At 41.9% G+C, this 144,179-nt stretch overlaps 1 protein-coding gene and 1 long non-coding RNA gene across 2 annotated transcripts; one reads left to right on the top strand and one right to left on the bottom strand.

Annotated features, from left to right (window-relative positions):
* The first annotated feature begins 36,838 nt into the window (after positions 1-36,838).
* LOC134675248 (dedicator of cytokinesis protein 1) lies at positions 36,839-138,467 on the top strand. The gene is made up of 42 exons (XM_063533466.1): positions 36,839-36,970; positions 61,719-61,887; positions 65,284-65,386; positions 66,475-66,620; positions 66,989-67,112; positions 67,927-68,136; positions 69,930-70,021; positions 70,548-70,691; positions 70,999-71,122; positions 71,777-71,986; positions 73,610-73,708; positions 76,433-76,609; positions 77,464-77,656; positions 78,306-78,454; positions 79,100-79,263; positions 82,684-82,867; positions 83,472-83,602; positions 98,285-98,459; positions 106,645-106,749; positions 108,133-108,303; positions 109,110-109,327; positions 110,164-110,402; positions 111,192-111,344; positions 112,271-112,478; positions 114,134-114,232; positions 114,770-114,923; positions 116,147-116,248; positions 117,011-117,157; positions 117,709-117,844; positions 119,331-119,474; positions 120,076-120,174; positions 120,520-120,684; positions 121,132-121,281; positions 121,897-122,009; positions 123,296-123,417; positions 125,929-126,061; positions 126,760-126,864; positions 127,565-127,672; positions 129,868-129,906; positions 135,597-135,696; positions 137,390-137,521; positions 138,216-138,467. The coding sequence occupies exons 1-42, from the start codon at positions 36,925-36,927 to the stop codon at positions 138,341-138,343; spliced, it is 5,910 nt and encodes a 1,969-aa protein (XP_063389536.1). The 5' UTR covers positions 36,839-36,924; the 3' UTR covers positions 138,344-138,467.
* On the bottom strand, positions 138,452-140,848 carry LOC134675294 (uncharacterized). The gene is made up of 3 exons (XR_010099723.1): positions 139,315-140,848; positions 138,599-139,275; positions 138,452-138,559 (listed from the first exon to the last, which is right to left on the bottom strand). It is a non-coding gene; the product is annotated as an uncharacterized LOC134675294 (long non-coding RNA).
* Between the last annotated feature and the right edge of the window lie 3,331 nt (positions 140,849-144,179).

The raw sequence follows: 144,179 nt of genomic DNA, 5'->3' as shown, positions 1-144,179 counted from the left end.
GCCTAGCGGTAAGAGCGTGCGTACCAATGAGTTTTTCGGAACGTATCTACAGAATGTCATTTGATATTTGCCACTAGCTTTTCGGTGAAGGAAAACATCGTTAGAAAACCTGCATACATCCGCGAAGAAATTCAAAGACGGATGTACCTATTATTGTGAAGTCCCCCACCCGCATATTGGACCAGCGCGTGGGGACTATAGCCCAAACCCTCTCGTTCTTGAGAGGAGGTCTGTGCCCAGCAGTGGGACGTATATAGGCTAAATTATATATATATTTTTTAACGTATTTAAATAATAGGTTGATTAACCGTAGGACATGCATCTTTAAGAATTTCGTAAATTAGACATTTTGATTTTCGATGTTCTGTCTTTAGGAATTTCGTACTTAGGAAATTTGATTTTAGAAATGATGCTATATAACCAACAAATTACCATTATAGCAAGACACGTTCGTACGTTTCCGTGAAAATACGATGGAAAATTATGCACTACATCTGTAAGCGATTATCAAAGTCGTATCAATACATGTAGCTGCAGTTGCCATCCGAATGACACCTTAAAAACCACACTAGCGTCTCTCGAGCGCCGGCGTCTAAATCAACTCTACGGCTGATCGACGCAACGTTAGCGCAACTGCGTGGTGACGCCATTTTCCATAGCGCTGACTAGCCGCCGATGCTCAAAAGACACTAGTGTGGCCTTTAGACTCAATTGAAAGTGCCACTAGAGCCTGGATACTGCATTGATAACACAATTTCGAGCTGCAAAGCAATGTTGACATGCAGTGCGAGGTGTAGTGTGGACGCATGCTGGTGCATAATGCAGCTTGCAGTCACAGAGTATATCGCGTTGGAGATTTTATATCAATAAACATTTAAAAAAGGCGAAAGTAGAAAGGAGACATATTTAAGAAGAAAGGAGAAGGGACGACCTGAGTATCATCAAATTTTAAAATAGAATTCCAGTTAATTCGCTACTTTGACGCTGGATGTCGACTGCGACAATATCTAGCGTTTTGGTAAAAAAAAAATATGTATGGAGTTAGCAATCTTTCCCCCTAGGTAGGATAGAGGCCTGGATCCCCGCTCCGAGTCATTCCTGCTGCAGCGTTTTGGGCACCTTTGCGCCTGTGATGACGCGGGGTGGGATATTTGATTGACTGCTGATTGCTTTGTTTTTGACTTGTGTTATTGTTTGTTATGTAATTTGTAGAAATGTATTATGTAATTATGTGATGTTTTTTATAATTAATATAATTTTGGTGTAATGTTTTAAATTGTAATATTTATAGTTATTATTTTTTTAGTATTTGTTTGTATGTACTTTATAAATTATAATAAATGTTACTTGCAAGGGTTTTGTATCTTTCCTTACTTATATTACTCTATGCCCTAAACTAAGCAAGGTGGTTGCATCAGGCGATCTTATTCATAAACGCCCTAGAGAATGTTGAGGATGATTCGTGGTACATGCTTCACAATGCAGCATCTTGTGGATGGTAATCTACAGCTGGAACACAAACAACTACATTACTGTAACATTCAAAAGCTTTCACCGACACGTGTCTGTTATTCGCAGTACTTTACGAGGTACTATGACAGAAAGTAACTACTTGCAACAATCGTAACTTAGGTCATAGAGAAAAAAATACATAGATTGCTCACTCTATACATCAGTTTTGGTGCCATCTATAGTTCGTTTTTTTTAGCATTAGAAAGAACTTCAAAGAAGGTAAGCGATCTTGGCATGTCTATTAATTGAAAAACGCTTTTTGAAAAACAAAAACTATTACTTATGAAAGCAGAAGAATTGTATTAGATTCATAATTGTTACATATTTGCATATTTGTTACTATGAAAATAATAGTCTTTTGGTACCAAAACCGATGCATGGAGTGACATGTGTCTTGTCTTACTATAGGTACTATACTAGGTATGGTAATGTACTGTAATCTTTAGACTCTAAAGATTAGAGTATACAAGGAAACTATTCTGCCAATTTTTAACGATGTCACTCTCAAGGTAGGTCACTTTTTTTATAATAAAGCTCACTTTTTTAAAACACATGGATCGCTTAATGGTAAGCAATTATCGTCGCCCTTGCCCACCTGCAACAATATGCATACGGCTAACATCACTACCTACCTACACCTTTAAAGCTTCCATCAGTTTGGCATTGACATAAACGCTATCGTGAACGTAATTTACTTTCTATGCATCTCGCTCGTACTGACATATTAGTGCGAAAGAGATATATAGAAAGTAAATTACGTTCACGATAGCGTTTATGTCAATGCCAAACTGATGGTAGCCGTACTTATAAAAATTACTGAGCGGATTTTCATGCGGCTTTCACCTGTCAATAAAGTGATTCTTGAGAAAGATTTAAGTGTATAATTTGTTAACCCGTGCGAATCCGGGGCGGGTCGCTAGTACAATATGTTAAGAAGACATATGAACGGATTTTCATGCTGATTCCACCTATCAAAAGATTGATTCATAAGGATGGTTCAGGTGTACAATTTCTTAAGATTTACCCGTGCAAAGCTGTGCGGTCGCTAGTACATATATTTACAATAGCATATAATTTTTAAATAAGTATTTACGTATTATTACATATTTACTGGCACAGTTCCTCCCATAAGTGATTAAAACCATTAATTCCAATAACCCTTTCACTGCATGTCTATTATCTTCGATCTCCCGTATTTCAACCCTCTGGCTGTCTGCCAGCCGTTACATAACCGACATCAAGCCCCCTCCAGACTATGTGCGTGAATCGCGCCGCGACGTCGCGGAGCGAACATATCACGAAGTTGACGTATGACTCCACACTCGCACACTTCACGGCGATTTCGCAGTTTGGTTTGCGGCAAGATGGCGGAAAAGCATCAGCTGATCGAGTTTAACTGTTAGTTATCTATGGCATCATACGTGATTTAGCTGTTTTTCCATTTTGTTTTCTTGTGAAACCGTAAAATATAGCTGCTTAATATAATAAAATCATAATTTAATTCATATTTATCTTGCCACAGAGGAGCCAAAATATTGTGTAATGTGGAGTCTTACAAGTTCGCGCTTCGCGTCTCCTTTGACGCGGGCCGAAATACCGACAAAAAACGGAGAACAAGGCGCGAAGGCGTGAATAATCTGCGAAATCGACGCCACACTTGCGTTCGCGGCTTCGCCCGCGATTCACGCGCATAGTCTGGAGGGCGCTTCAGACTAATAGCGGTACAGTTGACTCCGGCGGTAAACGTCAAATTCGACTCAGTGGGCACATAAGTACAGTCTTATAAAATAAACGTGACGTCCCACGGGTAAAGATACCTTATGGCGGTTGACGCTTACGCTATTATTAACGCCGCTCCAATATTATTGCGGCGCTATGCGACGTAAGCGCCAGCCGCCATAAGGTACCTTTTACCGTGGAACGTCCCGAACGTCACAAATATAGGTACAGTGAAACCCGCTTAAGATGATTCTTAACCCCTAAAAGATTTTATCCCCATACCATATTCAAAATAATCATTATCATGGGTACGTTTTTACTCCCGAGAAACAAAGTTATTGTGATAAAGATTTAATTATTATTAAACAGGGCAAATAATCATTCAATCAATCCTTCATTTCATAAAATAGGGACACATTATCTTAAGCCAATGTCCGATTTTTTTCAATTTAGTTTTTCGGAATTTAGTAAGCCTAAGAGCCACTACACACTAGCGTCTTCCGAGCGTCCGCGTCTAGTCAACTCTATGGCTGCTACTCGATGCAAAGTTGGCGCAACTGCGCAGCGACGCCATTTTCCATAGCGCTGACTAGACGCTGACGCTTAAGAGCCAACAGGAGTGGTCAAGGTCATATCTCCATACAAACGTACTCTACTCGACTGTTTCCTCCGTGGGTTTTGAAGTTACAGCAATGTTTTTTTCAACACAGATTAATATTGTCAATATACGTGTCAAACCGTTTTAATATTTTTGTTTTTTAAAGCGCTAGAACTCTTCAAAAATGGCCAAAATAGCCTAATTGACTATGCCGCAATGAGAGGCGTGGTATTTAAAACTGATATCAATTAGCTAAAAACAGTCCGACACAGATAATTTCATAATCATTTAGATTTCCAAATTTGGTTACGATTGGTTAAGTTTTGGAGGAGGAAACAGTCGAGTACGAAACCTCGATTCTTGAGATTTTTACGCAGGATTTTTCGCCTTGTCCTTATCGCACTAGTTTTAGGAGCCGCTTCCGTTAGCGAGACGGGTATATTTACCTAAAATATTTAAATCTCAGCTCCTGTTTCGTCTTGTAATCCGCTAGGGTGGGGTGGCTCTGAACCCCTTTCTCAATCCGACATTCTTTGAATAAACTCGTCCTAATGTGTGTATTATGCCCGCCATATTTTACGCAACTATGAGCGTTTGTCACGCTAAATTCGCTAAAATATGACTCGGAAGATCTGAGAAATAGATGTTTGTTGTTTTCGTAGAATACTCCTAGTGTTTTTCGAGTTACGAAGTTAAGAAGAGTCTAATAAGGCTAGATGGACTACCGTGTAGCTTTCAGATCCCTTAGGATCTGAGGCTAATTGATCCCTTAGGGGTCTTGGTAATATACGGACATAAATACATCGCGACCAACACGACATGTTAAAGTTAACATGTGGAATTAAACTTAAAGTCGACACACTCATTAGGGCTGTGGACCAGAGCTTCACAAGACTTTGAGAGTCCAGCGTATTATGACCTCTCATCTCTTAACAACTGTTCTATATCAGGGACCAGGCATATATTGGTTCATCTGAAACGGTGTGTGTCATTCTGAGTTGGCAAAGCCCGTTCCACTGATTGCAAACGCGGTTTACTTTAAATCACAAAAACCAGAGAAACGTGATCTCAAGATCCTTACTCACTATACACAATGAAGGATCAGCTTATACTGGCTTAGACCATCTGAGGTTTTACAACTGGTTTGTTAAACTTTGGTCCGAAACAGCCCTAATTATGAAGTTTTGGAGGAACTTTTTGACGTGTTAGTAGAATTTTGCTATAAATTTTGGGGACTCAGATGCGTTTGAACGGTAAGAAGTTTTGCTAGATGTTGATTTGGATTCGAATTGAAAATTTTAAGGCAGTGAAACCTTGATTTATAGGGTAAAAAACTTAAAGTTTCTCTTGCGTGGTTGTAAAGTTTAATACATTACTCAAACATGATGCTTATTGATACAAATAAAAAGATTATTTTTACTCTAAGAGCCATTCCACACTGGCATCTCCCGAGCGCCGGAGTCTAGTCAACTCTATAGCTGCTGCTCGACGCAACTTTGACGCAACTGCGCAGTGACGTAATTTTCCATAGCGCTGACTAGACGCCGACGCTCACAAGACGCTAGTGTAGGGTGGCCTTAACTGTTAAAGATCGAATCATGTAATAAAAAAACAGGTATGACAATATTATTAACAATTAGCTATAGTCAGACCGTAAAAAGTCTGCAGCGATATTGATAGCCCACGCAGTGCAAGTGTCATTTTAAACGTCAAACTTCTATGAAATTATGACGTATACATAACACTTACACTGCGTGGGCCACCAAATCCGCTGCAGACTTTTTTTGGTGCGACTCTAAGCTCTTCAATTAATTACAAAGCTTATTGAGATTCTAACGATATATCGGCGATATAAATTGACAATCCAAAATAAAACAATCCATGTAGTTTTAACACAAATGGACACCGAAATTGCTATTCAATTAATATTCCAAATAAACCTCTCCGTGAGCCGTTCTTCACTCCGATTCCAGATATGCGAACAATAAGGACTGCCAATCTTGAGCGTTTCTTTTATTTTTTGCCATTTTATATATTGTGACCTTTTTGGCTACTTTTGTGTTATTTCTAATCAGGATCGTGAGCCCTTTTCATCCTTATAGGACTCCAAAACTCTAAGACAGTATTTTATCCTTTTAGGATCGAAAGAGCTCGTGATTCTAAGTAGAAATAACACGTGACAAAAAGGTCACAATATATAAAAATGGCAAAAAATAGAAGAAACGTGTTTTTTATTTTATCAGCCAAAAAAAGGTCAATACGGGTGAAATGTGGCTGCGGGAAGTGTAACCGGCCTCCATAACGATGGCCTTACAGTTGATTGGTATAGAATAGGCATTAAGTCCGCCATTTGTGATTATTTTTAGTGTACAACAAAGTTTAAATAAATATTTTTTTCCCGGCAATGTCGCCACCGGATTTCAAACATTTACTGCAGCAATACTGTCGGCAGTAATGTCGCGCTGCAATGCTGCTACAGTAAAACTGGTACAGTCTGATCCGGTACTTTCAAACTCATATATTTCCTGTGTTGACTATGCCTGAGAATGCCATGCCATGACTGTACGGCTACCACCAGTTTTGACATTTAAAGATAAGATAAAAAAGATAAAAAATAGTTTATTCAAGTAGGCATATTACAATGCGCTTATGAACGTCAAATAAACCTTTACCGGCTCCAACCGTACACCCTTTCCCCCTAGAAGATTGAAATCCCCCCTCAATTGGAGGAGGGTATCCCAATATGGGACCGGCAACAAACTCGGCGGGACACATCTTTTCAAAACATTATTACATCTTATAATTAACATGCATTACGAGTAATTAAGAAAAATACAATTTAAATTACTATAGAATTCATGCAATTATACTCAGTGAGTACATAACTTTATAGAATTTGATATAAAAAATAAACATATATGTACATGAAATCACAAATACGTAGCTCTTTCAGAAAACATATCAAATCTTACAAAAGGAAAAGAAATTAAAATCAATAAAAGAAATGAGAAGAGAGAGAGACATTGACAGATACGCTCGCGTCTACGTAAATTACTTTCTATACATCTCGCTTGCACTAATATGCGAGTACGAGCGAGATGCATAGAAAGTAAGTTACTAAGACACGAGCGTATCTGTCAATGCCAAAACTGGTGGTAGTGGTTCTGAGTTACCTAAGGTTAATAGATAAGGTTTTGTAGAAATAGCTAGTCCATATTACGTATTTGTCTCTGTCCCAATAAATTGGAGATTAAAATAAAACTTTCGATTAAAACCCTCTGCAACGGGATTGGAACGGCTTTCGGTTTTTTAACGATTCGATCAGTAAAGTATGGTTTGAAACTTTATGGATTCGTATTTGTATTAAAAAACCGGACAAATGCGAGTCGGACTCGCCCACCGAGGGTTCCATTCTTTTTAGTAGGTTGTTGTTATAGCGGCATACATCAGAAATACATCACCTGTGAAATCTTCAATTGTCTATCACATGCACGTCCCGGATATTCCCAGGATGAATCTAAGACCGCGGGTGCGCCCACTGTTGGCGGTGCCATCGGCGCGCACTGTGTCACGCAGGAATTCCCCGCTCCCTCGTGCATTGACACTACTCAATGCGCTCCTGACGTCAGCACCTGATTGTGACTTGTTTGCATGGAGATGGACGACTGTGTACCGTGAGTGTCTGAAGTATTGTGAGACGATGGATGACAGGCCTTCCACAGTCCGTGTATAGGTAATACTATGTTGTGTGATTTTTTATTTCTGTTCTTCCTGTGTATCTTATCTTGTACCTACTTTGTGTTATATTTTTGTTGTAATGAAATATTTTGTAAGCGTTTCTCGGCGCATTGGTATTTTTACTGTAATGCCGTGTAAACATAATTGTATTAAATAAATAAATAAATCACCTTTCATGACGTACACGGCTCGATTCGGGAATTGAATTAGAGATTCACTAGATATGAAATAGTAAAGATATTATTTTTACTACATCGCATCTAGTTAATTTGGTGACAGACGGACAGTGGAGTCTGTATTTAGGATCCCGTTTTTAGGGTTCCGTACCCAAAGGGACCCTATTACTAAGACTCTGCTGTCCGTCCGTCCGTCCGTCTGTCATCAGGCTGTATCTCACGAACCGTGATAGCTAGACAGTTGAAATTTTCACAGATGATGTATTTCTGTTGCCGCTATAACAACAAATATTAAAACCAGAATAAAATAAAGATTTAAGTGGGGCTCCCATACAACAAACGTTTTTGACCGAAGTTAAGCAACGTCGGGCGGGGTCAGTACTTGGATGGGTGACCGTTTTTTTTCTGCCTTTTTTTGCATTATGGTACGGAACCCTTCGTGCGCGAGTCCGACTCGCACTTGCCCGGTTTTTTACCCTTTGGGTACGGAACCCTAAAAAGAGCAGCCAAAGAGAGTTTTGTAGTATCCGTTTCTCATATAAAAGGCGAATAAATATTATAGGACAGTGTTACATATAATTATTATATCCTAGTCCCACACTAGATACCTACCTATTAAGCTCAATAAGCCTTTATAATACCCGATGTGGCCTATACATGAGCATAAAGGCTCCTCTTCACGTTGGGCCAACGCCAACGCCAACGAGGGACGCATTTATGCGTTAGAGGGAGCAAGTGATATTGCTATCTCATTCTACCGTATGGCTGCGTCCCTCGTTGGCGTTGGCGTTGGCCCAACGTGAAGAGGAGCCTTAAAATTAAACTGTAGGCTGTACTCAAAATGACCAACATTAGTTCAGTGACTTTTAAAATTAACTTGTGTTGTTTTTGTTACACTTTAAAGTTTATTCTAAGGCGCAATGTATTGCGAATTATGTCATGTCTAAAACCAGCAACGTCAGTTACAATGATGATCTGAACAGTAGGGTGGTTCAAAAAACATTTTTTTTTATTTTCCGACGGGCCACCCCCTTATTTTGTTACACTTATTATGCTGATAAAATATACCAAGTTTCGTAATTTTATCTCAACTACAAGGGGGTGCTCAACCACTTTGAAAATTTTGTATGTTGTATGAAAACAAAAAAAAACAAGTATTTATTATTCAGAATTTTATTTAAGTATCTGTTTTCACATTATTTGCACATATGATTTATAAGTTTTTAAGTAGAAAAACATTTTTATTTCTATTTTTTATAATTTTTCAAAAGTAAGATTTTTAAAATTTCACCTAAAAAAAGAAATAAAAATGGTTTTTCACCAAATAACTTTTAAATCACACTTTCAAATAATGTGAAAACTACTACGTACATAAAACTCAAAAAAATAATAACTTGATTTTTTTGAATTTCATACAGCTTTGAAAAATTTCAAAGTGTTTGAGCACCCCCTTGTAGTTGAGATAAGATTACAAAACTTGGCATATTTAGTCAACAGAACAAGTGTAACAAAATGAGAGGGTGCCGCTTCTTCTAGCTAGAGTTTGAATTTTTCCCATACAAAGGTGAACCACCCTACTGAACAGGAAGGTATTTTTACAGATACGGCAACGCGCGTGTGTCACAACTAGAATTGCAAGCGTCCATGGTCATGGCAACGGCTTACCAACCTGTAAGCTTGTTTGCTACTGACGTGTAAAAAAACCTCCGTTTAAAAGCTACTCGTATTTCGTCTAAATCTGGCTCTTTGACTTTGCGCCTCCAATTTTTAGAAAACGACCAATATTCTGTTACAGAGAGTATTTGCAAGGGATTATAGTCCTTAATGCTAAGAGCTTAAATTCTAAAATGTAACGTTACAGTACAGAGGGTCTAAAGCTGCAGAGTAAATACCAGCAGCAGAATTCGACTTTCTTTAATGAGTACTCGAGACATAGGTAGCGAAAGTTAGAAACAGTCGGTAGAAGGAAATTAAAAAACCGGGCAAGTGCGAGTCGGACTCGCGCACGAAGGGTTCCGTACCATAATGCAAAAAAAAAACAAAAAAAAGCAAAAAGAAAACGGTCACCCATCCAAGTACTGACCCCTCCCGACGTTGCTTAACTTTGGTCAAAAATCACGTTTGTTGTATGGGAGCCCCATTTAAATCTTTATTTTATTCTGTTTTTAGTATTTGTTGTTATAGCGGCAACAGAAATACATCATCTGTGAAAATTTCAACTGTCTAGCTATCACGGTTCGTGAGATACAGCCTGGTGACAGACGGACGGACGGACGGACGGACGGACAGCGAAGTCTTAGTAATAGGGTCCCGTTTTACCCTTTGGGTACGGAACCCTAAAAAGCAGTATTGCAGTAGGCCTAGCACAGGAGCGACGCGACAGTATCCCGCTCGCGACATAGACTACCCGTCCTTCTCTACTTAATACAGTCAGAAAAAAGACGGGTAGTCTGTCTCCTGCGCTATCATTAGGTCTCCTGGCTGTTTCTATTCCATTTACCTTTTGACTATTTTAGGTAATTTTGTTGATTAAACAAATACTGTATACTTATTTAAAGTACACTAGCTTCCAGCCGTTACAATAGTAATAATATTATTTACCTAAACGAACTCACTACTAATCGACCTTGTAGGCAAGGGCATACCAGTACGCGCCTTTATCATTTTTAGGGTTCCGTACCCAAAGGGTAAAACGGGACCCTATTACTAAGACTTCGCTGTCCGTCCGTCCGTCCGTCCGTCCGTCTGTCACCAGGCTGTATCTCACGAACCGTGATAGCTAGACAGTTGAAATTTTCACAGATGATGTATTTCTGTTGCCGCTATAACAACAAATACTAAAAACAGAATAAAATAAAGATTTAAATGGGACTCCCATACAACAAACGTGATTTTTGACCAAAGTTAAGCAACGTCGGGAGTGGTCAGTACTTGGATGGGTGACCGTTTTTTTTTTTTTGCTTTATTTTTTTTATTTTTTTTTGCATTATGGTACGGAACCCTTCGTGCGCGAGTCCGACTCGCACTTGCCCCGTTTTTTTAGCAAACCTTGGCAGTTATAAAAATGCAAATTTTAAGAAAAAATACCAATATGCGACCATGTCATGAGTAGATACTAAAAAAGTGGAATATGACTCCAGTATTTTTCCCGAATTTTCCATATTTTCAGCGAGGTGTCGCTATTGCTGAAAACTGAATGGCCGAGTTTCAATAGCGACCGATTTTGTTCGGTTTTCCTTGCGACTGAATGTTTGGCTTAAAAGCGGTTTTGTCTGATTGTGGCACGTCGATTTTGGTAGTTTTTTGAAACAAACCGTGGAAATTCCATTCAATATAGAGCGAGAAACTAGTAACTAGAAAGTTGGAGCTTTCCGGCTCCGTCGAGCAAGTAATTGTACCTAACTTTTAACGTACATTTCAACCAGTACCACAGAATACTTAAATAATAGTAGGTACTAGGTACAGAAGATTCACTCTCTGACAAAACGCGTCTATTACGACAGATATGACCGCCAGGTGGCGCAAGTGCGAGCAGGCATCCGTTCCGTAGTGCGCGGCAACTACTACTGCTAGACACCAAAATTGGTGTGGGCCGCATGTACTTGTAGCGACGCGACGAAATCGCGGAGTGAGTCACGCCTGCCAGTAGTTAAATAAGAAAGCCTCAGATCATAATGTTGTCCACCTCGGCTTCGACTTGTCGGACACTTACTCATATACCTGAGAAATGTCTTACATCACTGCTTCACTACCCTAGGTTATGTAATACCGTAAAATGGGGTGAGTAGGGTCAAAACTGGAATTCAAACCTCGATAACATTTTATTTTTACATATGAAAACTGAATGGTGCATATAATAAGTGTTCCGGACATTTGTATTTTAGTTTTTATTTTATTATGGGTAGTTCCATTTCATAACTTTGACGATAAAGAGGAAAACCCACCTGACCCCGTAGTGGCTCGTATTTGGGGTGAGAGGGGTTTTCATACAAAGGTGATTTTGGAAGATTGTTGGATCGATTTTTTTTATTATGCGTGTTACTATAGCTCGATTTTAAATTGGAATACATTATTTTTGTAGCAGTAGCCTTAAAATTCCTTCTCGCCCCCCTCTCATACCTTCTCTCCCCATTCATAACCCAGCTCTCCCCGCGAAACCTACTCACCCCGTTGTACGGTATACTATTTTGATAATAGTTATTCCGATCCCTTTGCTGGTTTTACTGAAGTTCCAGGCCGCCTCGTTAGCCGACGGACGTGATATCATCAGATATATCGGAGCGGCCAAGTTGCTCGCAAATATCTGAACGCTTCTATTGACAAGGCGCTAGAGTTCCGTCGCTCCGATATATCTGTGGAGACTGTAATAACAGATCTCTCTTTACTGACCCGTTATAAATGTACAGAGTTAGACCAAGTGCTAGTACACGCAGTGCAAGTGTTATTTTAAGTATACGTCATATTTCATAGAAATTTGACGTTTAAAATAACTTAAATAGCACTTTCATTGCGCATGCTATCCAAATCTCTGCAGACTTTTCTTGGTCTAACTCTATTTTCTCAAACTTGCGTGGAAATTATTGCCATGATGATAGTCTGGGAAACACCGTGCTGCGCGCTGGCTGTGGATTTTCGGAGAACATTTCCGGCCTAGGCCAACAATATAACCTTGAGCAAGAATCAGGCGCTGCGCCATTCATTGTATTAAACGTTTATAGGTATAGGTATCCGTGTTATTTTTTGACAACAGCAATATTATATTACCGGTCCCATTTTAAAAGCTTTTTTGTCTAACCAAAACTTTGAAAACCGTCTTATAATTTCCGATTTGTACAAATCCGAACTAAGCCTAGATTTCGGAACAGCTGGTGAAACTCGGTCGGTAATAGGCACATTGTTCAACTTGTGCAGTAACCGGCAACTTCCCGGACTGATGTTTGAAGTTTGACCGGAATTTGTGGCTGGAATCTAGTAGCTGACGATTGTATTGTAACTATGAACTAAATTTAAGTCATGTACAACTTAGGGAACAAACACGTTATCTAAATTATCTTTGTGTGTAAAAGTAGTACGTACAGGGCTCTAGTGTTGCAATTGTCCATGAGCGACGATGACTGCTTATCATCTGGCGATTCGTCTGCTCGTTTGCCTCGTTGATCATAAAATAATAGATGAGAAATTCATTTCTCAAAACATCATTCATTTATCATTACATTTTTCGAAATTATATCTTTTCTTCAGAAAATAACAATGAAACAACTTACGTTACGGCCCAATTCGAACTTTAAGAAAAGAACGTCAAATATTACCACTAAGTATAAATACGATATGGATTAGATGTGTCAATGTCAAAAGTGACGTTTTTGTTTGAAGAGTCGTGACTCTTGACACTGGCACATCTAATCCATATCGTCTCTAGACGTAAAATTTGACATAATCTTATGGCTCCTCTACATGATGGGCCAACTCCGGCCACTCCAAGGGACGCAGCCATGCGGTAGAATGAGATAGCAATATCACTTGCTCCCTCTAACGCATAAATGCGTCCCTTGGAGTGGCCGGCGTTGGCCCATCGTGTAGAGGAGCCATTAAAGTTCGAATCGGGCCGTCAGACACTCGGCGCTGTAATGTATTCCAGTCACATTCCAGGCGAGCTTGAAAAATGGCCGAACAAATCCTTTATTTACACGAAAACGTGAAATTTTCGGCGGATAAGCAAACAACTAATCCACATTCTCTTCTTTTCGAATACAAACCGACGGGGCTTTGCCAATATACCAATTGAATCGCGCCAAACTAAAAGAAAAAATATATCGTGATGTTATACCTATAGATGCTACGAAAAGCCACCTATTTTCATTTGGGGTACCTACCTCGCTTGCAGACGTATCTGCTTGTTAAAAATAAGTTTTGGCAAAAAAAAAAAACGTTTTTATGTACAAGCTTATATATCACTGACCGTACTTTTAAATAAGATAAGATTATTGTGCCTGTTCCTTTATACATATATGAGTTCGGCCAATCATATATTGTGGACAAAAGATTATGCGACCCAATCTGCATGTAATTTGATGTAGTTTGGCTTCTCAAGATGGTTACATCTCAGAATACCGAAAACTGATTTACCTAATGTTGAATCACCTATGCTTGATTCACCTATTTTTAAATTACCTATCGATCATTTTACCTAAACATTGACTGACCTAAGTTTATAATACCTAAGCTCAAATAACCTAATGGACGAAACACCTAAGTAATGCACGATATACCTAATGCACGTTTTACCTACTGCACGTTTCACCTAAAGCTATTATACCTAATGCACGAATCACCTATAGCTGATATACCTAATGGACGATACACCTAAAGCTGATATACCTAATGAACGATGTACCTAAACTTGATTTACCTAATGGATGAAATACCTAAAACTGTTAAACCTATCGCACGAAATACTTAACGTTAATGAACGTATTACCCAATGTCGATATGCTTAAGAGCCCTTCAACGTGCACACTAGCGCCACTGCTAAATAATCGTGATTATTTAAAGACGAAAGATATTGAAGAAAGGGGGCCGCTACGTACTGTATTGTGTATTTAAGTACCTTTTGAATACATCAGACTAGTATATATGTTGCTGGATTCGCCAATCTATGCGTCCAAAGTTAAAACGGCCGTTTTTGTTTTCGAGTTCCTAGATCGACGAAACCAGCAACACAAAAACTAGTTTGATGTATTCAAAAGGTACTTAAATACACAATACAGTACGTAGCGGCCCCCTTTTTTAAATATCTTTCGTTAAATTTAAATAATCACGGTTATTTAGCTGTGGCGCTAGTGTGCACGTTGAAGGGCTCTTAATGCACGGAATACCTAAAGTCTGCACAAAATTCATATCATTTTGCCGAATGATCAAGTGGCAACTTCACCCAGTAAATCGTATGATTTCCCAATCTTACAGTAGAAACTGTTGGGATAGCAACTTAGCAACTATTAGCAACTTAAAAATACACTTTATGCTTGCACTCAATATTTGTGGTTTCATTTTCATGAATAAAAAATCATGAATAGATACATTTTTTTAAATAGCCTATATTGCCACTGCTGGGCCAAGGCGTTCCCTGTCTCGCCACTTGTCATGGCTTTGTGCATGCTCTCGCCAGTCGCCAATAAAGGTGACAGTCCATTTCCAACGACAGCTGCATTACTGTTCATTTTACTATGGAAATTAACAATGACAGCGACGCGTTCAGTACCGGGAGTGCAGCTGCGGTTAGAAATGGAATGTTACCATAAATGAGTCCGATTTGAGTCCAATACAAGTCCGGTCGGTACATATGAGATTTCTTTTTAGCGTCCAGGCAATTTACTTTTACATACTTTAAAAGCGCTTTCGCTGCGAAAAAAGCCGAATGAACTAACAAACTAGCCAAGATCACTGGGAACCGATAGCAGTGAAGGGCAGAAGAACCGTATTTGGCCACTTTAAGATTTAAGTACTTACGTAAAAATAATTAAGTATATTAAAATAATCTTTTCACCTCAGCAGCTCGAACAAGGGTACTTTGATTCTTAAAAACAGTGAGCAAAATGCGATTTTGCTCACTGAGTGAGACAAAATGTCATTCAAGTGACCTTTATAGTCAAATGTCATTTCAACATGCGGGGTCTAATACAAGTTCGATATACTTGGGTTCTATTATCTCTGTCCCTCTAGGTATGTTCTCACTGCTTAGGGTGAAAAATTTTGTGTACTACACGAGATCAAAGTTATTTACATCTCGTGCGCTTTTGAATCCCTTACTACGCTCAAGATTCTATTATAGAATCTTTCGCTTGCACGGGACTCAAAATAAGCACTCGAAGAAATATCAAACTTTGATCTCTTACAAATAACTATTTATTTTCAGTTATTTAAGCTTGGTAACGAATTTATTTTGTAATGGTTAATAAAATTATCATCCCTCGTACGGCCTCGAAGGCTCGAAAATACTTATCTACCGCGAACTTTGAAAATCCACATTTCGTTAGCTTTTTCTCCCTCTCACATATTATTACATAAGAGGCATAGAGAGAAATAGGCGATCTTCGAATATCTGTAGCCCCCCGTTTTAAATTCCTAGCACCTCCCAGCTCGTTATGTATGGTAATCTCTGCCTATCTAAGTATGTAGTAGGTATGTACCTATTCATGTAACGTTTTACTACAAAATCAACGAACTAGAATAATTATCCTCAAAAGGCGCAATGTGCATTACTTACAATATTTATAATGTTCAGTTGCCATCAGATATATCTGAGCGACCGAGGTGCCCAAAAATATCTGAACACGCACTCTAACGCCTTGACGGAGAGTACGCGTGCTCAGATATAACGTGGTATTTTTTTGTTTCATCGTTTTCTAAAATATATTTTCAGATTGATTAAGGGCTACCACACACTAGCGTCTCCCGAGCGTCCGCGTCTAATCAACTATTGTATTGCTGCTGCTTGACGCAACGTTTTCGCAACTGCGCAGCCACGTAATTTTCCATAGCGCTAATTATAGACGCTCACAAGACGCTAGTGTGGGGTGGCACTAAACTTCAGAAAAAAAACAGTCGTGATTTTTCAGGAAAAGTTTGGACATATATAATTATGGGGCGGATTACAAAGAATGGAGCTCGAACCGGGCTTAGTAAGATTGATGGGTGCTGTAAAACCCCGTGTTCCGGTTCTTCCAAGAGGAGGAAAACAACAGCAACTTGCTATGTAAGCAAATAAGGGCTCGGATTTTGAAATAGACATCTATTAGACATCACCAAAATACTATAACGATATGTTTAAGATCTAACCTGTCAAATTTGACATTTTGCGCGATTCTGGAGATAATCTTGAACGATTTCCACAGGATATGACTTAGAGATCCAATTCACATCTAATAGATATCTTACTCTATCTAACGTAAAAGTGACATTGGTTGCCCGAATTGCGCTGCAAAAGAGAACTAGTCGATATCTAAACTACAACGTATCTAGAATGGATCTAGTAGTACGTCTCTTGTGAATATCTTGAAGTTCGAATACGGCAGTAAGGCCATTAAGGCCCTTTGTACTAAACACAGTAAGAGTTTCATGTAAAGTTTTGATTTTTCAGCATCCATAGCTGAGAGAGAAGCCGTTTATCCAAACTAGCAGTTAGAAAATCATAAACTATATCACTTACCCTTTTTAGAGTTCCGTACCCAAAGGGTAAAAACCCTACCCTATTACTAAGGCTACCCTACCTACCTACCTACCTACCCTACCCTACTACTAAGGGACCCTATTACTAACATAAGACTTCAATGTCCGTCTGTCCGTCTTCCGTCTGCCACCAGGCTGTATCGCCTGTATCTCATGAACCGTGATAGCAAGGCAGTTGAAAAATTCACAGACGATTTCTGTTGCCACTATACAACAAATTTGATAGGTACTAAAACAGAATATGTATAATAAATATTTAAGTTTATAATGTAATATACACTTAAATATTTATTATTATAGTAGGACTATAATATTAACATCAATAAATTGCTCTGATAATTAGATTAAGATTAATTACGATTCATAAGAGCTTGTTGCTAGGCCTACATGAATAAAGTATATTTTTAATTTGAATTATAATAATTTCCCATACAACAAACGTGATTTTTTGCCGTTTTTTGCGTTATGGTAATGGTGGGTAATGGTACGGAACCCTTCGGGCGCGAGTCTGAAACGCACTTGTTTAGTTTTTGTTTCCCTTTGTAGCTAAAACACCCGAATTTTGGGACCTACGCATTGTTTGTCCCAAGGTTTATGTGGTATTCCTCATTTGCATGCGACCTTGGAGCGCTAATCACAGATCGCCACCCGTTAGATTGGCTATATAATGATAGGTACATAGAGGTACAATAATATCGGGATGACACGGGCCAAACGACCGAACGAGATGCCCTTATGGAAATTTCACACAAAATGTTTAGTAGTTATTTAAGGAATAGGTACACTGCTTTGGATCCACACGTCTTCTTCTGTGTTCTGTGGGTAAGCCAGATAGGTTGTGGTGTAGGGTTAGAACCGGTAATAGTTTCTGACAATCATAAGTGCATTGTACAGTCAACTCTAAAAATATGGGTGCACATATCATCTCAAAAATATGTCCCATAGCTCTCATGTTAGCGAATTAAGAAGTATGGGACATCTTTTTTAATAAGTTGGCTACACCCATATTTTTACAGTTGACTGTACCTATGCCCAAATTGAAGATTTAAAAATTTCAATTTCACTCTTAGAGCGATGTCCCATGCGAGAGCAGCGTGCAGATCCGCATCCAGGGTGAAGACCAACTTATATTTTAATAACACGGTATCTGCGAGAGGTACGTCTACGGGCCTAATTATCCAGCGGACGCAAACATTCCCGCGATGTAAGGCCCACGGCCACCATCAGCGTTATTCCGGAAGGGATGATAAACGAGTTCCGGTGGGAATGGGAATGGGAATTAAGCTTTTTGATGTGGGAAATGGGAATATAATTATTATAAGTTTAATGGAGATGGGGTAGTGCCAAGTTTGGCATCTATGTATTGTTATATTGGTTTAACTACCTTTTGTACAGAAACTAAATTATATAAGGCCAGATGGGGTAAGATAAACCGCTCCTTGAGAAACATAGTGTCACTATACAAAATTAAGAACCATTCGAATAGTGACGTTGTTCCATAATTTTTTGAAGAGTTGAAAGTTCAGGCACAAATCATGTTGTATAGTGACACTCGGCCCGATTCTAACTTTAAGATACGTCAATTAATAGATCTAGAAACGATATGGATTAGAGATGTCACTGTCGAACGTGACGTTTCTTCAAACATTTACGTCACTTTTGACACTAACACATCTAATCCATATCGTTTCTAGATCGAACTTTAAGATACGTCAATTAATAGATCTCGAAATGATATGGATTAGATGTGTCAGTGTCAAAGTTATGTTTTTGTTTGAAGAAACGTCACATTTGACACTGACATATCTAATCCATATCTTTTTTAGATCTATTAACTGACGTATCTTGAAATTCGAATCGGGCAGTATGTTTCTCAAGGAGCGAAACATCGTTTATTTATTTCGAGGCAAGAGTATTGAGGATTCCCTACGGCTAGCTACACTTTGCCCACATGGGCCACACACATGTCCGTAATAACCAGTATACAGGGCTATAACCGCGAAAATCGAAGTTCGCAAATTGCGGGTCTTTTTCTCTGTCAGTCTAATTATGCCTTCATTGGAGTAAAAGAAAAAGATCCCCGCAATTGGCGATTTTCGGTTTTCGTGGTAGCCCCTCAGATGTAAATAGTGCGCAATTGTTTTCCATCGTATTTTCTCGGAAACGTTCGTACCTATTTGTCATGCTACTTCAGTCAACCTCAGTACTTTTTGTACCGAGACTGATTGAAATAGCAAGATATGGACGTTCGTACGTCCAAATTATTATATTACCCTTCCATAAAGTAAAGCATGATTCAATAAGTCATTCCAAAACACGTCAGAAGTTTCATATAACTTTTTTGCGAAAAAATTGTTACGGCATTTCGAATAACCCATAACTGTAACTCATGCGTGAATAGATAATTCAAAAATCGATCTTAGCTATAGAAGATAGAGTATAAAGTTGAATATAGAAGGATAAGGAAAGTGTATTGGATATTATTTACTTAAGATATAGGATATCAGGAAGTTTGGCTGAATGGAAATGGGTTCTGTTTTGCGTAATGATAATGTGTTTCGTAAATGTATTAACTAGGTTAAAAAATATGTTGCGTGCATTCGAGAAAAGGTATACTTTATTTTATCTTATCTTATCTTATCTTAAAGGATACCTAAACAAGTAAATAGGTAAGCATGTTATTATTTTGTATTCCGAATTTTAAAAAAAATAAGTAGGTATACTTAAATAATAGCTTAAATATTTAAGGGTCTACCCGAGGTTTTCATCGATTTTTGACAAGTTTTGAATCGTATCTCCTTTTTTTTTCACTACAGATAGAATTATAAGACAAACGGTTATCGGTTCTTCAACCTTTTATCTCCGGTTTTGTCCACCGGATTTGGAATAAAATAATCTTTATTTTATTTATGAATTTTTTAAACATTGCCTAAATAAAACCCTTTTTTCGTATCTAGTTTGCAGTGAAGGATCTTACATGTACGAAATCTACATATTTGGGTTCGCATTTGAAGATTTTGAAGTCTCGAAAATCGTGTCCAAGGTTTTAATTTTAAACTAATTAACACAAAAGTTATGGCCAGTAAACCAGTTTTTTAGCCTAAAATTGTTCAACTTTGATGCGAAATATCTCGAAGACAATGAACTTTAAAGTAAATATGGGATACTATATTGCTTAAAGCCGTTGCTGTTAATATGTTAAGCTAGTACAAAACTAAGGGATTCAGATCGAAGGTCATTGGCGTAGGAAGCCCCTTAACGTGATGGGATGCTAGTTAAAAAAAATTACGTACCAATTGTGAATTAGAAAAACACATATTTTATACTTTTTAATTAAGTATATCTGATAGTCGATAATGGATCTGACAATGTGAAAACGCTAGTATAAGTAGGGAATAAAGGATGACACGCTAGACCGGGCCGGACCCGGGCCGATGCGTCCGACAAGTCATTTTCTATGACGGCTGATCCGTGGTCACATGGTGCTTCTTCTTCTTCGGGTCGGCTCTTTATATGGAGTCGCCAGGAGCGTCTGTCCTGGGCCGTCTCTGGTGGTATTATTTTTTCTTTAAATAGGTGCTTAAGGTAAATGATGCTTGCCATATAAAACGAAGCTCCGGTCCGGCCCTGGCCCAGTCTAGCGTGAGTTATCCTTAATATATATCATTAATCCTTCGCAATATTTCGCACACTGACCGTAACTATTCGCACTATTAGCCGCAGGTACTTAGGGAGTTTTTCCCCAGACAGAGCCCATTAAGTATCGTTTCAGGTTCTAGGGCAAAAATATTACGTAATTTATCATTATCACTATTCTGTAGCGGATTAGATACATTTAGCGAAGTTATTGCAAGCGGTCGTTAACGTATACGGGGGGATCAGTAATGGCTACAGATATACAAGGTGTAACATAAGTAAACCGAATAATTTAAACAGCGTATTCCTAATCATATTTAAAGACAAAAAGTCCTATAAACTTTTTTTTTAAAACGCCTATTTTCAGAGATAATATTAGTTTAAAAATAAACAACTGTTTGTTAAATATTACATAATGTAAAAGGCCTTTTTGGTGGTAATGTTGCTGCTATGGGACATAGTCTAAATATCCTTATTGATAGATGTCAAAGAGTGACAAGTAACACTTTGCAAAAAAAAAGGTTTTACGAAAAAAAAAAAATATAAACATCAATTTTAAGTAACATATTTACCAATATCATTTATTGTTTATGTACAAATACATTCAAAAAATTTAAAAAACAAGACAAAAAAAAAATATTTTTTTGGCGAAATTGACCTAAACTCATATTACATTTTTTCCTTCTTTTGACCTCACAAATGCGTGGTTATAATTATTCGGTTTCCTCATGTTACACCGTGTATTTAACAGTCAAACCTGAGATACCTATGTGGTACATTATCATCATCATTTATTTATTGACTAACTTACATTATTATCTTAAAATGTATCATGTAACGTATGTGTCATGTAATGTGTGTATTATTATGATAATATCATATAAAATCAAATCAAAAAAAATCAAAATCAAAATATACTTTATTCATGTAGGCCTAGCAACAAGCTCTTATGAATCGTAATTAATCTTAATCTAATTATCAGAGCAATTTATTGATGTTAATATTATTCCATAATAAAATTGGATTATTATACATGTCAAATTTAACACTAAGAATTTCACAAAAGGATCGTCAAACATTAAAAAAAAATTGTATAAAAAAATACTAGTCTAGAATTTCTAGAATAAAATCTAAATGTCAAAAAAAGCATAAGTAACAAACAAGTAGATAGTATTACATCGGAATATCAATTTCCTCATCAATAATCAAATATACCTAATAAATAAATAATCATTTCGAATAACAATTAATCCCACGTTGTATTATCATTCATGTAGTAACACGTAGAAAACAAAATAAGCGACGGCGACCTTAAAGGTGCCGCCCGCCTCCTTTTTTCTAGCGACGTGCTATCGCCGGATACTCCCGACACTCTTCTGGCCCTACAGACAAAACATCCCCCAGGTCCCACCACCCCGCACATCTTGGACCCACCAACGGCAACCCAAGCCTGCCTACAAATAAAAAACAGAGACGTAATTGTGGGTATCTTGTCATTCAAAATCGGTTCTGCTGCAGGCTTGGACGGACTCTCACCCCAACATTTAAAAGACCTCACTTCCCATTCCACGGGCGACGCTGGCGAGCGTCTCGTCGAATCCCTTACTAAATTGATCAACCTCATGTACACAGGCAACGTGAACCCAGAAATAGTCCCGATTCTGTACGGGGCAAATCTCATCGCACTCACCAAAAAGGACGGAGGGGTGAGACCGATTGCCGTTGGCTCAAGTTTAAGACGTCTCGCCTCCAAAATTGCAGTCAGGTATATCATTTCCAAATTAAAACCACTTTTCGAACCTGTTCAGCTCGGTTTCGGTATAAAAGGAGGTTGTGAGGCAGCCGTCCATGCCTTACGTACTTACCTCTCAAATTCACCCTGTGATGTGCTGGTCAAAATTGATGTTCGGAACGCCTTTAACTCAGTAAACAGGGACACCTTGCTGGCTGAAATAAAGAACAATATTCCCGAAATCTACAACTATCTCCTGCATTGTTATGCTGACCCTACAAATTTGATCTACCGCGAAAATGTATTATCTTCTGAAGTCGGTTGTCAGCAAGGTGATCCTCTCGGGCCGGCAATATTCAGTTTGGCTATTAATCCAATTATTCAAAATTTAAAATCAAAATTTAACGTCTGGTACTTAGACGACGGAACCCTGGGAGGCGACCTCGAATCAGTACTGTCAGATCTCTCAACTATCAAATCAAAATTTGAAACAATTGGTCTAGAATTAAACGATAGCAAGTGTGAACTTTTTATTAACAACACCTCTTTAAATTTTTCGGATATAAAACCAAAATTTGATCTGCTTACACCACACATTAAAATAACAGAAAAAGACTCTCTTTGCCTCCTTGGGTCTCCTATCTTTGAAGAATCCTATTCAAAATTCACATGCGATACTACCTCTAAATTTCAAACTTATGAAAGTCGTCTTCTCGAAATTAGTCCGCATTTCGCTTTATGTATTATCAAATTCTGCCTTTTCGTACCAAAATTAATGTATGTACTTCGCTGCTGCCCTTTTACAAAATTTCTAAATTTATTAACTCCTCTGGACGACTTGATAAAAACTAATTTGGAATCTATCTTGAACTTGCAGTTTAGCGAAGAGTCCTGGACCCAAGCATCGCTTCCCATTCGTCACGGTGGGTTAGGGATCCGCAAAATTTCAAGTGTGTCTACACCGGCGTTTTTATCTTCCGTTCATAGTTCAGCAACTCTCATAGGAAAAATCCTGAGGGCCTGTCCTCCAAACTATGAGATTACTGGCTTAACGGAGTCTAAAAACGCCTGGTCCATCGCCTGCCCGGGTAAGGATTTTCCCGAAAATCTAAATTCGCAAAGGGCTTGGGACGACATACAATGCAAAATTATTTATGACTGTCTTTTAAGCCGCAGTACAGGTTCTGCACGCGCCAGACTGCTAGCAGCCGTTTCCAGGGAGTCCGGCGCCTGGCTGCACGCCTTCCCGTCGGTCCATACCGGCACTTTCCTGGAACCGCACACTCTGCGCGTTGCGGCCTGCCTGCGACTCGGCGTCCGGGTCTGTGCTCCACATAGGTGCCCCTGCGGCACTGACGTAGACGCCCTCGGACACCACGGGCTCTCCTGCCAAAGGAGCGCCGGCCGCTTCTCTAGACACGCCGCGCTTAGTGATATTCTCCGCCGGTCTCTTGCCAGCGTCAACGTACCAGCTCTTCTCGAGCCTCCTGGTATTGTAACAAGAGATGATGGTAAGAGACCGGACGGAATGTCACTAATTCCGTGGAAGATGGGACGGGTGCTGGTGTGGGACGCCACCTGTGTGGACACCCTAGCCCCGTCTCATCTCCACGGCACTATTGCAAAAGCCGGCGCGGCGGCAGAGGCGGCCGAAAAATTAAAAAAGAACAAATATAGGGGTCTCGGCCCCGAATACTATTTCGTACCCTTCGGTGTCGAGACCCTTGGCCCGTGGGGTCCGACCGCGTCTACACTATTTAAGGATTTATCCAAAAGGATAGCAGACGCCACTGGTGATCGTAAAGCTGGCAGCTTCCTCGCACAAAGAATAAGTATTGCGATACAGCGGGGAAATGCTGCCAGCATCTACGGCACCATTCCGCAGGATAGTTTGTAATTATTTATTTTTAGATTAGTTTTATTTATTTTTAGATTTAGTTTTTAAGTTTTGTAGGTTAGTTATTTAATTATGTTTTAAGTATCATTTTTGTTTGTAGGTATTAAGTTTGTATACACTAATAAATTCTCATGTGTGTATTATTATGATAATATCATATACACCTTTTATCGCTCACTGCTGAACATATGCGTCTCTTCTAGTACCTCATCGTCCCGGTCCTGAGCTGACATACGTAGGGTCAGACAGACGGTCAAAAGTGACAAATTGACAATATTTAAAATATCGTCCACCCTACGAGCCAGGCGCTGAAGAATAATTTATAAAATACCGGACAAGTGCGAGTCGGACTCACCCACCGAGGGTTCCTTTTTAGTTTTTGTGGTTATAGCGGCATCAAAATACATCATCTGTGAAAATGTCAACTGTCACGGTTCATGAGATACAGCCTGGTGACAGACAGACGGACGGACAGCGGAAGTCTTAGTTTTTACCCTTTGGGTACGAAACCCTAAAAAATATCTCACCTCACTTTATTTTATTATTGCAAAATATCTCAAAACCGTAAACTATATTCTCAGCAAAGCGAAATTTAAACCAGCAGAGACGATACAGCATATCATCCATCTTTCGGCCATTGTACCTACAGTTCCCGCAAAAACATCTATACAATTTTCACCCTACACCATTGAGTTACGGTTGAAAATCGCATACATATTTATGGATCGCAATAGCAGAACTAGTCAATAAATAAGGAGTGAATAAAGCAACTGTAACGTAAGCTGACCATTCATCATAACTATCTATATTTCCTTTGGGACGATACAGTAAAAGCATACGACATGACAGACATATATCCCAATAGACACCTACGCCTTACGCTGCGTCTTACGTAAGCGAACAACTCGCGAACGTGACGCGGCGCGGCGCGGCGGGCCCAAGGCGTTCGCGTTCGTAACGCCCACGTAGGACACTTCTATCTTAGGTACCTATCAAAGGATTGATTCATCCCGCGCCGCATCGCTTCGCGTTCGCGTATTGTACGCTGTACCTAATTATATTCCATCGTATTTTCACAAAAACGTACGAACGTTGTCTTGCTATTTCAGTCAGTCACGGTACAAAAAGTACTGAGGTTGCCTGATATAGCATGACAAATACGAACGCTACTGGGAAAATACAATGGAAAACAATTATGCACTAGGTACATAATGTACGTGACGTCAATTTAAATTCATCTTTAACCGAAAATAGCTTTGTTTTTTTTTTATTCGCTGTAGGTAGTAAGTAGTTAAATAACTATAACCGTTTTTATTCATATAATTTTTATTCCTTATCTGTTTTGTGTTAGTAATGCTTTAAAAAAAATTACCTAATTCGAATTTTCAATTTTGTTAAAAAATAGGTAAATAAATAAATAAATAAATGTTACAGAACATTTTTTACACAAATTGACTAAGCCCCACGGTAAGCTCAAGAAGGCTTGTGTTGTGGGTACTTAGACAACGATATATGTAATATATAAATACTTAAATACATAGAAAACAACCATGACTCAGGAACAAATATCTGTATCATCATACAAATAAATGCCCTTACCAGGATTCGAACCCGGGACCATCGGCTTCATAGGCAGGGTCACTACCCACTAGGCCAGACTGGTCGTCAAACAGGTAAAACTACACAGCTTTCGTAGGTCAGGTAAAACTACAGTCTACAGATATATGTCTGTACACTACATAGTCCATTAATAACCCAATATGCGACGTATGACCAAGGGATAAGATTCAAAATATAATATTTATAGACTCTCCCGCAAATTCATACTGCATTTTCCTTCGATAGAGATATCATGTTGCATGTTGCACATTTTGCCTCAAGCTTTTATACTTATATATGCTGTTGATTTTTGATAGGACATAATTACATACATTATCTATGAATTATACGACCTTTTGATATCTGCAATCCGCATGTATTCAGAATCGTAAAATAGGATACCATTTCGATTTCAATATCAATGCGCCACGTACGGTGTTCTTCAACCAGAAATATCACTTCTGACACTAACCGACCGTATCCATAAAAAATCGAGATCAATTTATAAACTGTTAATTGAATCAGAATAAGCCTTCAGGACATTTTGAACATTGAACATTGAACATTGAAAACATTTATTTTCAGGCAACTATTGGCCCATAGATAAATACCTTAAAACTAGCATACATATTAATACAAAATATATCTTAAAACTAAAAACACAATTATGGCTGCGATGCAGTTCGCAACCCCGCAGTGTCAGGGAGCCGGCCGCGGAACCGCCGGAACTTGACACCCTTCGACCAAAACCGATCCCCCCTTCTATTGACTGTACTGCGTAAGAATTATTATTATATAATCTGTGGTACTGTTAACACTTTTAGGAAATAAATCCAAATGAAACACCATAGATTGTCAAAAATAAATCTATATAAAAAATATCCCAACTTTTATACTAAATACGTCGTTATAATGGCGTCAGCGCGATCTAAAAGTGACTCTGTTCAGTACAGCGCCATCTATCGTACGTGTACCTATAATGGTAAACTGTACATTTGTACAATGTGGACGCGAACAGTGTAGTTTCGACAAGTAGTTTAACGGTACGGTAGATTCGTTTTTTAACGACGTCGGTGGCAATCAAGCATATGACCCTCCTGATGGTAAGCAGTCACTATAGCCTATGGACGCCTGCAACTCCAGAGGTGCTACATGCGCGTTGCCGACTCTAACACTCCGCACCCTCGTTGAGCCCTGGCAACCTTACTCTCCGGCAGGAACACAACACTACGAGAAGTGTCTAGTGTTATTTGGCTGCGATTTTCCGTAATGTTTGTGTTAAATTGTATATTTAACAGCGCCATCTATCTCACCTCTTACGTACTTTATCGAGTCTAGAATCCCTAGATGGCTTAATGATCTACATAAACGTACCTACTTAGTTCCCTACAAAGTGCATAGGTGGCGCTGTAATTAGTTTTAATTATTTTAGGCTAGTTAATTTGTGATGTACTCATGCCACTTTTCGAATATACACCATAAGAAGCACACGCTGGTTTTTTCTCCGACTCCCTCAAGATCCTCCGACCTACGCCCACGTGCCATCAGTTTGGTTGTCAAAACTTGAAAAACAGTTTTTTTGGAATTATATTTTTAGAGCTGAATACAGGCCCTGTAATAGATTAATGCTAAAGTGGTTTGCTAAGGATAGAATTTCCTTGTAGTGCTTCGGAAGTGCAGAAAAATAGTTGGTGTCACTTATTACTTAATAGGGTTATTGACAGCTTAAAATGTTAGCGAAAATACTGTAACAAGGACGGTGTGATCAAAATAATCGGGAGGTTGATTGTAATTTTCACAATTTGTTATGGTTTTAAACTGGTTTTGAAACGATCTTGATTACATGAGATACAACCTAGTGAGAGACAGAAAGACAGACGGACAGCGGAGTGTAAGTAATAGGGTCCCGTTTTTACCCTTTGAGTACGGAACTCAAAAAATCATATGAAACACATGCACTGCAGTATTTCTTAAGTTTTTTTTAATTAAATTCATTGGATTGGATAGCTCTTATAATTTTAATAGTACATTTCGATGCTAGTGCGGAAGAATGACATTTCCGCACGTGTATCGAACGACGTTTTTTAATACAGTTGCGAAAAAATAAGAAAAACATTGTTAATCGTACCTACACTAAACAAAAGTGGTAACAGTGACAGCTCGGTTAGACGTCGTCTTTAAGTATATTATATCTATGGGCGTTTGGCAGCTATTCCGTTCCATTCAGTCAACTTATTAAGAACGGAATTTTCAATATTGAATATTAAAAAATAAACGTGTTATAATGATGAAGAGGTAAGTAATTAAATATGAAATATGTAATATTTTTCGTATTCTTACATTAACGGTAGGTTTTTATGCTGATTACGACGTTTAAAGGAAACTAATATTAACACTCATCAATAAGTAGTCGTGAATTGGAACAAGTATAAATTTAAAAAAATTGGAAAAGTAAAAAGCACTAGTTCGAGATAACCAACTTTCCGCACGCTAAACAGCTACGTAAAGTAGCACTTTTTGAGCAACTGTATTAAAAAATGATGTTTTAGGCAAGGCTTTAAAATAATATTATGCTGCATTGTATCTAAAATTATTTAGGCTCTGTAAATGTACGCACATATATCAAAGTTATCAGATTCCCACATAAACAGTGAATAAATCCTCCAGTGTATAGGCAAGTCAATTAATACCGTTGACGAGGGTATTATTCCTTAAATCATAACATAACCATTAATTACATTTATTTGGTGAAGGATTTTCTATTTAGATGACGGCTGAATGGACTTAAGTAGGTCCATTTCTGTCTTTCAATCTCTGAATATACTTTGAATGGCTGCAAGTAGGTTTCGCGGAGAGAGATGGATTATGAATGGGGAGAGAAGGTTTGAGAGGGGGGTGAGAAGGGATTTCAAGGCTACTGCTACAAAAATAATGTATTCCAATTTAAAATGGAGCTATAGTAATACGCATAATAAAATAAAATCGATCCAATAATCTTCCAATCACTTTTGTATGAAAACCCCTCTCACCGCAAATACGAGGCACTACGGGGTGAGGTGGGTTTTCCTCTTTATCGTCAAAGTTATGAAATGGAACTACCCAAAATAAAATAGAAACGTCCGGAACGCTTATTATATACACCATTCAGTTTTCATATGTAAAAAATAAAATGTTATCGAGGTTTGAATTTCAGTTTTGACCCTACTCACCCCATTTTACGGTACAGGTTTTTACGTAATAAACCTTTGTGAGGAGGTAATAATTCATGTCAAAACAGCAAGATTATTATTTTAACAAAGGCTGTGATAATACAGGAGATAAATTCTTAATAATGGGACAGTGAGGGAACTTCAGCAACAGTTACACTAATAACTTTTGTTCTTAAGAACAACAGAGGCCGAAACAATATTAGTGTACCTACGATATATTACGTATCGGACGATTTAGTAAAATTCTCTCTTCTTTGTCGGTTCCTCAAGGCGGGTGTCATTCTGAATCCCTAACAACGTTTGTCCTAAAGTCACTTGCCCTAACTGTCCTAATGGGCACATGCCCTAACGATCAATTTTGTCATAACGATTCTTTTCCATAATGTAAGGTTCTGAAAAATGGTTAGGTTTTAGAACTTCCTGCCACAAAAGTAGGTTAGGTTAGGGTTAGAACTGCGACCCTCGCAAAAAAGATAATATGCTTAATAACATTAGGATAAGTAATCAATAATTAGGGAAACCAAAATTATTAGAAATTATTAGATTATTATTAGATTAGGGTTTTTAGTGTTAGGACAACTGATCATTATGACAAACAATATTAGGGAATGCAAAGATAGGAGAAAAGACTTTAGGGATTCAGATATAGATCCCCTCAAGGCTGAGGGTCGTGACCATCAGGAGTGCAGTTCTTCACCACCGCTCTCCAACCCCCCTGTCTTGGGCCAGCTATTGCCCCCTGGATGTTGTCTCCCGTAGCGTCACGTATAGCATCAGACCACCGAGTTGGAGCCCTGCCTCTACTTCTTCTCCCTTCGACGCACCCAACCAGAACGAGCTTTTCAAAATTGGACGGGTCAAAAAAAAGTAATTTTAGAAAAAAAAAGCAGTAAAATTACAAGCTTTTATTTTAGTTAATTACGTCGTGTAGGGCTTGCAATTCTCGGGTTTGCATTGGCGGTGGCCATAGAAACTCTGTCATAAAACAACGCAACTTAAGGGAAGGTCGGGTAAAGCGAACACCCCAGGCAAAGCAAATTCGGGCTCCCAATCCTAAACTATTCGACTTTATCGCACCACGCGCCTATATGATGTTCAGGATCTTTCGCTCAATGAGCGTCAAGCGTCAGAGGGAGCGGTCGCTGCGAGCGTCGTCGGTGAGGAGGAGTCAAAATGTGTTGAGGTTTGTAGAATCGTCTCGTCATCATCATCATAACTTAAGAGCTTTGCTTTTGTCGGTGTAATCGCTAATCATTTTTTTTTCTTGTGCCAGTCTTTTAATTTCCTCATCCAAAGGAAAGCAACCCATTGATGATCGTTTGTCTTTTTCCATCATTTTGATATTTGTGCTTGTTCGAAAAGAACAAAATTTTCCACATTTCTTACTCTTTTCAGAAAAATATCTACCTTAACTCCAGCAAATTTACACCGAATTTTCTCCCAATTTTTCTTAACCTGCAAAATTGTGAAAATTTATTTGCCCACGTGCTCTATTTCCTCTTTAGGACAACATGTCGCCTTAATCAAATTATACTCAAAGTCTGAGGAGTTCAGTAGGGATGTGCCATAGGGGAAATTTAGGGAATATTTATAGGTTTACCTGAGACGGTGTGTATTGGTACCTACTTACCCTGTGTGGATACACATCGCTGTATGGTATGGATATACAATACTTACCACCCACCTGCGATAAGTGGTAGCGGCTGAGATAGGTAGTGGTGCATAATGGCTCCTCTACAAGATGGGCCAACGCCGGCCACTCCAAAGGACGCATTTATGCGTTAGAGGGAGCAAGTGATATTGCTATCTCATTCTACCGCATGGCTGCGTCCCTTGGAGTGGCCGGCGTTGGCCCATCGTGTAGAGGAGCCATAAATGAGGCTACGTACAGTAAGTATAACAAAGATAGACATGACTGTCGGGTGCACTTCTTATTTCCATTTTTTTTTTTGCAACTCTATCCCTCCGTTAGTCCTACCCTTAATCGAATTTGGACTCACAACAGTCCAAATTCGATTAGTTGTGAGACATACTAATATTATTAAGATAATTTTATGGTTTAAGTACGCGGCAAGAGGCCATCGTGAATGCTATATCTACTTACCTACTCAACACTCAGCACTAATAGCTTGAAAATGGAGATCTATTAGGCTCAAAAACACGTGAGTTATACCTTAAAATTAGCTTAACGAGTCCTACCGTTCGTCTCTATAATATCTCAACGTTAAGGTGGCCACTGACGAGCCTTCCAACAGTTCAAATAGCGTGGCTGCAATCCAAAATCGGTCCGTGAATGTCAAAAACGTACAATGTTTAATATTAGGATGCCGTCCATTTGGAAGGCTCGTCAGTGGCCTGCTTTAGCATTCTTAAAATATATTATATTCCATTGAATCGGGAACTTCCCGGGCAACTTTCCGGTTTTCAGTGCATCACTATTCACACTATCAGTTCGTGCGATTTTGGGCTTTAACACTTTGCCCGTCAAAGTTGTAATTCCGCACACGCGCTCCCATTCCTTTTGATAGTAAACGTCCTATGTTACTAGGATATACACGGCGCTTAGGACGTTCTGTAGATATTATGACCTGGCGATTTGCCAAGTCGGCTTTTCCCTGGGAATCGCAATATTTGAAACGCTTGCCAAGAATGGCGGTTACCGTCAATAATGTGTTATCTGTAGTTATTTATCTGAAGAATGTTTCTGGGAAGAGTGGATAGGACAACTGGGAAATGGATGGATGTAGGTACAGCCCTCGAAGGGCTAATAAAAAAATCTGTAGTGTGTAGGGTCTTCTTCTTGTCTGTTCATAAATTACGTCATCTATTTTTGTCGATTTTTGACCCCTCCCCCCCTTAAAATCATCCAAAAATCATGCTTCGAATGACAGCGTTTCCTCCTACGTCATCATGCTACTATCATTCGATGTCCAGACCTCCCCCCCCCCCCCAATTTGAAATGACGTAATTTATGAATAACCCCTTCCTCACGCTATCCCGGCATTTTGCCACGGCTCATGTGAGCCCGGGGTCTGCTTGACAACTAATCCCTAAAATTGACGTAGGCACTAGTTTTTACGAAAGCGACTCCCATCTCACCTTTCAACTAGAAGGGAAACTAGGCCTTATTAGGATTAGTCCGGTTTCCACCGAAACTGAACTGGACTGGTAAATATCAAATGATATTTCATACATAAAACAACAAGTTCCAAAAAATTCATTGGTACGGGCCGGGGTTTGAACCCGCGACCTCCGGATTGAAAGTCGCACGCTCCTACCGCTAGGCCACCAGCGCTTTTTTAGGGTTCCGTACCCAAAGGGTAAAACGGGACCCTATTACTAAGACTTCGCTGTCCGTCCGTCCGTCCGTCCGTCCGTCCGTCTGTCACCAGGCTGTATCTCACTAACCGTGATAGCTAGACAGTTGAAATACTTAAAACAGAATAAAGTAAAGATTTAAATGGGGCTCCCATACAACAAACGTGATTTTTGACCAAAGTTAAGCAACGTCGGGAGTGGTCAGTACTTGGATGGGTGACCGCTTTTTTTTTGCTTTTTTTGTTTTTTTTTTGCATTATGGTACGGAACCCTTCGTGCGCGAGTCCGACTCGCACTTGCCCGGTTTTTTGAATTTAATAATAAGACCTACGGCCCGATTCCAACCCAACTTTAAGATACGTCAGTTAATAGATCTAAAAAAGATATGTATTAGATATGTCAGTGTCAAACAAGTGTCAAAATTGACGTTTCTCCAAACAAATACGTCACTTCTGACACTTGTTTGACACTGACATATCTAATCCATATCGTTTCAATATATTTGACGTATCTCATTGTTCGAATACGGCTGCTAAAATTTAATGGTAAAAATAAATACCTAATGATTAGGTAGGTAGGTAATTAAGTGTGTAACGAAAATTTATTTTTTCCAGCCTTTATTTACATAAATAAACGAAAAGGTTGATCTTACCCGTCCCTCAACTGGTATTACATACCATGCCTTTTTACTAAAATACAATTTAAATAATTTAGTAAAAAAGCAAGTCCTTTGAGCCTACTGATGTGGGACGTGCAAATCCTTTTGGGACATCTAATTGACACCGGAGGCTTTGTGGCTAAAAACATCAGGTTAAAAATATAAGCTTTAATTTAAGTCAAAAGAAGGGGAATTTACAATTTACATATTAAAATTAAGCGCTGGTGGCCTAGCGGTAAGAGTGTGCGACTTGCAATCCGGAGGTCGCGGGTTCAAACCCCGGCTCGTACCAATGAGTTTTTCGGAACTTATGTACGAAATATCATTTGATCTTTACCAGTCGCTACATCGTGAGGAAACTTGCATACATCTGCGAAGAAATTCAAAGGTGTATGTGAAGTCCCCAATCCGCATTGGGCTAGCGTAGGGACTATAGCCCAAACCCTCTCGCGCTCGAGAGGAGGCCTGTGCCCAGCAGTGGGACGTATATAGACTGAGATGATGATATTAAAATTAATCACCAACGTAGACCACCACCGGTGGGCACGCCGTCCTCACCTAAAAAAAAAATTTACGTAATGTTTTTTGATATTTTCCTTCCTTATTTATTAATTTCTGCGTTTAATTCTGAAACTTTAAAGTGGTAACATTAAATGTGGAAAATACTGTAAAATAATATTTATTGGACGCTGTAGTGCAGTTCATAAAATAATGACATGTTTAGGTAAAGCTACAAGTAGGTAGTGCTTGGCCCTAAGTACCGCTTATTCGCATAATTCCTTAATCTTAAGTTCATTTTCATATAAATCCAGGCGCGGATCCAGCCCTCAAAAAGGGTTGTGGTCACAGCCACTCCAAAAACAGCCAAGTGCGAGTCGAGGGTACCTGATGATCCCCGACCAATAAATTCGCAGAGGGATCGCAAGCGATTTATTTCAGTCTACTTATACACACTTAGATAGATTACTACGCTAAAAAGCTAAAAACTAAGCTAGAAATAATTGCCCCTGTTAGTAAATATATAATTCTTGCAAATAATTAGGGCTCTGTATTCAGCTGGGGTACCTAGCCTAATAATTCTCCGACCAATTTTTAGCAAATTGTCGATTCGCTTACAACGTTTCGCCGAAAATGGTTTCGCAGAGTCAATTATTCGTAGATGTAACTTTTGGTCGACTAACTTTTGGTAGACTCTTGATTCACATATCATTCAGATCGCTTCTGTGTACTTAAATTAGCAAACCAATTTGGTAGAGTAATCTTTTCATCAAGCAACCTTCAGTCGAGTAACGTTATATGTATAACTTTTTTTAAAGTTTTTGTCAAGTGGCACTCGATCACACTACATATAAGTATTGTGGACGGTTTTGCCTGTAGACACTGCCGGTATTTAAAGAACTACTAACGATAGATAGACTACCATCGTGAACTTAAAAAAATGCATTTGCTTATGACTCCTCTACACGATGGGCCAACGCCGGCCACTACAAGGGACGCAGCCAGGGCCGGATTAAGCATGTGGCCCTAGGCAGTGCGAGGCACGGGGCCCCTTACAGTCAATTCTGCACACACAATATTCAGTACAGGGAAATAAGTTTGCGTTTTTAATTTATATACAATCGCAGAGCAAGTGTTATTTTAATCTTCAAAACTTCTATGAAATTATGACTTATAATTAGCACTTGCACTGCGTATGCCTATCAAAATCATTGCAGACTTTTCTTGGTCTTACTCTTACAAAAAATTGTGAATTTTTTGTTAACAATATCGCAAAAAGGCCGGGTATCAATCTTCATCTGGGCCTAAAACTCCGAAGTGAAGCGAAGTTAGGACACCCTGACTAACGAAAAATCAAGCTTTATTTGTCTAAAGCTTTGCATACTAAACGATGATTTCGAGGTCTTTGTAGACCCTGGAGACAATATCAAGTCCATAATAATTGCTGAAAAGTTGCACCAAAAATATTGTCCATAGGTACAAACCCTGCCTATGCAAACAGTAGTTGTACCTATGGACAAAAATATAAATTTTAACATTTATATTTTATGTCTATGGTTCCTATTTAGCTAACGTGGGAAAACTAGTCTGCAATTATAGACTATATAATAATTATTCAAAAGAAATAAATAAGTTTATGACATTGTCAATAGTTTATGATTTATGAACAAAATAAGGCCAAAATCTGGAAAATGTCTACATGTAGAGCACATGCCCCTACACTTAAGTAGTCGGAATTTTACCAAAAATGGCATGCGATTTTTTGTAAGGTCTATGGAGCCCTTTCCATGCCCATATAGACCTGCGCTCTAAAACTCCTATGACAGTCAAAGTCATTTAAAAGCTGGCATGGCACGTTTAAAATTTAAATTTAAGACTCCATAAGTTAACAATTTTAAAAAAATGCTGTTTATATTCTGTATCACTAATAATTTGAGTTGAAGGTACCTACCGTGTTTCAGCCAATGGAATTTACTCGGGCAATTTTAACTTTTACCAAACTCAACGATCATTCTACGATAAGTAAATCTGCTTACCTATCGATCAACTGACTACCTACTCTGCGTATTTATATTTACCTAATGAAATTCTATCAAATGTTCCTCTGCCAAAGCGTCTGCGAAACAAAAATCGGCGTAATTCGACTCGGGGAAACAATCGGGCACCCTATTAGGGTTGTGGGCATGCCCACCGTGCCCACAACGGTGGATCCGCGCCTGTATAAATCACCGTCCAATGTAGCTTACAAAAGCTTCCTACTACTACTTAATAATAGCGTCTAAAGCGCCTGCAGTAATGACGTGAGCAATTTGCATGCTAATATCCAACACCTTGCTGTTAATGTTTGTTCAGGCGCTGCACAAAGTTAGCCTTGACGCTGGACTGTGCAGGTTTCAAAGCAAAACTATAGTTCGTTTTTTTTAGCATTAGAAAGAACTTCGCAGAAGTAAGCTTGTGGTTCCAAATCCGGCACTTTTAGCGATAATAATTTGAAGTAAATTATATGTATTGACCATGCTGCATTAGATAATTCAATAATTATTAACAATTAAAGAGTCTGATAAAAACTGTATGCTTGCTTCTGTGGAGTTCTTTCTAATGCTAAAAAAAACGAACTATAATAGAATTAGGAGCCAAAGTAGGACAATATATGACATAGGCTAGATAATTAATCAGTTTGAGCTTAAAGCCGTAACAGACTACCGCACCGCTACCTTGGTGCAGTCAAAATATCTCTTTCTCGCTCTAACTTATAGCTGCGTCCTTAACGCACATATGGCGATCACTTTAAATACACACTATCGATACGTGCGCTACACCGCACCAAGGTCGCGGTGCGATGCGGTTGGGCTTTAAAGTTAACTGTGAGTTGTTTATGTTTATCTAGATAAAAAATATATGTGTATTTTTTAGGAATATATTATTATGCCTATTTCGCTAATACCGCTTCTCTTACTGTGTTTCTAGCTGTATTTCAGTGAGCAATAATGACAATAATTTATTTTTGTCATAATTTCAATCAAAACGGTTATTATGAAGGGTTACTAGGTACTTTGTCAATCTATGTGGCAAGTTTTAAACATAATACAGAAGTATTGTAGTAGACGCTGTTCACCACTATGATTATTAATCACACCTTTGAGTAACCTAGTCGAACTACCTTAAGCAACACAATTTTTGAGGATAAACATCGTTAAAGATACGTTATTTTTACAAATCAAATCATAGACAATATCGTTAATAACGGTTAACGTTATCGTTAACCGGTACGCTTCGCACTACACTACGACAACAGCGCATCACTACTCTCTAACCATAGACAACATGTTTTGACAAAGTATCAGTCGAGATAAAAATGACGAGCCGTGCGATTTACTAAAATTTAACAAAATAAAAGTGTTTTATCAGTATGACTGTGTGGCGAATTATCGAAGATGAAAACTGCTATGCCGTCGGTGAGTTTTTGTATTCATAAAGTTACTTTTGGCTGTGAAATTTTCGTAATCAGTTATGTGATGTTGAACCACTTGTTGCTACTAGGATGCCCCCCGCAGCGCGAGATAAATATAAACATTGTATCAGAACGGTGTCCGTAATACTATCAGTGATATCACTACACTTCTTGCTGATATTTTTATGGAATAAAGTATTGAAACATGGTCGTATACGAACGGCCACTCCCTGTGTTACTGATGATTAAGTAACTTGATTGATAACTAATGCATTGCACTTAATTGAATCCAATGTGACATACGGCTCTATTTCCTTGACCTTATAACGAAACTGCTATGAAATTGAAATCTAATGGTGGCTGTACGGATTACTCTTGCCTTCAAAAACAAAATTAAATTTAAAAAGTGATTTTAAAAATTATGATGGGTTTAAAAAAAATTGTTTATTCTATGGTCATCTCTAAAAAGGATTTGCTTAAAAAAATGACATCATAATCATGACCTTTGGTGTGTTTGTGTTATTTGTTTTTGTTCAATAAGTAACACAAGTAAACATGTTTGAATTCCTAACATCATTGTTTGTTCAAACCATCAACTCTTTATGATTATATTGTAATTGAATTAGAATTATACATACTGTTTTGTTTTACAATTTTCCTTTTACCTTAGTTAGCCGGCTTCCTCAAATGAATAACTAAACTATTTATACCTTGGATATCCCTTAGTACAACACACTGTGGGAAAATATAATAGTAGGTAAATAACAGCAATATTGCCTGTGTAAATAGGGCCATACCATTCAACTGGTTTGCCTCGGATTTGACCTAGTACGTAGACATGTAAAATATAGTGTTGTGTTATCCCTATAAACTGTTTTTAATTTTCTAATAAAGAATATTCTTTGGTGTTTGGGAAAAAAGGGCTGGGGTTTTTGAAATTATAATCTTGTGTATAGAATGCAATCTTGTGTATACAAAAGATATGGAAGGACAGGAGCATCACCCTGAAAACCAAGACCAACCTTGTGCGCACTTTGGTGTTCTCCATATTCTTATATGGCGCAGAGACGTGGACCTTAAAGAAAGCCGACCGTGACCGCATTGATGCTTTTGAGATGTGGTGCTGGCGCAGGATGCTGGGGATTCCCTGGACAGCACATCGCACCAATGTATCGATTCTTCAGGAGCTCAAGATCCAGACGAGACTTTCTACCACCTGCCTACGAAGGATTCTGGAGTACTTCGGACACATAGCCAGGAAAAGCAGCGATAATCTTGAAAAATTAGTGGTCACTGGCAAAGTGGAAGGAAACAGACCTAGGGGCAGAAGCCCGATACGTTGGACTGACCAGGTTCGCACCACCCTCGACACCACAGTACACGACGCTCTTCACGAGGCAGCAGATAGAAGTGTGTGGCGCCGAGTGGTCCACACAAAACTATTTCGACGAGATGGTCACGACCCTCAGCATTGAGGAAACCGACGCGAGGAGGGAGGTATAGAATGCTCCCCCTGTTACTTACTTACTCCTCTGGTGCAGCAACCCAAAGTGTGTCTTGGCCTCTAACACAACTGCTTGCCAGTAATCCGGGTCCTGTGTAGTTTCTTGCCAATCTTCAACCTGGAGCTCGTGCAAATCAGTGTCCATCAATTGGATTCCCAGTACAGATTTTGTATAGAAAACTGCAATGGGAGCTCAATATACTCCGGTGGCAGCATCTTGGTGATAACAGTTTATGTTATCATAACAATCTCTCAAATGATTTATTGTAAGATAGTCAGAAATTCAATAATATTTAATAAACTGCCATTATTTTACTTTGAGTACAGTAGAGCCTTGCAATGGGACCCAGGTATGTCCTTAAACTACGTCCAAGACCACCGGTGGACGGGCAGCAGCGTCCCTCAAATTCGACTGCGATCGCCAACCCGCCTGCGATGGCAATTATGGCATTCACCCCCCATAAGGCGGAGGCCTATGTTCAGCAGTGGACGTCTTATGGCTGAGATGATGATGATGAGAGCCTTGCAAAATCTGGGTACTTGCTAATCCGGTCATCACTATAATCCGGAAAGCCTTAAAATTACGACTTTGGTAGTCACAATTTTTCATTTTCTCCAACTAGGAGTGCCGTCGAAAGATTTAATCCAAACATTCAAACATGGCAAGAAACATAAAAAATTAAAAAATATTAATAATATGTATTAATTTATAATATATTAAAAATATTAATTAGTTACATAAAAGCATGTAAAGTGTCATTCTATGGAACTTGCTATGTAAACAAACCGCCATACTGAAATTATCATTTAGTGCCAGTTTCAATATGGCGGTTTGTTTACATAGTTAGCAAGTTCTGTAGAATGACACTTTAATAATGAAATTTCGGATTTAGATGCTCGCGTGAGGCCCTGATTCGCGTATCGTGACCCCTTTGGGCCCCTCGCCACCTGAGGAAGTCCAATTGTCGGCAGTCAAAACATTCACGCTGTCAATATTAATATTCGCTCAATTGAATTAATTTTTATGCAACTCGTGCTTTACCGCTGGAGGTCGTGGGTTCGTATCCCGTCTTGTACCAACAAGTTTATAAGAACACTGCATTTGGTACTAAGGGGGAAACTGGCTGATTATTAAAGTGATTAAGGAGCCAGGTTTTGATAGAGCGATTTGTCTTATTTCGGTAGTTTCTGAGCGAATTTGTAGGAACCAAAAGTCTGTAGGTGAAAATTTAGTGTTCTCACTAACATCTTGGAAACCATGTACAGTGGCGTTTAAAAGTGCATCGCTAGGTTTCGACCGTAATGCCTTAATATTAAGGTTGAAACATCTCCATGCACTTTTGAACGCCAGTGTACCTACGATACAATTTCAACAGTTTGATGTTTACTAATCGCGTTTCGGAAATCATTGCAACGAACCCGGGATTACCCTATAAGGCCTAGTTTCCATTCGGTAGATCAGTGGATTGCGCGTTGGGCCGGCGGCGTTGGTTTTATTAAGTATAGCCAACAGGAGTGGTCATTTCTCCATACAAACGTACTCGACTGTTTCCTACGTGGGTTTTGATGCTAGAGGAATGATTTTTTTCAACACAGATTAATATTGTCAATATCTGTGTCGGAACGTTTTGCTTTTTTTGATATTTTTGTTTTTTAAGGCCCTTCAAAAATGGCCAAAATGGCCTAATTGACTATGCCGCAATGAGAGGCATAGTATTCAAAACTGATATCAATTAGCTAAAAAAGCAAAACGGTCCGACACAAATAATTTCGTAATCATTTAGATTTCGATCATTTAGAGTCGAGTACGTAACCTCGATTTTTGAGATTTTTACGCGGGATTTTTCGCCTTGTACTTATCGCACTAGTTTTAGGAGCTTCCGTTAGCGAGACGGGTATATTTACCTAAAATATTTAAAACTCAGCTCTTGTTTCGTCTTAACATATTGAATGTCGGGAACCCGCTCGGCGGGCGCTCTGTTCGTAGTCGCTTCCCTCTACAAAGCGGGAAAACGCTAGAGTCGGCAACGCGTGTAACGCTACTAGAACGTTGGCTGTGAATGCGTTAATTCATTAGAAAGTTAACTGATCACGATTTTGGTGAAAATATAAAAAAAAAATCAAAGACACGTACGGACTAATCATATTGCGTTTTCGCTGCGATGGTATTGGTCGTAACTATGTAACGATCCTCATATAAGTGTAACAAAAACTTTGCGTGTTCTCTATATCCGATTACGTTTACAAGCTATTTGCACGCTTGACGTTTCCCTGTTTAGCTAATATTTCCTAAAGTCGGGCCAAGCCCTCGCACAGACTTGAAAACCGCAACATGTTAATTAGAATCAGACTCAAGGAGTTTATTCTACGATAAAACAAGATTATTCTTATCTGTATTCATTAAATACAAATATATACACGTTAAAATTAAATAATGACAGATTACATCACAGTGCATTAACTTGGTAACTAACTGCACTTCTTACATGATTTGTATGCAATGAATAATCTTAGAAATTATTACTGTTTACTGTCAAACACATACTTAATAACTAATGACGTTCTTAACTCTTTCTTTACACGTGCAAGGAAATATAATCGTTTACCGAAAACACCAGTCTGGGGGAGCAAACTCAAGTTACTCTGCTGCAAATATGTATTTGAGAATATCTTCACATTAATAAAAAACCGGGCAAGTGCGAGTCGGACTCGCGCACGAAGGGTTCCGTGCCATAAAGCAAAAAAAAAAAAACGGAAAAAAATGCATAAACAAAACGGTCACCAATCCAAGGACTGACCACTCCCGACGTTGCTTAACTTTGGTCAAAAACCACGTTTGTTGTATGGGAGCCCCATTTAAATCTTTATTTTATTCTGGTTTTAGTATTTGTTGTTATATCGGCAACAGAAATACATCATCTGTGAAAATTTCAACTGTCTAGCTATCACGGTTCGTGAGATACAGCCTGGTGAGAGACGGACGGACAGCGAAGTCTTAGTAATAGGGTCCCGTTTTATCATTAATAACAATAATAATAAATATCATTAATAACATTATTTAATAAATAATAGCATTAATAACATAATAATAAATAATATCATTAATAACATTATTTCGAGCGTTCTGTACATCGCTGTACACCTGCAGCCTGTGGACTCGATACACGCAAAGGGCTTTTAATGCCATGCGCGTACAATATAATGACGCGTTCAGGGTACTGTTGCGGCTGCCTCGGTACTGCAGTGCGTCCGGCATGTTCGCTGATGCTCATGTGGACGGATTCCACGCGACACTGCGCAAGCGCTGCGCCGCGACGCTCCGCAGGGTGCGCGACAGCCGCCACAGTCTCCTGGCCGTCGTGGCTGGCAGATGGGACAGTGGCCTGATAAGGCACTGGTCCTCTCTGCATTTGTCTTTAGTACCTAAGATAGTCATTTAAGTTTTTATTTTTAAGTTAACCTTAGCTATAAGTTTTAAATTGTTAAGATGTACTAACAAAATATGGACCATGTTTGTCTGAAATAAACGCATTTTATTTTATTTTTATTTTTTTTATCCTTTAGGTACGGAACCCTAAAAACCCACTTTTATAACATAAATCTGGCCTGCCTGTCTCGGCCTCGGTTGTGCCTAGATTTAGAGTTACATATATTTTGTTATTATTATTTCATTTTAGACAACAGCTGAGGCTACAGTCAGCAGCAGAAGTTGCTAAGCGGGCGAGGTGTTCAAAATGATCTTGACGCGACTTTATTGTTTAGAGAATAAGAGCGTGTCAAGGTAATTTTGAACACCTCACCCGCTTAGCAACTTCTGCTGCTGACTGTACGTCTAAAATCTAAATCATAAATCGTAAATTTTTTAAATTATCATTTTTTACACGACTGCCCAAAAAAAGAGTGTATTGTTTTCAGCGTTCATGTTTGTATGTATATATTTAATTATTTACTGGGTATATGACATGATTACTCCCAAAAAGCAAACTCGCAAAAAAGCACGAACGCTCGGTATCATAATCGCGGAATTCTGGCAACATACCAACACATTGCACATAATCTGCATAAGGGTTACCATGTCTACTGATGAACCGGCGGACAGTTTCCAAAATTGCGAAATTTCCACCTACGTAGGCTACTATTATTGTAGGTATAGGGATCGAAATTTTCTGCTACCGAATGAAAGCTACAGCCACATTTGGACATGTACGAGGGACGTCTGAAAACTTATAAGCCTAAGGTATTTCGAGGTTGTATATGTGTTTATGATACTGGCCGCTAGAAAGGCCATTTAAAAATAAATTATTAAGAAAACAATATGTCAGATTTTTATTATTCTGTTTCGAGATATTCAACTAGAAACTACATAATGTGTGAATTACCAGCGAATATTACGAAAATTGAGCATCGTGCTGTAATTAAGTTCCTTACAAAAAGTGAAAAATCACCGCAGTGTATTTTTGAGGAAATGGCTATTATTTACGGTGCTTCTGGGCCTTCTTATGCCACAGTCAAAAAGTGGAGTCGCTTATTTAAACTCGGGCGGGAATCCATCGAAGACGACCCCCGCTCAGGGCGGCCAATATCGGTAGTGACCGAAGAAAACGTAGCCAAAGTCAAAAAGTTGGTATTGGAAGATAGAAGAATTAAGGTTTGGCAAATAGCTGAGGTCCTAGGTATAAGTAAAGAACGAGTCGGAGAAATTTTACACGAACATTTGCACATGAGTAAAGTTAGTGCTCGTTGGGTGCCGAAAATGCTTACTGCCTTCGATAAAGAACGTCGTGTTGAAACTTCCCAGGCGTTTTTAGACTTGTGCGAAGATAATATAGACGAAGTTTGTTCCCGAATAGTAACTGTCGATGAAACATGGATCAGACAGTATGACCCGGAGTGTAAGTCCGAATCAATGCAGTGGATTGAGAAGGGGGAACGGCCGCCGAAGAAATTTAAAGTGCAAAAATCGGCCTCTAAGTTAATGGCTACGGTGTTTTGGGACTGTGATGGTATTCTTTTAATCGATTATTTAGAAAAGGGTTCCACAATAAATGCACTTTATTATGCAGATCTTGTAAGACAGGTACGACAAGCAATAGTTGAAAAAAGGAGAGGTAAACTAAGGAAAGGAATTTTGTTTTTGCAAGACAACGCACCCGTCCACACCGCTCATGTTGCGAGGCGTGCTTTGAAGGAAGTTGGCTTTGACGAAATCGACCACCCACCGTACGGCGTACAGCCCCGACCTAGCCCCTAGCGACTATTTTCTATTCAATAATTTGAAGAAAGAGTTGAGGGGAAAGCGATTTACTAGTGACGAAGAGATGAAGGCGGCCGTAGAGGAGCATTTTGAAGGGCAAAATAAAGAATATTTTTTTAATGGGCTAAAAGCACTATATAAAAAATGTAAAAAGTGCATTGATTTGGGAGGAGATTATATCGAAAAATAAACAGTGATTTACCTTTGAAAATTGTGTTTTTGTATCTTAGGCTTAGAAGTTTTCAGACGTCCCTCGTAATAAAGAACATTCCACGAATTGTCTGCCGTTATAACGTATATACAAATGCGAATTATCTGAAGATTTTCCGGTATGGGAATTTCTTTTTCTTCCAGAAGTGATAAAATAAAAGGCTCAGAACATTAATTATCGAATTGTTTTCCGTGTTTCGCAATTCGATGCGCATTATACGAAATACTTACATAAAATGAGTTTTTACGGGACAATTCGTGGAATACCCCATAATAATGTTGTATTTGCTCGAAATCAACAATAATCTTAACATCTCGACGGTACAGCTTCTTCGTATGCCCATTTTGGTATGCAATAATAAAGAAAAGATATTAACATAGTTTGCTTGTTGCATTGAGATTTTTTTCTGAAATTAACGCTCTTTTTAATGACCAAAATTCAGGACAATGCTCTTTCCCGAATTGGATTCCCTACAATCAGTCAATTTCGGTAGATAATCGAAAATTGGGATGTCCCGATAACTTCGCGACGTCTGGTCGCCCCAATCTGTATGCACATTATGTGCAGACGGCAGCTGGTGCAATTTGCACATATGCTAATGCGCGTGCCCAATTTTATCCGACGGCTTATCTCGTGTTAAGTTACTTCGTTTGCAGTTTAAATGTTAAGAGAAAGGCATTCGCTTCTGATAGCTGAGCCATGGGTATAACACTTTAAACTCTCGCGTTTTGTACACGTATTTAATTACACAAACGGGTCTACCGCGATATAATTTCATTGTTTTTACCTTTAGGGCCCCCCACATCTAGCGTCTTTCGAGCTAAAAAGACGTCGCTGCGCAGTTGCGTCGAGCAGCGGCCATAGAGTTGTAGACGCCGACGCTTGAAAGACGCTAGATGTGGGGGGGGGGGGGGCTTAATTCCGACGTTTCAGCTGTGGTCGCGGAAAGACTCTGAGCCATGGGTGTTCGTCAGGTGTACAGCTTACAGAGCCGCTGAGTAGGGATAATCTGTCCGAAACCATAAAGTTTGTGTGCATGGAACTTTGCGTGACAATACAACGTGTTTTTCAAGATCATATACTTGTAATTAGAGCGTGGGAATTTTCTTGTTTCTCTGCCAATTGGAGACCAATTTAAACAATTGGAGGTTGACTTATGACTCGGCTTAAGAAGGCGGCATTTTATCTGTAACCGACACACTTTGTCTCGGATACGCTGTGTATTCGAACTTCAAGATATTCGCAAGAGACGACACGTACTAGATCCATTCTAGATACGTTATAGTTTAGATATCAACTAGTTCTCTTTTGCAGCGCAATTCGGGCAACCAATGTCACTTTTACGTTAGATAGAGTAAGATATCTATTAGATGTGAATTGGATCTCTAAGTCATATCCTGTGGAAATCGTACAAGAGTATCTCCAGAATCGCGCAAATGTCAAATTTGACAGGTTAGATCTTAAACATATCGTTATCGTAGCTTGGTGATGTCTAAAATATATCTAATAGATGTCTATTTCAAAATCCGAATCTGGCCAAAAGATGTATCTGCAGATCTGTTCGCAGACACATTTGTGCCCAATTCCGCACATCCGCCAGACATATCTCGCGGACTCTTCTGTACATAAATTCGGAAAAAGTCCCTCTCCTCTTTATCCTCTTGGGGTTCAATGTCCTAATACTAGTACAAATTACCTCTAATGAAATTTCAATCTTTATTAAATGGAACATAGTTGCTTTTGCGTTATTTCGTTTGATTTTAAAACAAATCAAAATCAACTCTATTTTCTAATACTATTAATTCATATTTGGTTGTAAATATTTCTTGTATGGTGGGCCGCTAGTGTCCAACACAATCCACAGTTCACATGGCTCTCCACACCGCCAAAGATAGAAACAGATGGAGAAAGATCGTAAGAAAGTGATACAAATGGGAGGTCACGACCCTCAATATTGAGGAATACGACGCAAGGAGGAGAGAGGGTCCAAATTATCCGGTATCCGGCCTACCCGGCCATTATTTTAATATCCGGTCGGATACCGGATAGTGACCTACTATCAGCCGGATAGCGGATAGTAACATTGCTTAATGTCGGAGTAAACAAAATTGGATTTAAGAAACAGTCACGGCCATAATCGTACTCGTTATTATTTTAAAACAATTTGAACATTCCACAGACATACAACGCGCACTCATTTCGAACCTAGAAATGAGTCCGCGCGAACGTTCACTATGAAACAAGTCAAAATCTGCACAATGCGAACCTGAAAAACCGAAATGTAGGTATAGTTCCGCCGGCCGAATATACGGCGACCCGATACCGACGATTCGGCAGATGGGCAAGCCGAATATTCGGTATCCGGTATCCAGCCAAACAACTATCCGTTGCATCTCTAGTCCAAATGATTACAAGACGAATACCCGACTCTCAGGATACCTATTCTAAACACTCACGTATTCTAAAGTACACTCGCCTCATCATTACGTTCCATCGCCCGCCGTTAACTGTACATCGGTGGACCTTATTCCTTTTGTAATAAGGTTCACCGAAGTACAATTTATGATGGCTCCATTGCGTATTCACCGCACCAGTTCGTTGTAAACGTCTTCGCCAATTGTTTTATTACACAACAATACGTTATACGTGCGAAAAAGAGGCGATAAATTAAAACACGACCGAAGGGAGTGTTTTAAATCGACACGATTTGCGAATTACTTATTCGCACGTGTATCGTACAACGTTTTACAGTACACATGGCCCTTTAAACTTTTGACATATGCACGAAAAGTGCTATTTTATGCAGTAGTGCTGAAAAATACAAACAAAAAAACAAAAAACACTGCCTGTATGTCTGTCAGAGAGGGATGTGGGTGTTTTTGTTAAGAAACAATAGAATCACTTAATTTACACATCTCAACGCAGCTCTAGTGGACAATATTCTACTTTCTTATTGGTTCTTAATAAACACATTCCTCGCTACGCATCCTCGCACATTTCTGGTGGAAACTTAGCCTTAGATATCGGTAATCAAAGAGCATATTATGCCTTTGGTTGTTATGAAAATAACGGCTGTAGCTGTATTAAAATCAAAAAGGCGTACTGTCATTATTATTAAACATTCCTTTTGAAATCACCAAAATGACGCTAAGAGCTCAGAATTTGGCATTCAGCTTATAGTTATAATTTAAATATTCGATACATATTTAACGAACGTTAACACTGTTGTATTACGCAATATGGCTGAAGTGCTAAAAATCACATACCAATACTAATTGATCCTAAAATGGTATACCTAATACACATCTCAGTCAAATCCTGTATTATAGCGGAGGTAGTTATAAAGTTGACCCAAAAATTTTTTATTAAGCTATGAGCTTCATCACATATGTTCCTTGAGTAATTCTAAGCATTTCAAGCCTGGGAGGCAATAAGAAATGTGCGTCTACTCGGATTTGTAATGGATTCAAACTTTCAACCCCTTTTTAACCCTGTTAGGGGATGAATTTTACAAAACGCTGAAATTACTTTTCCTGTCTTTTAATAATATCCCCAAATACAAAGATTCAAGTCCCGCGATCGAATTTTTTTTTAATATCCATACAAACTTTCAACCCCTTTTTCACCACCTTAGGGGATGAATTTTCAAAAACGCTGAAATTAGTTTACTTGTATTTTAATAATATATCGTTTTACGAAGTTTCAAATTCCTAGCTTAAAATAAAACTTGAACCCCATACAAACTTTCATCCCCTTTTTAACCCCCTTAGGGGTTGAATTTCTCAAAATCGCTTCTTATCTCTTGTACACTTTATAAATGTAATCTAGTGTGCAAATTACAACTTTCTATCTTTTGTAGTTTCGGCTCCGCGTAGCAAAAATCTCCAACCAATTTTTTTACCTTTTTACGTTTTTCTTGTAAAATTACTATGAAACTGAAAAAAACAAATATCAGCAATGAATTATACGTCTTTGGTTTATACGAAAATGATACCAAACTTGCCCTTGTAGCCACCAGGATCTGAATAGATTTTTTTTAAAGATCCCCCACCCTCCCCGACTAGACGCACGCTTCTTTTTGCCTCCCAGGCTAGAAATGCTTAGAATTACTCAAATATCAAATGTGATGAAGCTCATAGCTTAATAAAAAAATTTTGGGTCATGTATGGCAGCGTTACATAACTGACTCCAGTATTAATTATAATTATGCCCACTTGCACCATCCCACTAACCGGGTTGACGGTTAAACCGCTTAACCCCGGGGTTTAACCGTCAACCCGGTGTCAAATTGTACTGGTAACCATGGTAACGCAAGGATTAACCGGTTAACCCCGGGTCAGTGGAATGGTGCAAGTGGGCCTTAGAGGTTAAAAAAACAATCAGTTAAAGTTGGCGATAGAATAATACGACCTAGTATTACTAGGTGAAATTTTAAATTTTTGTCGGAGTATGGTAAATAGCATGACTGGATTTTTACTCGTCTTTTTGCAGTTGTTACTAGCTCGGAAAGCCGTTTTTTATCCTTTAAAACAAGCGATAATATGATATGACATATAAATACCTACACGGTGTAACACGAGGAAACCGAATAATTTTAACAGCGTATTCCTGATAATATTTAGAGACAAAAATGTCCTGTAAACTTTTTTGAAATTCGCCTAGTTTCAGAGATAATATTAATTAAAAATAAAAACAAGTTTTTATTGTTACATAGTGTAAAAGGCCTTTTTGATGGTGATGTAGCTGCTATGGGACGTAGTCTAAATATTCTTATTGATAGACGTCAAAAAGTGACAAGTAACACTTTGCAAAAAGTAGGTTTTTCGAAGAAAAAAAATGTAAAATTCAATTTAAAGTGACAAGTTTACCAATAACATTTATTTTTTATGTACAAATATGTACATTCAAAATATTGAAAAACCAAAACAAAAAAAAATGTTTTTTGGCAAAATTGACCTAAACTCATATTACTTTTTTTTCCTTCTTTTGACCTCAGAAATGCGTGGTTAAAATTATTCGGTTTCCTCATGTTACACAGTGTATAGCAAAAAGTGTACCGTACCTACATAGTACATAATGCGTGATGAAAATTTTGCACAATCAGTATAATCACTACAAATTGTACAAAAATAGAAATGGCGGGATGGCCTCGACGGTTTTCGCAGCGACTGGCGGCAGCTTGCACCAAACCGTGATGATTGGCGGAAGAAAGGGGAGGCCTTTGCCCAGCATCGGGACACAAAAGAGGCTATTATAAAAAAAAAGGTAAATTACCAAAAAATTCAAAATGCAACCAAAACAATGTTGACTTTGTTATCCCACTTCTTCTTCGTCCTGGCGTTATCCCGGCATTTTGCCACGGCTCATGGGAGCCTGGGGTCCGCTTGGCAACTAATCCCACGATTTGACGTAGGCACTAGTTTTTCCGAAAGCGACTGCCACCTGACCTTCCAACCCAGAGGGGAAACTAGGCCTTATTGGGATTAGTCCGGTTTCCTCACGATGTTTGCCTTCACCGAAAAGCGACTGGAAAATATCAAATGATATTTCGTACATAAGTTCCGAAAAACTCATTGGTACGAGCCGGGGTTTGAACCCGCGACCTTCGGATTGAAAGTCGCACGCTCTTACCGCTAGGCCACCAGCGCTTCTTTGTTATCCCACTATTATTACTAAATCCTCTGATATTGTCAACTGCAACCATTGACTTTCTCCTGATTATGTTCAGAGATAACGTTATATTTTTATAGCGATAAGCAGCGCCGCGACTAAATTATCACCACGTCCCGTATCAGGTACTCGATGGGATGTTAGAGTTTGAATATGAATCTGTGGTGAAAAAAAGTCAATGTAATTTTGAACAGTTGATCAAACAAATTTGTCAGTCAGTAAGAACCGGGAAAGTTATACTCATCCTTTTCTTTTGGGTGCTATTACTAGTGTGACCAATATAAGTACATACTATGAATACTATGATTCTCTCTGTCTATGATTGAAATGAGACAATCCTTTGACAAACCTATATGGAAAATGTTTAACCCAACTAATAGGTCAATCAAAGTAGATTCATTAAAGACGTTTTTTTAGTTTTTTTTTTATAATTTGGAGATCCAACAGCTATAACATTAACATATAAATTATAATACAGTACGTATATGATGGTCGTTCTTGTCTACGTGACAGCGTGATAAAACGGCGTCCGTCACTTTCTATCACGGTGTTAAAAAGTGACAGTTATTTTATCACGTGGATAAAGATGGATAAAGCCATCCATAATAAGCTGGCAGGAAGCCAATTATAAGAGCTCACATCACATGGTATTGACATAATACTACAGGAATGAATTCCCAGTAAGCTGGAAATAGTTTTAATACCTTCATTTGGTCATAAATCCAAATGTGCAAATCTGGATCTGCATAAATATTTTTCTCTTTTTCACTTTTTGTTTGTAGATCGAATACGGAAACATTTTTACACAGGCGAAGTTGGGAGCAGAATGTATATTAAAAACGAGAGATAAGCCGGGTGTATGTGCTAGCTTATCGGGTCTGGTTACCGTATCCTGTGTCAGGTGCGCTGCGGGATAGGGTTACGTTGGTATTACACATGTTTTAGACGCGGCAGATAAAATAAAACTACTCAACTATAGTTCAGTACTACTGTTGTCCACAAGTTCAATACTAAATTAAGTATAAATACATTTGTTGCCAAAGTAGATTTGATCTGGTCTAGTCAGCCTTTAGTATCGCCTCGAAAAATCTGATCTAAAGGATGGTATATATGTCTGTATTCGTTAAGAACATTATAAAATTCAAAATCATTTCTTAATTTTAGCGATTTGTTCTAGAATACGGCCCCGACACTATCATTAGCAATGACATGAAATTTCATAACGCTCCAGCGTTTGGTCCATTCAGGTCATGACATTCCTAAATCTCCCCACACACTTATCAGTATTTCTATCAGTATTTTCATCATTACCTTTCACGGGGAATTTTAAGTTATTATTTTCCTAACCGTTCTTAGTTATGTTGTAGTGTACGTTTTGAAGAATACAAAACCAAGACATTATTCAATCATCGATTCAAATATTTCTAACCTGTCGTAATTATACTATGTACTGTGGCAACTCTATGCCCGATGAGCCAGAAAAATGCAGAAAAAGAAATAGTTAATTAAAAAGAATATTTATTTGTTTCAACCTTTTCGTGCGTGCGTGCGCCATGACTGTGTGAAAGATTGGTAGGTAGTTAAAAAATGTATCCAAATATTTTTTTTATTCTTACCACGAAACGGGAATCAAACTATTCTTAAAGTACAATCAGCATCATATAGTAGGTAGCATCCAAAGTACCTATAAATAGTTCGGTACGCCATACATATATGGTGTACCGAACTATTTGAATACTTTGGATGCCACCTACTATACGACTCTGACTGTACCTACTGGATTCTTCTGTTATGTAAGAATGTATACGTATTTGGCTAAGAAAAAAGGTACCTGATATGTAGGGATTGCAATCCGGTCCGGCGGATCCGGTAATCCGGCCGGATCCGGCACATTTTTCAAGTTACCGGATCCGGCAAAATTCACCGGATCCAGTCTCGGATCCGGTAAAGTGAATCAAAGCGCGAAATAACAGCTTAAAACACTGCTAAAATTTAAAAGTTCTCGCCAATATTCGAATTTTCTCGCTCGCAAACAGCAACACAACAACTTGTTTGTTAGTTGACGCCAGTCTTCTAGCCGACGAAATATGTGTAGTAGTCGTAGCGTTGAGATTTTCGTGCACCGTAAGTACTGCATTGGTTTATATTCAATTTATTGTGTTGTTTCATTGTAATTTAATGTACATGTTCTTTCGTTTTATTTTATACAAACCATTATAGCCCACTTTAAGACACAGGTTTTTGGGGTATCCGAAATACTAATACTTGTACATAATTATATTAATTATTAAAAAAGTGGTTAGGATTTTGCTGATTAAAACTAGTCGGGGTTTCTGCGGTTGACTTGACGTTTAGTAAAAACAATATCTGTGGAGGTTCGAAGTAAGGAGGTATAAAAAAAGAGTCCGTCATAAAGCAAGTTCGAACGGGATAGTCTATATGGAACATTCAACCATAAACACTAAGTATTCATTCTCAATTAGTCATAAAACTTTTTAAGCTTTACAGGCCTGATTTAGTTAATATGTTTTATCCTTCTTACAAATACATAAGTCAAAATGAGAGATAAAAACCAAAACGAGAAGATCAAAACTATTCATAGCTAATTCAGGCCAGTAACGCGTTTATAAATACATAATGCCATAAACCAGAGAGTTTACTTATAGGATAGATGCATACTTACAACATGTTATTATATAAGGCCATTATACAGAATATACAAAATAGGGATGTTGACCATATTTTAAAAAATATATTGAACTCCATGCACGAAATAAAACGCAAAAGGGAATATTACGCAAAAGTCGGCGTGCGTAGGGTCCACTAGCAAATTCAGAGGGTCTACTTCGAAATGCGAAAATCGAAATTTCGTTATCAGTCTCTAACGCTCGAATACGCAAGAGTGATAAAGAGGCAGAAAACGAAATTACGCGGTAAGCCCTCAGTATGTGCTAGAGGCGCCCCCTACGCAGAGTATTGCGTAATATTATTCTATTTCCCTGAATAGGGAATATTACTCGAAACTCTGCGTAGGGGGCGCCATTACCACAATCCATCACAATCTGGGGGTCTACCGCGAAACACGAAATTTCGTTATCTAACCTCTCTATCACTTTTCATCATCATCATCCTCACTTTTGCATATTCGAACGATAAAGAGGCAGACAACTAAATTTAGATTTTCGCGTTTCCCGGTAAAAATATAATTAAATTGTTGTAAACAATATAAAATAAAAGGTTTTTAATTTTTATTTCATGTATGGAAACTTTTAGAAAGGGACAGAGATTTTCTTTGTGCATCGTATTCTGCATGTTTTCCTTTTTTCTTAAGAGTCAAGTAAAAATAAACTTTAGAGCAATGATAATAGAGTAGGTATACTTCACTTATTTTGATTTAAATGCCAGTAATGACTCTTGTTAGTATAAAACCTTCTTCTAAAGTACTTTAAATGACGGAATGAGGGATTAGAGTGATGCGCTCCACTCACTATCAGTATAATGTCATTATTTTGACATTTCTTCAAAAATATTAAAAATGTTTAATAACTTCATTATCGTCCATCATTCTTTCTGTCATTTCTGATTCCATCATTCTAACCAATTCACTGTCAGTATAATGTCATTTCTAGTATCATTACTTTGACATAACTCCAATACTGACGGAAATTATTAAAATAAACTTCATTACTTGCCGTCATTCCTTCATGACACTCCCTACACTATCACTAAAAACGTCATTCCGTCAAAGTAATGTCAGTATCCATGATAGTGTCGGGGCCGTAGAAGATCTTTAAAAAAGAGCCAAGTTTTCTCAATTTCCAGATTGACACTATTCTGAACAGTCTCTTTATTTCCTTGCAGAGCAGAAGGACCTGAAGGTTATGTTTCAAATCAAGGTCGTCATTTAGTTCACTTTTCTCGTTCGTTCTTTTACGTTGGGGAAATGCTTCTACGCATACCACCTGGTCCGGGGGAACCAGGGGGGATGACGGACTAACCAGTGGAGGACCACCGTCTAAAACTACCAACGAGTGCCGACTCCGCCTTAGATGGGGTGCCGCAGGGTCGCTATCAGCATTAGACCGCGTGCCCTCTAGTTAAGAGCTAGCTAGGCTATGTAAAGTCTTGACTTTACCCTCGGGTTGATAAAACACCGTGTACCTATTTCCTTGTTAAAGACTAACCCCCTTATTCATAAACGTTTACTAAAGTTGACAAGCCGATAATAATCGTTTGTCCCTTTCGATCATACCAATACGTCGGAAAGGGACAAACGATTATTATCGGCTTGCTAACTTTAGTAATCGTTTATGAATAAGGGGGTTAAAAGCTTAGCCGGTCTAGATTTTCTTAATCCTGCGCGAGCGCACCGCGCGGCATGCGCAGAAGCACACGCGATTTAGGCGCGCGACCACATTCCTGCCATTGTGTGTAAGTCTTTCACATATTGAGTGCGTCATATTGTATAATGTTCGTTATCCTTTATACTCTTTATGATAGATATACAGTGTGGAAAGATAAGTCAGGCCCTGGAGAGAAACTACCTTAAATCCTTAAGCTGGCTCATTTTACTTAAAGGAGACATTCCTTTATTTTTTAAAAGAAACAAAACTGCATTCTAAGATTTTTCTCTTTTTCTTCAATTTTGCTTGTCTCAAAAAATCTTGAGTACTAAATATTACACATTTTATGGATATTTTGTACCACAGACGAGTGTAAGACCTTATGTTTCTTGGAGAAATGTTATCATTAACATTAACTGTATCGGCTAGTGTAATAAAATTGCGAGTGTTTATTTTTTGGAATTTTTAGTCGGTTCGAGTCCCGGGCGAGGCAAGCGAGTTTTACAAACACTTTGAATGCAGTTTTGTTTCTTTTTAAATATAAAGGAATGTCTTCTTTAAGTAAAATGAGCCAGCTTGAGGATTTAAGGTAGTTTCCCTCCAGGGCCCGACTTATCTTTCCACACTGTATAGATAGATAATATTGTGATGTTGGTAAACAACTTTGTAGTGATGTTGGTAAACATGTTTGTATTGGTGTTTGAGATATGTAAAGTAAATCGCGTCATAGTACAGTCAGCATGGAACACTTTTCTAAATAGAGTATTTATCTCTATAGTTCGCATTCAAAAGTATATATAATTGTTTAACATAATATACATATAGACATATAGGTACATACATTTTTGTAGTCTAATTCGTAATTTTGGTGCTGACTGAACGCTTTTCACACATTTACTTTAGAGTAGGTACAGTCACCTGCAATAATATATTACACAACGAAGGCCGCAAAAATATCTGACACGTTCTTATTTGTAGAGCCATAAGAGCGTGTCACATATTTTTGCGGCCTTCGAAGAGTAACATATTATTGCAGGTGACTGTACAGTTAACTGTAAAATGGGGTAGCCAATTTATTCAAAAATGTGTGCCATAGTTCTTAGTTCGCTGACATAAGAGCTATGGGACATATTTACGAGATGAATTGTGCGTTGGAATTCAACCTATCTTGATTTTAGTGGAAACTAGCGGCCGGCCCCTGCTTGGCACGGATAGAACCTTAACATTATACACCTAAACCTGGTTTACCCTTGAATTGCCGACAGACATTTCATCGAATGTTATTTCGAAGACAACGTTTCAAGTATTTTCATTTCATCGACAAGTCATTGCGTCGAAGAATTGATACTAGTAAATTTAAATCTGGGATTTTTAATTGGCACTCGAGTTATTTCGTATATAGTTTATATCGTGGTATTTCTTTACGGGTTTTCTTATTTCATTTTGGATTGCATTTAATACAATTTATTACGCATAAAATTATTTCAATGTGTAATATTTGACTTTGATAGCCGTTCGTTTCTGTGTGGGGTCGCAGTTCTAACCTAACCTGAACCTACTTTGAAAGCCGTTCGTTTCTGTGAGGGGTCGCAGTTCTAACCTAACCTAAACCTACTTTGATAGCCGGTCGTTTCTGTGTGGAGTCGCAGTTCTAACCTAACCTAAACCTACTTTGAAAGCCGTTCGTTTTTTTGTGGGGTTGCAGTTCTAACCTAACCTAAACCTACTTTGAAAGCCGTTCGTTTATGTGAGGGGTCGCAGTTCTAACCTAACCTAAACCTACTTTGATAGCCGGTCGTTTCTGTGTGGAGTCGCAGTTCTAACCTAACCTAAACCTACTTTTAAAGCCGTTCGTTTTTTTGTGGGGTTGCAGTTCTAACCTAACCTAAACCTACTTAGAAAGCCATTCTTTTCTGTGTGGGGTCGCAGTTCTTACCTAACCTAAACCTACTTTGAAAGCCGTTCGTTTCTGTGTGGGGTCACAGTTCAAACCTAACCTAAACCCACTTTGAAAGCCGTTCGTTTATGTGTGTGGTCGCAGTTCTAACCTAACCTAAACCTACTTTGAAAGCCGTTCTTTTCTGTGTGCGGTCGCAGTTCTAACCTAACCTAAACCTACTTTTAAAGTCGTTTGGTTCTGTGTGGGGTGGCAGTTCAAACCTAACCTAAACCCACTTAGAAAGCCGTTCGTTTATGTGTGTGGTCGCAGTTCTAACCTAACCTAAACCTATTTTTAAAGCCGTTCGTTTCTGTGTGGGGTCGCAGTTCTAACCTAACCTAAACCTACTTTGAAAGCCGTTCGTTTCTGTGTGGGGTGGTAGTTCAAATCTAACCTAAACCCACTTTGAAAGCCGTTCGTTTCTGTGTGGGGTCGCAGTTCTAACCTAACCTACTTTTAAAACCGTTCGTTTCTGTGTAGGGTCGCAGTTCTAACCTAACCTAAAATGACTTTGATAGCCGTTCGTTTCTGTGTGGGGTCGCAATTCTAACCTAACCGAAACCTAAAATTGTTACAACAGAAAAATGTATTAAAGTAATACGTCGAACAAATGAATTGCAATGTTTAGTAGTTGTGCCAATTAAAATAATTTGAAACGAATCAGCGATCAAATAATATTCGATGAATAGTATTTCTACGCAGTAAGAAAAATTTAAATAAATAATATATGAATCAAAATAACGCCAAACAATATTACTAGTACTAAAGTTTCGATGAATCGTTGTCGATGAAATAATATTCGATGAAAAGTTTGTCGGCAAAACAAGGGTACACCCCTAAACCTTCCTCAAAAATCACTCTATTAATAGGTAAAAACCGCATGAAAATCCGTTCAGTAGTTTTCTAGTTTATCGCGAACATACATACATACAAACAGACAGACGCGACGGGGGACTTTGTTTTATAAGTAGTGATTTATCTATAGAGGTTTTTCTAATGATTACTGCAATGCAACATCACTTAACGGCAATTTTATTGGCGTCATTTCAAAAATAGCCTACTTTTTTGTTTCAAAACGTATCAAGTTTTCTTCTTCACCTAATTTTACATTTTTTTTTGTTCCGAAAGCAGCTGCCTGACGATTAGTGTTGTGAAAGACTCGAGCCTTTTTATATCTGTAATATTTGTATGTTAGGAAAACTCGAGACTCGAGTTTTTGTGAGTTTATTGAGAAGCTTATAAACAAAAAACTTAAAGTAATTAAAAAAAATACATAAAATAAACAATAACACGTAGTCCCGGCTTAGCGTCAGTCGTTAGTTAAACTTTGTAAACAACAAGCTTGTCACGCGACATTGTCTGCGTGACATGATGATGATAATGATAAAATCTATCCTATGTCCTGCTCGGGCTTCAAACTATCTTCAAATTTCAACTAAATCGGATCAGCGGTTTAAGCGTGAAGAGTTACAGACAGACAGACCGTGTTACTTTCGCATGTATAATATTAGAAGGGATGTTTGATGGTACGGAAACCTCGGAGCGGAAGCTGACCCAAATTTTTTTTACAAACCTGGTATCTTGTAAGTAGCGTGAGTCCTAATCCTAACATTTACCTACTAGTACTAAATAGCCCACAGATTACCAGTTCGCTGGACGATATCAGCCTCTCAGTTCGGAACTGTCCCTTTTGCGATCAGCTGACAGGCTGATATCGTCCGGCGGACTGGTAATCTGTGGGTCCCTTTATACTCGTAGTTGTTGAGATTCACTCGTGTCTCTGTTATAGGGCCGAACTATTTTTCGCTAATATTTTTTTTTGAAACATGTAAACAAATTAAAACTCGAGAACTCGAGTATTTTCGGTACAACACTACTCTCGCCTCGAACGTGTACTACTAAAAAATTCAGATCTCGTTCCACAGAAATTCATGTTTTTAGGTGTTTTATTCTTTTCATAACGGCCTGAAATCCCCCTTTATACAATTAAGGCGTGTTCGTTAATTAACTAGATTTGCGCCTGTGTTAGTTAGGCCTTCATTTTATGTTCGTGATTAAACTGATTAACTATAGCTAATTTGATAACAATTTCAATCATTCACTAAATAAAAACAATGTGAGCAATTTCCTGTTGATTTACGAAAATACATTTCGTAAATCAAAGGATATTGCACAAAATAGAGAACTTTTATCTATCCACTAAATTTAACAAAAAAAAAACAATAAAAAAATGCTAAAAAAATGGTGGTAATGGTATGGTCAACGTCAACCTCGCTAACTTTGCAGAAACTTTGGCAGTAAGCAATTATCCTTATAAGCTTTTCATGCTTGATGTAGCACTTGACATGAAAACTTTGGTCCGACTCTACATAGCGAAACGGATTCAAAGGAAAAATCGAAGAGTTATAAAAATGTGTAAAGAGGACCTAAGGACGACGAAACCTCACATAGTTACTTCCTGATTCGAACTTTAAGATACGTCAATGGTATAAATTTATTATTTAACTGTAATCATGTATGTACAACATTATAAGAAATATTAAATTACATAAATTACTAAAAGACATAAATAGGAATATAAAACTAAAACTAACTACAATTAAAATAATTAAAACTAAAAATTAAAAATACCTATCAAAATTTGGTGGTTCCCGCGCTGGATTGCGATGGCAATTCGCTGTGCGAGAAAGCTGCCCGCGCGGGGGTCACCCGTTGCCTCCCTCAACCTTTTCCCAAGCTCCTTAAGGAGCATATGTGCGCCTCTGCCCCACGAACCAAGTGTCTCGACGCCAAATGCAACGAATTCGTATTGGGCGCCGAGACAGCTTACGTCAATCTAGACACGCGGCAGCGTGTCAAGCCAAGTTCAAGCAAAGGAACTGGCTAGCCAGCGCCAAGTGTAATATTACACGAACCACTTGGTGCCACTTTTGACCCTTCTATAACTCAAAACATCTTTAACGTAAACACATAAAACTACGTGTGTTTAATTATATCCATAAGGACATCTAGAAGCCCAAATTTCATGAAGCTAGCTCAAACGGTTATAAAGATATGAAGGTCAAAAAGTCGTAAATTTTAAGACTGACTGACATACCTATAGTACCTAAACCTAACCTACTTCCAGATGACCTAGAAGGATGAAATTTGGAATCCAGCTCTGTTATTGTGTGAAAGCGTAGGAAAAATCTAAAAATTAAAAAAAGTTATAAAATAGGGGGGGTCCCCATACAAAAAAACCATTTTTTATTGTGACTGACATATAAGTACCTAAACCTAACCTACTTCCAGATGACCTAGAAGGATGAAATTTGGAATCCAGCTCAGTTATTGTGTGAAAGCGTAGGAAAAAATCTAAAAATTAAAAAAAGTTATAAAATAGGGGGGGTCCCCATACAAAAAAACCATTTTTTATTGTGACTGACATATAAGTACCTAAACCTAACCTACTTCCAGATGACCTAGAAGGATGAAATTTGGAATCCAGCTCGGTTATTGTGTGTAAGCGTAGGAAAAAATCTAAAAACAAAAAAAAGTTAATAAATAGGGGGGGTTCCCATACAAATTTCTTTTTTATTGTGACTTACATATAGTACCTAAACCTGACCTACTTCCAGATGACCTAGAAGGATGAAATTTGGAATCCAGCTCGGTAATTGTGTGTAAGCGTAGGAAAAAATCTAAAAATAAAAAAAGTAAAAAATAGGGGGGGTCCCCATACAAAAAACCTGTAATACGCGCTAAACAACCGGCCAACGGTGTGTCGTTGGCGGCGCGCGGCACCACATAATTAATACAAAGAACAGAAGTAAAAAACATGCAGCGGAAACACAAGAAAAAACATTAAATCTCAATACCTGCCTAGTTTTCTTTACAAAAAGTATTGATATCCCATCAAAAACATAAATGTAAAAAAGGAGAGCCAAGTTCAATACAAAAATTATGCTTGGCTGTGGGGTTCGCCGCAAAAAGAATGGAGATTTAAATGAGTGCCAAGTTCTATGCAAAATCCAAATATGTATTTATAGGAACAAAATAACATTATAAACAAGTATTAAACTCTATTTCTTTGCTTTATTGGATACCTATAACAATTGCTGTTATTTAAAAAAATGTGAGATCTTAAAGTAGGTTAGATTTGGCTTGGCCAGTTTTTATCAGAATTACAAAATATATATGTTGAATAACTTTATAAAATGACTGATGTAATGAAAACTGGCCAAGTCAAATCTAACCTGCTTTAAGATCTCGCATTTTTTTTAAATAACAGCAATTGTTATAGGTATCCAATAAAGCAAAGAAATAGAGTTTAATACTTGTTTATAATGTTATTTTGTTCCTATAAATACATATTTGGATTTTGCATAGAACTTGGCACTCATTTAAATCTCCATTCTTTTTGCGGCGAACCCCACAGCCAAGCATAATTTTTGTATTGAACTTGGCTCTCCTTTTTTACATTTATGTTTTTGATGGGATTAAAATATCAGTACTTTATGTATATATCCCAGTGTCAAATGTGACGTTTCTTCAAACAAAAACGTCACTTTTGACACTAACACATCTAATCCATATCGTTTCTAGATCCATTAATTGACGTATATTAAAGTTCGAATCGGGCAGATAGGCTTCAAAAGTAAATTTTACCATTTTATTGTTAGTTAACCCCACCAATGCAATTCAAACGTCTTAACAGTTCATTGATTTCGTCCGTGCGATATAAGATGCCCTATTTAGCCGCCATTTGCAAATACTATTGTCTGCCAAATCTGACAGCTGTCACAACAGGATATATAATAGCGTCGTCTCATTAAAAAGTCATGGCATATGATTTGTGATGGCATATCGAGAGTATAACGGTAGCCTTTCCTTGAAATTGTTCTGGATTTGGATACGGCGCCTAAAATGTGGTTGCGATCGTTTTATTCATGCGTAATATGTTACATTACATGCATAATCTTTTATAATAATACGGCCTAAGACGTAACTTAAACGAAAACATTATGTACAGTCAGCAGCAGAAGTTGCTAAGCGGGCGAGGTGTTCAAAATGATCTTGACGCGAAAATAAGAGCGTGTCAAGGTAATCTTTTTATTTAGTCAGTCACTTTTTATTTAATACCTATGACATCTATTTCTGTCATTTTTTACTTTAAATAGTGACTAGAGTTAGACCAAGAAAAGTCTGCAGCGATTTTGATAGCCCATGCAGTGCAAGTGTTATTTATACATATTAACTCACATTATAGACGGGTCTAACGCGAATTATATTCAATTACCTTTATTTACCGACGTTTCGACACAGGTTTCACTGGTCGTGGTCGCGGCTGACTGATTGTCCCAGCAAAATGTCAAAACAGAGATTTGTGCATCTACCCGACGAAAAGTGTATGGAAAAGTTTGGGGTAGACATCACATTTTCAAATCACCCACCACACATAATGTTAATTATTGTCAATAGTCCGACACGCAACACTCACAATATCCACGCACCCGTCCATCTGCATTTTGCTGGGACAATCAGTCAGCCGCGACCACGACCAGTGAAACCTGTGTCGAAACGTCGGTAAATAAAGGTAATTGAATATAATTCGCGTTAGACCCGTCTATAATGTGAGTTAATATGTATTCAAAACGCGAAAGTTTAAAATGTTATTTATACGTCATAATTTCATAGAAGTTACACGTTTAAAATAACACTGGCACTGCGTGGACTATCAAAATCGCTTAAGACATTTCTTGGTCTAACCATGTACTTGAAAACCGCTAATCTAAATATTTAAATAATTTGATTTTTTTCCAAAGTTGTTCTAATAAAACTATTGTCCACAGCCATATACAATTACAACGGGCCATCCCCCCACCTCCCCCTGGAAGTCGGAGAGTTGGTCCACTGCGAGAGAGAGACAGAGCACTGGTACTGGGGTCGCAGTCTACGGAAAGACGGTGTGGGCGCTTTCCCCAAGAACTATGTGCAGTTGAGGGAGTGTCAAGTAGAGAGGTAAGTCTCTTTCTATCCTAATAGGTCAAGAGCGAGACATATGTATAGATATATTAGACAGAGACAGGAGCTCGTCGAACGGTGAGCTGGTCCGTTGCGAGAGAGAGACAGAGCACTGGTACTGGGGTCGCAGTCTCCGGAGAGACGGGGTGGGCGCTTTCCCCAAGAACTATGTGCAGTTGAGGGAGTGTCAAGTAGAGAGGTAAGTCTCTTTCTATCCTAATAGGTCAAGAGCGAGACATATGTATAGATATATTAGACAGAGACAGGAGCTCGTCGAACGGTGAGCTGGTCCGTTGCGAGAGAGAGACAGAGCACTGGTACTGGGGTCGCAGTCTCCGGAGAGACGGGGTGGGCGCTTTCCCCAAGAACTATGTGCAGTTGAGGGAGTGTCAAGTAGAGAGGTAAGTCTCTTTCTATCCTAAGAGTTCAAGAGCGAGACAGATATGTATAGATATATTAGACAGAGACAGGAGCTCGTCGAACGGTGAGCTGGTCCGTTGTGAGAAAGAGACAGAGCACTGGTACTGGGGTCGCAGTCTACGGAGAGACGGTGTGGGCGCTTTCCCCAAGAACTATGTGCAGTTGAGGGAGTGTCAAGTAGAGAGGTAAGTCTCTTTCTATCCTAATAGTTCAAGAGAGAGACAGATAAATATAAATATATGAGACAGAGGCAAAAACTCGTCGAAGAAGTCGGTGAGCTGGTCCATAGCGAGAGCTGATGGAAGCTCCGTGTCCGTATGATTCATTTGGCACGCACTATCAAAGGTCGTTCAACTTTAATCTCTTTACATTATAAAATAAAATCATATGTACGCGGTGACAATTATTACGTTAAAGCATTTTGTTATTTTTTATATTTTTCAATACCCGCCTTTTTAGGGTTCCGTAGCCAAATGGCAAAAAACGGAACCCTTATAGATTCGTCATGTCTGTCTGTCTGTCCGTCCGTATGTCACAGCCACTTTTTTCCGAAACTATAAGAACTATACTGTTGAAACTTGGTAGGTAGATGTATTCTGTGAACCGCATTAAGATTTTCACACAAAAATAGAAAACAAAACAATATTTTTTGGGGGCTCCCATACTTAGAACTGAAACTCAATTTTTTTTTTCATCAAACTCATACGTGTGGGTATCTATGGATAGGTCTTCAAAAATGATATTGAGGTTTCTAATATAATTTTCTTCTAAACTGAATAGTTTGCGCGAGAGACACTTCCAAAGTGGTAAAATGTGTCCCCCCCCCCCTGTAACTTCTAAAATAAGAGAATGATAAAACTAAAAAAAAATATATGATGTACATACCATGCAAACTTCCACCGAAAATTGGTTTGAATGAGATTAGTTAGTAAGTAGTTTTTTTTAATACGTCATAAATCGTAAACCGCAATTTTATTATGTTACTTGCTGCTAGGGAACCCTTCATGGGCGAGTCCGACTCGCACTTGGCCGCTTTTTACATATTTTCTTAAAACTAATGCCGTTAATCTTGAATTGATTAAATTGGTCACAGTTTTTAACAAAATGTAGTAAATACTATTTATTACGAAAATAACGAGTTCAATCATTATAACGTCGTTTTACGTCGTAATTTTTATAAACCAGAGAATTTATACCCTTTAGCAGTAAAATTAATTTTGTCGATTGAGCCCATAGTCTAATAAAACATGGTCTTCTCTTCCCAGAGTGACACAAGCCTACGTCACAATAACATGGCCGCTATCGCATATTATCATATAGCGCTGTCGCATGATGACGTAGGCTTGTGTCAGTCAGGTGACCTAGAAAAGACGGGAAGAGAGTACCAGGCGGAGTATATTATTACCATGATTGAGCCCATGTAAAAGGTTAAGAACCAATGCTGTATAGAAACTGTATAAATAAATAAATAAGGGTTGCAATAAGTCCAATTTGCGCAGCAATGAAGGTTTATATTCAAATTTCGCCAAGTGGACGAAAACTAGAGCCCGACAAAAACTAGCGCAATGACCCTATATCGCTTAGCGCAACACAAGCCTTATTGAGCTTACTGTGGGACTAGGTCGATCTGTGTAAAATTGTCCTATAATATTTATTTATTTAATATATATTGTTCATTGTTTTAATTTCTGACGCAAAATGAAGCAAATGTTTTCAACCAATTAGTCGAATTCTAACAACAATAGATTCTGACCACGGTAACTCACTCCGAGTCTATTGATTGACAAATCTATCTAAATACATATATTTTGGGGACCCGGGGGTATGTCCTTAAACTACGTCCAAGACCACCGGTGGACGGGCAGCAGCGTCCCTCAAATTCGGTGTACTCGACTGCGATCGCCAACCCGCCTGCCAAGCGTGGTGATTATGGCATTCACCCCCCATAAGGGGGAGGCCTATGTTCAGCAGTGGACGTCTTATGGCTGAGATGATTATGAGATTTTGGGGATCTCGGAAACGGCTCTAACGATTTCGATGTAATTTGCTATACGGGGGTTTTCGGGGGCGATAAATCGATCTAGCTAGGTCTTATCTCTGGGAAAATGCGCATTTTTGAGTTTTTACGTGTTTTTCGAGCAAAGTTCGGTCTCCCAGATATTTTTATTCAAAAGGCAGGTGTCAAACTTGACTTCTAGCAGGCAAGTTACAACGTAAATCAACAACAGGAGCATTCCACGGGCTGTCCCGTACAAACGCATTTTATTTCCTGTGTTGCGACTTTTTTCTCGGCATTTAAAGCAGGCGATTATTTTTTTGTGCATATTTTTGACCATTTGTCATAGAAAAGGAAACTCTTATACCTGCATATCTTCAGAAACTTCGCGTTTGTACGGGACAGCGGTAGACAATTTCATGGAATGCTCCAACATAGTCTCAACTCTATAATAATTATCGTCTAACACTATAAATAGCTGGCCCAGTGCCCTCCTCTATCGGCAATTGTGACAAATTTTAGGTCGGGACTTAGCCCCGATGTTCGGGTTAACAGTTTAATTGATTTGATAACATGATTTCACTGTAACAGTCGTATTGAATTGTCTACCGTATTCTCGCGTAATAAGGTACAAATTCCATTTGGTTTTCTAAATCTGTTATTTCTGGTAGGTCCATTGAAATTATTATAGATAATGTCAATTATTTTAGACAGTTTGTGAATGTATTGCAAATATGCCAGTATGGATCGATAAAACACAGAGGATTTGACCTAAGAGACATGATTTATTCAAAACCATTTATATTTGTTGAACATACAATAGATGGGAGTCAAATCGGTAGCTTAGAGCTAAGTACTTTATCATAGTCCTTCGTGGGTCCATATTAGGGGTATTCCATAAGAATTTTGCTCCTGAAATACCATCTAAGTTACCTATGTACTATGTACAAGTTTTCAAGTAACAATTTTCGTTACAGAGTCGGCGATACAGTTGTAGCCTCTGCCGGAGGTTCGGGCGTGGTTCACGACATAGCCCTCACACTGAGAGACTGGCTGCAGCATTGGAAGAAACTTTACACCGTAAGTACGACCTGTATAGTCCGTTTTTTTTAGCATTAGAAAGAACTTCGCAGAAGTAAGCTTGTGGTTCCAAATCCGGCACTTTTAGCGGTAATAATTTGAAGTAAATTATATGTATTGACCATGCTACATTAGATAAATCAATAATTATTAACAATTAAAGAACCTGATAAAAACTGCACGCTTGCTTCTGTGGAGTTCTTTCTAATGCTAAAAAAAACGAACTATAGAAAACTCTTCAACTTCCCTTACAAAATGTACTGACGGAACTTATAGTTCGTTTTTTAGCATTAGAAAGAACTTGCAAGAAGGTAAACGATCTTGACATGTCTTTTAATTGAAAAACGCTTTTTAAAATTCAATAACGATTACTTATGAAAGCAGAAGAATATAAATGATCGTATTAGATTCATAATTGTATTATATATGCCGTAACTTATTTTTAAAATGTGTTTTTCAATGAAAAGACACATCAAGATTGTTTACCTAATTTCTAATGCTAAAGAAACGAACTATAGGCATAATTTTTGTTTCTGCTATATGCTTGGTGAAATGAACGTCACGAATAAAAAATATACACCTGGGTCTAATAATAATTTGTTTTTGAGATGAGCAACACAATGATGGTAACTGTGTATTATAAAGGCAGGTACACACTTATCCCACGTACGCAACGTATGCAATGCACAGATGCAATGCATTATGACAATCTGAACCCTGAAAGATGTAAGCTTAGAAATATACTTGTCATGCGTTGCGTTGCGTATGACAAGTATGTTTCTAAGCGTACAAATTTCAGGGTTCAGATGTCCTTATGCATTTCATACGTTGCGTACGTGGGATAAATGTGTCCCGAGCTTAATACTCGTAGTTATTTTTAATCATCATCATCATCATCTCAGCCATAAGACGTCCACTGCTGAACATAGGCCTCCGCCTTGGACCTCCATACGTGCCGGTTGGAAGCGACCCGCATCCAGCGTCTTCCGGCGACCTTAACAAGGTCCTCTGTCCATCTTGTGGGTGGACGTCCTACGCCTGCGCTTGCTAGTTCGCTAGATAAATAATATACATCTATTTTATTCCAGACATGCGATGAACGCTTCAAGTTCATGGAAGTGAGCATGCGCGCGCTGCTGGAGCTGCGCGCGCAGGCCGCGTCGGGCGCTCTGCCTCTGGACCAGCTGCGGCGGGTCGCGAGGACCGCCATCTTCACTATAGATAAGGGAAACAGGTAAAACAATTGTTGGCGCAACATAAGTACTCGTACGAAGACCGGTTGACGACACATGACGTCACACACATACGTCACGGCTCCAAGTACTGACCCCGCCCGACGTTGCTTAACTTCGGTAAAAAATCACGTTTGTTGTATGGGAGCCCCACTTAAATCTTTATTTTATTCTGTTTTTAGTATTTGTTGTTATAGTGGCAACAGAAAGACATCATCTGTGAAAATTTCAATTGTCTAGCTAGCATGTCTATCACGGTTCGTGAGATACAGCCTGGTGACAGACGGACGGACGGGCAGCAGAGTCCTAGTAATAGGTTCCCGTTTTACCCTTTGGATACAGAACCCTAAAAACTGTATTATGTTCACAGAGCACTGGATATGGAGCTGGCGGTCAGAAATGCCAGCGGGCAACTAGTCAACCCCCTGCACATGTCCACATACAAACTCAACGCCTTACACGACGAGACCAACGCCAAGATTGACAAGAATATGGTGAGCTAACTCCTAATAGCAGTGGGGAGACACTCCTGACTTCCGTCGAACTCGGCTCCGTTCGGCTCAGCATTTCTCCGAGCAATTATTAGGGTTGGCACCACTTGACTTCCTTGTGCGTGCACGACCACAGATAAGATAATCACCTGAATTTTGTCAACGCTAAATAGCCGAAAGGGATAGTGCTATATATTAGAAAGAGGGTTAGTAGGAAGTGTCCTTTCTGAACGATAGTACTATTATTTCTTCTGTGCTAATAGTTTTCAGGGTTTTAACTTTCACTTGTGTGTAGGTCTGCTTACGTTATTGGCACAATGAAAGACTAAATTTATAGGTTTTGCTTTTTCCAAAATGGTGGCCTAGCGGTGAGAGCGTGCGACTTGCAATCTGGAGGTCGCGGGTTGAAACCCCGGCTCGTACCAATGAGTTTTTCGGAACTTATGTACGAAATATCATTTGATATTTACCAGTCGCTTTTCGGTGAAGGAAACATCGTGAGGAAACCGGACTAATCCTAATAAAGCCTAGTTTCCTTTGTGAATTGGAAGGTCAGATGGCGGTCGCTTTCGTAAAAACTAGTGTCTAAGTAAATTCTTGTGATTAGTTGTCAAGCGGACCCCAGGCACCCTGTGGCAAAATGCCGGGATAACGCGAGGAAGATGATGATTATGAGGCATAAAGGACCCCTCTCTATGACAAGCCACAATTATGTGCGATATGTTATTTTCGTCAAATGGGGCAGGTTGGAACTGAGTTTGCTCTGTGTCATTTTTACGATCAAACTTAATTTAAAAATGAATCTTCGCTCTTTCAGGAAACCACTCCAGCCACCCCACCCCCCACCACCCACCCTTCAGCCCGCTGCTACACCGTAGCTGTCAAAGTACACAACTTCGTGTGTCGGATGACGGATTCAGCAGAACTGCTGTTGTCTCTACATGATTCTAGTGGAAACAAGCTCACTGAACACTTGATGATGAGGTGGCCTAGTCCGAACATGTCTACTGGACAAGTCGTATTCACTGTGAGTATACCTTTATTGATCATATCCCCCCCACCTCCGTAGCTGTAGCTGTCAAAGTACACAACTTCGTGTGTCGGATGACGGATTCAGCAGAACTTCTGTTGTCTCTACATGATTCCAGTGGAAACAAGCTCACTGAACACTTGATGATGAGGTGGCCTAGTCCGAACATGTCTACTGGACAAGTCGTATTCACTGTGAGTATACCTTTATTGATCATATCCCCCCCACCTCCGTAGCCGTAGCTGTCAAAGTATACAACTTCGTATGTCGCATAACGGATTCAGCAGAACTGCTGTTGTCTCTACATTATTCTAGTGGAAACAAGCTCACTGAACACTTGATGATCAGGTGGCCTAGTCCGAACATGTCTACTGGACAAGTCGTATTCACTGTGAGTATACCTTTATTGATCATATCCCCCCCACCTCCGTAGCCGTAGCTGTCAAAGTATACAACTTCGTATGTCGCATAACGGATTCAGCAGAACTGCTGTTGTCTCTACATTATTCTAGTGGAAACAAGCTCACTGAACACTTGATGATGAGGTGGCCTAGTCCGAATATGTCTACTGGACAAGTCGTATTCACTGTGAGTATACCTTTATTGATCATATCCCCCCCACCTCCGTAGCCGTAGCTGTCAAAGTATACAACTTCGTATGTCGCATAACGGATTCAGCAGAACTGCTGTTGTCTCTACATTATTCTAGTGGAAACAAGCTCACTGAACACTTGATGATCAGGTGGCCTAGTCCGAACATGTCTACTGGACAAGTCGTATTCACTGTGAGTATACCTTTATTGATCATATCCCCCCCACCTCCGTAGCCGTAGCTGTCAAAGTACACAACTTCGTATGTCTGATGACGGATTTAGCAGAACTACTGTTGTCTCTACATGATTCTAGTGGAAACAAGCTCACTGAACACTTGATGATGAGGTGGCCTAGTCCGAACATGTCTACTGGACAAGTCGTTTTCACTGTGAGTATTTAACCCTTTTCATCATATCCCAACTTCAGCTCACTCCTGCGCCGTAGAACTGGTGTTATCTCTACATGATTCCAGTGGAAACAAACTCACTGAACACTTGATGATGAGGTGGCCTAGTCCGAATATGTCTACTGGACAAGTCGTATTCACTGTGAGTATACCTTTATTGATCATATCCCCCCCACCTCCGTAGCCGTAGCTGTCAAAGTATACAACTTCGTATGTCGCATAACGGATTCAGCAGAACTGCTGTTGTCTCTACATTATTCTAGTGGAAACAAGCTCACTGAACACTTGATGATCAGGTGGCCTAGTCCGAACATGTCTACTGGACAAGTCGTATTCACTGTGAGTATTTAACCTTTATTAATTATCCCCCCACCACACACTTCAGCTCGTTCCTACGCCGCAGAAATGTAGTTATCTCTACTTGATTCTAGTGGAAACAAGCTCATCAAAACACTTGATGTTGCGGTGGCCTAGGCCAAATATGTCTACTGGACAAGTCGTATTCACACAAATCACTGTAAGTATAATAACCTTTGTTCATTATCCACCCACTACCCACTTCAGCACTGAAAAACTAGGTGCCATCTATTCTTAAAAAAAATATCTCTGCCCTGTGAAGATGGCACAATAAACTCGGTGTGACCTTTTGTCCTGTTCTTGATTTTTACAAAAAAATACAGTATTACCACCATTGCGAAAAAATGTATATTATAAATCAGTATTTTACATTTTTTTTTATTCTATTTGCGACCATTGACATAACATAAAAAAACAAACTATTTTTTCTCAGGACCTCGGAAGTGAGATAAAGCGAGAGAAAACATTCCTAGTCTGCCACGTGGTGCGGATAGGCTCCATGGCTCCTGAAAACGTGGACTACAGGTAAAACCATACTTTTTACCTTTGCAGCTTGAACAAACTTAGTTTGCTATTACAAACCAAATAGTGAGGAAAAGCATCATTTGTCTTCCTCACTTTGTCCCAGCTTTTTGTCATGGCTCATGTCACGGGAGCCCGGGCTCCAATTGACAACTAATCCTAAGAATTGGCGTAGGCACTAGTTTTTACGAAAGCGACTGTCATCTGACCTTCCAACCCAGAAGGTAGACTAGGCCTTATTGAGATGAGTCCGGTTTCGTCGCAATTTTTTCCTTCACTGAAAAGCGACTGGTAAATATCGAGGATATTTCGTACATAAGTTCTGTAAAACTCATTGGGTGTGAGCCGGGGTATAAACCCGTGACCTCCGGATTGAAAGTCGCACGCTCTTACCGCTAGGCCACCAGCGGATCAGAGCAAATTATAGTGAGGAAAAGCATTATTTGTTTATCTTACTAAGCTTGTTCTTTCAAAGCGTCTGATTTAAAAGTACCTTTTACATTTAAACAAATTGTTAATGTATGTCCAGACGATCTATGGCGGGCGTGCCTCCTCCCCCCACTTCAGGGGGCGGCCTGCGGCGGCCGTTCGGCGTGGCCGTGGCCGACGTCACGCGGCTGCTCGCGGATCACTCACACTCTCCCGACAGGCACATACAGGCGCCTTTTTACGCGTGAGTACACGATTACACGTAGGCTACTAGTGGTTCTGTGAAAGAGCTCACGGATCACCTTGAAACCGCAATTTAAAACAAAAACGCTATAAATCCTTTCATTTTTGACTGTAATTTCTGAATTTTATATTGCCTTTGCAATCGTTTGCATCAGATGGATAGATGCGGACGTTTGATCCTCACAAAAAACGGAATCAATTGAGACAATTACCGATCACTGTACTGCCCCTCATTTTGAATTTGAAATAACAAAACTTTATCACATAGCCTTTTTTCTACCTTTGCAATGCATTATTACCTATTTCAGATGTGAGAAAGAAACGATGGACACATTACTCAAGAAAGTGATAACGAACCGTGAGCTAAAGGAAACGAAACACCAACAGGGGCTTTGGGTTTCGATACAACTCGTTGACGGGGATTTAAAACAGGTTTGTGATAACAGCGATGCATAGGTTTAAGTTTATTAATATGAATATTTTTGGATATTTATGCAAAAATACCTGTCCGCCCTCGGAATACCCAACTGGCGTGAAGTGGTGCAGAATAGGGCAGAATGGCGCTCTCTTGTGCCAGAGGCCAAGATCCTCTTTGGGTCACTGAACCAGTGATGTATGTATGTATGTATGCAAAAATAATCCGTTTTCATAGCTCTTCTTATTCGTTCTTCTAAAAAGGAAAACATCACAATATTATTAAATCCGTTGTCTGTATTCATATAGAAATCGTACGTTTTGATCTTAATTATCAGATTTATCTCTGCAAATGATACCTTGAGGACAAATGGTACAGTCAAATTATTTACTTTCCTACCCATTTTGTACTTTGTCACAGTGACAATATAAAAGTCGCTAGAAAGCTCGTACTTTTGTCACTGTGACAAGGTACGTAATAGGTCGGAAATTAAATTCAGTCACTGTAAATAATATGTCAAGCAACATTTGAGCAACTGAGACTATAATAATGTCAAACAATAAATTTAGATTATACACATGCGTACGTGTTTTAACTATGTCTTATGTGAATGTTTTGTATATTGTAACCATTTTCATTGCCGGTAATCTCAAATGTTTTCTTCATTCCAGGTCCGGGAAGAGAACCCCCACATTCTGGTAAGCAACACAGCCATCGCCCGGAAAATGGGCTTCCCCGAAGTCATCCGGCCCGGGGACACCCGCAACGACCTCTACGTTACCTTATGTAGTGGGAGCTTTTCAAGAGGAGGCGTTAAGAATTCGGAGAGGAATATAGAGCTTTGTGCGAGGATTGTGGATAAGAATGGGCAGATTGTACCGGTAAGTTTTAGCCATAGATAATTATATTTATTCAAGTATAAAAAACCTTTTTAATACAGTTGCTCAAAAAGTGCTACTTTACGTAGCTGTTTAGCGTGCGGAAAGTTGGTTATCTCGAACTAGTGCTTTTTACTTTTCCAATTTTTTAAAATTTATACTTGTTCCAATTCACGACTACTTATTGATGAGTGTTAATATTAGTTTCCTTTAAACGTCGTAATCAGCATAAAAACCTACCGTTAATGTAAGAATACGAAAAATATTACATATTTCATATTTAATTACTTACCTCTTCATCATTATAACACGTTTATTTTTTAATATTCAATATTGAAAATTCCGTTCTTAATAAGTTGACTGAATGGAACGGAATAGCTGCCAAACGCCCATAGATATAATATACTTAAAGACGACGTCTAACCGAGCTGTCACTGTTACCACTTTTGTTTAGTGTACGATTAACAATGTTTTTCTTATTTTTTCGCAACTGTATTAAAAAACGTCGTTCGATACACGTGCGGAAATGTCATTCTTCACTCGTCCCTCTACTCGATATCTCGGTACTCGTGAAGTAATGACATACCTTCCGCACTAGCATCGAAATGTACTATTACAGTACATATGGTCCTATTTTTCCGCACAAGTGCGTAAAATAGCACTTTTCGTGCGATGTCAAAAGTTTAAAGGGCCATATGTACTGTAAAACGTTGTACGATACACGTGCGAATAGGTAATTCGCAACTCGTGTCGATTTAAAACACTCCCTTCGGCCGTGTTTTAATTTATCGCCACTCGTTTCGAATTTCCTCTTTTTCGCACTTGTATCGTAAATAACTATTAACTTAACATATTGTCAAATTCTTAATATCTACATTATAAAATAAATTACAGATCATTATCACAGCGTACTCACAATGGTAATATACAACTTAACTACTACACTACAATATATATTTTATCGGAATCCTCTGGACCGAGCACAGTCGCCCTACCCCCTCTGCCACGCATACGCTAATTTTACTCCATGTTCGAGTCGAAAGTGTCTTTGTGTGACGTCCGTGTCTTTGAACGGACCAATCACGGCACGGGACTTCGTTCACCTCGTCCCGCGCACCCCCGCATTTTTGGCATCATCGGTTGCATGAAATAATTGCTCTAAACTTCGTCTAGAGGATTCCTGGTCTATGGTTCTAGCTAACCATATTTAGATGTGGTAATCCATCTGTCTAATTCTTCTTCTCTGTCGTATCGCTCTTGACAGAGCGGTCGTGGTCACGTTGAGGCGTCCGCATCGGTAGTAGACGCGGACACAGCTCTTCGCACGATCTCCCGCCATCTCTCCCTGTTGGCAGACTGTCTGGCACAGACAAATACGCGATTTACCACTGCAGATTTTATTTGGTCAGTCCAGCGCATAGGTGATCCGCCGCGCGATCTGGTTCCCTCCAATCTTCATTGTACGACCAATCGCTCTATGGAATCGTTATCTCGCCTAGAGAAATGGCCAAAGTACTGCAGTATGCGCCAATATTATTCTCATTCTTATTCTCTAAAATGTGCAAATTTAAAAGTCAACCTCACTTCTACTATTAAGATGTTGATTTCTTATTGTTTTATTTACAGGGCGTTATATCAGTAGGAGCCGGCGTCCCAAAAGTTAACGAATACACATCGCTAGTATACTACCACGAAGATAGACCTCGATGGCAGGAAACATTCAAGGTATTTTACAAGCTTTTATTAACCTTTCTTATGTCTAAGCACTGATCAGTGCTTAGACATAAGCATCCTTCCCTAGTATACCACCTAGTATCCCACATCCCTAGTATACTACCACGAAGATAGACCTCGATGGCAGGACACTTTCAAGGTATTTTACAAGCTTTTATTAACCTTTCTTATGTCTAAGCACTGATCAGTGCGCACGAATTAATAGTACATTATTGTCGAGGCTCGGAAGTAGCTACTTGCAGGCTGAGGATTCGTTTTAAACGGACGACCTTGGGAGTCCGTTTAATTGAATCCGAAGCCAGCAAGTAGCCTTCCAGCCGAGTCATATATAGTGCTTTTCTCAAAAATGGTGCAAGAAATATAAATATCATAGAAATATTTTACAAAAGCAACGTTCTTACATATATATTTTGACAGAAAGAAGCCCTTGCCGCCTTTTTATTTTTTTTAATAAAAAAATAGAAGTGTATTTTTCTGCCAAAAATACGCCAACCTATTTGAGACATCTAAATAGTCGCGGTACTAATCATCTGTTTGGCTGTTTAATGGGCCTGTGCCTTCATTTGATATGGCCATTTCAACTTTTAAAAAGTTTGGAACTCGACAAATAATGGAATTTGTATGCAACATTGCAGTCCCAAAATCGAGACTGCAATGTTTTTAACTTTTTAATTTTTGACTGACCATAAACTACGCGCTTCGCGACCTATTTTTTAGACGGCAAATTCGACTTTGCCGTCCATTTTTGAGAAAAATCCTTTGTTTAATACAATAGGTTCATAGTCTAATAAAACATGGTCTTCTCTTCCCAGAGTGACACAAGCCTAAGTCACAATAACATGGCCGCTATATATAGCGCTATCGCATATTATCATAAAGCGCTGTCGCATGATGACGTAGGCTTGTGTCAGTCACGTGACCACGAAAAGACGGGAAGAGAGTACCAGGCGGAGTATATTATAGTGTGTTCATCGTTATTTGCGTTATTTGACATCTGTCACTCACAACAGCAATACAACGTAAAATGTCTTGCACATCGAAATCACAAAGGAAAACAAATGCACTGCGAACGTTTACGTTCTACGTCTTTTTTAGGGTTCCGTACCCAAAGGGTAAAACGGGACCCTATTACTAAGACTTCGCTGTCCGTCCGTCCGTCCGTCCGTCTGTCACCAGGCTGTATCTCACGAACCGTGATAGCTAGACAGTTAAAATTTTCACAGATGATGTATTTCTGTTGCCGCTATAACAACAAATACTAAAAACAGAAGGGTTCCGTACCCAAAGGGTAAAACGGGACCCTATTACTAAGACTTCGCTGTCCGTCCGTCCGTCCGTCCGTCCGTCCGTCTGTCACCAGGCTGTATCTCACGAACCGTGATAGCTAGACAGTTGAAATTTTCACAGATGATGAATTTCTGTTGCCGCTATAACAACAAATACTAAAAACAGAATAAAATAAAGATTTAAATGGGGCTCCCATACAACAAACGTGATTTTTGACCAAAGTTAAGCAACGTCACAGGGCGGACACGCCATACATCAAAACTCGTTTGCGTGTATATGTGTGAACGGCACGTCTGTATGCGCGTCATTGTGTGAGTAAGTGGCTTAGGGCTACTATTTACATGTTTTTGAATTCACGAAGCGTTATCGTTGTACTCTAAACGTAAATATCAAACATTTTTATTCCTAAAATTAAAGAAACAAAAATAATTTACAAGATGGTATTTTCTCCTAGATCCTTGCTATAATAAACTGTTCTATTAGAAAATAATATTAGCTGTGTGATCTGTGACGGCTAATATTATTTGAACGTATATGCGAACTCACCCGTAACCCGTAAAGGCCGTAAAATATTACGTGAAGTATGGTGCGGCAATAAATTACCAAAAATGTCATGTCGATACACGATTAGCGTGGACTAAATATAAATAATTACAAAACGCTACTTTTTAATATATGTATAATAAAAATAAATGTTCTTTATTTCGTGAATTTGAAAAACAACCATACATCGCACAATACACCGGCATTATGAACGTTGCGTCATCGCGCCGCGGCGTTGCTAGCCGAACTGAGAGTATGTCAGGAGTCCGTCAGAACTCAGTCGCGGGGCGAGGTAATCCGAGTCGGGGCGGGGCGGTGCGTGTCCGTTCTGTATGATAATACTATTACTTATTCTGTGGCAACGTCGGGAGGGGTCAGTACTTGGATGGGTGACCGTTTTTTTTTTGCTTTTTTTTTGTTTTTTTTTTTTTTGCATTATGGTACGGAACCCTTCGTGCGCGAGTCCGACTCGCACTTGCCCGGTTTTTTAATTTTAGGGTTGGCCGGACACCACCGTCATGAATCGGTAGTAGTCTTAGTAAATCGATATGAATTTTTCATTTTTCTTTTAATAAAAGTAAGGAAAAGGTGGATAATTAACTGTAAATATGGATATATTTATCGTCACCTAACAGACAACAAATTTGACACAGAAATAACTCTATGAGAAAGAAAAGTACAGTCTGCGATAAAAGCTTGTACGGAAAATGTTTTTTTTTTTTTCAAAAACATTTTATTTATTATATCGAATACGTAATTTGGCTTTCAAACTTGCGGCAATATATTGTAGTGATATAGACATCATTAGTTTTCTATGTTTACATATTCTTTAACAGTTTCAGTTAAGAAGTGTAATAATTATCAACCCTATGCAATTTCTTTCAGGTCTGTCTCGGCATAGAAGAATTCAAAGAGGCCCACCTAGTATTCCTATGCCGGCATAGAAGCTCAAACGAAGCGAAGGACCGAGCGGAGAAACACTTCGCCCTGTCGTTCTTGAAGCTCATGCAGCGAGAGGGAACCACGACGCCGGATAAACATCACACGCTATGCGTTTACAAGGTGAGTTTGTTAGAATGTACTCAAAAAACATTTTAAAGGTTCTCGAGCGGATCTGAGAAAATGGCGAATTGTAAGTAGAAGTAAGAATGCCCAATAAAGAAAAAACCGGGCAAGTGCGAGTCGGACTCGCGCACGAAGGGTTCCGTACCATAAAGCAAAAAAAAACGGAAAAAAATGCAAAAAGAAAACGGTCACCCATCCAAGTACTGACCACGCCCGACGTTGCTTAACTTTGGTCAAAAATCACGTTTGCTGTATGGGAACCCCACTTAAATCTTTATTTTATTCTGTTTTTAGTATTTGTTGTTATAGCGGCAGCAGAAATACATCATCTGTGAAAATTTAAACTGTCTAGCTATCACGGTTCGTGAGATACAGCCTGGTGACAGACAGACGGACGGACGGACAGCGAAGTCTTAGTAATAGGGTACGGAACCCTAAAAACTTATGAGCAATGGATATCCTGAGGTTTCAGGGCACGTGTATGATCTAAATATATTTCAACTACAATCAACAGCAGAAGTTGCCAAGCGGGCCAGGTGACAAAATGATCTTGACGCGACTTTATTGTTAGGAGAATTTTGTACACCTCGCCCGCTTAGCAACTTTTGCTGCTGACTGTACAAGATTGAGCATATAAGCATAGCTCGGACACATCGCAAAACCATCGTAAAACAGTTGGAACTTGAAAATAGAACAACATTTTTATTTCTGTCTTATTTCAGTTGCGTTCATTTTTATGATCTGAACTCGCGTGAATTATTTTTTTTAGAAAAATGTCTTCTAAACACAAACATTGGCTGTTGTAGTATAAAACCTTACTTGTTTAATAAACCTAACCTCTTTTGCCACAGATCGACAACAAAAAGGCAAGCACAGAAGACATAGAATCCGAGGCGGCCGCTGCGTGCCTCGCGCTACCTTCCCGCAGGGACGAGTTACCAGCGCAGTCTGAACGAGGCCTCGTACGAGGGCCTTTGTCTCTGGTACATCGGGACTCGCTCGTCGTACACTCCAAGCTGTGCTCCACTAAACTGACGCAACGAGGTATCATTCAAGCTAGTACAATACCTTAATATGACTATATAGACGCTAGAAGGCAGACGGCTAGGTAAAATAGAGACATAACTACAAGGCCTCGTCGTGACGAGTTACCAGCACAGTCTGAACGAGGCCTCGTACGAGGGCCTTTGTCTCTAGTACATCGGGACTCGCTCGTCGTACACTCCAAGCTGTGCTCCACTAAACTGACGCAACGAGGTAATATTCAAGCCAGCAGGCCAAAGTATTAGTGTGAAAAAGAAGGAAGAAAAAATGTGAGAAAGTTTATCTCGCTGGCGAGATACTGTCGCGCCTCCCCTATGCTAGGCCTACAGTAGCCCAAACCCTCTCGTGCTTGAGAGGAGGCCTGTGCCCAGCAGTGGGACGTATATAGGCGAAATTATTGACTAAGGGCCAGTTGCACCAACCACATTTGACAGACTGATCAACGTCAGCCGGCGCGCCCCAACGCCTTACTATGAAACTTTCCATACATAAAAATTTAGCGAACTCTTTAACGATACGAACAGTTTGGTGCAACCGACCCTAAGTCCCACAGTAAGCTCAATACTGCTTACTACTACTTACACTACTCACTTTTACTTACTTTTGTATGCTTACTATTTATTATACGACTTGTGTCTTATATTCGCAGAGGAGATCCTAGGCGTACTAAAGTGGAGTACACACCACGCTGAAGGCACGCTCCGGCAGGCTCTGACTAGACTCATGCACGTGCCCAGCGAGGAGCTAGTCAAGTTTCTGCAGGATATACTGGACGCTCTCTTCAGTATATTGACACAGGTACCGTATGACACTTTATTACCTGTTTAACACAGATTTTAAGGGCACGCTTAAACCCCTTACTGTGTATAACCTTGTGCCGCCCACCATACAAAATTATAGCCAAGGAAGTTAGAATCTTGTTGTATTTTCAATTGGGTTGAATTTCATTTGTTCGAAAATTTTACGAGATAAATGAAATGCTACCTACTTCGTTTTTAATTAAGGTTGACATTCCATCGAAACTGAGTGTACATCCTAATGTACATTGGGCGGCACGAGGATAAAAATATTTGTTTAGCTATGAAATTTAAATGCTGTCAATAGAGCTGAATATCAAATCCACATCGATAAAATTGTTCAGATCAAGAGTGAGTGTTCTTCAAAAGGATTTTGAACCACTCGTAATACTAAATAATCAGTAACCAGTAACAAGGATTTATACAGGGTGTCCCAGAATTCGACGTCAAGCCGTAAACGGAGGATAGACCAAGTCATAACAGTTATCATGAAAATACAAAAAAAAAATCCAACTCATGTTCTTTAAAAATTATGGTCACTTTAAAAATTCACTAAAAATTCCACACCAACATCAATAAATTTCATTAAAATGTTTATCGTCTACCTAACTCCAATTTAATCATACTTATACTAATCACCTTGCAGGTCCCAGAAGAGCAAGAGAGCTACACAGAGAACAGCTACGGCGTGCTAGTGCTGGAAAGTCTGATGCGGGTTGTGTCTTTAGTGGCGGACCACAAATACCAACATTTCCAGCCCGTGTTGTACGCGTATATCGATGATAGCTTCTGTGACGCACTAGCATACGAGTAAGTATCTTTTATCCATAGACAATAGGTACAGTTCTCACTATCTAAGCCGGTCTTGACATCGTTATATTCGTGCGTAACGATTAGTGCTAAAAAGTCTGATGCGGGTTGCGTCATTAGTGGCGGACCACAAATACCAACATTTCCAGCCCGTGCTGTACGCGTATATCGATGATAGATTCTGTGACGCACTACCATACGAGTGAGTATCTTTAACCATAGACAATAGGTACAGTTCTCACTATCTAAGCCGGTCTTGACATCGTTATATTCGTGCATGACGTTTAGTGCTAGAAAGTCTGATGCGGGTTGTCTATAGTGGCGAACCACAAATACCAACACTTCAGCCCGTGCTGTACGCGTATATCGATGATAGCTTCTGTGACGCACTAGCATACGAGTGAGTATCTTTTAACCATAGACAATAGGTACAGTTCTCAGTATTTAAGGCGAACTTTACATCGTTATATTCGTGCATAACGTTTAGTGCTAGAAAGTCTGATGCGGGTTGTCTTTAGTGGCGGACCACAAATACCAACACTTCAGCCCGTGCTGTACGCGTATATCGATGATAGCTTCTGTGACGCACTAGCATACGAGTGAGTATCTTTAACCATAGATAGTAGCTACAGTTCTCAGTATCTAAGCCGGTCTTGACATCGTTATATTCGTGCATAACGTTTAGTTCTAGAAAGTCTGATGCGGGTTGTCTTTAGTGGCGGACCACAAATACCAACACTTCCAGCCCGTGCTGTACGCGTATATCGATGATAGTTTCTGTGACGCACTAGCATACGAGTGAGTATCTTTAACCATAGACAATAGGTACAGTTCTCACTATCTAAGGCGAGGTTAACATCGTTATATTCGTTCATAACGTTTAGTGCTAGAAAGTCTGATGCGGGTTGTCTTTAGTGGCGGACCATAAATACCAACACTCCCAGTTCCAGCCCGTGCTGTACGCGTATATCGATGATAGCTTCTGTGACGCACTAGCATACGAGTGAGTATCTTTAACCATAGATAATAGCTACAGTTCTCACTATCTAAGCCGGTCTTGACATCGTTATATTCGTTCCACAGACCAACCCCTATAGACATAGCTTATAGGACGACTCGCGGCCTCCACTCATCGGAGCAATAGCGCTTATAAAATATTGCACGCGCGCCGCTCCGATCAGTTGCGTCCAAATTCACGACCTGTTAACAGCGTGCGCGTGTTTACGAAAAAAAATCGCAATTTATTTAACTCATTGGGAAATCATGGGATTTTGCAGTGTAAAATGGTGTGGCAAGTCATCTAAGACTTCCAGTTATAAAACAGATGGAATAACTTTCCGCAATTAAGTCAAATTCACTATTTTGTTGAAAATTGTTTCTTGTCCGCGGGGTTCATTTTATACTGGTCAATATGGTTGTACTGAGCGGCAGTGAAGTAGCCCGTCCTTTTCCGTCAACTTGAAAATGCAATGTGCTATCCCTTTCACGTCAACAACTAGTGATGTGACGGTGATGGTTTTGTCAATTGCGGTAACTTCGTGCTGCTCGTACCATATTGTACCATTTTAAGAAATGTAAAAGATAAATGTGATTCTCTTTTATTTTTAACTGAGAATAAATAAAATTGATCTGTAGAATCTACAGTTTTAATTAGGTACTTGGTAGTTTATCTTAGTAGGTATATGTAGTATGTTAGTTTAGTTTTTAGTTAGTATATAGTACCATTATTGAGGTAGCATCAAAATAAGAAAATAATCATATTTTAGCAGGTTTTCAGAGCAACGCCCATGTGACATGACATGTGACACAACTAGGAGTTGCAAGCGCCATTAGTTAGTAGTATAGTTTGGGGTCATCCATTAATTACGTCACACGTTTAGGGGGGGGAGGGAGGGGGTCAAGAAAATGTGACATGGGGGAGGGGCGAGTCATAAACATTGTGACGTCACTTTAACCTCAACACTATTCATCAGAAACCGAAAATTAATTTATATTTTTTTATTCGTCGCTGTACATTTAAATAATGAGGTTTTGGAAGGTAATTTAGGTAATTTTCGTTCCTAAATGATTTTGTGTTATAAAATTACTAATATTTCTTTTACCAAAAATATTTTTTTATTCAAAAAATAATTCCGAGTTAGTATTGCCGATTTCGTTGAAAATAAAATTGCCTAAAATGTGACGTCACACCAGGTGGGGAGGGATTTGCAAAATGTGACCAAGTGTGCCAAGGAGGGGGGAGGGGTAAAAAAACCTAGAAATTCGTGTGACGTAATTAATGGATGATCGCTTTCCATAGGCTGCGTTTGCCACCAAAGTGTATTTTTGAAATTTATGATTGATTTATGAATAATAAATGAATGATGTAATTTTTTTTAAGAATCCAGGTGAGCAGTTAGGTCACGAGATGGACCTGATACCTGATGATGAACTTTGAAGAAGTGCAAGGGAACTCTTTTTATATTGTATGAATATTCTGAAGTAATAAATCTGTGGACTTTATTGATAACAATTATTTTACCACAATAGATTACGGTACCATTGGTACCAGTACCACTGCAAGTAATGAACATGTCCCATCCCTACGCTTACACGTGTCAGCGCGCCATGTTTGGGACGACCAATCGCAACGCCGGGAGCACCCCTCCCGCGCCTCACAGTTTGGTGATTTGCGTCGCGAACAAAATGGCCAATATTAGGTTTCTAGAGGCGGTGTTCTGTGATTCGTTCATAACGTTTAGTGCTAGAAAGTCTGATGCGGGTTGTCTTTAGTGGCGGACCACAAATACCAACATTTCCAGCCCGTGCTGTACGCGTATATCGATGATAGTTTCTGTGACGCACTACCATACGAGTGAGTATCTTTTAACCATAGACAATAGGTACAGTTCTCAGTATCTAAGCCGGTCTTGACATCGTTATATTCGTTCATAACGTTTAGTGCTAGAAAGTTACGGACCAATACACGGCACGAGACTTCGCTCACCTCGTCCCGCGCACCCCCGCATTTTTGGCATCATCGGTTGCATGAAATAATTGCTCTAAACTCGGTCTAGAGGATTCCTAGTCCATGGTGTGAAATGAAAAAAAGAGCAGGTTTTCAAAATTTATAATATGGTTTGAAGGCCGATGTGTGATACACAGAGCTCGGATAGGGTGAGCTATTTGCCTTATAATTTGACATGTCTTATGTCATATATAAGGCAAATAGCTCACCCTATCCGAGCTCTGGTGATACAGTTATACATTTTATTTTCATCATCATCATCACAACTTAAGAGCTTTGCTCTTGTCGGTAATCGCCAACCATTTCTTTCTTGTGCCAGTCTTTTAATTTCTTCATACGACGCATTATTTTTTATTTGGCTGAGATAAGTAATTCTAGGTCTTCCTTCTATTTTTGATTTTGTTTATTTTCAGAAAACTGATATCCGTAATAGTATGGGTGATAACCTCGGCAGAGCAAGGGGAACTGGCCTTAAAGAGGCTACTTCAATGCATGAAATGCCTGGAATGTCTGATTCGCTTCATCGTTAGGAGTCGGCAATTGAGGAGCGCGCTCGGCGACCCACAAGCGCACGAAGACTTCAGGTTTCAGTTTGAGGTACTTTCTACAAATTGTGTATTGTCTAATCTCAAGTATCACTGGCCGATTAGAACTTTAAGATACGTCAATTAATAGATCTAGAAACGATATGGATTAGATGTGTCAGTGTTAAAAGTGACGTTTTTGTTTGAAGAAACGGCACTTTGTTTGAAGAAACGGTACTTTGCACAAAAATACCAATTAATTTCAGTGCGCTGAAATTATTATCAAGAGAGAGTAGAGTGTGTTCGGGTTTGTTAGATTGTCTCGATGAGTATAGATTAGGGACCGTGCGCATTGGAGGGCCTGCCACCTTTTGGCCTGGATCGGATCGTACATGCACATGTACATTGCCAAAGCAATAAGTGCTACAGTCTACAGTTCTCGTAGGTACGTTTCCTTGTGCATAGTAGGTTCTGCCATCTTGTAGGCTACATCGGAAGCATAAACGTCACATTTACGCCTCGCGCCAAAAATCTGACGGCTTCTGTGCTGCCCCCTATAGTTCATGCACGCTTCCAACAACTCCGGACAACTAATAAGTTGTCCGCTGAAAAAAAAGTACGGTCAGCTTGTTGAATGAAAATAGTAACAAAAAACTTATTCAATGTCTATTGTACAGAGTCTAATGGAGGCGCTAGTGTGGTTGATGCGGTGCGGAGACTACGCTCTCACATGCCAAGGGTCCGCATTGAAGTATTTGCCCCACGCCGTGCCGCACGCCATCAAAGTGTTCCCTCACACCGAGCTCAGGTAACTTAGCTGTTAACCCTTCATTGTCTACTTACTGAGGAGGGAAATAAAATGGTCACGTCTGTTGGCCTAAATTTTTCATATTTTGCCTTGTCTGCGACGGGTTGTGCGATCCAACGCACCATTGCTCAATTAAACAAGGAATTGTCAAGTTTCTATAAGCTTAGACGTCGGTAGCCTATTCTTCTCTAACGATCTCACATTGTTATATGTTGGAGCCCTGTTTATCAAAAGCTTGTAACTTGTAATACAAGTGGAAGTCTCTTTTTGACAGTTTTTGTTAGAAAGAGATTTCTACTTTTATTATAAGTTACAAACTTTTGATAAACGGCACAGGGGTGTGAAACTTCGCTAAAAGCCACCCTTCGGTTAAAGACGGCTCCGTTCGGCTCAACATTTTTCCGTGCAATTTTTAAGGTCGACACAACTTGACGTCCCTCGTGCACGACCACAGATAAGATAATGACTTGAATTTTGACAATTCTAAATAGTCGAAAGGGATAGTGCCAATAGTGCCATACATTATAAAGGGACAGCACGATTCGTCCCTCAATCGCTGTCAAACTTCGGTTTTGTAGGAGGGGTCCTTTTCGTACTACTATTTATTTTAGTAGTACTATTTATTCTGTGCCGCTGCTGAAAGTGCTGAATGGTTAATGAACGTTTGACAATATGTCCCCAGCGCGCTGGTGGTGCGTGCGCTGGAGGCGCTGCCGCTGGCGCGGCTCGGCAAGCAGCGCATGCTCGCGCTGCTCGAGCTGGTGCGCGGCGCGCTCGCACAAGTGCTGAATGGTTAATGAACGTTTGACAATATGTCCCCAGCGCGCTGGTGGTGCGTGCGCTGGAGGCGCTGCCGCTGGCGCGGCTCGGCAAGCAGCGCATGCTCGCGCTGCTCGAGCTGGTGCGCGGCGCGCTCGCACAAGTGCTGAATGGTTAATGAACGTTTGACAATATGTCCCCAGCGCGCTGGTGGTGCGTGCGCTGGAGGCGCTGCCGCTGGCGCGGCTCGGCAAGCAGCGCATGCTCGCGCTGCTCGAGCTGGTGCGCGGCGCGCTCGCACAAGTGCTGAATGGTTAATGAACGTTTGACAATATGTCCCCAGCGCGCTGGTGGTGCGTGCGCTGGAGGCGCTGCCGCTGGCGCGGCTCGGCAAGCAGCGCATGCTCGCGCTGCTCGAGCTGGTGCGCGGCGCGCTCGCACAAGTGCTGAATGGTTAATGAACGTTTGACAATATGTCCCCAGCGCGCTGGTGGTGCGTGCGCTGGAGGCGCTGCCGCTGGCGCGGCTCGGCAAGCAGCGCATGCTCGCGCTGCTCGAGCTGGTGCGCGGCGCGCTCGCACAAGTGCTGAATGGTTAATGAACGTTTGACAATATGTCCCCAGCGCGCTGGTGGTGCGTGCGCTGGAGGCGCTGCCGCTGGCGCGGCTCGGCAAGCAGCGCATGCTCGCGCTGCTCGAGCTGGTGCGCGGCGCGCTCGCACAAGTGCTGAATGGTTAATGAACGTTTGACAATATGTCCCCAGCGCGCTGGTGGTGCGTGCGCTGGAGGCGCTGCCGCTGGCGCGGCTCGGCAAGCAGCGCATGCTCGCGCTGCTCGAGCTGGTGCGCGGCGCGCTCGCACAAGTGCTGAATGGTTAATGAACGTTTGACAATATGTCCCCAGCGCGCTGGTGGTGCGTGCGCTGGAGGCGCTGCCGCTGGCGCGGCTCGGCAAGCAGCGCATGCTCGCGCTGCTCGAGCTGGTGCGCGGCGCGCTCGCACAAGTGCTGAATGGTTAATGAACGTTTGACAATATGTCCCCAGCGCGCTGGTGGTGCGTGCGCTGGAGGCGCTGCCGCTGGCGCGGCTCGGCAAGCAGCGCATGCTCGCGCTGCTCGAGCTGGTGCGCGGCGCGCTCGCACAAGTGCTGAATGGTTAATGAACGTTTGACAATATGTCCCCAGCGCGCTGGTGGTGCGTGCGCTGGAGGCGCTGCCGCTGGCGCGGCTCGGCAAGCAGCGCATGCTCGCGCTGCTCGAGCTGGTGCGCGGCGCGCTCGCACAAGTGCTGAATGGTTAATGAACGTTTGACAATATGTCCCCAGCGCGCTGGTGGTGCGTGCGCTGGAGGCGCTGCCGCTGGCGCGGCTCGGCAAGCAGCGCATGCTCGCGCTGCTCGAGCTGGTGCGCGGCGCGCTCGCACAAGTGCTGAATGGTTAATGAACGTTTGACAATATGTCCCCAGCGCGCTGGTGGTGCGTGCGCTGGAGGCGCTGCCGCTGGCGCGGCTCGGCAAGCAGCGCATGCTCGCGCTGCTCGAGCTGGTGCGCGGCGCGCTCGCACAAGTGCTGAATGGTTAATGAACGTTTGACAATATGTCCCCAGCGCGCTGGTGGTGCGTGCGCTGGAGGCGCTGCCGCTGGCGCGGCTCGGCAAGCAGCGCATGCTCGCGCTGCTCGAGCTGGTGCGCGGCGCGCTCGCACAAGTGCTGAATGGTTAATGAACGTTTGACAATATGTCCCCAGCGCGCTGGTGGTGCGTGCGCTGGAGGCGCTGCCGCTGGCGCGGCTCGGCAAGCAGCGCATGCTCGCGCTGCTCGAGCTGGTGCGCGGCGCGCTCGCACAAGTGCTGAATGGTTAATGAACGTTTGACAATATGTCCCCAGCGCGCTGGTGGTGCGTGCGCTGGAGGCGCTGCCGCTGGCGCGGCTCGGCAAGCAGCGCATGCTCGCGCTGCTCGAGCTGGTGCGCGGCGCGCTCGCACAAGTGCTGAATGGTTAATGAACGTTTGACAATATGTCCCCAGCGCGCTGGTGGTGCGTGCGCTGGAGGCGCTGCCGCTGGCGCGGCTCGGCAAGCAGCGCATGCTCGCGCTGCTCGAGCTGGTGCGCGGCGCGCTCGCACAAGTGCTGAATGGTTAATGAACGTTTGACAATATGTCCCCAGCGCGCTGGTGGTGCGTGCGCTGGAGGCGCTGCCGCTGGCGCGGCTCGGCAAGCAGCGCATGCTCGCGCTGCTCGAGCTGGTGCGCGGCGCGCTCGCACAAGTGCTGAATGGTTAATGAACGTTTGACAATATGTCCCCAGCGCGCTGGTGGTGCGTGCGCTGGAGGCGCTGCCGCTGGCGCGGCTCGGCAAGCAGCGCATGCTCGCGCTGCTCGAGCTGGTGCGCGGCGCGCTCGCACAAGTGCTGAATGGTTAATGAACGTTTGACAATATGTCCCCAGCGCGCTGGTGGTGCGTGCGCTGGAGGCGCTGCCGCTGGCGCGGCTCGGCAAGCAGCGCATGCTCGCGCTGCTCGAGCTGGTGCGCGGCGCGCTCGCACAAGTGCTGAATGGTTAATGAACGTTTGACAATATGTCCCCAGCGCGCTGGTGGTGCGTGCGCTGGAGGCGCTGCCGCTGGCGCGGCTCGGCAAGCAGCGCATGCTCGCGCTGCTCGAGCTGGTGCGCGGCGCGCTCGCACAAGTGCTGAATGGTTAATGAACGTTTGACAATATGTCCCCAGCGCGCTGGTGGTGCGTGCGCTGGAGGCGCTGCCGCTGGCGCGGCTCGGCAAGCAGCGCATGCTCGCGCTGCTCGAGCTGGTGCGCGGCGCGCTCGCACAAGTGCTGAATGGTTAATGAACGTTTGACAATATGTCCCCAGCGCGCTGGTGGTGCGTGCGCTGGAGGCGCTGCCGCTGGCGCGGCTCGGCAAGCAGCGCATGCTCGCGCTGCTCGAGCTGGTGCGCGGCGCGCTCGCACAAGTGCTGAATGGTTAATGAACGTTTGACAATATGTCCCCAGCGCGCTGGTGGTGCGTGCGCTGGAGGCGCTGCCGCTGGCGCGGCTCGGCAAGCAGCGCATGCTCGCGCTGCTCGAGCTGGTGCGCGGCGCGCTCGCACAAGTGCTGAATGGTTAATGAACGTTTGACAATATGTCCCCAGCGCGCTGGTGGTGCGTGCGCTGGAGGCGCTGCCGCTGGCGCGGCTCGGCAAGCAGCGCATGCTCGCGCTGCTCGAGCTGGTGCGCGGCGCGCTCGCACAAGTGCTGAATGGTTAATGAACGTTTGACAATATGTCCCCAGCGCGCTGGTGGTGCGTGCGCTGGAGGCGCTGCCGCTGGCGCGGCTCGGCAAGCAGCGCATGCTCGCGCTGCTCGAGCTGGTGCGCGGCGCGCTCGCACAAGTGCTGAATGGTTAATGAACGTTTGACAATATGTCCCCAGCGCGCTGGTGGTGCGTGCGCTGGAGGCGCTGCCGCTGGCGCGGCTCGGCAAGCAGCGCATGCTCGCGCTGCTCGAGCTGGTGCGCGGCGCGCTCGCACAAGTGCTGAATGGTTAATGAACGTTTGACAATATGTCCCCAGCGCGCTGGTGGTGCGTGCGCTGGAGGCGCTGCCGCTGGCGCGGCTCGGCAAGCAGCGCATGCTCGCGCTGCTCGAGCTGGTGCGCGGCGCGCTCGCACAAGTGCTGAATGGTTAATGAACGTTTGACAATATGTCCCCAGCGCGCTGGTGGTGCGTGCGCTGGAGGCGCTGCCGCTGGCGCGGCTCGGCAAGCAGCGCATGCTCGCGCTGCTCGAGCTGGTGCGCGGCGCGCTCGCACAAGTGCTGAATGGTTAATGAACGTTTGACAATATGTCCCCAGCGCGCTGGTGGTGCGTGCGCTGGAGGCGCTGCCGCTGGCGCGGCTCGGCAAGCAGCGCATGCTCGCGCTGCTCGAGCTGGTGCGCGGCGCGCTCGCACAAGTGCTGAATGGTTAATGAACGTTTGACAATATGTCCCCAGCGCGCTGGTGGTGCGTGCGCTGGAGGCGCTGCCGCTGGCGCGGCTCGGCAAGCAGCGCATGCTCGCGCTGCTCGAGCTGGTGCGCGGCGCGCTGGCACAAGTGCTGAATGGTTAATGAACGTTTGACAATATGTCCCCAGCGCGCTGGTGGTGCGTGCGCTGGAGGCGCTGCCGCTGGCGCGGCTCGGCAAGCAGCGCACGCTCGCGCTGCTCGAGCTGGTGCGCGGCGCGCTCGCACAAGTGCTGAATGGTTAATGAACGTTTGACAATATGTCCCCAGCGCGCTGGTGGTGCGTGCGCTGGAGGCGCTGCCGCTGGCGCGGCTCGGCAAGCAGCGCATGCTCGCGCTGCTCGAGCTGGTGCGCGGCGCGCTCGCACAAGTGCTGAATGGTTAATGAACGTTTGACAATATGTCCCCAGCGCGCTGGTGGTGCGTGCGCTGGAGGCGCTGCCGCTGGCGCGGCTCGGCAAGCAGCGCATGCTCGCGCTGCTCGAGCTGGTGCGCGGCGCGCTCGCACAAGTGCTGAATGGTTAATGAACGTTTGACAATATGTCCCCAGCGCGCTGGTGGTGCGTGCGCTGGAGGCGCTGCCGCTGGCGCGGCTCGGCAAGCAGCGCATGCTCGCGCTGCTCGAGCTGGTGCGCGGCGCGCTCGCACAAGTGCTGAATGGTTAATGAACGTTTGACAATATGTCCCCAGCGCGCTGGTGGTGCGTGCGCTGGAGGCGCTGCCGCTGGCGCGGCTCGGCAAGCAGCGCATGCTCGCGCTGCTCGAGCTGGTGCGCGGCGCGCTCGCACAAGTGCTGAATGGTTAATGAACGTTTGACAATATGTCCCCAGCGCGCTGGTGGTGCGTGCGCTGGAGGCGCTGCCGCTGGCGCGGCTCGGCAAGCAGCGCATGCTCGCGCTGCTCGAGCTGGTGCGCGGCGCGCTCGCACAAGTGCTGAATGGTTAATGAACGTTTGACAATATGTCCCCAGCGCGCTGGTGGTGCGTGCGCTGGAGGCGCTGCCGCTGGCGCGGCTCGGCAAGCAGCGCATGCTCGCGCTGCTCGAGCTGGTGCGCGGCGCGCTCGCACAAGTGCTGAATGGTTAATGAACGTTTGACAATATGTCCCCAGCGCGCTGGTGGTGCGTGCGCTGGAGGCGCTGCCGCTGGCGCGGCTCGGCAAGCAGCGCATGCTCGCGCTGCTCGAGCTGGTGCGCGGCGCGCTCGCACAAGTGCTGAATGGTTAATGAACGTTTGACAATATGTCCCCAGCGCGCTGGTGGTGCGTGCGCTGGAGGCGCTGCCGCTGGCGCGGCTCGGCAAGCAGCGCATGCTCGCGCTGCTCGAGCTGGTGCGCGGCGCGCTCGCACAAGTGCTGAATGGTTAATGAACGTTTGACAATATGTCCCCAGCGCGCTGGTGGTGCGTGCGCTGGAGGCGCTGCCGCTGGCGCGGCTCGGCAAGCAGCGCATGCTCGCGCTGCTCGAGCTGGTGCGCGGCGCGCTCGCACAAGTGCTGAATGGTTAATGAACGTTTGACAATATGTCCCCAGCGCGCTGGTGGTGCGTGCGCTGGAGGCGCTGCCGCTGGCGCGGCTCGGCAAGCAGCGCATGCTCGCGCTGCTCGAGCTGGTGCGCGGCGCGCTCGCACAAGTGCTGAATGGTTAATGAACGTTTGACAATATGTCCCCAGCGCGCTGGTGGTGCGTGCGCTGGAGGCGCTGCCGCTGGCGCGGCTCGGCAAGCAGCGCATGCTCGCGCTGCTCGAGCTGGTGCGCGGCGCGCTCGCACAAGTGCTGAATGGTTAATGAACGTTTGACAATATGTCCCCAGCGCGCTGGTGGTGCGTGCGCTGGAGGCGCTGCCGCTGGCGCGGCTCGGCAAGCAGCGCATGCTCGCGCTGCTCGAGCTGGTGCGCGGCGCGCTCGCACAAGTGCTGAATGGTTAATGAACGTTTGACAATATGTCCCCAGCGCGCTGGTGGTGCGTGCGCTGGAGGCGCTGCCGCTGGCGCGGCTCGGCAAGCAGCGCATGCTCGCGCTGCTCGAGCTGGTGCGCGGCGCGCTCGCACAAGTGCTGAATGGTTAATGAACGTTTGACAATATGTCCCCAGCGCGCTGGTGGTGCGTGCGCTGGAGGCGCTGCCGCTGGCGCGGCTCGGCAAGCAGCGCATGCTCGCGCTGCTCGAGCTGGTGCGCGGCGCGCTCGCACAAGTGCTGAATGGTTAATGAACGTTTGACAATATGTCCCCAGCGCGCTGGTGGTGCGTGCGCTGGAGGCGCTGCCGCTGGCGCGGCTCGGCAAGCAGCGCATGCTCGCGCTGCTCGAGCTGGTGCGCGGCGCGCTCGCACAAGTGCTGAATGGTTAATGAACGTTTGACAATATGTCCCCAGCGCGCTGGTGGTGCGTGCGCTGGAGGCGCTGCCGCTGGCGCGGCTCGGCAAGCAGCGCATGCTCGCGCTGCTCGAGCTGGTGCGCGGCGCGCTCGCACAAGTGCTGAATGGTTAATGAACGTTTGACAATATGTCCCCAGCGCGCTGGTGGTGCGTGCGCTGGAGGCGCTGCCGCTGGCGCGGCTCGGCAAGCAGCGCATGCTCGCGCTGCTCGAGCTGGTGCGCGGCGCGCTCGCACAAGTGCTGAATGGTTAATGAACGTTTGACAATATGTCCCCAGCGCGCTGGTGGTGCGTGCGCTGGAGGCGCTGCCGCTGGCGCGGCTCGGCAAGCAGCGCATGCTCGCGCTGCTCGAGCTGGTGCGCGGCGCGCTCGCACAAGTGCTGAATGGTTAATGAACGTTTGACAATATGTCCCCAGCGCGCTGGTGGTGCGTGCGCTGGAGGCGCTGCCGCTGGCGCGGCTCGGCAAGCAGCGCATGCTCGCGCTGCTCGAGCTGGTGCGCGGCGCGCTCGCACAAGTGCTGAATGGTTAATGAACGTTTGACAATATGTCCCCAGCGCGCTGGTGGTGCGTGCGCTGGAGGCGCTGCCGCTGGCGCGGCTCGGCAAGCAGCGCATGCTCGCGCTGCTCGAGCTGGTGCGCGGCGCGCTCGCACAAGTGCTGAATGGTTAATGAACGTTTGACAATATGTCCCCAGCGCGCTGGTGGTGCGTGCGCTGGAGGCGCTGCCGCTGGCGCGGCTCGGCAAGCAGCGCATGCTCGCGCTGCTCGAGCTGGTGCGCGGCGCGCTCGCACAAGTGCTGAATGGTTAATGAACGTTTGACAATATGTCCCCAGCGCGCTGGTGGTGCGTGCGCTGGAGGCGCTGCCGCTGGCGCGGCTCGGCAAGCAGCGCATGCTCGCGCTGCTCGAGCTGGTGCGCGGCGCGCTCGCACAAGTGCTGAATGGTTAATGAACGTTTGACAATATGTCCCCAGCGCGCTGGTGGTGCGTGCGCTGGAGGCGCTGCCGCTGGCGCGGCTCGGCAAGCAGCGCATGCTCGCGCTGCTCGAGCTGGTGCGCGGCGCGCTCGCACAAGTGCTGAATGGTTAATGAACGTTTGACAATATGTCCCCAGCGCGCTGGTGGTGCGTGCGCTGGAGGCGCTGCCGCTGGCGCGGCTCGGCAAGCAGCGCATGCTCGCGCTGCTCGAGCTGGTGCGCGGCGCGCTCGCACAAGTGCTGAATGGTTAATGAACGTTTGACAATATGTCCCCAGCGCGCTGGTGGTGCGTGCGCTGGAGGCGCTGCCGCTGGCGCGGCTCGGCAAGCAGCGCATGCTCGCGCTGCTCGAGCTGGTGCGCGGCGCGCTCGCACAAGTGCTGAATGGTTAATGAACGTTTGACAATATGTCCCCAGCGCGCTGGTGGTGCGTGCGCTGGAGGCGCTGCCGCTGGCGCGGCTCGGCAAGCAGCGCATGCTCGCGCTGCTCGAGCTGGTGCGCGGCGCGCTCGCACAAGTGCTGAATGGTTAATGAACGTTTGACAATATGTCCCCAGCGCGCTGGTGGTGCGTGCGCTGGAGGCGCTGCCGCTGGCGCGGCTCGGCAAGCAGCGCATGCTCGCGCTGCTCGAGCTGGTGCGCGGCGCGCTCGCACAAGTGCTGAATGGTTAATGAACGTTTGACAATATGTCCCCAGCGCGCTGGTGGTGCGTGCGCTGGAGGCGCTGCCGCTGGCGCGGCTCGGCAAGCAGCGCATGCTCGCGCTGCTCGAGCTGGTGCGCGGCGCGCTCGCACAAGTGCTGAATGGTTAATGAACGTTTGACAATATGTCCCCAGCGCGCTGGTGGTGCGTGCGCTGGAGGCGCTGCCGCTGGCGCGGCTCGGCAAGCAGCGCATGCTCGCGCTGCTCGAGCTGGTGCGCGGCGCGCTCGCACAAGTGCTGAATGGTTAATGAACGTTTGACAATATGTCCCCAGCGCGCTGGTGGTGCGTGCGCTGGAGGCGCTGCCGCTGGCGCGGCTCGGCAAGCAGCGCATGCTCGCGCTGCTCGAGCTGGTGCGCGGCGCGCTCGCACAAGTGCTGAATGGTTAATGAACGTTTGACAATATGTCCCCAGCGCGCTGGTGGTGCGTGCGCTGGAGGCGCTGCCGCTGGCGCGGCTCGGCAAGCAGCGCATGCTCGCGCTGCTCGAGCTGGTGCGCGGCGCGCTCGCACAAGTGCTGAATGGTTAATGAACGTTTGACAATATGTCCCCAGCGCGCTGGTGGTGCGTGCGCTGGAGGCGCTGCCGCTGGCGCGGCTCGGCAAGCAGCGCATGCTCGCGCTGCTCGAGCTGGTGCGCGGCGCGCTCGCACAAGTGCTGAATGGTTAATGAACGTTTGACAATATGTCCCCAGCGCGCTGGTGGTGCGTGCGCTGGAGGCGCTGCCGCTGGCGCGGCTCGGCAAGCAGCGCATGCTCGCGCTGCTCGAGCTGGTGCGCGGCGCGCTCGCACAAGTGCTGAATGGTTAATGAACGTTTGACAATATGTCCCCAGCGCGCTGGTGGTGCGTGCGCTGGAGGCGCTGCCGCTGGCGCGGCTCGGCAAGCAGCGCATGCTCGCGCTGCTCGAGCTGGTGCGCGGCGCGCTCGCACAAGTGCTGAATGGTTAATGAACGTTTGACAATATGTCCCCAGCGCGCTGGTGGTGCGTGCGCTGGAGGCGCTGCCGCTGGCGCGGCTCGGCAAGCAGCGCATGCTCGCGCTGCTCGAGCTGGTGCGCGGCGCGCTCGCACAAGTGCTGAATGGTTAATGAACGTTTGACAATATGTCCCCAGCGCGCTGGTGGTGCGTGCGCTGGAGGCGCTGCCGCTGGCGCGGCTCGGCAAGCAGCGCATGCTCGCGCTGCTCGAGCTGGTGCGCGGCGCGCTCGCACAAGTGCTGAATGGTTAATGAACGTTTGACAATATGTCCCCAGCGCGCTGGTGGTGCGTGCGCTGGAGGCGCTGCCGCTGGCGCGGCTCGGCAAGCAGCGCATGCTCGCGCTGCTCGAGCTGGTGCGCGGCGCGCTCGCACAAGTGCTGAATGGTTAATGAACGTTTGACAATATGTCCCCAGCGCGCTGGTGGTGCGTGCGCTGGAGGCGCTGCCGCTGGCGCGGCTCGGCAAGCAGCGCATGCTCGCGCTGCTCGAGCTGGTGCGCGGCGCGCTCGCACAAGTGCTGAATGGTTAATGAACGTTTGACAATATGTCCCCAGCGCGCTGGTGGTGCGTGCGCTGGAGGCGCTGCCGCTGGCGCGGCTCGGCAAGCAGCGCATGCTCGCGCTGCTCGAGCTGGTGCGCGGCGCGCTCGCACAAGTGCTGAATGGTTAATGAACGTTTGACAATATGTCCCCAGCGCGCTGGTGGTGCGTGCGCTGGAGGCGCTGCCGCTGGCGCGGCTCGGCAAGCAGCGCATGCTCGCGCTGCTCGAGCTGGTGCGCGGCGCGCTCGCACAAGTGCTGAATGGTTAATGAACGTTTGACAATATGTCCCCAGCGCGCTGGTGGTGCGTGCGCTGGAGGCGCTGCCGCTGGCGCGGCTCGGCAAGCAGCGCATGCTCGCGCTGCTCGAGCTGGTGCGCGGCGCGCTCGCACAAGTGCTGAATGGTTAATGAACGTTTGACAATATGTCCCCAGCGCGCTGGTGGTGCGTGCGCTGGAGGCGCTGCCGCTGGCGCGGCTCGGCAAGCAGCGCATGCTCGCGCTGCTCGAGCTGGTGCGCGGCGCGCTCGCACAAGTGCTGAATGGTTAATGAACGTTTGACAATATGTCCCCAGCGCGCTGGTGGTGCGTGCGCTGGAGGCGCTGCCGCTGGCGCGGCTCGGCAAGCAGCGCATGCTCGCGCTGCTCGAGCTGGTGCGCGGCGCGCTCGCACAAGTGCTGAATGGTTAATGAACGTTTGACAATATGTCCCCAGCGCGCTGGTGGTGCGTGCGCTGGAGGCGCTGCCGCTGGCGCGGCTCGGCAAGCAGCGCATGCTCGCGCTGCTCGAGCTGGTGCGCGGCGCGCTCGCACAAGTGCTGAATGGTTAATGAACGTTTGACAATATGTCCCCAGCGCGCTGGTGGTGCGTGCGCTGGAGGCGCTGCCGCTGGCGCGGCTCGGCAAGCAGCGCATGCTCGCGCTGCTCGAGCTGGTGCGCGGCGCGCTCGCACAAGTGCTGAATGGTTAATGAACGTTTGACAATATGTCCCCAGCGCGCTGGTGGTGCGTGCGCTGGAGGCGCTGCCGCTGGCGCGGCTCGGCAAGCAGCGCATGCTCGCGCTGCTCGAGCTGGTGCGCGGCGCGCTCGCACAAGTGCTGAATGGTTAATGAACGTTTGACAATATGTCCCCAGCGCGCTGGTGGTGCGTGCGCTGGAGGCGCTGCCGCTGGCGCGGCTCGGCAAGCAGCGCATGCTCGCGCTGCTCGAGCTGGTGCGCGGCGCGCTCGCACAAGTGCTGAATGGTTAATGAACGTTTGACAATATGTCCCCAGCGCGCTGGTGGTGCGTGCGCTGGAGGCGCTGCCGCTGGCGCGGCTCGGCAAGCAGCGCATGCTCGCGCTGCTCGAGCTGGTGCGCGGCGCGCTCGCACAAGTGCTGAATGGTTAATGAACGTTTGACAATATGTCCCCAGCGCGCTGGTGGTGCGTGCGCTGGAGGCGCTGCCGCTGGCGCGGCTCGGCAAGCAGCGCATGCTCGCGCTGCTCGAGCTGGTGCGCGGCGCGCTCGCACAAGTGCTGAATGGTTAATGAACGTTTGACAATATGTCCCCAGCGCGCTGGTGGTGCGTGCGCTGGAGGCGCTGCCGCTGGCGCGGCTCGGCAAGCAGCGCATGCTCGCGCTGCTCGAGCTGGTGCGCGGCGCGCTCGCACAAGTGCTGAATGGTTAATGAACGTTTGACAATATGTCCCCAGCGCGCTGGTGGTGCGTGCGCTGGAGGCGCTGCCGCTGGCGCGGCTCGGCAAGCAGCGCATGCTCGCGCTGCTCGAGCTGGTGCGCGGCGCGCTCGCACAAGTGCTGAATGGTTAATGAACGTTTGACAATATGTCCCCAGCGCGCTGGTGGTGCGTGCGCTGGAGGCGCTGCCGCTGGCGCGGCTCGGCAAGCAGCGCATGCTCGCGCTGCTCGAGCTGGTGCGCGGCGCGCTCGCACAAGTGCTGAATGGTTAATGAACGTTTGACAATATGTCCCCAGCGCGCTGGTGGTGCGTGCGCTGGAGGCGCTGCCGCTGGCGCGGCTCGGCAAGCAGCGCATGCTCGCGCTGCTCGAGCTGGTGCGCGGCGCGCTCGCACAAGTGCTGAATGGTTAATGAACGTTTGACAATATGTCCCCAGCGCGCTGGTGGTGCGTGCGCTGGAGGCGCTGCCGCTGGCGCGGCTCGGCAAGCAGCGCATGCTCGCGCTGCTCGAGCTGGTGCGCGGCGCGCTCGCACAAGTGCTGAATGGTTAATGAACGTTTGACAATATGTCCCCAGCGCGCTGGTGGTGCGTGCGCTGGAGGCGCTGCCGCTGGCGCGGCTCGGCAAGCAGCGCATGCTCGCGCTGCTCGAGCTGGTGCGCGGCGCGCTCGCACAAGTGCTGAATGGTTAATGAACGTTTGACAATATGTCCCCAGCGCGCTGGTGGTGCGTGCGCTGGAGGCGCTGCCGCTGGCGCGGCTCGGCAAGCAGCGCATGCTCGCGCTGCTCGAGCTGGTGCGCGGCGCGCTCGCACAAGTGCTGAATGGTTAATGAACGTTTGACAATATGTCCCCAGCGCGCTGGTGGTGCGTGCGCTGGAGGCGCTGCCGCTGGCGCGGCTCGGCAAGCAGCGCATGCTCGCGCTGCTCGAGCTGGTGCGCGGCGCGCTCGCACAAGTGCTGAATGGTTAATGAACGTTTGACAATATGTCCCCAGCGCGCTGGTGGTGCGTGCGCTGGAGGCGCTGCCGCTGGCGCGGCTCGGCAAGCAGCGCATGCTCGCGCTGCTCGAGCTGGTGCGCGGCGCGCTCGCACAAGTGCTGAATGGTTAATGAACGTTTGACAATATGTCCCCAGCGCGCTGGTGGTGCGTGCGCTGGAGGCGCTGCCGCTGGCGCGGCTCGGCAAGCAGCGCATGCTCGCGCTGCTCGAGCTGGTGCGCGGCGCGCTCGCACAAGTGCTGAATGGTTAATGAACGTTTGACAATATGTCCCCAGCGCGCTGGTGGTGCGTGCGCTGGAGGCGCTGCCGCTGGCGCGGCTCGGCAAGCAGCGCATGCTCGCGCTGCTCGAGCTGGTGCGCGGCGCGCTCGCACAAGTGCTGAATGGTTAATGAACGTTTGACAATATGTCCCCAGCGCGCTGGTGGTGCGTGCGCTGGAGGCGCTGCCGCTGGCGCGGCTCGGCAAGCAGCGCATGCTCGCGCTGCTCGAGCTGGTGCGCGGCGCGCTCGCACAAGTGCTGAATGGTTAATGAACGTTTGACAATATGTCCCCAGCGCGCTGGTGGTGCGTGCGCTGGAGGCGCTGCCGCTGGCGCGGCTCGGCAAGCAGCGCATGCTCGCGCTGCTCGAGCTGGTGCGCGGCGCGCTCGCACAAGTGCTGAATGGTTAATGAACGTTTGACAATATGTCCCCAGCGCGCTGGTGGTGCGTGCGCTGGAGGCGCTGCCGCTGGCGCGGCTCGGCAAGCAGCGCATGCTCGCGCTGCTCGAGCTGGTGCGCGGCGCGCTCGCACAAGTGCTGAATGGTTAATGAACGTTTGACAATATGTCCCCAGCGCGCTGGTGGTGCGTGCGCTGGAGGCGCTGCCGCTGGCGCGGCTCGGCAAGCAGCGCATGCTCGCGCTGCTCGAGCTGGTGCGCGGCGCGCTCGCACAAGTGCTGAATGGTTAATGAACGTTTGACAATATGTCCCCAGCGCGCTGGTGGTGCGTGCGCTGGAGGCGCTGCCGCTGGCGCGGCTCGGCAAGCAGCGCATGCTCGCGCTGCTCGAGCTGGTGCGCGGCGCGCTCGCACAAGTGCTGAATGGTTAATGAACGTTTGACAATATGTCCCCAGCGCGCTGGTGGTGCGTGCGCTGGAGGCGCTGCCGCTGGCGCGGCTCGGCAAGCAGCGCATGCTCGCGCTGCTCGAGCTGGTGCGCGGCGCGCTCGCACAAGTGCTGAATGGTTAATGAACGTTTGACAATATGTCCCCAGCGCGCTGGTGGTGCGTGCGCTGGAGGCGCTGCCGCTGGCGCGGCTCGGCAAGCAGCGCATGCTCGCGCTGCTCGAGCTGGTGCGCGGCGCGCTCGCACAAGTGCTGAATGGTTAATGAACGTTTGACAATATGTCCCCAGCGCGCTGGTGGTGCGTGCGCTGGAGGCGCTGCCGCTGGCGCGGCTCGGCAAGCAGCGCATGCTCGCGCTGCTCGAGCTGGTGCGCGGCGCGCTCGCACAAGTGCTGAATGGTTAATGAACGTTTGACAATATGTCCCCAGCGCGCTGGTGGTGCGTGCGCTGGAGGCGCTGCCGCTGGCGCGGCTCGGCAAGCAGCGCATGCTCGCGCTGCTCGAGCTGGTGCGCGGCGCGCTCGCACAAGTGCTGAATGGTTAATGAACGTTTGACAATATGTCCCCAGCGCGCTGGTGGTGCGTGCGCTGGAGGCGCTGCCGCTGGCGCGGCTCGGCAAGCAGCGCATGCTCGCGCTGCTCGAGCTGGTGCGCGGCGCGCTGGCACAAGCCGCGCCGGCGCGCGCGCTGCTGGCGCCGCACGTCGCCCACACCGTCAAGGCGCTGCTCATGGAGAAGGTGGAGGTGAGTGTACAGCTTGGAACCTTACCGGCCTGGAGTATGCTAGGGGAAACTTAGGGTCGGTTGCACCTAGGGAGTGCTCCCGGTAATGGCTTTCCATACAAATACAGTACCGGAACCGGGAATTCCCGGTTCTCGCCATACAAACTCAGTGCCGGGAGCATTCCCTAATTGCACCAAATTGTTAGTATCGGTAAAGAATTCTCTAAATTTTTATCTATGGAAAATTTCATAGTAAAGCGCCGGGGCGCGCTGGCTGACGTCGATCAGTCTGCCAAATGTGGTTGGAGCAACTGGCTCTTAATGTTCATACAGTTTGATAAAGCGTTACATGTTTTGTTTGCCCCATGTTATAATTCCATACTTGATTTATGGTTAAACATAACTATGATTATCAAATTACGTTGAGATTTATAATCCAAATCGATACCGATATATTTACACGTTGTCTTTTTTCTATTTAATAATAACTAAACGGATTTTTTCTCGTTTATAATATTGTTCTGAAAAAAAAAACCGATAACGTTTCAGTAGATGATACTTTAGATTTTAAATATTTATTTCTAAATATGACGACGACAGTATACAGTAACTCATTTTCTCGTTTTCCCTTAGCATGCAAGTGGTCAGTAAACCAACTCAGGTGTCATTCTAAATTGCAACATAATTATGAAACAATGTCTATTTACTTTCAACAATGAAAAAAAAACCACAATTTATAAATTTAATTTCCCAAATAATTAACTACGTACTTAATTATTAAAGTTTTTGTTATTTTATAAATGTGCTATTGCACACAATTTTTAGTTATACATAATTACATATATAAACCATATCAGAAACCATTCTTGTTATGGGTATATAACAATAGTAAATGTGGCGTCCTCCTATGTAATAACATTTGTCCGTCCGTGTCTCTAAACTTCGAAATGGTATGTACACTTTTTATTTAAACAACATTTATATCACAGAAAAACGGACTCTAATGTTCTAAAGCATAAGGTATAATTTTGATTTTTAATCATTACCTTTTATCGCAAAAATATATAGCATGTTAATTTGAACCTTAATGTAAAGTAGTTGAGTCTCTTTTTGTTGTGATAAAATGTTGCAATGCACAGCACCACATGATTGGCTCGTAGCAACAGAAAATAGGTGACAGACCCAATGCGAGCGAATTTGGAACCTTTTATAAAGAGTCACATTTAAGAAAACCGTCATACATTTTGTAGGCTTATATTAATTTCAGTGCAAAGGACTTACTTTGAAACCACTATGTAAATGTTCATAGTTCGACCAAGAAAAGTCTGCATCGATTTTGATAGCCCACGGAGTGCCAGTGTTATTTATACTTCATAATTTCATAGAAGTTTGAAATAACATATGCACTGCGTGGGCTACCAAAATCGCTGCAGACTTTTCTTGGTCTAACTCTAGCTTTATTTTTAAGGGCTACCCCACACTAGCGTCTCCCGAGCGTCGGCGTCTAGTCAACTCTATGGCCGCTGCTCGACGCAACGTTGACGCAACTGCGCAGCGACGCCATTTTCCATAGCGCTGACTAGATGCCGACGCTCAAAATATGCTAGTGTGGGTTGGCCCTAAATGTAAAAGCTCGTACTTTCTTTTGTATGTGTAAAATGTTCCCAAATTCGCTAGTATTAGAGTCTAAAGTCGCCTGGCAGGCGTGTATATGTCGGCTCCGGTACTGAGGTAAGCACGCATGTCGATGCATGTTGACTGTTTGGCACAATATTTGTGTTGTTTGTGTATACTAAACTATAACGCGTCCGTGAAATGTAGTTTTTAATTTAAGTACAGGTCGATTCATATGAATGGAATGAATGAGTGAATGAAAATGTCTATGTGTGTCACATTAACCAATAAAATGGTGGCTCTGACTATATACCGTTACAGATCTGATCACTGATCTGTATGAGAAGAACAATGAAGTTTCGTTCATTCCATTCGTGCCAACTTTCGTGAATCAACCTGTAACAAAAAGTTACAATATTTTTAGCAATTTTAAGTATTCAAAAGAATACTTTGATTGCACATTACACCATGTTAACCCCTGCGGGCGCAGCACGGTTCCATTTTTATCTACTATCACTATGCGCGTCCCTTTCGCACTCACCCACTTGTTAGAACGTGACAGGCATGGTGACAAGGGATAAAAACGCGACCGTGCTACGCCGCCTGGACTTTAAATGTAATTTGAACGCCATATGTGTGTCGCAGTCGGATTGTATAATCCGCCGTATTACATTACGGCTAGCCGTTTTCAAAAACAGGGGCGTTTTGAAATGCGGCGGTTTAACGATTAGCCGTATTGAATGCGGCTGAATGAGAATCCGCCGGAATGTATTCGGCGCCATACGTTCTTCAACACGGCTAGCCGTAATGTAATACAGCGAGTCATTAGCCGCCGCTTTGACAGTTTTTAGTTCCCATTTTTAACACTCGTGCCGCTGCCTGACAAACGCTGGGGTGTCCATCAAATCTGGAGTTTGTCGGACTGTTTCTTTTCAAAAAAAAAATTTCCTCCGCAACTTAACTAGACGGAGCCCCGCTTCGCGGGGCTCCTATTTCTGAGCGGTTTGCCCTTCGGGCATCTGAAGCTACCTAACGAACCTAACCTACCTACCTATTGATTAAGTGAGACGTCCGTGAAAACATTACACTTTGGGGAAAAAAGCGTAGGTAGGTAATTAGGTTAGGTTCGTTAGGTAACTTCAGATGCCCGAAGGGCAAACCGCCCAGAAATAGGAGCCCCGCTTGCGGGGCTCCGTCTATTTAAGTTGTGACGGAAATGTTTTGGAAAAGAAACACATGTAGTGCGGTGGGACCATGGTAGAAATAAATTAAATTGCAAACATTGTCAAACTCCGGTTACGAAGGCGACCGAAAGAACTGGTCACTCTACAATGTACGATGCGGCTAAACGTGGGCCGCCTTATTGAAGAACGTATCGCAATGACAATCCGGCTAATCGTCGAACCGCCGCATTTCAAAACGCCCCTGTTTTTGAAAACAGCTAGCCGTAATGTAATACGGCGGATTATACGATCTGACTACGACATGTGTGCTCGTATAGGTATTACATGCGTCACTACACTAGCCACCCGCGGAAATTAATATAAATTGAAATGAATTCTGAAGGTTCAGCACTTCAGCAGGCAGTAACGGTGGTATCCATTTGAGCGTTATTGCACAGTACACTAAGAACAGTAGTGAATCTAAGGCCGCTCGGCAAGTTATTTGCCTACTCTTGCGTTGGCGCTTAGGGTTGTCACTTTTATTTGTACCTTCATACTGAAACGCGACCCGGCCGCCGCGCCCCGCGCCCCACGGCGGGTCAACGACACCTTCTCGTAACTCATGAGGCCCTGGTACTTGTGTAGCGCTAAATTCAATTTTTAAAGAGTTTTTTTCTCGATTTTAGCCACCGTAGCCTATGGAGACTAACAAGTAACGCTAAGCGGTATTCGTAGGCAATGGATGTTCCTATATTAAGGGTGTCACATGTGCGATTCTGACTTTTGATGCAATTGTTCCTACAATACAATACGACCGCGGCGAGCTGTACTGAGGCCTACCGAGAGCAGACAAATGCGAGCGGGTGGGCAGCGTATGTACTCGAATGCACGCGATCAAAGTCGCGGTACAGCCCACACTGCCGCCACCGTATTCCCCCGTATTTTATGCTAATGTGTGCGTGGCAGCGCGTGCGTACACGGCGTCCGGCGCGCACGCACACATTCAAGCCGGCAGCGGCACATTTCTATGAAGATTCACTACTGTTCTTGTACTGTGGTTATTGGAATGCAAATTTGTTATAATGCTTTTTTTAAAGGCACATAACTTTCACCAGCACTACACTGGATAAAGGTGACAGTCCATTTCCAACGACAGCTGCATTACTGTTCATTTTACTATGGGAATTGACAATAACACCGGCGCGTTCAGTACCAGTAGTACAGCTGCGGTCAGAAATGGAATGTTACCATAAGAATCAAAATTGTTATATTTAGTTAGACACATGTGTGGAACTAACAATGTAACGTCTTAGGGCCAGTTGCACCATTCAATAACACGGGGTTAACCAGTTAAACCTGGAGTTACCATGGTTACCAGTACAATTTTACACTGGGTTAACGGTTTATTCGGTTAACTCCGGGTTATTGGGATGATGCAAGTGGCGCTTACAAGAATAAACTGTGACGGAGTTTTTTCACACACAGTCCTGTTGTCAAATGATTCTTGTTGTGCCTTGTGACATGACGTACCTAATTTCATACGTGTTTGTAAACGTGTCATGTTTCACTCCCAAAAACTTATACACAAAAATTAAAAACTGTTTTGTTTATTCTTGTATATTAAGACTTCTTTTTGATGTTATGCGAGAAAAAATAAATTTTATATACGTAAATTACAATTACTTACTTTATTGAGCTATGTATTTCATTTATAGGTGAAGTACAAAACGTAGATGCATACATTGCATACATAAAGACATAAAGAAATCATATAAAAAAACTAATGTTTGCACTAAAAATACTAAATTACTACAATCATGCTATACAAACAAGTTAACTATTACATTGTTTCTGTCTCAATCATTTAAAGGGGCCCACTGATTAACAGTCCGCCGGACGGTATCGGCCTGTCAGTGTTCGGAACTGTCAAAATTTTGTTCTAATTGACAGGCCGATACCGTCCGGCGGACTGTTAATCAGTGGGCCCCTTAACATTTTCGGTCGTCATGTTTTGTTATACAGTCGCCACCAGATATATCGGAGCGGCCAAGGTGTTCACAATATCTGAGCACGCGCTCTAACGCCCTGACAATAGAGGCGTGTTCAGATATTTATGAGCACCTTAGCCGCTCCGATATATCTAATGGCGACTAAGAGCAAAATCTATTCAAGTTATAAAAAATATTGCTTGGTTTTATATTTTTTCCAATAGGATAATTTTAATTGTTCACATAACGTACTATAAAACGATTTGGCATGGTATATATTCATAACTAACTTACAAGGTTAATTGCATTTGATAGTACCTAGTTTAATTTTTGCTACGTATATTTCTATATCTTGATACGAATTTTCACGGACGTCTAAACCATCTTCTTGACATATGCCATATTGTCAATGTCAGATGTCAAGTTGGTGATTGGAATCAAGTACAGTTGGCCAGTGGTTATCTGGGCTTTTCTGACGTTCACGTAATTATGAAATGCAATTTGCTGCCTTATTCTTAACCTTTAGCCGCCCAGAGATCTATGAAAAGGTATCCTGTTCCATTATAATTTGAACTTTGTGTTGACAAAATAAAATTTAATTTTGCTTGGCAAGGTTTGACGTATGGGCGGCTAGAGGACATTGTAAGAATCTCGTGTGAATGTATGTTTGTGTGTGTGTGTGTCCGTCGTCGTCATTAACACCTCAACAGTCCGAGTCGCACCCGCATCATGAGACTTGCACACAAAAAAATACTCTAACTTCAAAAAACACAAAAATTAAATGAATAACATCACAAAATCTTAACACCATTATCTGGATCTATTTGTTAATATTATATGTACACTAACAATATATTTATGTGTGTCCACGTGTGTGCATGTTGTGTGGTCACCTGTGTGTGTTCTTCCAGTGTTTCAAGTAGACCAGTTTTTTTTGGGTTATGTACAGTCAACTGTAAAAATATGGGTGTAGCCAACTTATTCAATAACATGTCCCATAGTTCTTAATTCACTGACATAAGAGCTATGGGACATATTTTTGATATGATTTGTGCACGCATATTTTTATAGTTGACTGTACCTGTCTCTCTCGCACAGAAATTGTGAGAAAATGTCTTAATGTTTTATGTTGTTTAGCCTTAGTAGGCGTTGGGAAATCGCAGTGCAGTGCTAAGGGCTTCACTCGTTCGAGTTACAATTTCGCACATAAATTTTTCCTCGATTAGTTGAATTCTTATATATCTCATAATATTTTATTCAAGCAAGTACTAAAGTTACAAAAATATAATTCTTGTATAACAGAAGATGTTTTTCAAATACTTTATTTAAGAATAAGAATATTAAATAAGATTTTTTTTTTATTTAAAAGAAAACAATACCTTATCAACATTTGGTAATGTCGTTATTTACTTTAAATTACAGAAAAAAAAATATATAAATTTATTACTTACATTTAGATTTCTTTATTTCAAGATGAAAATTACACTATAAATTTGCTACATTCGTCAAAATTATGTTTATCTTCTCATCATGATCGTCAAAAATTACATTATAAACTTAAAATAAAAAATAATAAAATTAACTTTCTGCATATTTCGAATTACACTGGTTTACACCAGTCATCACATAGAGATAATCAAAGGGTTATAAAACTAATAAAATGGTGGGACGGCTAACATCATTTCCAAGTATAGGGTACCTACAAGTACAAGGGTAGTTATAAGGGAAGGAAGGGGTTTTTTAAAGGGTTAGATAGATGTGTGTCCTGGTCTATGTTTCAGTAACTAATCATTAATTAATAATTAATAAATTATAACCAAGTTATCACTTAAACTTCCACATCACTTATATTTCTCAAACATCATTTCACTTTCGTATTCCTTCTACCACATGTTTAGTACTTTATTATATTTAAATGAAACCGTTTATTTATTTATTTCTCGTATTATAAGTATTTTTAAGTTTGCCGTAAATTCAACTGGTCTATTTTTACCAATTTATTTTAAACAATGCCTTAAATAACAATTATTAATAAAGTTATTCTCATTATTAATAAAACAAATGATTAGGGGCCCATTTCTCGAACGACATTAGTCTAATATTATTAGTGTGTTGTCATGACAACCCATACGATTTGACAGTTCGTGGACTAATAATATTAGTCTAATATCGTTCGACAAATGGGCCCCAGGACATCCTGACACTGCAATTTTTTTTCAAAAGAATTATAAAATAAATAAAGCACGTTTTAGTGAAGTTCATGTCTAGAATTAATCAGTTAAAATTTGTCAAAAGTATAAAAACGACGAGTTGAATTTACTAATATCTAATATATTTTAAAACCCTATATTTAAATAACGAAACATAACAATGCAATGATTATTGATATTGGTGTTTAAAAAATAAAACATTTTAACATGAGCCTTCGATGTCGCTCACTTAAATTGTGTGCAAATTCTTGATGTTGTCGCATGTTTCACGTTTGACAGTTCGAGACACTGTCAAACGTGAATGTCGCTGGTCATTTTAAATTTAATTGAATTGCTGACATGGCTAAATAATCTTCTTCCTCGCGTTATCCCGGCATTTCGCCACGGCTCATAAGAGCCTGGGGTCCGCTTGACAACTAATCCCATGATTTGACATGGCAAAATAATAAACAAGAATGATTACAAGGTTAAAATGACCAGTCTGCATTAAATTTGGTGTACGCTTGTACAGGATACCCGATACGAAATGAGAATATATGTCTATCCAGCATATTTATCAAATTATCAAGTTTTTTGCGCGATAAAAATAAAATGTATTAAGCCGCGGACTGGGCGTAAGCGACGCGCAGCACAGTGAGTGAGAGATCAAGACTGTTTATGGACATTTTCACTTGAAAGTGTAGGTACCATTTACTTTTTTTTTTCGAAAAACCGTCTACTTTTAGTTTAATTCTATTTAGAATCATAAGGATTATCGATTTAAAAAGGAAAAACAATGCCCCAAAAATCTGTAAATCCCTAATTTTTCATACAATTTTTGGTGGTCAGTTTTGTGACGGAAAATGCGTCACAAAACTGACCACCAAAAATTGTATGAAAAATTAGGGACATTTTTTTTCTATGTTTAAATCAATATTACTCTTGATTCTGAGCCCAAATCACCCAAAAGTTGTTTGATTTCGACAAAAAGTAAATTACACTTTTTCTAAAAGCCCCTATTACATTTTTCATACGTATGTTTGGTCGAGCGCGATGTCGATGGCCTTGATTTACCGCTCTACGCCGAGCGCCGCTTGCCTGCAGTCCGCGGCCTTACTGTAGCGTAGGTCAGGGGTCGACAAACCGCGGCACCAAAAGTTTGCCGCCCGGTCGATCATGTCCCAATCGCGTCAGCATCATATTTCGCACCTTCGTATCGGGTATCGTTGCACCAAGCTATCGGGTGTGACAGCTGGACCGCGAGGCGGCGCACAAGTCTCGCTCGGTGGACAAGGCGGCCCGGCTGCTCGGCGCGGACTCGTCGCGTCTCCACGACCCTACGCAGCATCAGCAAATCGTATGTATTCCACTCTAAACCGGTCGTTGGTGGACCTTATGCCGTTGTTATAAGGTCTATGATTGAATAGTTAAGTGCGACCATAATGTGTTACTCAAAAGATCCCGATCGGTCGAGGTGTATCCCAAATGAAACCATAGTATATTCAAATATAAGACGTCTATATCGCCTTGGAGTAAGTGTAAGGCCTGAGTGGACGCTCGAGTTGAGCGTGCAGCGGGGCGGGGCGTGAGGCGTGTATGTTAAACAAATGCAAACGTATAGGAGCGGCCTTAGTGCACGCTGCTCAAATCACTTGTGAGCCCGACGCTACGCTGCACGCCCCGCCGAACGCTCCGCTTCGAGCGTCCACTCAGGCCTTACACTAAGGCTTTCTGTTGGTTGACTTTATGAGGTTTATGACAGGTTGTGAATACAAATCAAGAGGCGTAATAGACTACAAGTTACTCGCTCGAATGTTGCTCAGTTTGGCAAAATGGCAAAGCCAACAAAACGAGATAAAGTGTTGTGGAGTGGCTTTGTTCATAAATAAATGGTTTCTTCGGATTTCGGAAGAATTCCATTTTGACTGATTTGTCAGATTTTTCACAAACTACAAGATCTCAAGCCATTAGGCATTTCTTTTAAGCTTAAATAATGCTGCCGTGATGACATGGACAATGATTTCTTATTATATGTTTCAATTGTAGTCATGTAGTCTATTAGGTTGATGAGTTTGTTTGATATAATTTATTCCAAAGGGAAACAGCTTGTTTTTAGTGATTGGTATGACATTATTAATAATTCAACCATTTGATGGAATGCAGCTTGTCAGCGCAAAAGGTCAGTTTGAACATAAACAGAACACATCTACCATATATTGTCACAAGATTACACTATAATGTTCTAAATGTACAACTTGAGATTCCTTTTACTGAATTTACATAACAACGACGCAGTGTTAAATAAATCCTTGAAATTAAAAGATATCGGCCACACAGCTGCTCAAAATATTTACACAGCAAAATGTATGTCAAAAACAGTCCTATAATCACTTGACTTTTCGAGGTTTTAACCTTTTCGATGCCGTGTCAAACACAAAAGCTGTCACTCGGACGCCACGTCACCGAAGTGTCAAAACTGAAATTGAACTTTATTTTTAAGCACGTAGGTCTATGTTGCTCTGTGGTCAGTTACAGATTAATCAGTCTTTGGCGTTGGACCTGTGGTGCCGATATATCCGTCATTGGCGACCAAAAGGTTAAACAGGATTTTATGTTAAAAATGATTAAATGTTAGGCATACAATAATGCCGGTAAAATTTAAATTGCCACACGCCACATCACAAGTCATTTACTAGTAACTCTATTTCAAATTCATATAAAAAACTTTTCTAAAATCCAGGTGGAGCTATGCGTGGAAACGCTAGGCGAACTTGTCACACTGCTAGCCAGAGACGACGTAGGCCCCGTAGAGGCCGACAGAGGGGAGCTGGCGAAACTCCTGTTGCCCACCGTACTCCGAGTAGCCGCTAACATGATGAGAGATGATAGGAATAACGATGACCCTTTATTGGTAAGTTAGATGTTCCATATTTTGTTTCTAAGTAGGTAAGGATGTAGGCATCCAAAGGCCGACAGGGCTGGAGAAACTCCTGTTACCCACCGTACTCCGAGTAGCCGCTAACATGATGAGAGATGAGAGGAATAACGATGACCCTTTATTGGTAAGTTAGATGTTCCATATTTTGTTTCTAAGTAGGTAAGGCTGAAGGCCTCCAGAGACCAGAGGAGGGCTGGCGAAACTCCTGTTGCCCACCGTACTCCGAGTAGCCGCTAACATGATGAGAGATGAGAGGAATAACGATGACCCTTTATTGGTAAGTTAGATGTTCCATATTTTGTTTCTAAGTAGGTAAATATGTAGGCCTCCAGAGGCCGACAGGGCTGGGGAAACTCCTGTTGCCCACCGTACTCCGAGTAGCCGCTAACATGATGAGAGGAATAACGATGACCCTTTATTGGTAAGTTAGATGTTCCATATTTTGTTTCTAAGTAGGTAAGTATGTAGGCCTCCAGAGGCCGACAGGGCTGGGTAAACTCCTGTTGCCCACCGTACTCCGAGTAGCCGCTAACATGATCAGAGATGAGAGGAATAACGATGACCCTTTATTGGTAATTTAGATGTTCCATATTTTGTTTCTAAGTAAATAAACCAACCTGTCTTTCATCATCATCATTAACTTAAGAGTTATTCTCTTGTCGGTGGAGTATCTCCACTATCTTGCAGCTTTCGCTATCTTGCGCCAGCTCTTTGACTTTTTGATACGACACTCCTGTCTTTACTATAACCTTATTATTAAATACTCATGTTCTTTTCAGCGTCGCATCGTCAGCATCCTACTGGACATAGTCCGTCAAATGTCCGAAGAGCAATACGCGCTAGTGGTGAAAGCGTTGGAGCAGGAAACCGGCGGCTCCGCTAGTCTAGTGGTCGACGCGCTAGCGTTGCTCCAAGCGCTGCTGCAGCGGCCGGTGTTCCGCGCGCATTGGGCAGACATGCTGCATGTGCAGCATTACGTCATGCTGCATGCTTTGAGGTCAGTTTAATCTTCTTTTAACCTTTTGGACGCAAAGCAATACGCGCTAGTCGTGAAAGCGTTGGAGCAAGAAACCGGCGGCTCCGCTAGTCTAGTGGTCGACGCGCTAGCGTTGCTCCAAGCGTTGCTGCAGCGGCCGGTGTTCCGCGCGCATTGGGCAGACATGCTGCATGTGCAGCATTACGTCATGCTGCATGCTTTGAGGTCAGTTTAAACTTCTTTTAACATAGATAATATGACGCTTTGAAGTTGTACAGTCACCTGCAATAATATGTCACACATCAAAGGCCGCCAAAATATCTGACACGATCTTATTTGTAGAGCCATAAGAGCGTGTCACATATTTTTGCGGCCTTCGAAGAGTAATATATTATTGCAGGTGACTCTACAGACAGACTTTTCAAATACAGGTAAGTCTGAAGTTCTTTTTACCCTTTTCCAGGCATAGTGCACCTACCGAACTCGCCAATAGAATTTCAACCTTAGGAATCCGATTTAAGGTTTATATTCGATTGGTCTTTCGGGAAAAGTTACTTATCATTTATCATTAAATAAAACATCAAAGCTGCATAAATTTTAATATATACTGTACCTATTTGCATCGTTTGGAAAAACCTTGTAGTTTGGTGCGGTTCTGTTCACATTAATACCGAGAAAGTTAGAATCGATCTTATTATGACTACTACAGTCTGTGCGGAAAGTGAAAAGTCGTAGAATGTAATGGATCCCATACATTTCACGATTTTTTCCGAACACACTAGACGCTAAAACTTGATGCAACGTTTATCTTATCCTTTAAAATCTAACAGATCCAAATATTGTACTGTACTTTGCAGACTCATCTCTATAACTCTCTGCAACCGCCTCCAATCAATTGACGAGACTGACACAGAAGGCATCGCAGCCATCCACTCAATGTGCCGCTCGTGGTTCAACACATGCGCCTCCTTAGCATCCTCACAGCCACTGCAGTTGGAGACGATGCGGGCTGCGAGGCGAGCGAGGGCCGCGGCGGTGTGTGGAGACGTCAGGAGAGCGGCAGCGGTTCTACTGAGAGACCTGTGGTTTGCGTTGGGTAAGTGGACTCACACAGACCTCGATAAAACCGACACAGAAGGCATCGCAGCCATCCACTCAATGTGCCGCTCGTGGCGTCCTCACAACCACTGCAGTTGGAGACGATGCGGGCTGCGAGGCGTGCGAGGGCCGCGGCGGTGTGTGGAGACGTCAGGAGAGCTGCCGCGGTACTACTGAGAGACCTGTGGTTTGCATTGGGTAAGTGGACTCACACAGACCTCGATAAAACCGACACAGAAGGCATCGCAGCCATCCACTCAATGTGCCGCTCGTGGCCTCCTCACAGCCACTGCAGTTGGAGACGATGCGGGCTGCGAGGCGAGCGAGGGCCGCGGCCGTGTGTGGAGACGTCAGGAGAGCTGCCGCGGTACTACTGAGAGACCTGTGGTTTGCATTGGGTAAGCTGAGTTTTTTTATACTACGTCGGTGAAAAACGAGCTTACGACCCGCTTGATGGTAAGCTGTTACCGTAGCTTATGGGCGCCTAAAATCCATGCAAATTACTCTATGTAGTTTCGAAAATTCCGCAAATTTTACTTCAGCATACGTATGCTACAGCTCTGGTTTCCTAAGATAGCGGTGCCGTCATATAGCAGCCGTCTCCATACAAACTGATCCATATTTAGTATTATTTTCTATGGAGACGGCGCTATATTATGACGGCACCGCTATCCTAGGAAAACAGAGCTAAACTGGGGACAGGGACGCTAAATTAAATCCTACTTTTGTACCATATTTACTGGGCAATAAAGGTTAACATAAATAAATACTTGTTTCATTCCCACAGGTGACCACAAGCGCGCCTTCATCCCGTGTCTGGTGGGTCCGTTCCTCGAGGTCAGCTTCCTCTGTGACGAAGAGGTCCGGATCACTACCATCCCCCTGTTCTTTGATATGATGCAGACAGAGTATAACCATAGCGTCAGCACTGGAGACAGCTGTAAGTACACTAGAAACTAATGAAACGGGTCACTGTTTGTTTAATATTCTATACAAAGTGACTTGCGATATAGCAGAGCGGAGATTAAATGGGGGACATATCAGCAACGATGATTTGCTGAAGTGGAACCGTGGATGGCGTCGACGAAGACTATAAAAAGTAATTTATAGATGTTCAAGCAAATCTTGTCAGTAGAAAAAGGCGCGAAAATTAAATTTGCTATGGGACGATATCCTTTCGCGCCTACATTTTTGCCGCCTTTTTCTACTGACAAGATCTGCTTGACGTATAATATGTGTTTAACCACAGAATAAATAATAGTACTATAGTTCGTTTTTTTTAGCATTAGAAAGAACTTGCAAGAAGGTAAGCGATCTTGACATGTCTTTTAACTGAAAAACGCTTTTTAAAATTCAAAAACTATTACTTATGAAAGCAGAAGAATATAAATGATCGTATTAGAATCATAATTGTTACATATTTGCCGTAACTTATTTTTAAAATGTGTTTTTCAATTAAAAGACACATCAAGATTGTTTACCTAATTTCTAATGCTAAAAAAAACGAACTTTAGATACAGAAGGTTCACTCTCTAACAAAACGCGTCTATTACGACAGATCTGATATACCTAGGTAGCGCAAGCGCGACCAGGCGTCCGTTCCGTATCGGTGCGTGGCAATTACTTTACTGTGGCTAGAAACCAGAATTGGTGTGGGCCGCTTGTACTTGTAGCGATGCGACGATATCGCGGAGTGAGCCACGCCAGAGGGCCTACCGCGGACCACGATGTTTTGCCTCCTTATCACACTTACGTAAAAATTTACAAAGTGCGACAGAGAGGCAACACGTCGAACGTGGTTCGCGGTAGGCCCTCTGGTAGGTATATCTAGCCTAAAGATAATGATATATTTTCTCTTTTTTTCAGCGGAAAGCCCTCTAAAAGACTTAGAAAGCGAGCTGATAGACAAAATCGATGTGTTAGTCGAACGCGGCAGCGGTGACGTGGCGTGGCGAGCGCGTTTCGTATCGCTATGTGGAGCGCTTTGTAAAGCGGCCACGGGCGGTTTACGCGCGGCCGCCGCAGCGCTGGTAGCCGCTGCGGCCAGGCAGTTGGATACATTACTTCAATACAGGTACAGTAAAACCACCAACAAATCGTCGGGTGACAAGCAAAAGTCACTAACTGACACCATTGAAATTATTGGACAATAAACCGTGTTACAAGTGTAATAAAGTGCATTGTTACTTTAATTTTTTGATAGTACTTATTGACTTTTACTTGTCACCCGACGAATTGAATATCTCACTAGATCCATTTATCATTTCAACTGGATCTATTACTAAAAAAACTTCTCTAAAGATCCATCGGAAAGAAGTTGGTTCTAAGAAGAAAAACTTTTCCCACTAGATCCATTTTGGATCTATCGACTGGATCTAAAGAGAATGATTGAATACAACAGAACATATATTATGCAAGCAGATATAATCCAGTTCTTGGCGCTATACACGGTGTTTCCTGTAACAGGAGCAATAAATTAAACTGTAGGTTGTACTCCTCAAACTGACCAACATTTGTTCAGCAACTTTTGAAAATAACTCATGTTTTGATTTTTATTACACTTTAAAGTTTATTCTAAGACGCAATGTATTGCAAATTTTGTTATGTTAAAAGCGTGACAAGTAACGTCAAACACACTGATGTCAACGTACATTGAAATCAATATTTATTTTGTATGAAAAAGAGGAAGTATAAAGGATTCATAATTTTTAAAAGTTGCTGAACAAATGTTGGTCAGTTTGAGGAGTACAGCCTTTAGTTTAATTTATTGCTCTTGTTACAGGAAGCACCCTGTATATCCGAGTGCATATGGTAGAAAGAATCAGATCCATTTAGGTATAATGTTACAATATACATTATACTACACTGAGTTGTATTAAACCATAATCTATATGTAATCTTCTCGAGGTAGAGACCTAGGGTTAACCGGTGTAGCTTTATTTGACGTTCATAAGCGCATTGAAATATGCCTACTTGCATAATAAACTATCTTTATTTTATAGTGTAACCGCCCAAGTACACCCCTAATGCTTCATTTTACGTAGAACCTACCATACCATGTCATTTATGTCTTTATTTAGAAGTGAAAACTTCTTTAGCGGCGCTGAGCACTTTTTGAGGTGGGGAAAAAATGATTAACTCGAGACAGCGTAACGCGTAACGCGTTGACGTCATGTGTTACGGACAATGTTATTCACCAATGAACTTTACTCATAACGTATCATAATCAGGTCAATTAATTAAAACTGGACTTTTATATTAAGCAATAAAGCTCAATGTTCTAATCTTGTACGGGCTGAAATACGAGGATCCCACAGTTACATTCTAACTTTATATCACTCTAATATAATTCAATAAAGCTACATCTTGATGAAATCACTAATAAAAGTGAACTCTAGTACTGGTGAATAAAACTCAAAATATCATGAAAACATATATTTAGATGCGAGGTCTGCAAGGTAACTTTACAATTTCTATTCGAATTTTAAACAATTAACGCTACAAACCTCACTGGCCAGCAATTTCAGAACTAAAGTTTTTCAATAGAAAGGAGGATGGGTCAATTATACATAGTGCTGCAGACATTTTGAACTAGTCATTGAGTTTTCACTTCTGCCGGCACTCCCGGAGTGCAACCCGTTGTTTGTTTTTTTGTGGTGACCTCGATTGTCTCCTGTGCTCCGATAAGAGACTAGACCAAACCATGTCATTTCTTTATTTTTTTTGCAGAGCGGCGGCTCTCAAGTCGGCGATATCACATAGAATGCTTCTCACAACCAAAGTACTTCATTTCTACGAACACATCGAGAGGCCGCATATGTATATACGGTAAGTTTATGTGAATTTAAATCATTTAATAATATTCCTTCTTTTATCTTCATTCATAGGTATTGTGTATCATTGAAACGCCTAAAAAATTTTTTTTTTAATGTATTATACGTAACTCCTCTAGCGGCCCACCGTACAAGGAAAATTGGCAATCGAATTTGAATCAACGGTATTAGAAAATAGAGTTGAATTTGTTTTGTTTTAAAATCGAACAGAAACGAAATAAAAAACACTATTCCATTTCATTAAGATTTAAATTTCATTGGAGGTAATTTGTACTAGTATTAGGACATTGAACCCCAAGAGGATACACCCGCCCCGGCTTCTCACGGGCAGTTCAATCAATTGACACAAAACCTTTTTAAATTAACCTAAACCTTCCTCAAGTATCACTCTATTGATATGTGCAAAACCGCATGAAAATCCGTTGAGTACCTAGTTTATGAGTTTATCGCGAACATACAGACAGACAGACGTGGCAGGGCTGAAGGGGACTGTTTTATAATATGTATCGATATATTTATTTTTTCTTCCCAGCTACGTGCACAAACTTTGCGACATGCACCGGTCATGTCACCAGTGGGCGGAAGCGGGTCTAACGCTAAGACTACATGCCAGACTATTATCCTGGCTGCCTGCGCCCATTGATCAACCGACACAACCGCAAACTACCAGCGAAAGAGATCTTAAGGTAATCTTAATTAAGGGAAGGACACAAACAAAAACTATATGTGACATGCGCCGATCAACCAATATGGTGGTAAGTTTGTGTCTAGTCTTCGGCCTCCGGCCTTCGGGCTTGCTTATTAACATACTTCTGAGCATGAGTCTAAGCTCTATCTTACCACCCGGCCTTTGGCATCGCATGAAAGGACGCTGCCTCCAGACGCACAGCTTTATAACACACTATACCAAAAGTTAACGTCCAAACACCAAACTGAGCCCTCCTTTATCTCTGCCTTTGATATCGAATTTCTTTCTGGAATCCTTTGGAGCTTACGGTCAAAAGGCCTAACCCCCTTATTCATAAACGTTTAAATACTAAAGTTGACAAGCCAGTAATAATCGTTTGTCCCTTTCCGACGTATTGGTATGATGGAAAGGGACAAACGATTATTATCGGCTTGTCAACTTTAGTAACCGTTTATGAATAAGGGGGTAAGCCTTTACCGGTACTGAAGATTTGCTGTCAGAACGTCCGGAGTGTGCTTATGTAGCGCACTTCGAGCGAGGCCGAAGGCCAATGCAAAAGTCCGAGTTCTGACTATATTTACTCACGAGGTTTCACGTAATCCATTGCGGCTGCAGTGTCGATACTAGCCATTTTATATTATCAACTGATGTGATGATAGAAGAAGAACTGTACGCTATATTTATTTGTAAAACCACTTCTTCTTCCTCGCGTTATCCCGGCATTTTGCCATAGCTCATGGGAGCCTGTAATACCGAGAATTGGCATAGGTACTAGTTTTTACGAAAGCGATTGCCATCTGACCTTTCAACCCAGAGGGTAAACTAGGCCTTATTGGGATTAGTCCGGTTTCCTTACAATGTTTTCCTTCTCCGAAAAGCGACTGGTAAATATCAAATGATATTTCGTACATGACCGGGGTTTGAATCCGCGACCTCCACATTGCAAGTCGAACGCTCTTACCGCTAGGCCACCAGCGCTTTATTTGTAAATGTAAAACCACATCAAATAAAACTTAGTGAAGCTTTCACTAATAAGTACATTTGGAATATAATATTTTAAACTTTCACGTTTTGAACACATATTTATCACCATATTTATATATTTATTTTATTTTTATTTACCAGTGAAACCTGTGTCGAAACGTCGGAAAATCAAGGTAATTGAATAAAATTCGCGTTCAGCCGTCTATAATGTGAATAAATAAGTACATTTGGTTTCAGGAAATGTTGTACCACGAAGTGGCAGATCTGCTCGATCAGGGCCACCAGTGGGAGGTCGCTGTGGAGGTTATTAAGGAGCTGGTTGAAGTGTACGAAGCGGAGGTATGTAGTTCTCTTATTTTATAAATTTCATAATAATGACATTAATTGAATTATTAACTATATCATGTTATAGCAAAGAAAATATTTAGGGGGCAGCACAAGAACCCCCTGTTTATTGGCGCGAAATGTAAAAGTAAAGTTTATCCCCCTTATTCATAAACGTTTACTAAAGTTGACAAGCCGATAATAATCGTTTGTCCCTTTCCATCATACTAATATGTCGGAAAGGGACCAACGATTATTATCGGCTTATTAACTTTAGTAAACGTTTATGAATAAGGGGGTTAGTTTCTAATTTACGCCACAAGTTTGCTTAACTTACAACGCGCAAGGTAGCGTGCTGTAACTGTAGGGGACAGCACCTAAATACAGGGTGATTACGGGGTCGTGGAGCAAGAGAGCCAGACAGCATACAGAATCCAAAGATGAGCCTAATGATGTTGTTAATTATTGTTTATCATCAATAATGCTGATTATTTTCCAGATGATAAGTAGGAAAAAACATTTTTGCATACAATTTGGTTACCCTACTCAATGTGACGTCTTGTCGCTTTCCATAAAGCGTATGTCAAAAGTCATAGGGTGACCATAATTACTTAGTATAACATTAATTTTACTTTAAAAATAAGAATAATTAAAGCAATTATCTTTTAATCAAATACTACCAAATGATAATGTGGATCATTTACAGAGTCAGAAAAAGTGGTTCTGGATCACGACCCAGAAATCACCCTGTATAGATATCTTATAATGTTTTTTCAGGCACTGGGCTACGCACCTTTAGCCGATCTCCATTCCCGTCTGGCCGCATTCTACACAGCAATGATGCGAACAGTCCGCTCCCACCCGGGATACTTCCGAGTGGTATACTTCGGCAAAGGGTTCCCGGACCATCTCAGGGTGCCACATGTTAGTATAGCTCCTACGTATATCTTTACACTGTTTTTTTTAAAGTAAGTATGTTAATGGGGTTCGCATCTGTCAAAGATTTACATAGATGGCGCCATCATAGCTTGCCCCCTTTTCTATGAGATTTTGCTTAAAGGGCTCTGGCATCCAGGGCATAAAATTCCATTAAAAAAAAACAAATATTTGACACAATTCTAGGGATTGACAGGGCAAGCTACGCTGGCGCCATCTCCTAAATACTTCGACCGGCCAACCCCATTTCGAGGGTGCATTCCTGAGCTTAAATTGAGTTACTTTCTCAAAGACACCTGTATTCTAATTAAGTCCATTTTGGAGATAAATAATAATTTATTTTTAATAAAAGTATTTTTTTAAATCGTAGGAGTAAAATTACCAATAAATAAATTATTTTAGCGTGTTTATTTTATAAAAAGGAATTTACTATTTTACAAACAAATTATTGCAGGGGAAACATTGTCTTACTTTTTTTGGTCTTGAATTGCGATTTTCAGTATGGTTTATATAAACAATTGACTTGTTTATTTCCTTAGGGCTTCGTATACCGTGGCAACGAGTACGAGCAGCTCGGGGACTTCAAGGAGCGCCTTCTCGACGAGTGGCCCGACGCCGAGGTGCTGCCGAAACTGGACCCGCCGGGCGAGGAGGTCACCGAGGCCGACGGGCAGTGTATCCTTTTTATGGACAACACAGTATTGAGACACAAGAAATGTAATAAATAAATAAATAATGCATGCGTTGGACTCGAGACATGAACGAGAATGTCACGCGCGCCTATTATGGGGCTACAGAGGGGGGAACACAGCTGTCCGCCTATCGTTCGAGAATACTGCCTCTGTTTCAGGCTCTTGAACCTACCATCACCGTGTCGACGGTTTAATAGCGAAGAGTCTCGACCGACATCTCGAGAGACTCTCGCTAGGTGGTTAGATCAAGGGACAGATGCAGAAGGCGGTGATCTTGGACACGGCGCGGATAGTACGTCGGTTCCTCTCTCTGCAGCCCTGACCACCGGTAGCTTGGGCCGTGCCCCGCTGCTGGCGGCACCCTAGGTTAGGTTTTTTATAATGTGTTTATATGTATTTTTTATTGTTTTGTAAGTGTTTTTATATTTTACTTTTATATTCATATTATAAAAACCCTAGCCTAAGAAAAATGATGAAAAAAATAAATAAAATAAAAATGTTATTTATTAAGGCATAAACCCATTACATTTAATTACAATAATAAACTAAACTAAAAATTAAAGCTATAAACTACAACTAAAAAAGTAGGTAAGTACTAATTATATAGGTGCAGCGGAAATCTTGCTCATACAGTAGCAGGTTGTATACACTACATTAACAATGCTGTTCGCAATAATTGGTTGTTATTTAGAATCATCATCATCATCATCATATCAGCCAGAGGACGTCCACTGCTGGACATAGGCCTCCCCCGAAGAGTGCCACAATGACCGGTCTTGCGCCACCCGCATCCAGCGGACTCCCGCGAGCTTTACCAGGTCGTCAGTTCACCTTGTGGGGTGGGGGGTTATTTAGAATAACTCTTACTTATTACAATTACAAAATGGAAACCCCTTCGTTATTCGACGACCGATCTGGCGTAGTGGGTAGTGACCCTGCCTGTAAAGCCGATGGTCGTGGGTTCGAATCCCGGTAAGGGCATTTATTTGTGTGATGAACACAAATATTTGTTCCCGAGTCATGGGTGTTTACTATGTATATAAATATGTCTTCTTCTTCTTCCTCGCATTATCCCGGCATTTTGCCACGGCTCATGGGTGCCTGGGGTCCGCTTGACAACTAATCCCATGATTTGACGTAGGCACTAGTTTTTAAGAAAGCGACTGCCATCTAACCTTCCAACCCAGAGGGGAAACTAGGCCTTATTGGGAGGTAGTATTGGGATTAGTAGCACCCATAGTACATGCTTTGCTTAGTTTGGAGCTAGGTTGATCTGTGTAAGATGTCGTCTAATATTTATTTATTTAATTTTAGTTGAATATCATATCAATTCAATTCGAATATACATATATCAGTCTAAGTTCAACAGAATTATTTCAGTGATCGTCAAGTCAATGCAGCGCAGTACAGCGAACTTCATTATTATGAAATATCTTAAAATATAATTTTCCTTATATATCATAAATCAGATTTACAAATAAACGCCGTAGAGCCAGTAATGGGTGACAAACTAAAGCGGTTATCCGGCAAACCGATATCGGGCCAGATCCTACAGTACTACAAACACAATCACGTCAACAAGTTCATATTCTCGAGACCTTTCCACAGACCGGGTAAGCAGATTTAAGTCACTTAACCCTTTATAAGGCATAAAGGGTTCAGAAATTACGCAAAATTTATTTAAAATAAAGTTCAAAATCAAGTAGGTATGGTAAATTTCCCACTGCCTTACAAAGGTACAAAGGGTTAAGATTTTACTGTGACCGTGTCACATAATAGCATATTTCGGACACTAGAGAATACCTTTAATAACTACTAATAAACCTTTCCTCTTAAAGGAAATTTAATTTTTCTCTCATCAGCTATCAAATATAAACATAATTATTACAAATGAAATATAAACTACGTCATATATTATATTATTGCGCTTTTATTGATTTAAAAATAATCATATAGTGACATATCATTTTGACTTAGAGCAGCCTATTTCACTGATTAGGGTACTATTGTATGCCCCATAGTATAATTCCGTACCGTATCTACGATCAAACATAGCCATGATTCGTGTAAATTAATTTTGATCGTGTATAAAGCTTTTTACCTTATATTTGTATTGTATTTATTTATTTGCGTTAAGTACATGTACATGCAAATACAGTTTTACAGGTACAATGTATATTTGTTTTACATGTTGTTGTTTTTATTTTTTAACAGAGGAGCAACTGGATGGATCTAAAGACGATCTTTCTGTCAACGAGTTCGCTACGAGGTGGCTTGAGCGGACTGAGTTAGAAATCAGCGATATGCTTCCAGGTAAGTTTTTATATAGTTTTATAACTAGTGTGTATCTTATATTAATTATATTTTTTATCACAAATAAAGTTCTCAGGCGCTAATAACGCCAGGGACTATATGTACTTAGACTGTATGACAGGCTACATTTTCAACCGACGTTCGCAGGAGACGATATTCAAGATAACATTATCGTCTCTCATATTATTAAAATTCATCCCGGTTCAACAGAGATACAACAGATGTATCGAATCGACTATATTTTGGAATGGTTGTTGTGATTAGCTGGCGATTACGTCTCATAAAGCTTGCTGAGCATCGCATAATTACGTTGCGGAATAACAATGGATCGTTTTTTGTTCACAGGAATCCTGAGATGGTTCCCGGTAGTAAAGCAGCGAACATTCTGGGTGTCACCAGTCGAGGCTGCAGTCGAGGCCTTGAGAGACGCGAATCGAGCCTTAAAACAACTGATCCTAGAAGCGCGAGCCAGCGATGCCCCGTTGCAGCCGCTCACCATGCGACTCAGCGGTAAGATTATTCGATACCTCCCTTAAGGAAGGTATGAGAGGCCGTGTCCGTCTTCCAGCTGCGACGATTGTGGCGGGTCGCTCCCCACCGCGTGGGGAGGTCAATCTTCGTCGTTTTGTGGACGATGGAGTGGCTGGTGCGGGCCAGCTCTTCGCTATCGATCGACCCAACCCCACGACCCCTAGCCTGGTGATACCGTTTCAGCGGGGGTTTATAGTAGAGTAAGCCAGGTAATCTAGTATTAGTTTATGCTTTCCCCACTCTTTCCTTATCGCTTTTAGTACAAGTGTGCATAAAGACAACCTTTTAGTAGTGTAGTAGTTCTGTCTCCGCACATTAATTAGCTATCGGTATACAGCTTTATATGACGAAATTGTTGAGGCCTGCCGCGGACGTCTTGTTTGGCTGGGTGGCAATGAAGGTGTTAAATCAGAATTTTCCTTACAGGTATATTAGACCCAGCAGTACAGGGCGGCATCGTGAACTACGAGCGCGCCTTCCTGACGGCCGCGTACGCGGAGAAGCATCCCGACCACGCGCCGCTCCTCGCACAGCTCAGGGACCTCATCGCGGACCAGATACCCCTGCTACAGTTCGGTGAGTCTATCCATCTATCCTGCCAATCATACATACAGCCATCCACCCAGCCATTTAACCATTCATTAACCTATACATTCATCCATCTATCCATCCATCATACAGCCATCCATCCAGCCATTTAACTATCCATTCATCCATCTATCCATCCTTACGTCTATCCAACCGCCGATACGTCGAACCGTCAATCGAGCCACCGATCCCATATTTAACCATCTATTCGCGAAACAGGTATATGAGACCCAGCAGTACCCTTGTACATTGTAAACGACAAACGTTCGAACTCGCGTCCTTCGTTTTAAAAGTTGCACGCATTATCATTAGGCCTCCAACACTTCAAATGATCCAGTATACGTATCATCATCATCATTGGCCTGTCACATCAATAAGATGATGGTTTAAACAGCGTCCATATTAAGAGTGCGGCACTTCCGCAAATGACTATTAAGTCCAATGCGAGAGCGGCAGCCGCGACCGCATAGCTGGCAGGAGAATGCCGCGCCCGGTGACGAAGGTGGGAGAGCGGGACGCTGGTGTCTCAGTTCTCGCCTAGTGTGTGTACACGTATACTAATAATTATAGTATACGTATAATTTATGGTTATCTCTGTCCCAGGTCTGGACGTCCACGGGGCACGAATGCCGACCGCGCTGGAAGGGCTACACGCACACATGCTGCAATGCTTCAGGAGGATACAGAACCATGTGCACCAAAGATATGGCCGCAAGGTAGCAACAGAATAAATTTCTTTTCTTTGCCTGTTTTTCGTTGCCCCTTGATCTCCCGTTGTTATGCTTTTTCCGGCAAGTTAATGATGAAGGTGTCTAAGCGCCACTAACCTGGGGTTAAGCGGCTAAACCGTTAACTCAATGTCAAATTGTACTGGAAACCATTGTAACTCCAGGTTTAACCGGTTAGCCCCTGGTTAGTGGGATGGTGCAAGTGGCGATAAGTAGTCCCGCCATCTCCGTCTGGGGTATTTTGCGGCATCCACTTGGTGGCTATACTAACCCACCTATCCAGATGCATGCGGTAGACGTGACACGCCCAGTCCCACAGTCCCACTTCAGCCTGGCGGTCTTCTTCCCCACGTCACCAATGCGTATTTTGGAGCGCAGTGTAGTATAGAACATTAGGCTGAAATAAATTAATGTCAAATTCTTGAGACAGGACCGGATTAAGGGTTTTCGACGTACTTAATTACTCACATAGTCAATTCATAAGGCCCACTTGCACCATCCCACTAACCCGGGGTTAAGCGATTAAACCGTAAACCCAGTGTAAAATTGTACTGGTAGATAGATAGAATACTCTTTATTGGCACACCTCAGTAAAAAGATACAAAAGAAAAATACAATTGATTAAATGTAGAGGCAGACAACAGGCGGTCTTATCGCTAAAGAGCGATCTCTTCCAGACAACCTTTGGGTAGCTGGTAACCATGGTAACCCCAGGTTTAACCGGTTAACCCCGAGTTAGTGGAATGGTGCAAGTGGCCCTAATTCTCATATACAATACGAAACGGAGTAACATTCATATGAGACAACTAAACACCGCTTTTTGTAACTTCGACCTTTTTTAGGGTTCCGTACCCAAAGGGTAAAACGGGACCCTATTACTAAGACTTCGCTGTCCGTCCGTCCGTCTATCCGTCTGTCTGTCACCAGGCTGTATCTCACGAACCGTGATAGCTAGACGGTTGAAATTTTCACAGATGATGTATTTCTGTTGCCGCTATAACAACAAATACTAAAAACAAAATAAATTAAAAATTTAAGTGGGGCTCCCATACAACAAACGTGATTTTTGACCAAAGTTAAGCAACGTCGGGCGTGGTCAGTACTTGGATGGGTGACCGTTTTCTTTTTGCATTTTTTCCGTTTTTTTTGCTTTATGGTACGGAACCCTTCGTGCGCGAGTCCGACTCGCACCAGCCCGGTTTTTTTTAAGAACCCTTATACCTGTACCTGTACCCGTTGCATAAAATACTATAATCCAACCGTAAATAATTCAGGCATGCGACTTCGAATCGGAGGCGGCAGAGGTGCAGCTCCGTATGCCGCCCCGAGACCGGTCCTACACCGAGACACAGGCCAACAACCGCGTCTCTGACATATCCACCGGAACATCCACAGAGTAAGTTATTTATTTATTTATTTATTTAAACTTTATTGCACAAAACCACACAATAAATAATAGTACTAGGTACAGAAGACTCACTCTAACCAAACGCGACTGTCACGATCAGCACAGATATGGCCGCTAGGTGGCGACAGCGCCACGCGCGGCTTATGGCAAACCCCAAAATTGGGGTCGTTTAGCTACCTGTAGCAAAGCGACGAAATCGCGGAGTGAGCCACGCCTGACAAAACATAAAAATTATGTACCAATAACTCACTATTTTGGCTCAGTGATCCAAAGAGAATGTAGATCTCCGAAACGAGACCGTGCCACCTGTCCCTGACAAATGGCTGGCCGTGTCCTGTCTGACAAATGGCGGACTTAATGCCTAATGGCACTCTACCAGTCAACCATCGGGCCAAACAGAGACATAACACATTTAGTTATAACATATTTTTCTCTTAGAAAGTAACTATATGTATACCTTTTAAACTTGTACAGGTAAATTCACAAGAGCTACCACGAATGAAACGAATGATGAATAAAAATATCTATGTGTTTTATTTAATCGTGTGTATGTCATTATTGTCATTGACCAATAAAATGGCGGCTCTGACTGTATACCGATACATGTGTCACTCGTACAATGAAAGTTTCGTACAAAATCATTTATTACACGTAGGCGTAATCTCTTTGATTTCAAATTTCTTGGATAGTTTTTAATTAATTTTTCAAAAACATTTATTTTACGAATCTTTGATCTTTCGTGTATTGTGATTGCGTTTATTTTCAGCCGGGAAAAATGTACGACTGATCGTCAAATGTCGATCCAGTCGCAAAATGACGAACCCAGGACGTGCAGGTCTGACCGGCAGACTCGTTTGTATTTATTTGTTTTATGTCGGGGCTTTCATGGGTCTTGCTCAAATAATTTCATGAAAATTTGTTATTGCCTTTATGTTGGTATACTTAAATTAATAACGGGATATGTGTTTGTGATTAGGAACTTAATAGCTTTTGTGTTGTGAATATACCTAAATGGTTTTCGTGTCGACCAGCTCTCGATTTTGACTTTCGAGAGTTCGCTCGTGCTGACCGGTATTCGTCAAATCACAATGTCTTCGCTTCCATTCCGAGGGATGGTTGTCGCTCATGCTTTTCATCATAATTATAATTGAAATTGTTATGTACGGTGGTTATATTTTGGATGTGCTGTTTGTTAAAATATACAACTACTAGTGGCATACGAATCCTCATTATTGAATAAAAATGAATTTTGTGCATATAGTATGAATTTTCTCAAATGATTTTTACGCCTAATACCCTAAGCTACACCGACAAGAGTCTAACTCTTAAATTTACGACGACGACGACGACCCTAAGCCCGCGGTCGGCAGCCTTTTAGCAGCCAAGGGCCACATAGTAGTTAACGGAGGTGACGCGGGCCGTACTTTGTTAATATTTATGACTTTATGAAACTGTAGCAACACATTATATTATGATTTAAATATTACATGTTATTGTCAATATTAGTTGCCTGCGCGCCGCGCTCCCGCGGCCGAGCGATGTACTTAAAAGTAACGGTATTATCTTCGGGCGCATTCGTGCGCATTCGTGCGCGCTCGGTTTTCCTAGCCAGCTCAGTCGTATCCGCTATCCGACGCCGGAAGGCTGCGCGCAGGTCGATCGCTCTCGCTTGCATTTTAAATACGATTTATGTTCTTTTCTGTATTTCTTCTTCTATAGTGTACTGTGCTACTTTCTTTCTTCCGTACTGTACTGACTATCTTCTGTGGACTGTGTTTAACCTATAATAAACTTTATAAATGTTAAACTGCGTATGTTATTTAATAGCTCCGTAGCTATAAAACATTGTCGTTTGTCACTATTACATACCAAATAGCCAAGGCGGCACTCGGACCGCAACTGACAGGTTCACGAGCCGCATGCGGCCCGCGGGCCGCAGGTTGCCGACCGCTACCCTAAGCCATTGTTTTATGTGAGCGGCTGGCTCCCATTGGCAAAGCAACAATCTCGTTTAAAAAGCAACTGTGTCGTGATAGTATTAAGGTTCAAATCTATGTAACAGCTCGTACGGAGTTAACTTATTTTGGTAATGTGGACGATCGACCACCTGAATTTGAAGATTTGAACCTTAATACTATCACGATACAGTTGCTTTTTAAGTGACATTGTTGCTTTGGCACGTGCCTAATACGGGAGCTAACCGCTCGCATAAAAGAAAGGGTCTTAGGCGTAAAAATCATTGAAGAAGATCCATACTCGGGTATTTTAAATAAATAAATAAATAAAATGCGTTTATTTTCAGACAACCAGGTCCATAGTATTGTTAGTACGTACTTAAAATAACAAATATAAACTAAAATTACAACTTAAAATTAAAAACTAAAATTATTAATACTAAACTAATAGGTACTACAACTACTAAACTAATAGGTATTTTAATTAAAAAAAAAACTTGAAACTTATACAAAAAATATAGCAATGATTTATTTATTTTTGTAGTTCTGCGTCAAAATCGAAGTTCTTCAGTTTCAACGCGGCCATCAACCCGCTGGCCAGAAACAGCGCGGCCAGCAACTACTTTGGGACCCTCAACAGCTCACCCAAGAAGAAAGAGAGGAGACGAGCGCGGAAAGTAAGCTCATTTCAGGTTTTATTTTTTTAATATATCAAGCATTTATCATAGGTTATTTTATGTTATTTAACCGAAATACTTGTGATTTTATTTATTTAAGTAAAAGCTACTGTGACTACTATCATGTACTTTTGGCCTTTTGCTAAACATAGAGTAGCTAGATCTGTGCCCCAAACGCGTTAGTTCCGTGTAGCATTATTCCCGGTCGTATTTTTCCCCACTAGCATTAGTTCCGCGTAGCATTTTTCCCCACTAGCGTTAGTTCCGCGTAGCATTATTCCCGGTCGCATTTTTAGACGGAGCCGCGCTTCGTGGGGCTCCTATTTCTGGGCGGTTTGCCCTTCGGGCATCTGAAGCTACCTAACGAACCTAACCTACCTACACTTTTTTCCCCAAAGTGTAATGTTTTCATGGACGTCACAATAAATTAATAGGTTAGTTAGGTTAGGTTCGTTAGGTAGCTTCAGATGCCCGAAGGGCAAACCGCCCAGAAATAGGAGCCCCGCGGTCTAGCTAAGTTGTGAACTAAATATGAACGAAAACAAACTCTAGTGGGGAAAAATGTGACCGGGAATAATGCTACGCGGAACTAACGCTAGTGGGGAAAAATGCGACCGGGAATAATGCTACGCCCAACTAACGCGTTTGGGGCACTGATCTAGCTACTCTAAACATATCATATCTTATTCCTTTTACAGAGTGAAATCGGCACCCAAGCCAGCGGCAGCCAATGGTACACCAATCCTGTCGCGAATGGAACCAGCAACAGCATAAATACCAGCCACGCGAGCAACACTAGCCTCGCTTCTCAATCGGACTCGCCTCTACGCGAGCTGAGACAAGAGGTACATCATATGTACTATATTATCTCTATAGCAAAACTATATAGAGCGAAGGGTGGACACTGAAATGATGGCAAAACCTGCCTCGATTTTCAAAAGGACTCGCCTCTACGCAAGCTGAGACAAGAGGTACGATATCACAACTAACCTCCTTCATAGTGCACTAGGCCACTGAATGGAACCAGCAACAGCATAAATACCAGCCACGCGAGCAACACTAGCCTCGCTTCTCAATCGGACTCGCCTCTACGCGAGCTGAGACAAGAGGTACATAATATGTACTATACTATCTCTACAACAAAACTATAAGTCTTTATAGAGCGAAGTCTGGACGCAGAAATGATGGCAAAACCTGCCTCGATTTTTAAAAGGACTCGCCTCTACGCGAGCTGAGACAAGAGGTACATAATATGTACTATACTATCTCTACAACAAAACTATAAGCCTTTATAGAGCGAAGTGTGGACGCAGAAATTATGGCAAACCTGCCTCGATTTTTAAAAGGACTCGCCGCTACGTGAGCTGAGACAAGAGGTACGATACGATATCACATTGCACTATGAAGAAGTTTAGTTGCAACTAAAATCCTTCATAGTGCAAGTTTAGTTGCAACTAAACTCCTTCATAGTGCAAGTTTAGTTGCAACTAAACTCCTTCATAGTGCAATAGGCCACTGAATGGCACCAGCAACAGCATAAATACCAGCCACGCGAGCAACACTAGCCTCGCTTCTCAGTCGGACTCGCCTCTACGCGAGCTGAGACAAGAGGTACATCATATGTACTATATTATCTCTACAACAAAACTATAAGCCTTTATAGAGGGAAGTGCGGACGCAGACATGATGGCAAAACCTACCTCGAGTTTTAGGACTCTCCTCTACGCGAGCAAGAGGTAAAATATCTACAACAAAACTCCTTCATAGTTAGTGTATTAAATAGGCTACTGAATGGAACCAGCAACAGCACAAATGTAAGGAATACCTGCCTCGCTTCTCAACGGACTCTCCTCTACGCGAGCTGAGACAAGAGATGCGATATAAAGGAGAACACTCATTTCTTAATCTCTTTGTCACCTAGTTATAGGTTTAGATCAGCGGTCGGCAACCTTTTAGCAGCCAAGGGCCACATGGTAGTCAAGGAAGTTGACTTGGGCCTGTTTGTTGTTGTTTGACCATATTACATACATATTACATACATACATATTACATACAAACATTGTTGTTTGACCATATTACATACAAAATAGCCAGCAGGGCTCGCGGGCCGCAAGTGAAAGGTTCGCGGGCCGCATACGGCTTGTTGCCGACCGCTGGTTTAGATATTAGACCATGGTCCTTAGGCAAGTCCAAAGCAATATGGTCTAAATAATATGATGTCGACTAAGCTTAAAAAAATTATGCAAGAAAGGTTATTTCTCAGAAAAATATAGCATTAAAAACTGTGACAACTGTAGTGTTTTTGTCGATTAGATGCAGCTTCCGGTGGTGGTGGTTATAAAAAAAATAACAGTATGTTTGACGCTTGCCAATATACTTATTTGCTAGTCATGAGTAAGGGAATGTAAGTTTATAATAATCCAGAATAGTTAACGTGTCCACACACCTACATTTATTAATAAATCATTTACAGATGTATAGTTCGTTTTTTTTAGCATTAGAAAGAACTTGCAAGAAGGTAAGCGATCTTGACATGTCTTTTAATGCAAAAACGCTTTTTAAAAATCAAAAACTATTACTTATAAAAGCAGAAGAATATAAATGATCGTAGTAGATTTATAATTGTTACATATTTGCCGTAACTTATTTTTAAAATGTGTTTTTCAATTAAAAGACACGTCAAGATTGTTTACCTTATTTCTAATGCTAAAAAAAACAAACTATAGTGCATAATTATTTTCCATCGTACTTTCACGCACACGTACGTGTCTTGCCATTTCAGTCTCGGTATAAAAAGTACTGAGGTTGACTGAAGTAGCATGACAAATACGAAAGTTTCCGAGAAAATATGATGGAAAACAATTATGCACTACCTACATATGCAATTATGCACTATCTGTATATCAGTAGAATCAATTATCCCCTCTCTAGTTGGAATGTCCCAAACATTTGTGAATTAATACAATTGTTCATTAGAATGATATTCACGTTCTAGGGCAGTTTGGAACCGAATGGCAACCAACCGCGGGGATGTCGTAAACGCATATACAACGTTTTTGTCGATTGTTTTGTATGTCCTTTTGATTTTGGTCCCCTTTTAACAAGTATTAATGTTGTATCTAAAAGTTTAGCGCGACTGACTGTTTTTTTTAAGTAGATATTAAATTTAAAGACGCTTCAAAGTGAAACGATAAATTAGAGCTATTTTTTTAATTATTAGGTGACAGTTAAATGTCAAAATTCATAGAACTACACTTCAAAGCACGCCATGTGACAATGTTTTTTTTTAATTTATTCATTCTTTGTTTTATAAATTACAATTATACGTAGGCCGAGTAATAGAAACAATATTTCAATGTTAATAAATAGCCTTTTCAAGATATTTTTAATCGAATTTACGTTCCTCATCGGCCTTTGTATGCAGTTTTTGTGTGCCCATAAGTTTATTTACAGATGTAGTGCATAATTGTTTTCCATCGTATTGTCTCGGAAACTATCGTATTTGTCATGCTACTTCAGTCAACCTCAGTACTTTTTGTACCGAGACTGACTGAAATATCAGGACACGTTCGTACGTTTCCGTGAAAATACGATGGTAAATAATTATGCACTACATCTGGATGGTGTTTAGCAAAAATGTGTCAACCCAACTTTAAGCGTCAAGTTTTTGAGTTGATTGCAAAATGAATGTGGGTTGACACATTTTTGCTCAACACCATCCATCTGAAATGTAGTTTTTAGACATTTTTGTGTGTGATTTTGGGGAGTGCGTGCTTTTTACATCTAACAATTATTTCTGTAAACAGAACTTTCAGTCCCCGATGGCTGCCCGAATTCAAAACGCTGTAAGTGACATTTAGAATTACGATCAGCTGAATGTGGACATAACTAATGCCATTACACGGTTCTGTACATTTACATGAGGTGTCTGTACTATTTCTAACCTAACCTTATTGCACCCTATAGTTTTTTCGCGTTAAAAATGCAGTAAATCATCATTGTCCGCTGCCTAGCCACGCTAGTAACCAAACAAATCGTTCCTGATTAGAAAATCAAGTTCACGGTTTACTAACGAATGGGCCAAAAACGTTTCCCAAAGTATCACATCCCAAACTATGTTTCCCAAATTATCATTTCCCAAAAAAATGTTTGGCAAAACAACTTATCGCAAATGTTCAGTTAGCAATAGTCTTTTTTGGCAAGTTATTGTTTAGCAAATAATTACTTGGACAAGTTTCATTTTACCAAATATTATTTAGTCAAATGTATCATTAAGCATAACTTACATGTCCCAAAATATTGCATGGCATACAATTTACATACCAACAGAGAGCTTAGGAGGCTGCAGAAAATGTAACGTCAAAAAAAACATTCTTACTGCCAAAAATATGTAGTAAACGATCACTAAAATTAAAACTCCATTTTAATGTAAAATGATAACTAGATTTGTTACATCTTGCTATTCTATTAAAGCAAATAACACCAAAGTAATCATTGTAACCCAAAAATAGTAAATAACCACCAATATTTAAACCACATTTTAGTTTAAAATGTCATGCAAATTTTTTACATCTCCTTATACTATTAAATTAATTAATCCACTTCGATGACCTTTTTCTGGTACATAGTATTTCGTTTATGTAAGGATCGCAGTTCTAACCTAACCTAACCCACTTTTCTAATAGCATTTCGATTCTGTGAGGGTCACAGTTCTAACCTAACCTAACCCACTTTTCTGATAGCAGTTCCGTTTTGTGAGAATCGCAGTTCAAACCTAACCCAACCCACCCAAATTACCGTAGCGATATTAACATAACAAAAAGTACAAATTTAAATAGAGATGCCTATTTGTCAAATTTGCAAAGTGACAATTTTGACCAAACATCTTTTTGGAATATAATATTAGACAATAAAAAACGTTTGCTAAATAAGTTTTTGTCCTAATAACATTTGACAAAGTAAAATCATGCCAAATGATAATTTGACCAAATAAATTATATGCGAAGTGTGACTTTGCTAAAGGTTCCTTTGGGAAATGAAACTATTGCGATAAGTTTGTTGGGAAGTGAAATTTGGCGAAATGTATTTGGCCCAAACGAAAGTACACCCAAGTTCACAGTGACCACTTGAAGGCATACTTTCGAATTAGGAACGGTTTGATTGGATAACGAGGATTTTATTGCATTCTTAACGCGAACGAACTATAAGCCTTCTTACAAGTTAAGTCTTTATAATGGAAGGAATTGGTAAGAGCTGGGTAACAATAATAAAATAGTACAAATTCATTTATTGAGTAATTTTACGGTTTAGACTCACTTGTTTCTAGTCACTCGCGCGACATGTTTCGGAGAGCCTAGGGGCCCGTTTCTCAAAAGCTTGTAACTTGTAAATACAAGTGGAAGTCCCTTTCTAACAAAAGCTGTCAAAAAGTGACTTCCGCTTGTATTACAAGTTACAAGCTTTTGAGAAACGGGCGCTAGGTCTCCTTTCTCAAGCAGTTAGTAATAATAAAATAATAATAAATAATTTCTTTATTCAGACAAATACAGTCCACATTTGTTAGTCTGTTGCTTATAAACTAGGTTAATTGTACTTACATATGTAAATATACTACATTTATACATTTTTAACCCTTTACCACATACGAAGCCATTTATGGCGGATATAATATTAAACTCTATTGACAGCTATTAATGATCAAATTTGAAACAAACTTTCAATTTTTTTTTATGTGTAGTACGGGGTTAGTTGATATAATAAACATCCGTAATATGGGGGTTTATTAGTGCGGACATCCAGTGTCTTTGCAAAAGACTGTCTGACCTATCCGCTAACATATTTAGAATGCTTTGGGACTACTCTGGATTCTGCTTCTAATAGACCCCATCTTTTTGCGCATTACGGCGTGGAAATCCTCTACGTGGGCGTCAGCGAACATTCCCGATGCGCTGCAGAATCTAGGGAGTCCCATCAGGACCCTAAACATGTTATTACAGAGGACTCGTAGGGCGCTGAGTGCTTTCTGAGTGTAACTAACCCACAGGCCGCTGGTATAAAACGATTGACAGAAGGACTTGAACAAGGTTCTCTTTACTTCCCCTGTACAATGTGCGAACCTGCGAGCCAGCATATTCCCCCGAACAGCCAACGCCCTACGCTCCCTCTCAATATCACTGTCGTCCACTCGTGATAATGTGACCTAGATATTTGAACCGGTCAACTTTCTCCAGCTCTTGTTCATGCAGTTTGATGGGTGGCACATAGTCTAAAGACCTGCCCCGCACCGAGAAAACCATAACCTGAGTTTTGAGACAGTTGTACTTCAGTCCATGTGAATCGGCATAGGTTTCGCACTTGCGCAGCAGGTCTCTAAGTGCACTGACTGACGGACTCAGCAACACCATATCATCCGCGTAACTAATGTTATTGACCATTTGGCCATCTATAGAACATCCCGCATACGTGCTGCTGAGTCCGGCAATCAGCTCGTCGACATACAGACAGAAAAGCTTAGGCGAGGTTAGCCCCCCCCTGCCTCACTCCGCATTCCAGTCTGTATGTGTCGGACATCGCTCCCGCCCACCTTACACAATTCTCCTGCCGCTCGTACCAGTAACTGAATAAGTCAACCAGCTCTACAGGCATGCCAGTGGCCCGCAACTTTCCCCACAGTATCCGATAGGAAACCATGTCGAAGGCTTTGGATAAGTCCATAAAGCATCCATAAACTGGTGTCTGTCTTTGAGTATAGTACTTGACGGTCTCCTTTAAAGTGAAGATGGCGCTCTCCGTCGAGAGACCAGCTCGAAACCCAAACTGAGCATCATGTAAATGTAAATACTTGTCGAGCTGCTTATTAAGAAGACCGTCAAGCACCTTTGCTGTGACTGTAGCCAGCGATATGGGTCTATAGTTATTCCTATCGGATACGTCCCCGGTTTTGTTTTTAACAATGGGCACCACTAGTGTACGCATGAGACTCGCAGGCAAATAACTATGCCGGATGCAGAGGTTGAAAAACATACTGAGAACTCGTGGGAGATGTACGCCAGCATGTTGAAGATGCTCGATGCTAAGCCCGTCGTGCCCCGGTGACTTCCCACGCCTCATGTTATTTATTAAGTCGGCCACCTCCCGAGTTGAGAAATAAACCAACGGCGAGTCACCACTTGCTTGCTCAGCATTGAGCATCCCCACCCCCCGCCCCCCGCACTGCCCCACATACTCCATCTCAGTGGTACGAGCAGCCTGTATTCTAAATTGACGCATAAACAGATTGGCAATGTCACTAGGATCACTTATCCCATCCACACTCGTAGGTAGACAAGGCTTTGAGTTGAGGCTTTGCGTACTTTTCCAAAAAGATTTAAAGTCTTTTTTGTCATGCTGCTTAGCAATGATATCCATTCTGATTTGATTTTGATTCTTTAAACACCATCTTAGTTTATTTTTAAATGTACTCCGAGTTTTACGCATTTGATCAAAAAAGTGCCCACCTGACTGTTTACCATACAAAACCCACAACTCAAAACATCGCCTGGCCTCCCTATGCGCTTCACTAACATGAAGATTCCACCCTGTTACTACCTTTTTCCTACTTTTGTTTACCCGGCCGCTGTGGGTCAAGGCCGCAGCACGTGTCATTACTTGAGTTAGTGCTTGTGAAAGGAGACCTAGGCTCTCCGAAACATGTCGCGCGAGTGACTAAAAACAAGTGAGTCTAAACCGTAAAATTATTCAATGTTAGTATGTCTCACAACAGTTTAAATTCGACAAATTAATTTATATTTTGGAACATGGTGGTGATAGTAGCGATCTGTCAAAAGTTTCAGTCTTAGTCATATGACGTGGAGATATGGTAAATTTTATGTTATAATTATGTTTTAAGGACACCCTCAAAAGTACAATCGGCCGGACACGTTGTCACATCGGACACAGTACACAGTTAATCAAAATTACGCTTTTATGTATAACCACATTGGCATTGTAAATAACACAAAATATACACCAAATTATATGTATTGTATTAATTGGCTTTACATGTCAGCTTTAATAATAAGCAAAATGTTTTAATTGTCATTATATTCGTGTAAACAAATCGTAAGTTTCTATGTAAAATAATTTTGTTAGTAGGTACAGTCACCTGCAATAATATGTTAAACAACGAAGGCCGCAAAAATATCTGACACGATCTTATTTGTAGAGCTATAAGAGCGTGTCACATATTTTTGCGGCCTTCGAAGAGTAACATATTATTGCAGGTGACTACGATATTCGGTGCAAAGTAGTTATATTGGTTGTTAAGGTTTTTTTTAATTAACTATTATTTTTCCCCACACAGGTGAAAGACATTAAAATTTAACAATTATTTAATTATTCTTTTCAATAGTATTTTAATTTTTTTCTATCTCATAAATAAACATTGCTGACATTACGTCGATTTCGATGTATTATGTATATAATTTACACTAGTTAATATATTCATTTCAGGATTAGCTTTTAATTCGGGCAGTCTATATGTAAATACCGTTCAAAACTTGGGATATCCCCTTAAGGCCCACGGTGCCACCCACACTACTAATTATAATACTTACTAATGTATTAATTTTCAATCAGGCCCCTGTTTCACCAACGTGACAGGTGCGACGAATTGTAAAATCACTGTTGCTTACGTCACAGGCATACATGAACTACGGTTACCGCTTACCATCGGGCGGGCCGTATTCCTGTTTGCCACCATCATTGTATTATTAAAAAAAACTTTATGATATCGGAAAAAAAACAGATATTTCTCTTGCTAAGTTTATGACAATTGTCACAAGAAACACTACAATTGTCACGAAATTCCGACATATAACTCATTACCTGTCAAGAATTACCTACAATTCTTCTAAATCTTTGACAATTGTCAGAAACTTCGCAGGAGAAATATCTGTTTTTTTCCGATATAATAAAGTTTTTTTTAATAATACAATGATGGTGGCAAACAGGAATACGGCCCGCCCGATGGTAAGTGGTAATCGTAGCCCATGGACGCCTGTGACGTCAGCAACAGTGATTTTAGAATACGTCGCACCTGTCACCGATGTGAAATTGGGGCCAGAACACAGTTGCATTTCTTTTATATCGTTCCATTCCAAAACAAATGAATTTCAACCATATTTTCTGCAATATAAGTATTAATTATATTTTTAATTGCCAATTTTTCTTATATGGGCCTTAGGAGGTTATCATAGTTGTACGGTCGCTATTAAGTATATCGGAGCGGCTGAGGTGCTCGAAAATATCTGGACACGCACTCTACTGCCTTGACAATAAGGCTTATAACGCACTGCGATTAATTTCTTGCGATTCCAGAACCGCAAAAATTGTAACTTATGACATGCTTCATAAGAGCACGCATTCGCATTCTAAGCCTAAAGCCGTGTCCATATATTTGCGAGCACCTTGTCCGCTGAGATATATCTGATGGCGACTGTACCCCAAAGTTTGAACGCTGAACTAACACGACTGACATACGCTTGTCTCTGTCTAGCTCGTGACTGAGCGGCCGCTGCGCACCGAGGTCGAGCAGAGGCGGATGTCACAGCGCGCCAGCCTGGTGTCCGCGCCGCCTTCCAATAGGAACTCTATGGGTAAGAGTTTAAGGCTTCAAATCGCTCGTTGTCTAGCTTGTAACGGAGCGTCCGAGGTGGAATAGAGAATGTCGCAGCGAGCGAGCTTGGTGTCCGCGCCGCCTTCGAAAAGGAACTCTACGGGTAAGGGTTTAAAGCTTCAAATCGCTGTGTGAATAGTCCCTTAAAAAATAAAAAGAAAAGAAAAAAAGATGTAGTAACATACAGTGAGGTTTTGAATGTAGTTTTTTATACTTGGCGCAGTCGGTAGGTTTTCAAATTGCATTAAATTGCCGAGTTAATACTTTATATCAGTGTTTTTAAAGTGTGGGTCGCGACCCCCAGGGGGGTCGCGGCACATGTCCAGGGGGGTCGCGAAACTCAGTCCTGAAAGAAACTTATGGAAAGCAGATTTCATTTTTTTAACTTAAAAATAATCCAATCCTTTAAAATTTAACGGTTGTTAACGTACAGTATAACGTATCAATAAAACAAAACATTATTAGATAGGTAAACTGTATTTTTTAAACAGTTAAATAAGTTATAAGATCTGTTAGACCAGTCAAATTAGATTTTTTCCAGGAATTAATTACCAGCAAGCTGGAAATCGTCTAAATACCTTCATTTGGTTCTAAATTAGTGTAATCCGAGTTTGCTCCATTCCAGGAGTTGCGTAGAAATTTCTGCTCTTTTTCAGTTTTTTGCTTGTAGTTCAAAAATGGTACGCCCGACGGAAAATTGGCTCTAATTATGGTAAAAATCGATATCTGAAATCGTGAATTAGTACCTAGTCAAACATTGTAAAAAGTGGTTGCCACTTTGAATTTGATTTTTTTTTGGTAAAATCTTGTTAAATCCTAAATATTTTACCAGTGTCTGATCCCCAACAACCTTGTTGTTTGCTGTTAGTGACATTAATTTTGACGGTAGGTTCCTCTATTTCGAGTGGTTTTGTCAATCCAAGGTAAAATGTCAAGGCTTTCAAAATTTATCCACACCTCCTGGGATGGAGCAAACTCAGATTATTCGCATTTAGGACCAAATGATGGTATTAAAATGATGTGGAGCTTGCTGGGAATTAATTTCACTAAACGCTTTTTTGGATCTCACAGATGATGAATTTTGATTTTTTTGCCAGTCCGACTCGCACTTGGCCTGTTTTTTTTTATTTTGATATCGACCATTGATGGACTGTGAGAAAAGAGGTCGTAGAATGTATGGGACCCCATACATTTCATTTCATCGATTTTTGAATTTCATGGAAAACGGCGAAATAATAATTATATAATTTTTAAAATATGAGCGATAGAAATTGGGAATCTAGTGGTATTGGCCACTCTTTTTCAATTCTATTAGTAGAATTTAAATGCCTAGTAGTGGAAATATAATTGCGCGAAATACACGAAATCGAGCGATCGAATTTCAAAAATCGGCCCCGTGTTCTCTTTCCGCACAGACTCTATATAGATATAAAAAACGTAGAAATGGGGTTTGGGGGTCGCGAAAAAAATTTCGTGGTCATAAAGGGCCGTGACACCATAAAGTTTGAAAAACACTGCTTTAGATAATGCAAAATATTGTCATTAGGTAAAGAAGTTGAAGGCAAATAAACCTATCAAACTTAAAGTAACTTTGAAACCACATATTTTCGTAAAATTCTCAATCAGATAAAGTTGGTTATATGGCGAGGGTGTTATATTTTCTCATATCGCAGGTACAACGGACTCCAACCAAGAAGACGAGGAGCCTCCGCCCCTGCCAGAGAAGTCCGTCCACCGGAGCACCCTCGACAGCGACCACAACAACAACCCGGAGCCCCTCCCGCCGCGCAACAACTACGACACTGGTAAATACATTATCATATTGTGACATATCGCAGGTACAACGGACTCGAACCAAGAAGACGAGGAGCCTCCGCCGCTGCCAGAGAAGGCCGTCCACCGGAGCACCCTCGACAGCGACCACAACAACAACCCGGAGCCTCTCCCGCCGCGCAACAACTACGACACTGGTAAATACATTTTACCACACCAGCTGCTGCCTCGGAAAGGCTTACTTTGCACTTCAAAAACTGATAGCAAAGTTGCATTTTATTCACATGTGAGGCAAAGTTATCAACTGCAAATTTTGATTTGTCTTTTTATGTTTGCTTGTAGATTTGACTTTTAAATGATGATTTTAGATGATAAATATTTAATAACCTTCATTTGGATTTGATTTGGTTTTATTTTGTTTGATATTTTACATTTAATATAGTACGATTGCATTCAAATTTGGCGTTTAGATATACTTAAGTATAGCAAAGAGAATAGAGTGTATAAAGACGGATTGTCAAAGTAAATTATGTAGCCACTGTAAATTAACTGCCATCTTTCGACAGAACGCTATTTGACTTTGGTGCAAGTTAACACATATCAGTGAAACAATAATGATCAAAGTCTAATTGTCTGTCGAAAGATGGCAGTAAATGTACTGTAGCTACATAATTTACCATGACAGTAACTCTCTATTTCAATTTCTCCTTTCTACTATTGTTTCAGTATTGACGCCTCGGGGCTCCTTCCTCTACAACTCCATGATGCGACGGACGAGCGGCGGGATATCCGCCGGTCAAACCCCCCCTACCCCACCACCGAAGAAGAAACACCAACAACAACATCAGTCCTAAGTTAGTAGGCTTAGTAGAAAAACCATAGTGTTGCGAAACATGTCACTGATATGATGTCGCAAGTTTCTTGTAAACTCTCTGACGCGACGGACGAGCGGCGGCATATCGGCCGGACAAACCCCTCCCACCCCACCACCGAAGAAGAAACACCAACAACAGCATCACTCCTGAGTTAGTAGGCTTAGTGGAAAAACCATACTGTTGCGAAACATGTCACTGATAATACTGATATGATGTCGCAAGTTTCTTGTAAACTCTGACGCAACGGACGAGCGGCGGCATACCGGCCGGACAAACCCCTCCCACCCCACCACCGAAGAAGAAACACCAACAACAACATCACTCCTAAGTTAGTAGGCTTAGTGGAAAAACCATACTGTTGCGAAACATGTCACTGATAATACTGATATGATGTCGCAAGTTTCTTGTAAACTCTCTGACGCAACGGAAGAGCGGCGGCATATCGGCCGGACAAACCCCTCCCACCCCACCACCGAAGAAGAAACACCAACAACAACATCACTCCTAAGTTAGTAGGCTTAGTGGAAAAACCATACTGTTGCGAAACATGTCACTGATAATACTGATATGATGTCGCAAGTTTATTGTAAACTCTGACGCAACGGACGAGCGGCGGCATACCGGCCGGACAAACCCCTCCCACCCCACCACCGAAGAAGAAACACCAACAACAACATCACTCCTAAGTTAGTAGGCTTAGTGGAAAAACCATACTGTTGCGAAACATGTCACTGATAATACTGATATGATGTCGCAAGTTTCTTGTAAACTCTCTGACGCAACGGAAGAGCGGCGGCATATCGGCCGGACAAACCCCTCCCACCCCACCACCGAAGAAGAAACACCAACAACAACATCACTCCTAAGTTAGTAGGCTTAGTGGAAAAACCATACTGTTGCGAAACATGTCACTGATAATACTGATATGATGTCGCAAGTTTATTGTAAACTCTGACGCAACGGACGAGCGGCGGCATATCGGCCGGACAAACCCCTCCCACCCCACCACCGAAGAAGAAACACCAACAACAACACCACTCTTGAATTAGTAGGCTTAATAGAAAAAACATACTGTTGAGAAATATGCAACTGATGCCGCAAGTTTCTTGTAAACTCTATAATGCGACGGACGAGCGGCGGCATACTAACCGGACAAATCCCTCCCACCCCATCACCGAAGAAGAAACATCTACAACAACATCACTCCTGAGTTAGTAGGCTTAGTGGAAAAACCATATTGTTGCGAAATATGTAACTGAACGCAAGTATTTTGTAAACTCCATGACGCGACGGACGAGCGCCGATATATCATCCGGACAAACCCCTCCCATCCCATCACCGAAAACATCAACAACATAATCACTGACTTAGTAGGCTTAATAGAAAAACCATACTGTTGCGAAATATGTCATGCCCTGAGTTTACCATGATGCGACTCGACTGTAATTAGAATACAATGATTTTTCCGAAGTGAGCTAGCACTATGAACGGCAAACTTTTATGCCAAGATAGTTTTGCATCTTAGGCAGTATTTTAGTGTCGTTCTCTATCACTTTTCGTTAACTTGCAAAAAAAGAGACAGAGAAGAGTGAGATGTACATTTGATTGATTGATTCGATTTTTAAGTGTTAATGTTAATTTCATGAGCTACGTTAACTCGACGAAAGAAAACGTCTTGAATAATTACAAATAGTAATACTCAAAGTAGACAAAATGCGATCATTTATAAGGTAATTGCGTCCATGGGGCAATTGCGCATCTAGAAAAAAAAATAGGTTTAGATGCGATTACATTTTGTACGCAGTGTCCCTATTAGGACACCATGCTATGACGCTCACAGACTACATCAGACAGCTTATTATGAAGCGTACTTTTTGTTCCGAGACTGACTAAAATAGCAATACACGTTCGTAAGTTTCCGTGAAAATATTACGATGGAAAAAAACTGCACTACAACTGCATCAGTAGTTATGATTCTAGTGCGCATTTATCCCATAGACGCAGATTTATTTGTGTAGGAAACTACAATCGTTTGAATATTGTAAATAATGTGTTTTGTAAATATGTTAAGAGTTGATTACTTGTCTTTACCGAGTTATGTATACTACAGGGTGAATGTGACCTTGGGCCGTTAATCCATTTAGAACCAATTCGCGCACCAATTACTCTTAATTATATCCAAGCGAGCACAGCAGGCGAGCCATTGAGACAATTTGGCACTTTATTCTTGTAGAATAAATTAGCCAAATTGACTGTTTTGCAAAAAAAAATATGACGCCTCTGCGCTAATATAAATAGGTACATACAACAATGTAGATATTTCTTATTTTAGTCTTTATTTATCATTCTTCTTAGGCTAGGTCATTTATAATATGAATATAAAAGTAAAATATAAAAACACCATTATAATAATAAATGTTGCATGTAGCGTTGTTGTAACACGTGCATTACATTTAACTCACAGTAGTTATATAATTGATTTTACAACGTGTAAAGCCATTAACTGAAACTCAAAACACATTGTTTTGAGTCATAAGTCAAATCAAATGTTATAATTCAAGCTATTTTATGTATTTATAGTAATTGAAGAGTTATGAACTACCTATCAAGTAGAATTATATACGACATGCACAACAGGTTTATACAAATCGATCATTTTGATCCCCTAGGTCATATGCATCCTGTATACTGTAAGTAGATTGCACAAAACATTATTATAGAATAGATGCAACCATATGTCACATAATTCACGCAAACAATAGAAAATGGACTCTATTAGTATGTAATAAGGTCGATATTCAACAATTGTTACTAATAGGTAAAGGCAATTAGTACGTATACCCACCATTAATATAATGTAGTACTTACCACAGAAGTTACCACTTTCATAACATATAGTGATAATAATGCCAGGCCATAGAAATGTGGATAACATTGTTTTGTTTATATCATACTAGAGACCCGCCCCGGCTTCGCACGCTACAAAAAACCTTTACAAATTATACACCTAAACCTTCCTCAAGAATCAAGAATTGGTAGATGAAAACCGCATGAAAATCCGTTCAGTAGTTTTTGAGTTAATCGCGAACATAATCACAAACAGACAAACGCGGCGGGGGCCTTTGTTTTATAAGGTGTAGTGATATAGAAATACGGAGAAGCGTAAGGTGGTTCTAAATATTGTAATCTCAATTTGAGAGCTAAAGTAGATGGCGCTGTGGGATGCCAAGCGTAATCGATATTACAAAACTCATGGCACCTTACATCGCATTGTTCTGTCGCGGGTACAATATTTTGCAATAATTCACGCGTCTTAGCATTATTTGGTCTATCTTTTAAATGAATAATTAAATAATGTTTTATAATTCCAGTAATAATGTGTAAAAAAACATTTATTTTATTTTGAAACGAGGCTATTTCCTCTTTAATATTTTATACGTCACATATTTATGGGCTCTAATACATTTAACTAAGACTTGATGAACGAGAAAGTTTCGTATGGCATTATTTTCCAATTCCACTCGCAAGGTTTTTTATAAATAAATATAAATATGAAACATATAAAAAAAATTAAGCAATATTATTATTTTTTCATTTAGCTTAAATGAAATAAATAAAAACACAGATTTTTCACAGATATAAGTCAAAATGATGTTACAATGTTACCTTCAACTTTAATATAATATAATCCATTAAACCACCTTTCTTTTATACGTAATTTTCTAATAATATTTGTGATATTGTAACTTCGCTTGATGCCATTTTTCCAAAGGACTTAAAATGATATTCAGATTATATGAAAGAAATTATATTAGAAAGTTTGATTTTAAAATCATATTACTATGAGATATAAGGTAAGGTGGGGTAAGACTATCACCCGGGTAAGACTATCACTTGTATGGAATCCTTATACTGTTTGTCTTGCCCCGAGCAAAATAAACTATGTTAGTCTTACCCCACCTTACCTTATAGTTCGTTTTTTTAGCTTTAGAAATAAGGTAAACAATGTTGATGTGTATTTCAATTGATACACATTTAAAAAAATTGGATGCTGATAAGCAATAATGTGTCAACCCACATTAATTTTTCAATAAGATGTCAAAAAATTGACGCTTAAAGTTGACATTTTATTGCAAAATGCATGTGGGATTACTCATTTTTCCTATACACCATCCTAAATAAGTTATGGCAAATATAGAACAATTATGAATCTAATATGATCATTTATATTCTTCTGCTTTCACAATAGTGATTGATTTTTAAAAAGCGTTTTTGTATTAAATGACTTATCAAGATTGCTTACCTTCTTTCAAGCTCTTTCTAATGCAAAAAAAAACGAACTATAGAGAGTTATGTAATTGTAAGCGGTGTTATATAAAGACATAATTATTTTTCGATTAGATTGTTTTAAATGTTTTATTAGTTTTAAAAGTTCTTAACTTTAATTATAGCACAATATTTTCAACCGTGTGTAATAATAGTTTTCACATTTAAATTTTGTTTAAAAATAAATTAGAGGCTAGATTTTAATTAGAAAAATTGGACTGCAGATATTAGTTTGTTGATAATCTGAAATAATTCAAGTATTTGTATATAACTCTATTTATTTTATAAGTGAATAAATGTTTACAGTATTCGATATAGAAATTAGGTATAATTTGAGATTTTTGGAGTCGTAAGAACAAACTATTTGAAATCAAGTTTTTTTTTTATGACTAAGATTATAATTAATTGACAAAAAACAAACAATATCGTCACAATAACGGTTGTTAAGATGCCAAATATATTTGTAAGTGTCTTAACAGATTATCAGCATAATTGTATCCAAAAACATCTAATGTTTGGGCTTCCATACAAATATAATATTCTTCTACACTTTTATTATCCATACATAGATATACAGAGATGAGCATTTGAACTGCTGTCTATCAGAACTGCTGCAGAACTCGACTGCATATCGTCAGGTGACAAGCAAAAGTCACTCATTACTAAAAAAAAATAAACAAAAATCGACCTTTTAGTACTAATATGGTTCACTATTGCTATGAACTAGTGGTACTTAGTGACTTTTGCTTGTCACCCGACGATATCAACTGTATTTTTTAACCCTTTGACGGAGAAAAACTGACGCGCGCGGCAACAGCCCAATAGCAACCTTCGTGCATTCTTATAAGGTTCACTATGACGCGCCGCACGACAAGCGTGGTTTTCAGAGGGTTAAAGGAGCATTCCACGGACTGTCCCGTACAAACGCATTCTATTTCCTGTATTGCGACTTTTTTTTGGGCATTTAAAGCAGGCGATTATTTTTCTGCCCATATTTTTGACCATTTGTCATTGAAAAGGAAACTCGTATACCTGAAAATCTTCAGAAAATTCGCGTTTGTACGGGACAAACGGTAGACAATTTCATGGAATGCTCCAAAGTAGATTCAAGTTCAATTCTAATGAACATGCAAAAAGAAACGATATATTTGTGTTTGAATGTTCAGAACTGTTCACTTTAAAAAACACGTAGTGGCCATAAGACACCAAATAAAAATGTTATTGTGTATGTGTATAGTTACACAGTTATTATAGTTAGTTGTATATGGACAATAAATCACGAACAATAAATAGATTTTTCTATTATGTTGAGTTTTACTTATAGCCAGAGCCGGCGGGGGTGAGCCGTTTTCAGAGTTTGCACAACATGGACATGCCTTATCATTCGATGGTATATGTGGTGTAATTTAATAACGAAAGAAATTATTTTATCTAGGCTGCCTTTCCGCGACGATCTTTACGTCACCATTAAAACAAATGAATTTTATAG

Source organism: Cydia fagiglandana, chromosome 21 (assembly GCF_963556715.1).
Source record: "Cydia fagiglandana chromosome 21, ilCydFagi1.1, whole genome shotgun sequence".
NCBI classification, from domain to species: Eukaryota; Metazoa; Arthropoda; class Insecta; order Lepidoptera; family Tortricidae; genus Cydia; species Cydia fagiglandana.
The sequence above is the reverse complement of the archived record's forward strand: the minus strand, read 5'-3'. Positions and strand labels throughout refer to the sequence as shown.

Coding starts and splice junctions, on each gene's coding strand:
- LOC134675248 (XM_063533466.1), top strand. CDS start 36,925: ATGACTGTGTGGCGAATTATCGAAGATGAAAACTGCTATGCCGTCG. Junction 73,709..76,432: donor GATGGCAGGAAACATTCAAG/GTATTTTACAAG, acceptor AATTTCTTTCAG/GTCTGTCTCGGCATAGAAGA. Junction 137,522..138,215: donor GCGCAACAACTACGACACTG/GTAAATACATTA, acceptor CTATTGTTTCAG/TATTGACGCCTCGGGGCTCC.